Source organism: Agelaius phoeniceus, chromosome 1 (genome assembly GCF_051311805.1).
Source record: "Agelaius phoeniceus isolate bAgePho1 chromosome 1, bAgePho1.hap1, whole genome shotgun sequence".
NCBI classification, from domain to species: domain Eukaryota; kingdom Metazoa; phylum Chordata; class Aves; order Passeriformes; family Icteridae; genus Agelaius; species Agelaius phoeniceus.
The window spans coordinates 138,653,861-138,798,039 of record NC_135265.1 but is presented as its reverse complement, the minus strand read 5'-3'; the positions used below and the strand labels follow the sequence as shown (position 1 = coordinate 138,798,039).

Here is a 144,179-nt window from a genome sequence, read left to right as displayed (position 1 = left end):
TGCTTCCTGCATCTGGGGCAGTGGGACCCAGCAGTGGGCAAGGAAGGTAGGTCTGGAAACCAGAAGGGGAGTCTGTACTGCACAATACAGCACTAAGAAGACAGCCAAAGGAGCTCAGGCTCTTCTAAACTTAAACAAATACCAGCAGCGGATAACTTCAGAGAGAAATCTCTTATTCTTTTGAAAAAAAACCCTAGCAACTTGTTTTAATTGTAAAGAAATAATCAGAGGGAATGAGTTTGAGAGAGTTACTCTATTAATCATTTATTGTGTTATTTTTATATGGTATTGTGCTGCTGCTATGATATGTTAAATATTGCAGCTTGGTGTGTGGTCCTCAGGCCCAAGGAGTCCTATAAATTAGATGGATTTTTCTAAAGTTCTCTCAGTGAGAAAAGTTCCAGAAAAAGTGAGAATAGCTACATATTGTTCTATCTCCTTAGATGCAAAATAACCCCAGTTGACTGTGTATTATCCTAGCTGCACAATATTATTATGGGAATTTTATTCACAAGCATTCTTTTTTTTATGGGGCTTTGAACAGGAGAACTAAATGGCTGTTGTGAGGTACAGCATCCAAATAACAGGAAATTTTCTCAGGTCATTGTAAAAAGATTTAAACTAGAGTAAAGTTTGTCTGTCTTTCCCAGAGTGGGAAGTGAGAAAGGCAACCAATGTACCTGGCCCAACCTTCTTTATTAATGAGCTGGAGTCAATGTCAGACATTTTCCTGTGAAGCATACAAGGAGGAAATCCTTCATTCACCCAAAGAGGTAAGAAGGAGTGCTCCTGACTTGTGTGCACTCCAGACGTGTGATCTGAGGGACCTCAGAGCCTTCCACTGCTCACAGAAAGGTTTCAAAAGTCCGACCTGCTGTAAGTAACCATCTCCAGCCAAAGCCATGAAAGATCAAAAAAGTGTCCTCCTATGCAATCCAGGGACCAACTTTCTCCCAGTAAAGCTATTCTCCTTGCAAAATTGTGATGTCCCTGTCCTGACAACAGCAAATGTACACCTGAAGCAGATGCTGCTGAAGTGGGGTAAAAAATAGTTTTGTCATTTGCTGAGAAAGAGAGCTCTCCTTGTGCTTTTTTTCTCTTTAGTTTTAAGCCAGAACAATATCAGTATATCAATGTATTAACAAATCAAAACTGGCTGCACTCAGCACCTCTCAGGAAAGCCCCAAATTATAGGAAACACCCTTGGAAGAGGTATCAGAATCACCAAAAATGGTATGAACTGGTAACACTGGAACTAGCAAAAAGATTAACAAAAATCAGCTTCCATATTTAAAAATAAACCTGGTCCACAGTCTGTGAAAGACAAGATACATGGAACTCTATATAAAATTTCTAGGCTTTTCTATTCTAAAAATTAATAATACCAGTTTTCTTAAAACAATCAAACAAACAAACAAAAAAAAGAACCAACATAACAACAAAAAAGAAACCCACTAAAATAAAATCTGGACAATCTGAACTTGCAGTCTTTATGCCAACTTTCCCTTCATACAATGTCTGAACAAACAGGTTTTGAAATTGTCCAGTGAAGTCTAATTCTGTACAGTAAATTATCAGTATTGAAAATACTGTGAGAAATGGCCACTACTAATAGTGTCACAGGAATGGGACATTTCCAATGGCTCTCCCTTTTGTAAACCTCTCAGTTGGTTTACACTGACAGTTTTGCCTGAAAATGGATCAATTGGAGACTGCAAGATCTTGATTGCTTTTTATTAATTCTATGAAAACGTATTAATATGATCCAACTTCCATTGAAGTCAATGGAAAACTCCTACGTAAGGAGCAGGTTTACTGTGGCCAAAGGGTAAACCCTAAATTCCAGCAGTACAATCATTCCTTCAGGATCTTCAGCCAGTCTGATTCAATGTAACCTTGGACAAAATTTGGCTATTATCCTCTACAGAAGTGTGACAAGATTTTATTAAAGTTTCAAGATGACCATAAAGACTTTTTGGCTCAGGCCACAAAGTGCTTTTCAATCACTTGGACCCACCCAGTGATGCTTGTTAAGGCCTGGACTGGAGAATCCCAACAAAGCAGACAGGGGAGTTCTTCCTCTTTGCTCCTCAGAATATATGCTTGAAAAAAGCAACCAAACGAAGGAAACAGCAGAACAACCAGCCAGGTTTGTGTGAAGGCATGATCCTGACTGGAGGGCTGTTCACCATTAAACTAAACTGATATTATGGCTTGTGAATTCAGCAGGAGCAGCAGGACCCTTGCCAGCTCCATTGAGACGCTGCGCGGCCCCATCAGTCACTGGCACTCCCACTAATGTTTCCTGCTCTCCACAGGGCTCAAAGCACTACACACAAGGCAGATACACAGGCTGCCTGGGCTCTGGCAGTAAGCAGGGCTTGACATACATTTTAACTTAAAGCACGACTCCTGGGGCAGGCAGAACATTTGGCTTCCTGGGACAGGTTACATCCATCAGCTCAGAGCATGGGTGGAGCAAGCTCAGGTCTAGCTGCAGTAATTAGGCTGCAGGGCCAAGCACATGCAGGTGTGAGGATTAAGGCTGTCTGAGCTTCTGCTTGCATGTAAATGTTGCCTTAGTAAATCAGCTAAAAGAAGGGACTGTTGGAAAGCTGGCTACCTGCTCAGGTCTGCTCAGGTGTCTTGAGGTGGGTCTATTTCATGCTGGCTGGTGAAAAAAGTTGATTACCACCTAGAGTCAGAATTCTCAAAGACTTACTTCAGTTCTCCTTCCTCTGCCACCCATGTGCTCCTCACACCTGGAGGTGAACAAAGAATGAAATACAATTTCTGACCTGTGCTAGAAATATGCCTTTCCTCTCACACAAAATGCTGAGTCTTTTATTAGTGCCCCTTGGGAGCTACAGGCTTCACTTATAGCAGGAAAATAAAGAATGCCAGGGAACACTCTGGATACTACAAATCTGCCAGTGCTGCTCTTGGTTTGCTGGAATGGTCCTTGGCATGGACACAGGCTGGTACAAGTAGCATTTTCCCAAGCCATTCCCAGTTCAGAGACCTCAAAGATCAGGAGCCACTCTTGGGTTGAAGTTGGCATACAGCCTTCCTGTTCTGCAGACCAGAGTGGTCAGTGGAATGGAACCCTTTGTGCCAGCTGGGATCAGAGAGCGGTGCCAGACCTGGGGAGTTACTGTTATTGCTGTAGCCGCCATATCCAGGTGAAGTGAGAGTTGTTTTTGTAACTGTATCACTGTGCAGAAGGGAAATGAGGTTGGAAAATGGATGTCTCCATTCAAACAGTTGCCAGCAATGCCAAGGTGTTTACCTTTGCCATTGCAGTTACAGTAGCATCTTGAGGGAAAAGAGAAGCCAGGTTTGGATCGCTTCCCTCCAGCTCCCCCAGATTCCAGCCTTCACACAGCCCAGGGAGAGAAACCTGTTCTAGGGCTGTCTGAGCCTGGCTGGAGCTGCCTTGGGCAAGATGAAACAGAAGGTCTGCCATAAATCTAAGGGAACCTGAACTCAGACATTTTAAGACCTTCTTTCTTCACCTCTGGTACTCAGTGTACAGTGCCAACCACCCAAGACCTTGAATTCTCAGAGCAGCCCCACATCTGCAGGTTTTATTGACTTCAGCTGACTTCGCAGAAATCAGATTTCAATTCCCTGTGTGGAATTCCTGGAAAATAATGAAGAAAATATTAGCAGCTACTTTCAGAAATTTGGGGAGAGACTTCCATGCAGCCTCCCACAGAGACTTTATTACAGAAGCAGAGATAGAAGCTACACCTCCTAGATCGCAGCCAATTACCTTAACCACAAAACTACTCCACTTGTTCCTGCTTTGTATGTGACACAGGCCTGCTTCATCCTCTATCCATCACAGACACATTGGAAGAATCAGAAGTCCTGTGGAAAAATGGGGTAAGATGAAATAGTGTCACATCCTGTATGTACTAAAGGTCAGACAGTGAAAGGTCTGTAGGCAATGTGTCAGCTCTGTCCAGCCTAGAGAAAAAGCAATGTTTATGTTATATTTAATTAACATGGACTAATTCAGGTCAAAACTATATGTCTTATATCCACATCAAAAAAAAAGGGTGAATTTAAGTCCAGCTCGCTTATTTCATGTTAACCACCTTTCTAGTATGGGCAAGGATCCCATTTCTGAAAAGTGTATGATGAACAACTCTCTGTCTCTTGGTGCATGAGCCACTCTCAATATAATGCAAATAAAAATCTGTAGTGTTAGAATACAGTATTAGTACTGCTTCAGCAGAGCGTGGTTGTCAGTTTTCCAGCTGCACTCATATTTATGCACATGTTGATGGAAATGGAGGTATTAATGTTACAGACAATGAAAAAGGAAAAATAGTAGCAAAGTAAAGTAAACAGGGATTATGGAATTTGCTTTGACCTCAGTTTCACCCAGAGGAGAAAGAATGATGCCTATGCAGTCATTAGAGTTGCTTCAGTAGTGGAGGACCAGTGTCACCAAAAGGCTCTGCTGAAAACAAATCACAGTCCCTAGGTAAGGTCACCTTCTCCACAACATTGTACCTGAAATAAAATCAGAGTCCACCCACTCAGCAGCTTAAACCACCTATAATTCAGTGTATGGGGGTTGATCACCATGGTCCTGCCAGTGGCCTCGGGGTCAGTTCTGCCCACAGGACATTTTCCCCACAGCACACTCTGGTTCAAGAGGGATGTCTGGTTGAGAGCCTATGAACAGTGGTGTTCCTGCCACTGCAGTGCCCAGCCAGGTCCTCAGTGCCCGTGCTGGTGAGAAAAGACCAAGTTACAGCAACATGATTCAAAAAGGATCCCAAGCATGGCTTCTGTGCCCTTTAGTCTGAGCCAGCTTTGGTCACCCAACAGCTGTAAGAACCCCTACCTGCCCTGATCTACCAACCAGAGCTGCAAGATCCTGGAGACAGCCCTGTCCTACCTCCTGCCTTCCTCACACTGTCAGGTCCTTAGCTCTGCACAGCAGCTGCCTGGGTGGTGGCACTGGTTTACCCTTGCAATTGTGCTATTTACAAGACACAGATATGAAAAACAGATATGAGACCCCATTAACCCCCCTGTAAACTCTGCAGCTGCTAAAAGTACCCCAGAAATCCAGCACATGCCCCCCAGTAGCTGACATGTTGCCATGCCAGTGCAGAAGCAGGAGTTAAATAGCTCAGAGGAGCTGGATATTCCTGCTCCTGGGAATGCTGTGCTGAGCTGTCACCCCTGGCCAGACAGGCACCATGTCATGGCATCCCTTGCTGTGTCAAGAGCACACAGGAGCTCTGACTTTGACTTTCTCTTTATAAACAAACAGAGGTGAAAAGCATATTACTTCACCAAATTGCCTCCATAGTGGAGCTGGGATCTTAGCTGGATCCCTTTCCTGGAAATGCACAGGCAGCTGAGGAGCAGAGTGTCACCTGTGCACATGCAGACATCCCCTGAGATACACAGGTGTCCTGTGTGTGAACAGCCCGCTGAGGCTGTGCCTGGCAGCCAGACTGTTCATCCCAGAGGTGCTCACACTGCATGTGCCTCCAGCTGCTCTGCAGTGACAGCACAACCCTCCAGACCAGGACCCCTCTGTGGCACCACTTTAGCATCCTAGATACACAGGGGTTTGCAACTTTTCCTGAACTAAGCATAAGAAACATCATCTTCTTTCAAGATCCTACTTAGTTTCCTATCATATTTTGCAAGGACAATTGGAAAAATTTGGAAGAAAGGCTGTTTCAGACTGATTTGTCAACCACCCAAAGTTCAAAGCTATAGCTATCTCTTGTATTAAAATGTTCTGTTGTTCCCTAAGGAAGAATTTTTAATTTCTGATAGGGCTCGTGTCATAGAAAAATTGCCAGTGTGGGTAAGCCTTTGAAAAATTATGTTTTATTCATTAATTATTTTCTCTCATAACCTCTCCAAAGAAAATCAAAGGGTAAAAAACTATGTTACGAAACTGCAACTTTGCTCTCTCTACTAGAAGTAAAAATGTTGTTATGCAGCACATTTTCCTTACTACTCTAAACCAGTCTTTATCTTGGAGGAAACTAAATCACTCATGGAAGATACTGGGTCTCAAAACTATATTTTTCCAAATGTATTTTCCTTATTTATCTAATTAAAGGATCATGTGTATGGTAAGGCCTACCCCACGATTCACATTAAGTTAGTTTTAAAATAATTTGCCATTTACATATGTTTTCACTAGATTGAAAATGTAAAACCCACATTTTATGTAATTCCAGAAATAAACAATAGAAAGAGTCATATATATCTCCCGGGTTTGGTTCAGCAGGCCTGCACTAGATCCTTGTGCCTCGGAAAGTGATATGTTTTCAATGGTGAAGGGTTAAAAGAGGATACCAAACTATCTTCTGGAAATCATTAACTTACAAAGCCCCAAGAAGATAAAAGTTTCCATTTTCTAAAATGTAAATCTAAAACATATTCATTAGTATTGCAAAACAAACATGCAAATCGTCACCACTTGAAAAGCTCAGCTAAATATGTACAAGGGCAATACCCAAAAATACATCTGGTCCTCGGTTAGAAAACTTGCCTTTTTGGTTTTATCTAAAGAGCTTGTCTGTCTTCCATGGTTGGCTCCCTGGATTATTGCAATTCATAATAAGCCTTTTAGCTAAGGATGAAATAAACAAAGATAAAGTCTACGTCCTAGTTTTAAATGGTCCAGATGGGATGATTTTTCCATATGTTTAGCACACCAAATGTTTATTAATCATTGCTAGCAGAACTCTGAAAATTGCAACAGCTTATTAAAGAGGGAAGGGTATAAAATTTGCAATTTGTATCATTTTGCCACCTTCTTAATCCTCCACTAACACAGGGTGTGATTTTGTACCGAGTGGGGTTCTGTGTGTGTGTGAGCCAGGTTGTGCCTGTGTGTGTGCAGCCGTCACAAGGCAGGGAATTTCAGTTAACTGATCAAGAGAAGGTTTTGTGCCCTAATTTGGATACAGTATCAGTCATGAGGAATGTGTTACATCATAACAATGACAGTGTGGGTAAAACTGGCAGAACTTGACTCGTTCCTCATCAGAGTGATTTACTTAGTGTCTGGCAATCTGTTTTTCACATGATGTTTGTTTCCCATAAACAGTTTCAACATGGGAGAGTATGGTGTCAAGATAACACGCATATCATCAGTCATTGCAGAACATCTACACGGGCTGCCAAGAAAACGAGACTCTTTTATCTCTAGCTCCTCTTAAGTGCTTGTGTTTTAGTGATTGTTTCTCATAAGGTGCATGATTGTTTCCTGAAACCTGACCATCAGCAGCTCCATTATGTTGTCACCTCAACCTGAGCTGAAGTCTATCAAGGGAGCAGGGCTGCCAGGAGGAGCGGGGGCGAGGCTGTGCAGAGACTGTCTTCCACAGGCACCAGGAAAACAGTGCTTAGAAAGTAGCACAACAATAGAGAGACTGGGAGTTAAACCACAGGCAAACACTGAACAATCTGTGAGAGGTGCATTGCACCACACTGTTTTTCTGTGACCTTTCAAATAAAAGGCTTTTGGTATTAGTCAGATAGGATATGAAATTTTCCGTCGCATTTTATGTGTATTCCTTGTACTTAAAAACATTCTACATTTGAAAGAAGCAGGATGAATACAACTTCAAATAGCAAGGAGGCAGCTAACAACTGAATCTCAAGGCATGTTTTGATGGAATGTAGCCATGACTTGAAATACAAACAACAGAATATAAGAATACAGTTCTATCATTTTAATGTCATAACTCACCATTTTATTTGAGATAACTTACAGGAGCTTTGGGGTAGATTTATCTCAACCAAACAGAACTGACTTATAGCTAAATAAAGAGAATGCAATATGTATTTCTGATTTGAAAGAAAGGTACTTTGAGTCCTGCACATGGCTGCAAAAATTTCCCCCAAAACCAGAGGTGTGTCAGTAGTCTCCACACCCGATGAACACACATTTTTTCACAACAGTTAGCCTGCCCAAGTCTCTGCTTCTGACTTAACAAAGGGAACTGGTGACTAAAAATGAGACTTCAGTGCTTCTGAAAACACTACCCCTTGTGGACTGCACAGCCAGTGTGTCTCAAGGCAGGAGATGCTCTGAGTCACCTTGCATCCCTTCCAGCCCTCTTTCCCTAAGATGCTGTGAGTTCCTCTGGACCTCTCTGGAGCAGTAATGGAGCTTGGCCGGCATGTCATTTATAAAAAGGAGTAAGCCTTTAAAGCATCCAGTCATGTCCTGGCACCTGCATGAGAGCTAGCTGGATAAGAACCTCTGAGTGGATCTTAATCTTGGCAAAGGAAAAAATAAAACTTTGGACAAAAACAGTGCAACTCTGGTATGAAATCTCAACCCCATATGCCAGATGAAACAGAAAGTGCTCAGGACAACCTATTCAGAAATGTCTGCTCAAGCTCGAGGAAACCAGCAGCTGCAGTTGTCCAAAAGAGAAGCTTTTGGCTTGGCTTCTGATTAATTTCTATAGCCTCTGCTTCTGGGGCTTAGAAATATCTTGGCATCTTCTGGCTCCTCAATGTCCAAGAAGAACAAGACTCAATTTCCTATCCCAAAACATAGAATTGCTGATGCAAAAGTCAAGAAAAAATTACTATCATCTCTGGCACCGAAGCCAGAGATGAAATTCCTGTCAGCAAACTACAGTGCGGCCAAGATCAAGGTTTCATCCAGGCTATTCTGTGGCTATTGCATATCAATTATTACATATAAAATCTCCAGTCTGCTTGCAGAGCCCAGGGCCCTCTGACATGCAGAGCCAGTCCGTAGTGGCCCTGAAGAGCTCAGCCCAGTGCTGGGCGTCCCCAGCTGAGATGCAGGAGCCAAGGGCAGTGGCAGGAAGGGTGCACGCATAGGAGTCAGAGCTGCCTCGCAGGCCTGGCAGTGGCAGTGCCTGGTGGCAGTGCCTGGTGGCAGTGCCTGGTGGCAGTGCCTGGTGGCAGTGCTTGGCCACCCCGTGCACAGAGCTGCCGCCTTTGCTTGTCACTTCCCTGTTTCCATCTCCTGGGGCAGAGCTGGGCTGGGATGCATCACCAACACTCTTTGCTGCCACAGACCTTCTCTTCTACCTTCACATAATTTCTTGCCCGACGACGTCCTCACCCACCTTCGCTCTCATTCATTTGAGGAGTTGCCCTATCTCCACCCACATTCCAGTTGCTTCTCCCCCCACCACTCCCAAAAGTTTTGGATCTTTACCTTCGTCTCTGCACCCCATCACTTTCCAGCTCAGCTCTCACACCAGCCCCTTCATCCACTGTCCCCATTCCTGTCCACGAGGATCATCACTGCTCCACACGGTGTTAGGGGATGGCTGTTTTCAATCCTTCCCTCCCATATCAGCTCAGTGCCAGCAGTGGCACTGAGTGAGAGCCCAAGAGTCACAAACTCCATGTTTTAAGCTCTGAATATCACAGTAGCCCCTGGAGATAAGAAAAGTAATTGCTTGGAAAGTCCTACTCCATCCAGGAATGGAATATGCCCAATATTTAATTCACATAGTGAAACAATCCTAGTTCAAAATTTCATTATAATCTACTAGGCCAAGTGCAACAACACTTGCAAAAAAGCCAAGTTTCAAGTGAAACTGGACCAATTTACCATCTGGGGTGGAAAACTTCATTCTTCCTACTAAGTTTTGCTCTGCATCATGGGATTCACTGGAAGCCAAAATCAGAAGGTAAACTCATATGATAGAGACACTCCTCAGTTGAAGCATAAGAAAAATTTGTGTGTTCCTATGCAGATTATCTACAGTTCTGTGTCCCTCTTCCTTTTCAGAAATTTTTTTGCAGGTGAAGACAGAACTGGCACAATGTATTAATTCTTATGTATGTTATAAGAGACTCAAACATACGATGCAGTAAACTGGCCACTGAATAACATATGTGAGCACAATTTGCATTAATAAAAGCAAAATGTTACAAAGGAACTGAATACCCAATCATTTGGGGATTTTGTCATTCCTTCCTGTGATTCTCTATAACAGCATGTTACAATTATTTGTCAAGACCTCCTAATTTTTCCCAGAGACAAAACCTCTGAGCCTCAGGCAAGCCTTGGCATTGGAGGCAGCCCAGAGATCCAACAAGATTTTGTACAAAGTTACTTCCCTGTAATTTCACCTGAACACCAATGGAAAACCCACCACTGATCGCAGTGAGTTGTGAAAAAACAAAAATGTCAGAGGAGCTGCAGAGCCACCTTCCCTTCCACACATGGATTCTAAACTGAAAGAGCTGTTTCAAGTGAAAGATGAAGAATTATCTCCAGCTGTTTCTGGTGAAGAGCTATCTCAAAGAAGTGATTTTGTAAGGCCCATTTCCAGTCTCTGTTACATAGTGTTACTGTCAGCCTGAGTACTTAAAAATCTTCTCCAGTGAGGGTTCCCCAAAATCACAATATAAAAGCCCTGCACTTTTAATTCCTTTTGTGTGCCCGTTGATTTACGGCGCTGCAAGTGTGGTACTTTGTGTTCACATTCCCAAGCTTTTCTCCACATGCAGGGGCTGGGATGAGCCCCTACCACAGGGCTCCAGAAGAGCAGAGGCCCAGATGTTGGGACTGTAGCATAGGGCTTGTTGACACAATAAGCCTCATCTCTGCTGTCCCTCAGTTCCTGATTATTACATATTATATAGATATATTATATAGATATATATTATTTCCACTGATGTTATGTTCCCTGTCCTGGATGTAATTAATTTCACTGCAAAAATAGCTACCTGGCTATCAAAAATCTTGCATTTGTTCAGAAGATCTCCTGGTTTCTTGGGTTCTGTGTGTGTGTCTCTTTTTCCTAACCCTACCTAAGATGTTAATATTTTCATGAGCTGGGCTCTGTCCCTTCTGATGGCCACCTAATTGGCAATGCTCTGACCATATATCTGAACTTGGCAGCATGTACTGTAGTTTTTGGCTGAAACAAAGCAGAAAAAGGGAAAGGATGAAAGGAAAGAGGTAGTGTATTTTTTTGGGTTGGGTTTTTGGTTTTTGTTTTTCCAGAAGCTGCCTGTTCCACTTACCTGGGATCACATCCTGTCCTCTAGCCAGAAGTTTTCAAACTCATACCTTATCCTCTTCCCAGCAGACAGTTCACCCAGCAGATTAAAGGCTGGTTGGCACAAGGAGTCTTCCTGGCATTGCCCTGTTTTGGAAAGTGATGCCTGAGTGGAGGGGTTAAAGCATCCCCTTGAGCTTGAAAGACACAGGCATTATCCAAGATACTTTCATGTAGGTGACACAAGAAATGCCAAATCTGCACTTTCATCCTGTATTTTCAGTGCTTCAACAAACATTCTCAGATTAAGACCTGGGCTGCACAGAGAAGCAAAACCAGCTCTGACCAAGCTGACTTGAGCCATGCTATTTTACATGTGTTGAAGTGTTACTTTTTAATCAAGCACCGGGACTTACTCCCATCCTGGGAGTGATTTCACAAATCCAAATGATACTCCTTCTGCCTCAGACTCACAATGTATAAAAATGTGTCACTGAAACAGAAGAGTGACTAATCTGGGGATGTAAGTAATTTGTGTGCAAATAGCATGCAAAGAGCAGGACTGAGACTGTGTCTGAAGCCAAGTGTTCCATAAGTCAAGCCATACGGAGTGGGAAGTGATAAAGGGTGTGACCCATGAGAAAAAAGTCTAAACTAATTAGGAGGATCTCCTGCTGAATGATATGTAGAAGACTTGACATTTAAAAAGGGGAATGATCTGTTTCAAGCATCACCACCACGCATGGGGTGCTCACAGCCTGTTTGCTCCAAAAATGCTTTTTGAAATACTTATTCCAGATCAGTCCCTGCTTTGATCATTCTTACAGAAACACCCTTTTGCTTTATATCAAATTTGGAAATTGACAGCCTTAGCCTTCATTTCCTGGTATGAGTCTCCCAGCACCAGACATCATCATGGCAACACCCCTTAATCTTAATGCTCCTGGGACTGTGACTAATGAAACAGAGGCGAGTAATAGGTTTTTAGGCCAAATAAATTATTAAGATTGCCTACCCTGACCTCCTCTGTGCTGCATGCCACAGAGTCCCAAGCAGAGACTGAGTCCAGCACAAGAAGGTCTCTTTAGAAAGGAAGCAGGAGCAGTGAGCCTCCGTGAGAGAGCTGCTCCAGTGGCTGGCCAGGGAGGCTCTGGCAGTGCTCCCTGCCCTCCAGCAGCCCTCGGTGGGCAGGAAGAGGGAGTGGCTGCAAAGAGCAGGAGCAGAGCAGGAGCACAGCTGGATGACACACACACCTTGGTGAAGATCAGGTTGGTTTGGGAGCTGTTGTTTTCAGAGGTTGAGGCTCCACGGGAGAGATGTCTTCCAAATGGAACATCCATGTCAGAAGTCGACCTCAGGTACAGCAAATCTGTGACCCTTGAAAACTACAAATGGTGTTCCAAGTCCAGAGTTGTTCCATGCCAGAAATGGGGACTGACAAGAAAAACCTAGGCTCCTGCCCACTGAGGGGAAGACCTTTCCTTGCCTACATTAATCCAAGCCACAAGAGGATATTTTCATTCATGAATCTTCAGAAAGGTTTTAAGGAGATAAAGAGAGAACAAGTTACTAATGCCAGGTTGGCTCTCAGAACTTATGTCCCAAAAATATTGCACAGATTTTCTCACTACTAGTATTTTTCTAGAAGCAGTGGAATTTATGCATGATAAGTGATATGGAAGTACAAAACCTTCCCCTCAGATGTGTGGTGTTTGCAGTCATACCTGATCCTTCAGTTGAGAGCAGCCAAGCTGAGCTGCTCTTGGCACTGGTGGGAGGTTGGACCTCTGGAGGCAGATGAAGATCCCCTGACACTGACCCCAGTGACTGCAGCTGCTGCACATTGTGCTCAGCAGGATGCAAGTCAGGGTGCTGTAGGTGAACTTGGCTGTGGTCTTTCCCAAAGAGACCTGATCTGGATTTCAGGAAACCATCACCATCATTTTCCTTATAAAAAAAAGTAAATACAAAAGACTGCTTAAAACCCCAGTCATTACCAGAATAGAAGCATAATCTTTAAAATTACAAATATGTGCATAATTGCACAGTCCTGATTATAGCTTTCTGTATTTGCCTGGCTACAGATCTGACAACTTTGGGAGACCTTGGGCACTCAGATTGCTTTTTTTTAATCAGATCACTGACTTAAGTGTGTGCATATAAAGTCCTTGAAGCCTAAGTTTAGTGACCTATTTTTGAAAATCTTGTTCTGTTTGCACCCAAGCAAAATTACCAACATATAACACAAAGGGCTCTTATAGCCAGACTAAACACAGAGAAAAACTTGAATTCTCATCATAGGTACTCAGAGGCAATTAATCCCCAAGCCAAGCAGCTGTAGAAGATGCCACTCTGAATTCAGAAATGCAGATGTTTCACCCATTTCATTACTAATCAGCTAATGCCATGTTACTTTGAGTGACTGCTATGAGTCTCTCCTCCTCATATGGCACCCACCATCTCTTTACCTTCAGCTATCATCAGTCTCAGAACATCCTAAGGCAAGGCAGGATCTCCGTATGCTGTCTTTGGATAAAAGCTTCTCCCCAAAGATGAAGAGGACCCCAGAGCATTTCAGCATCCTGGGCAGCTCATTACACAAACTTCCTTCTGCCCTCTCCAGTCCTCTCTGCCTACCTTTGCCAGCAAGGACCTGGCAGAAGATCCAGAGGGTTGCTGTGAAGTCAGAAGAGGCAGCATCCGCAGCCTCCCGGACCGCACAAGGTCCAGGGGTCCATGGAGTATTCCTGCTTAATCCTCACTGAAGGGGGAAGAACAATTTTAGTGCATAGTAAAGCATTTGTTTAATTCCTCTTAGGTGCATGGTGCATTTTAATGAATAAAATATTGGATTACCTCATATAAACAAAGTTTAACACGATCATGAATCGAGGCCTGAGAGTGCTCTCTGCAAGCTCTGAAATTGCCTTTGGGAAACTGGCAATGTTTGGCATTTCCTGACTGTATATATTTTATGGAGTATATTATTCACAAACATAAAATGTGCATTAAATAAAGGTAAAACTGTGTCCAAAGTAGTGGGGTCATTAAAGATTCCATGGCACTTTATACTTATTGTGGGTGTTAGCCCTGGTCTTCTGGCCAAAATCAATTTGGCAATTACAGGCTGTTTGCCTAAATTCCCAAGAAGTTTCAGTCAGATGCCATATTCCTTGCTTCCTCCTGAGACTATTGAGTAGCAGCATTGTGTGCTGCTCAACAGTTTCTGTGTTTCATCTTTTAAATGTCTGTTTGGGCCATGTCAGAAATGGGAAAAGCTAGAAAAAGTAGGAGGACACTTGGAAGGTTTTGTTTGTCTTGGGAGGATCTTTGTGGGGTTGGGGTTTTTTTGCTATTTTGGTTTAGGTTTTTTTTTGTTTTGTTTTTTGGTTGGTTGTTAGTTTTGGGAATTTCAGGGGGGGTTGGGTTTGGTTTTTGCTTTGTTTTTTTGTAATTTTTATTTATTTAGTTTAAAACTGAAGAGAATTAAGACATCCCAAAAATAAGATCCAGCTAATCTGCAGCCACATTGGAAAAATATGGTTACAGAATGTTCTTCAGCCCTGACCCAGTTACAACCTGAATTTAATTTGCTGCCTACATTGCCCATGGCTGTACTGCATCTCAGGAGCATGTTGTTCACATGATAGGGTCGGATCCAACACCCATTCCTTTCTGTGCGAGTCAGGCTCTGCTGCTAATGAGGATGGCATAATTCTCTCCTCGTCGTTATGGCTGCAATCGTGTGCCAGAGGTTACATGTTCCCTTCAGGCACATGCTTTTAAAGAAAGAGTTTATTGTGCACTTTGGTGGAATCTGGAGCTGAAGCACAGAAGCCATATGTCAGGGGCTAGCTGTTTTTATATGGAGGCTTGCCATAGTTACAGCTGTAGGTAATTATTACAAATAATAATGACTAACATTTATGTAACAGCTTTCTCTGAGCATCTCAAATCACTCAGTAAGCCTTATATATTGATTACAAATCCTGAGCCAAATTCTACTTTCATTCATATGTGCACAAGGCCGATGGTAATCTCCACTGGGATTAACAGACGTAGCTGAGGGCAGAAGTTGGTCCTGTGCATACACATGTGTACAAGTGCAATGTATCCACACACACTTAGGGATATAGAGATTGGTTCACTTGCTGGCTGAAAACTGGAGCCATGATACAATCTGAGCAACATTCAGCAACAGCAAAAGCAAGTTGGGATTAATAAATATTTCCACAGAACAGTTTTCTTTGGAAAATTGGGCTTTGTTTTAATCAAAAAATTTCATTTGGGCAAATAAACCAATCTCCAAAGAAATCAGAAAGAAAGGAATTGGTCTCGGTTCTTGTTTTTTTTTTCTGAAAAACTAAATATATTCAGCATATCAAAACAAGATATTTGCATATTACCAAAGTAAAATGTATTTCCCAAAATGAAAATAAAATACTGTGACATGTCTTAATGATTTCTGTATTTTTTTCCCTTGATGAATGATCTGTGAGAAAACAAAGAACTAACTTTCTCATTGACAACAAAAACAAATCTGGAGGAGTCAAATTTCCCATGAAAAGAAATTCTGTTCTCCAACCAGATCTCCTCAGCAAAGAGATCAGAACAAAGATAATGAGCCTGAAGCCTTTGTTCTCTGATGTTTACATAAACCAGGAGAAGTGGACAGAGGAGCCTTTGCATCATCTTTCAACTTCCCACCTAACCGTGAGTTTGGATTAGCAAAAGTTTGCACCTGCAGATTCCTCTAATCCTTGCATGCTAGTAAAAGAGAAGAAAGCAAACTGGTTTTCAATGAAGCTCTTACATAGGAGAATTTTGAATGAGTAGAACAAAATCACCATCACTGAGTTAATCAAGAAGCTGAAATAAGCAATCCATCTCCTGAGAAAAGTCCAGTAGTGAAAATTTTCTCTAGCATTGTAAGAGTCCTCCAGTTCCAGGCTAACCCAGGAAGAGTCAGGATGTGGATATATGACACTGTTTCCTACTGCACATGTTCCTTGAGATTTTCAATGCTGTATTGAGCAGGCACAAGACTGCTTATCCAACAGAAAGAAAAAGTTGAGTGACATGGCAGCAGACAAATGTAACAAGTCTCAAGACTGTGGACAGCTTCAGAAACCATAATCAAAGAGCATAAATCATTGAGACAAAAAGTGCCAAGTATTTACTCTGATGCAATGATAAGAACACTCAGATTCTGCAGCAAGTCACCTTTTACAATATCCATTAAAATGAACAGCACTGAAGTATTTATTTTAGAAATTAAAAAGCACCCTAGTGAATTATTCATCTCTTTCTCTGACTTTAGAGGAGACAGCATGGTACAGCACAGCTTGTTGTAATACACAACAGCATTTTGATCTGCAGATTTAAAGAATTTCAGATTGCTTAGAGATACATGAGGCTCCGTGGTGGTATGTAACATAATTTCTCACACAGTCTAACCACTGGAACAACTCTTGCCTTAGAGGAGGTAAGTGGTAATGTGAAACATGTTGTTTCCTATTGTGAAGTTTTAAAGAAATACATTACATGCAAATAATTAGACTTTTTCCTTCATTAATATTCTAGTTAAATATATGCTACTAACAGGCAGCTCTGGGACAGTTCAGACAGCTTGGCTGATACATAATAAAAACAAGGGCCCTTGCTAAATCATGCATTGAAGTTTTTAATAAGAATAATTCCACTGATTTCAGAAGAATTTTTATTTATTTACTGAGGTACATCTGACAAGAGAATCAGGCACAAAGTAATTCTATTGACAGTTTGAAAATGCTCACTCTAATCTCCACAGAGAAACATAATAGTTGAGATTTCCATTTTAAAAAAGTATCTGTTTTGATGAAATACAAAAGCATATGCTTTAACAAGCTGCTGCACCATTTTCAATCAGCACAAAAGCACAGATCACATTTTAGAGAGGTATTGTGAAATATTTTTAATGAAACTTGCACAAAAGTTCACCCTCTGAGAAAACTCAGTCTACCAGGCTAATACATCAATAGGAAAGAAAATGAAACATGAAAACAAACTCGAGTCAGATGACGATAGGAAATGTTAGCTAGCCTAGAGGAATGGAAAGGCTTGGAATTTAATGCAAAATTTAACTCTTCTTTTGACACAGGCAATTATCAATGCTTCTTTGGTTACAAACTCTACTGACATAGAGGCTATTTGTTGAGGAGTTGGGTGTAAAATAAATCATTCTGGGAAAGCTCTCACATCTTTGGCAGGCCTGAAAAATCAGGTCAGCTATTAAGGACTATAAATATAGGTCTGTCTCCATTCTGGATGTTTTTTTCCACCATCCTTGTGCTCAAATCATTCATACAAAACTGTATCTTCTCCCTGCAGTCTTTGTGGCTGCATTTCTCTTCTGGCTGTTTAAGTCACTTAGTGCAGCATTTTTGCTTCTGCAGCCAATGCCTAGATCCTTGTCTGCCCTTGTGAAAGAAGGTGATATCCCAGGAGCCTTATTCTATCTTTTCTGCATTTGCATCTCAATTAAAAAAACCAATCTGTTATAATAAGACATGAAGTGGGACCAGTGCAGAGGGCTCAGGCCTAGTACAAATCACCTGAAAGGGCAATTCAGGGGCTGATTCTGCTAAGGATCTGCAGTGGGACATGTTGAAGGATTGGGCTGAGCCCCTTTGCTTTTACAGGACCACCAGCACACACTCAGCAAAGTCCTTCATTCTGAACATCCTTAGAAATGTGAATAGATCTTCTGTTATTATTATTAGCCTAGGCCTCTCCTACCAGTTTTGATATGAAATATTCAGGGGGAATTTATTCTCACTGGATGTCTGAGCTGCACTCCACACAATGAAGCCCCCAGTCTCCAGTGGTTCCTCTTGTAATACAAATAAACTACAGCGATAAATATGTCTCTCAAGGAGCAAGTTTCCCTGAGTCAATGGAGTTCAGAGCAGCCCCCTTAGGCAAATTCACCCTTTCATGCTTAGCATTTAAAACTCATTTTATGAGCTGGTTATACGTTTATAATGTTTAATCTTTGCCTAATACTTTTTATGGGGTCCTTGTGGATGAAGGGTACACTTTGAGGGAAGTCAGGCTATGTGAAAACTGCTTACAACAAGAGCAGGAAGGAATGGCTAGCTGAGAACTGGGGAATAATCCTGTAGGTCCTTAACACCAGAACTTGAAAATTAGGGAATTATGGCTCTTTTCTGTTATTCTGCAATTTTTTTCCCAGCTTCTGTTTTGGGCCATGAATGTTTCCCTATAGCCAGGGTAGATAGGCTAATGGCTGGATGGCCTATAGCATTTTTATATTGTCTCATAATAAAACCAACATTGACTTGCCTTCTCAAGGCCTTAACTGACTGCAGTTAGGATATTCAGCCCTTGAAACTCCCACTGACTGTTGCTGGAGGCACCCACAGGGGAGGCTGACCTTTAATCCTATTGCACTGCCTCAAGGTGACTCTGTTCACTGTGCTTTGCAGTGGCTGGCTCTCATAGGAAGTGTCTCTATAATATTTGCTAGCTATGAAATGCTATTCTTTTTAACTCAAAGGAAATAAATTTGTGCTTTCTGTAGGGGGTCTGGGGAGTTTTGGGTCTGTCAGTGCCTACTGATGACCTATGTCAGCATCACTCATCTGCACAGAAGTCTTCCTACTCCTCCTTCATCCCGCCCCTTCTGGACCTCCTCTGAGCTTGAATGAGCTCTCCAAGGAAAAAAGCAAAGCTCAGCTCCTAGCAAAAAAATAAATCCTTGATGATTTCAAGAGACTTAGGGTCATGGTCTCTGCACTCCTCTCTGCCTTTACTTCTGTGTGCTAATCTCTGTAGATAAAAACATTTGTTCCCACATGCTGGATGACTTGCAGTACACGCTCCCATGAGCACCCTCTATCCACCTTCACAGAAAAACAGTCCCTTGCTGCTTTCTACACCCACACAAGCTTCTTGCTACAGTGCCTCTTCACAGAGCTTTGTAAAAACCAGCAACCCCACGTGGCAGAGGGGCTCTGCCAATCCTCCAAAGGCTTAGGACTAACAGAATGGAGCCCTGTAAAATGTGCCTTCTCAGAGCACTCCAAAACAGCCACAAATTTACCATCAGAACCCAGGGACAACGCTGGCATCACCCAGGGCTGACCCTGAGCTGGCACTCCCAGGCAGAGGCAGTACAGAGGCCCTGGGCCCCGTGTACCCCGATCTGTCACACGCTGGGGCTCGCTGATCACTTTGCTCATTAGGGTGATCATGTGAGCATGGCAAGACCTTCTACTTTGTTCTACCCAAGTGCAGACCACTGACATTAAAAAGTTATATTTTCAGAAAAATATACTGCAGCAGGCTCTCTTTTATGAAAAACAACTCATTATTTCAAACAGTTCCTTTGCAGAGCAGGTGCCTCTGCCTCATCGGGTATCAAGCTCAGCTAATGTTTTGATTGCAAATAAACATCTGCCTTGCTTTTAACTCACTTACACTGACAGTTCCCTGTAGCCATTTGCAGCACAATGTGGTGTGAAATCATCCATGTGAACTGGAAATCTTAATTGTTACTCTTGTTGCTCTCAATCAACACTGCAGGCTCTTACCTCACACCAAGTGACACCAGCAATGGACAAAAACGTGAGGTCCTGGTATTTATCTAATACAGCAGCAGAGGGAAGGCCCTGAATACTCATTCAAGATGTTGACCTGAGCAAAAACAAAAAAGGAATTATCTGGATGATGATTCAAATCAAAGGATCCAAAAAACACAGAGATTATTTATACTGTAGAAAAACCTTTTTGGCCTGCTTAGTACTTTTAAGCAGTTTTCCTGTAGTCACAGGCTTGCGATGGATAGTAATTATTTCAGTCCTTAATACAGACTTCAGCCCCCCTCCTTTTTCTCCTCCCTCAGAAAAAAAAGTTATAGGTAGTAATTTTCCTTCTTTGGCCAGCACATGGCTGTGTGTGAAGAATACTCTGGATATCCAGCACGATGTAGGCTTTGATGGATGGAAATAAAAGATCATTCTCTGCAAGCTGGAGCTGAAATGTTAGCCTTTGAGAGCAAAGGTTATTTTATCAGGAAATAAATCAGAGCCCTCTTTCATTACTGTTTTTTTCCGTGCTCATCTCAGTGATGACTAGGGTGTGTGTTCAGACCACAGGAATCTGAAGAACCACCCAGTCGCTTCATCAGTCCTAGAAGACGACAGGGCCCAGAGTCAGAGCTGCACCATCCTGGATCTTTTATTTTTTTCTTTTTCTTTTATTTTTTTTAATTATTTTTATTTTTATTTTTATTTGGTCTTATTTCTGTTTGTTCTTTTGGATGTTCTCATTTATAGGCTGGTGGTTACAGTTCATTCCATGGACTCTGAGCCAAGAGACACAGGGTTTTTCTTCCAGCAGCCTGTCCCCTGTGCTGCCATGCCACGAGGTGCCATCCCATGGCTCTCCCTGATCCATCCCTGGGGAGCTGCCTTCCCCCAGCTGTGGAAAGCACAGATCCTTCTGCAGATCAACATCCATGGCCCTTCAGTGCTTGTCTTCAAGGCAGAGGCTTTGCTCTTCCGTCTGGCACATCTGCCCTGCGCTCACGGCTCGCTGCCAGCTCCTTGCGTGTGGCACTGGGACAGTGTGCCAGCCACGGGGGTGGCTCCAGGGGATGTGGCTGTGGAGCCTCCAGACCCCCACAGAGTGAGGGGACTTGTTATTAGATCTATCCTAGGGAGGCATGCAGGAAGGAATTGCACTCTGCCCCTGTGTCTAAAGCCAGGGGAAAGGGGGGCCCAGCTGGAGTTGAGAGTTGGAAAGGAAGGAGGGGAGGGTTTGGGGAGACAAACATGGGATGGCAAGGGAGGAAGGCACTGGAACAAGCCTGCACATACATCACATACATAACATACATAACATCCCCCAGGGCGGGTGGCACGGGCTGCCAGCAGGGCAGAACAACAAGTGGCCATGGAGAAGCAGGGTCTGGGTACACGAGTGAGCAAGGAGGATGAGCAAGAAGGATGAGCAAGGAGGATGAGCACAGGCCTTGCCAGGGAGCCAGCCCTGTGAAGTATCCACAGCCCCAGGCCCACAATGCCTCCCTACATCAGTCCTCAAATAAACTGGGACACCACACCTTCAAGAAAAGATACAGCTATTTATAAGCATTCCAAGTATGCCTTTGATGCTATTTCAAAACCCTAAGATATAATTTAGGTTTGCTTTTTTTTTTTTTTTTTTTTTTTAAGAAAAAAAATGAGAGTATCAGAGAAGAGAGAAAAGAAAGATGTTTGAAACCAGAAATATAGTCCTACCATTACAGCTCACCACTGACTTACAGGCCTGCAGGTCCCACTCAGCCCCTGCCTTCCTGGCAATCAGATTTTAATTCACTGATTTATCACTGACATTTCATACAATTAAGTGTGTATTTTTTCCAAATATGAATTTTACATTTATCAGCTGCTAAACATACATCACCCATGCCCCTTCAGGAAACATAATAGGTATCACCATTTTACAGATGGCAAAATTAAGACATCAACACACTAGGTGACATATCAGGTTTGCCAAAGCAAGCCTATGTCAGAGATAAGGTGAGAGCATGACTGCTTCATTTTCTGTTCTGATGCTATATGCCATGCTTTTCTTTTTAATCTGTCTTACTTCAACCTGGCAACAATTTTAAATCTGACTGGAGAAATAAGATCTTCAAATTGAATGTCTCTCGGTGATCTCACTGTGAGTCTTACTTTTATACACCAAAATCCTGCCATGGATGGAGTTTTTGTTTGTTCTTGACATCACTGTAGATTATACATTGATTTAATCATTGGACATACCCATCTTTTTGGATACTTGTCTGTTGTATTACAGAGGTCATGAAGTAGTTGCAAGATCCAAGCTTTAGAAGCATCATTGATCAAGATTCATGCTATGATATTAACCACAACAGAAGGTTCCTTTGAATAAAATGAGCAGAATTTATGCTGCTGCAAATGGGTCACCTCATCAAGACCTCTTTTGCTCGCCCATATTTTGCACAGCTTGGTTCACACATGGTTGTGAAAAATCTCTGACTAGGCTTTGCAGGAGGAACAATCAACTTGTAAGGGGCAGCTCTGGCCTTGCGTCCTCAAATGAGGTGAGAGGAGTATCTGAATCAATATTTCATCATCCTGAACATGCACATCAAATCTGATAAATTTTAGAAGGCAGCATTTTAACCATGGCTGTGGCCTTTTTTGATCCTGGCCTTGTGCCCATGATATTAGTCACATGCTATGAGAACAGCAGCTGGGTTTATCACAGCATACATTTTCTTCTATCTAATTACAGTCCTGAAGTCTAAATTATCTGCACGGCTTTGTATGAAGTCTACAATCCTGCTTTGAACATCCCTTTAACTTCCTGCCGGTCTTGCAAAATCTTTCTGTGATTGCTCTGGAGGGTTTCTCGAGGACCCAGCATACTGAGCAGGAGCCAGCAAAGGCAGTGGCTTCAGGTAAGTGTAACAGCAGAGTCTTATGTGTTAAAATTCAGCAACAGTGTGTCATGATTATATTACAATATATTTATATCCTTTCATTCCACAAGTGTAGTGAGAATTCTTCTCATCCTTTAAGGATTCTTTATGCTGCTCAGATGATACAAAAAGAAATGTTTTAAGGCATCAGTGCCCTTCTGCTAGGAAATATCATCCTTATAAAACAGCTCGCCTGCTGGCTTGGGAATGGTGCAATGACTCTGGCCCTCTCAAGGCAGTGACCCAGGAGGGAAGGAGGGAGAGCAATGGGAAGGACAGGGAAGGGGAAAGGCCTGCATGGAGAGGGCAGCACGCACAGTATGAGGATGCCCTGCCACAGCTCAAAGGATGATGCTCCAGGGCACCCATCAGAGTGTGTCGATTTGGCACAGCCTGGTTTTTGGTAGCAGGGGAGGGCTACAGAAGTGGTTTCTGTGAGAAGCTGCTGGAATCTTCCACCATATGTGACAGAGCAATCTCTGATGGTTCTGAAGACAGACACGCTACTGGGCCAGTTAGAGAGGCTGCTAACACCTCTGTGATCACATATTTAAGAAGACAATCAAAACAGCACAAGCGTAGTTTTTTCCCAGGGGCAGCCCATGGCGATGCACCATGGCCACCGCCACATGGTGCGGCCTGCAGTGCCCCTTGCCAACCTGGCCACCCCTCACCAGCCACTGCAGCATCCCACAGGGATCTTTAAATTAGTGGAACTTGTTGGCAATGGCACCTATGAGCAGCAGTTTTTATTCTGGTCAGAGAAGAGGAGGAAATGAGGACACGTGAGGGAAAACAACACAGCGGCACCAGTGGAAGAGAAAGGGGGAGGAGGTGCTCCAAGCACCGGAGCCGAAATTCCTCTGCAAGCCAGAGTGAGGACTATGGTGAGACAGGCTGTCCCCCATAATGCAGGAAGTCCATGGGGGATGCAGAGATCCACTCACAGTCTGTGGGAAAAATACTCACACCAGAGCAGGTGGATACCAGAGAAAGCTGTGATCCAGTGGGAGAACCAAATGGAGAGAGGGGGGCCTGGTTCCAGAGACACAGAGTCCTTGAATCCAAACTAGAGCAGCCTATCCTTAAAGGACTGCACCCCACGGATGAATGACCCACGCCACAACAGTTTTGGGAGGACTCTTTGCCCGTGGGAGGGACCCCATGGCACAGCAGAGAAGGCTCCTCTCCCTGAGCAAAAAGAAGAGGATCTCAAGTGATGGACAAACTGACCAAAACCCCATGCCCCGTCTCCCTGTGCTTTGATAGGAAGGAGGGAGGGCCTGAGGAGAAAAAAAAAGGTGTTTTAAAGGCATATTGTACTTCTCATTATCCTCCTCTAACTCTGTTAATAATAAATTTACTTTATACCTTTAAATTTGAACCTATTTTGCCCCTTACAGTGCTTTCTCCCAATCCTTATCTCAACTCATGAGCCCTTCATTTATTTTTTTTTCTTTTCCTCTCCTGTGCACAGCTGAAAGCAAGAAAGGGGTGAGCAAATGACTTTCATGAGTGTCTGGCATTTGGCCACTGTCAAATCATGGCACAGAGTCCAAGAGGTGCCCTGAAACCCTCAGAAATGCAGCCCTGCCTCCCAGCATCACAGAGGGTATTTTATCCATACTGTACTCCTGGTTGGGACTCCATACACACCTGCTGAGTTTAACATTTGTGATAGCCTGAGTGCATCACTGAAGACATTATATTTATCTGTACAGTATGGGGAAAGTTAGCAAAATATACTGTGAACAGACTTTTCTTAAACACCATTTTCAAAATGCCTTAGGATTATTCACCTCATTTTAAATACATACTGCATTTGAAACCTGCTTAAATATATCTTTAACTGAAGACTGGACATGTTCCAACAAAGTCATCTATATAGTTGAGCAAATGATACTAAATTTGTGACCATATGTTATTTTATTAAATAAAAAACAACAAAAATTGTTATTGACAAAGAGAAAAAGAAAATATCTTCCCAGAAAACATGTATTTACTTAGTGTTATGGCTGCTATACAAGTTAAGAGAAGCCAAGACATTCAAAATCAAGGCTATCCTTTATGCTTTTACCCAGCAGCTATGTGAGGTAAGAGTCAAGTGCCAGCCATAACTTGCATTTCTTGTCCAGCACTGGTTGATGTACCAATTTGTGTGTTATGGCAACAGGCTTCATCTGTTCCTTCAAACCCTTTCCTGCTTTTGCAGTGCCTACAGTAAGCATCCAGAATTTTCCTCTTCCTGACTCTTTTATCTTCCATCTTTTTTACCCAGAGCTGCTGCAGCTCAGGCGTCCCTGAGACAGTGCCATTGCAGGACAGACTTTCCTGGGAGAGGCAAAATCCCAGAGGCCTGAGGGATGGAGGGGAAGGATGGGGGCCAGAGGCTGACTGAACCAAGGGGCCAATGAGTCCTGGTACAGGGAGTGCCTCAGCTGCTGCTGAGCCTGTGGCCACACACCACAGCCAGGGGAACATGATGCATGTTCCTGCAGATTTGGGCAGCTCTGGGCACCAGCTGCCTCCACCCAACCCCTCTGGACTCCGATCCCTGGACTCATCCACCCTCTCAGAGTACACTCCAGGCCCTACAGGCACTAGTGTGAGGATGATCCTCGCTCTAAGCAATGCTTGGATTGGCTTGCTCATACTTAGGATCCAGCAGGAAAGAGAGCTATGTATCCCCCATAATTCAGGAGCATCCAGGCAAAGCTCAGGGTTTCACAGGTCCTGTCCAACCTTGTGATAAGGTGCCTAGAACCAAGAAGAGCTGAGTATCAGCCACAGCAGAAGTAGCTGGTGAGCCTCACTCCACAAACCCCACTATTATTTACTGTACAGGTTGCATTAAACTAAACACCTGAGCCACAGAGCAAGACACCATGCTCTCAAGTTCTGTGCAGCCTCAGAACTGAGGGATGATCTCCTCTCTGACAAGCATACTGGAATGAGAGCCTGACATTGTTCTTGCAGATGAGTTCTGTTCATTTCTCTGAACCAGTATCACAACATACAAACAAGTAATTTCCTTACAAGATATACTTTCCAGAGTTCCCTTGTGCACAGCATTTGTCCTCGCAGAAGCACAAGGAGAGGAGAGAAGGATATGAGCAGGGGTCAGTGTGGGAGAGGTGTCCCTGACCAAGGGTTTGTAGGGTGAATGGCTTGTACTTGAATTCAGTGCATGCTGGCTGACAGGCCAGGACTAAAGGGTTGCATACCAAGTGGAATTAAGATGTGCTAGTTTTCCTAGCTCCCATAATTTTTAAAGAACGGAAAGAAAAAAAAAATTCTCGTGGAATTAATCTATTTCTTATGCTCATTCCAGCTGTGCTTAATTTACCCTCTGCTATTTCTCCCCTCTGATCGAGGAATGCTGTATCCGTACATTCATATTTCCCCTTAAAATCCCTGTGTTGAGCAGAGCTTTTCTTAATTGCTTTAATATGCTGCATTCTGGGATGGGAGAAGCTGATCCAGAGTGACAACTGCTCCTTGTCCCCCAGCAGTGCTGCAGCCCCACGGGGCTCCGTCATCCACCCAGCAGCCCCTGCCCCCAAAGAGTGACAACTGCTCCTTGTCCCCCAGGCTGTGGCCAGAGCCCACGCTGGCCCATCTCACCCAGCTCTGCCTGTGCAGAGAGGCAACCACGTCATGTGCTGGACACAGTGACACCAAGCACCCTGCAGCAAAGCCAGAATATTCCCCTCTGCCTGGCTCACTTTCATTCATGGATTAAAGGCAAGAGAGAGGCCTTTGGGCGGTCAGATGGAACCCAGCATCCTGGCAAGGCTGCCCAGCCCTGATTTAGCAACCAACCAGATGGACCAAGCCTGGAAGAACAGGGACGGGGCAATGCCAAGCCAACGAGGCAAAGGAAGCACAAAAGGGAGAAACCAGGGAAGAGGAGGGAGATTCAGAGGAGTTTGAGGTTTGTGCGTATGTGTTTGCCTCAACTTGGCTGCAGCTGGTTTCTGTCTGCAGCCCCTCAGATAACCTGGGCTCTGCACCTAGCTCTTGCATATGAGACAGGCTGCTAGACAGAGCATCTGTGCTGCAGGCAGCCTAAACATTGCCACAAGCTCTAATGCCACAGGAAGACCTCCCTGCAGGCAGAACAAGAGCCTTCTCCCACCAAGTAGCCTTGGCTGCACCAGTGACACCAGTATGTTAGCCCAGACCCAGAGCAGGGACACATCTTCCACCACCTTCACCTGCCAGTTTCCTACTGACCCACCCTGCAGATGAGGTGTTGCAAGACTGTGAGAGTACTAGCTACCAAACCACAGCCCTGTTTTCTTCAAGTGGAAGGAGTTTCCATGAGTTGTCCCAGTGGTTTCATTTTTCTTGTCCTTGAAACAGTATCCCATACCCCAGACAATGTGTTATTCTGTTCAGCAGTACAGGAGTGTCCAGGAGGAAGGTACACACCTCTCCTGAGGATGAACCACAGAGGGGTAATGTATCTAGACCCCTGCATAATGACCAGATTGAACATAACACAGCTCTTTGCCAAAATAATCACCCCATGTAGGCCAGTCTCATGAGCTGTGCAAATCATTAGGTCTAACGTATGTGGCAGAACTGCTCAGCAAAATAGGAATTACATAACAATTTATGGGGGATAGAATGCATATTCTATGCCATAACTTCCTCCTCATGGAAATTTCTCTGTAGGTATTTCTCCCCAGCCCTGTTCCCCTGCTGAAGATGCCCTGACCATTATTCAGCCTCACGTGACGCCCCTTACTAGGAGTCTGTGGAGACTGCTCCCTCCCTGAGGTGTTTAGGATTCATTGCTCCCCTCTTTGAAAGCCACTCCAGGGAAGCTTGGGGCAGATCATGTAGCAGGAATTTTTTTTATTTTTTTAAATTTTCCTATTCTGTCCTTTTCAGAGACAGATGAACAACCATAAATAGACCAAACTCTTGGAAGGAAGGAAAAATAAAAGAGAAAGGCAGGCAAGATGATGATGATGTGAAGTTATGCAGTGAGACCAGGAAGCTGACAAAGAGGTAAATTATCTGGCCTTTTACAGAGGTGGTCCATGGTGGTGTGTACACTGTGCCCTGCCTTTGGCTTTGGAACAACCCACAAACAGCAGCCCAGCGTCTGAAACAAGCTGGGCTGAGTCTCTGGATGCCAGGGAACACCAGCACCACCGTGTCCACTAACAGGCCAGGCTGGGGTTTCCTCCTCTTGTGGCCACAGCTATGCTTCACCACCGTCTGGCTGGCTGCTGCTATTTATTCCATGATTTTCTAAAAATGTGCTCCAGCTAGATATCCAGACTGTTGCCAACCTCCTTCTTTAATAAAAGTAACAACAGCAAGGTATTGAAAATCACGAGGCATTTAGAAATATACAGACTCCTTTATGGGTGAAATAATCTAATAGACAAGCTGTTGTTAATTTACAGCCTCAATTTTCAGACACACTTCTTGAGTCAAAAGTACTTCCTGCTCCATAATTCCTACAGGGACACAGGTGGCCCAAATTGCAGTATACATCTACTGTACATTAAAATGTATTTCGGACTTAGCTTAAACATTTTTGAAATCTCAAGTTTATGTCTAGACTATTTTAATCAGCTAAATGTCATAATAAGCCATATGTTGGGCTTGATAGGTTACATATACCAGCCCTGCTCATAAAGTATCAAAAGGTGTTTTTAAAAAGGAGTCTGTGTTTGTTTTACCAGGAAAATGGTGCTTTTAGTCAGTCGTATCAAACCTACTGGCAAAGTGCACAGGTTCTGACGTAACTACTGGGAAAGACGGAGGCCAGGGTGGCCGCAGTGTGGGGAACAGAGATGGCTCAGTGCAGCCCCCGGGCACAGGCAGCTCTGCTGGCAGGGAGCCCTTCTCCTCCTGCCCGCTCGGAACGGCTGCCGGCACCCACGCACCCCCCAGGCTGCTCCTCTCTGAGGAGCATTCCTGGGCTGAAGTGCAGGAATATTTTTTGCCAGACCCTTCTATGCAAGAGCAAAGGGCACCAGCCAGATCCTAAGCATCGCTTTGCATCAGGCCTTACCTGTGTAGGGGGTGACTTGCTAGAGCAGTGCTGGCAGGTTCTTTGGGTTACACCAGAGAAAGAGAGCTTTCACCAATAAAAATCTGCCATTACCAAATTAAATTAATTAAGCATAACTGCACAAAATCAACCATTCTTTCTCCAGAGATTTTGCTAGTATAAACCAGCAAAAATCAAAGTCTCTTTCCTGAGCATTGTTAAGCCAAAACGCCCAGCTTGGGAAATGACCCATGACTGAGGGATGCCTCATGCCAGAGGGGACGGTTCCTCACCACGTAGGCTGAAAGGGATCCTCTGTTTGCTCTGAGCCACAGAGGGCCTATGGCACACAGACACGTAGCTTGGACTGGCTCCAGCAGCCAAGGATATACATGCACACAAATTCATCACACTGTTGTATGAGATTATTTCCTTATGAAAAGCTGGCTCCCTTCTGGATGCAGAAATTCCCCTTCAGTTTCCAGACACTGCCACAGGGAGGTCTCGCAGCCCCAGCTCAGGCACCGTGACCACCAGAATGGCTATGGGCCATGCCATGCCCAGTGTCCCCCAGGGCAGTATGTCCATCCTCCTCATTCTCTTCTCCTGATAGCCCTGGCACAGAAGACTTTTATTGGAAAAACCACATATGACCCTTGGAGACATATTTGTGTGTGTCCCAGTGGATGAATCTCAGGAGTTCTATGTCTGGGCACTTCCCTCTGGAGGTTCCCCAGGGACTGAATATACATACAGGAGAGCTTAAAGAGTATTTTAATTACAGTCTTTCCTCAGGAAAAACAGTCCATTCAGTGCACAGAGATCCCCAGGGGCAACACCTGAATTGTGACTAAAAGTAGAGTAACCCTTTGGTTACCCTCCATCATAGTTCCATGGGATGAGCCATTTGAGATAATAGCTGGAGTAACCCACAAACTTTACATCTAACCCCCCTCACACTATCCCAATTCTTTGGCTCCTGAGTAATTTAGCCACTCGCTTTCCAGATGCAATTTTTTTTCCTCCTTTTAACAAGCCTCCAGGGCAGAGGATGAGAGAGAAGTTGTCACGCTCTCATTCTGCAAAGAAAGTGTACTTCCTCTGCAGAGTGTGAAATACAGTCCAGTGGGGTGAAACCACGAAGAAGCAGAGCGTGCCCATGGTACCAGGTAAGAATACTGGCTTTTTTAAAAATATATTTTACTGTCAGTTTCTCCACCACAAAGCATAAATCCTTACGGGATCCCTTTTTTCAGAGTTCCCCTGTTTGCCAGCAGTAAACATCTGAGAGCTGTTTTTATTCCCACAACAGTTTATTGCCATGCAAATACCATAATTTTCAGTCTCTACAAACAGAGAGATCGTCATCCACCCAGTTTGTTACTATACTTGCTGGGCAGAAGGATGTAGTAAAAGTCATGATTGCTCTTCATGTCCAAACTGGAATTCCAGTTTTTAACTCTTTCCCTGCCTCTGCAAGCCTCAGGTTATTTCTTCTAATGCCAGCTAGTCAAGTTGAACTCTGGTGTGAAAATCTGCCCCATCTTCTCCCTGTCATGCTGAGCACCTGCAGAGGAAGGAATAGGCACAGAGCTACAAACACGCAGTGGAACTCATCAGCCAGTGGAAATTGGTACAGCTTCACTGAAGGTGCCATGCTGAAGATATGCAGCATCAGGGCTTGTGGCCTTAGTTCCAAAATAATGAGTCCATGGCCATGACCCACAGGTGGTCATTTCACTTTTTTCTCTCCCAGGCATACATCCAAGACCCTGGATCACTGCAGTGTAGGTCTGCCCAACACCTTCCAGTCTGTCTGTCTGTCTGTGCCTGGACATGAGGAGTGAGCTTGCTTGCCCCAACAAGAAACTTTGGCAAGCAGCATTGCAGGAAGGGACAAGGCCAGCTGGATTTGGGAGGCCTCTCGGGGTCTTACTGGTACAGACAGATCAGCGCCTTTAAGAGAGGACATGCAAGCAAATGTAATTCTGCAACTTCTGGATGACTGATTCCTAATATGGGTGAACAGGAATCAAGAAAAGAAAGCAGGAAGCAATTAGGAATAAAATGGAAAGAGTAGACAGTATCAGCTGAGTCTCTTTTCTCAGACACATAGCTCAGCTGGGCTGGGGACATCTAGTTTTCTGTAGAAGCAAATGGTGATATCAGAACAAGGATAAGGAATGGGATCTGTGTTCATCAATAAAGAGAGGTTAAATTCTGTTGTTAAATCAGAGACACACTGAGCCTTGCCATCACAGTCACTAGGATTATGCATGAGTTTTCAGTCCCTCTACCTGATAATGCTCTTTCTTGCTTTAACAGTTCAGTGTCACAGAGGCAATAAATAGTCCAGGTAGGATCAATCCACTTAATTAAAGCTCCTCTAATTCTCAATACAATGGTTCTTCTAATTCCTGATATATTCATCATGGAAATTACATGCCTCCAGAGACTTCCAAAATGTCAGTCCTGGCTATGTCCTTAACAAGGGACTAGAAAGAGCTTCCCAGTCCTAGGTCCAGACATGTAACTCAGCCACAGACTTTTCTTTCTGTGGGAAGCAAATCTGGGTGTGTTGGAAGGGGACAAGCAATGTCCCCTCTCATCTGGCTGAAGGGAAAACCAGGGCTGTGAGGCACCTGCTCTTCCTGCCTAAAATCAGCTCTACAGGGAAATCAGGCACTTATTAAGGAGACCCAGATCCCATTAACAAGTACATCCATCTTTCCTGTCAATTTGATGCACCACTTTGTTCCCAGATGAAGGGAGTTGAACACAGCTGTTACCTTGAAGGTCAAACTCTGAGTTCAGTCTTGCACCTGAACAGGCAAAGGACACTCCTTGGTGTGATCCTGCAATTATACTGAGACATCTCATCTAAACACTCTTGCACACATTCTTGACATGAAACATTTTCATAAGCATGTACATTTCTTTTATCATTGAAACGCTCTATGTGGCTTGTTTGGGGTTTTTTAAAATCAAATCCTTGTGTAAGGTGTTCACACTTTTAATCTATTTCTCATTAAAAGTTGTTGGGTTTTTTCCTAGAAGTAGCTTTGCTTTCATTTTTTGAGGGTCTGTTGAGATTTCCTTTTTTTAAACTTACAATGAGGATGATATTTTTAACAAGCAGTAATTATAAAACACAATACCTGATAGCTTCACAGACAGATGGATCACAAGAGAGTGTAACTGGAGGCGGGTAGGAAATTACACCCCTACCATTCACAGATGCCTCTGTTCCTTAGACAGAGACACTTCTTCTCATCCTTGAGAGCTCTTTAATCTAACAAGCACACAGGGAAGAAAATATACTCTTCTACATTGAATGTTGTTGACTACATCTCTGTCAATCAGCACAATATTTCAATTAGGTTTTAGACAGTGGATTTTGACAAAACACTGTCTGTTAGACCAAAGTTGCTGTTTGTACAAGTTGCTAAATGGTGTGATGCATTTTTCATTACTTATCCAGTCCTGAATCAAAGTCTCTATCTTTCTAAAATATATGCTGCAGTTTCACCATAAATTGTTATGTTGGGAGCAGTTTTCATAGTACAAAATCTACGGCTTGTGCAATACTAGTCAAAACAGGAGTAAATTCAAAAGCAACTTGGGATCAAAAACAGCAACCATTTTTTTGATGAGTTTTAATGTTTTTAAGTACCAAAGAAGGATACAAGGTTGCTAAGTCACTCAGGCATTTCTGAACATGCCTAAGTCTTGAGTAATCTCTAGTGTTTCTATACCATTTCTATTTCCAGAAATAACCTGTTCAGTTCCATGATGAAAGGCTCACACCCACACAGGAGAGCACAGAGACACCAGTGGCGCCTCAGTCAGAGACAAGAAACCTTGTCCCAGCTCCTCCAAGGCTGTCCCAGGAGAGCATCAGCCTCAGGAGGTAGGAAAGACCCAGGAGCATGAGTCCAGCAGGGCAAATCTCTGGGGTACTGCATAGGACAGGACTGACCAGAGGGCAGGATTAGGTCATTTGTGCTGTGTTTGTGTATTTCTACCTGCTTTACTCCCTGTTGCTTTCAGGCTGTGCACACAGGTGTGTGTGTGTGTGTGTGCACTCATCTGCCTACTGGGAGCACGTGCTCAGTGTCACTGCTGGTTGGGCCTGAGCCTGTGGAGCTGCAGCAGCTTCCCCTCTACTACAGAGCTACTGGTTTTGGCAACTTGTAATATAAATCTTGTGGGTATTTTCAGGCAAAGCTTGAAATTAAGCATTCATTGCTCTTAAATTGATTGTTTAATGTCAGATTAAAAATAAAGCATGAGCTGTAATGGTCATTAATAGAAGAACCATGGGAAAAGTAAATAACAATATCAGATCCTCTTAATAAAGCCACAGTATCTCCATTCCCAGCTCCATCTTAAGCTCTTCTGGCAGTGAGAAAGATAGACATGATATGGAAAATGATGGAGGGAAAGTCACAAAGCAGGGAAGGGCACATCCTGGGAGGTCTGCAGGCTGTCAGCTCTGTCAGGGCAGAGGACAATTAGATCAATGTGACACACATTTGTAAAAGTGTCCTGATCAAGCAGATCAGCCTTAAGGGACCTGATGCCCTCCCAAGCTGCTGAACCCACTGACCCAGAACAGGGGCAATGAGGGAGGCAGCAGCACGGCCTGCAAGCAAGGAACCTGCGAGGGAAAACACAGCCAAGGCCAGAGCAAATCAGATGATGGTGTTTCTCCTGGTGTCTCCCCTAGACCAACACCAGAAGCAGTTATAAAAATATCATTCCCAAAATTAGAAGACAAGGGGGAGGAGAAGGAACAGAGGGAGTTATTGACAACATCATCAGTCCAACAGACAGACGCCCACACCACTGCCATCCTCCACCAGAAACTGGGTTAGGTCTGTATTTGTTGGGTTGGTTAGTTGGTTGGCTTACTTGTTTGTCTTGATAATAATATCCTGTGGGTTTCTTCTTGTTCAACTTTTGGGTTTTCATCCTTGAAGTTGAAAAACTCTCAAGTTTTTCTTCAATAAACTTAGAGCATTACTTAGAAAATTTCGTCCTTCTAACACAAAAAGAAACCCAAGATTCTTCTCTGCTCACAGGAAATGATACTTAAAGAAAATAAAATAAAGAGCCACACAAGCAAATTGCTGCACCATCATTTTTTTCAATTGACTACAGGAAAGAACACATTCCTACAGGCAGGTGACAAGGGCTCCGTTCTCATCTGCTCCTGTGACAATAAATCCCAATTGCTCATCTGTGAGGAATGATTTAGTTTTCCTTAGCTATGGGACAGGTAAGGTACAGAGGTCTCCTCCCTGGGGAGAGTAGAGAGGTCCAATGCTGTCTCCACCGACCCTGCTGCAAGTCATGCACTTGGCAGGGTAGAAAGATTTGCTCTTTGAGTAGATTTGCTGTTGCTATTATGAGGAATGGGCTGCAAAGTGCCTGAGGCAAAACAGCAGGATCCCTCTATTTTAAGGAATGTGTGTGTATACACTGAGTATATAAACCAGATCTGACAACCAAAGCGGCAGCAAAATTAAAAGAAAATGAAAAGAATGCTATTTATGACTGAAAAGAAAAATCACTTTAAGATTAGGAACAAGCAAAAGAGAGCCGGCAAACTATATAATCCTGTTGCCCTGTCTCTTCCAGTGTTTTGAAACAGCAACAAAAACGGCCATGACATCAATGTTTGAAATGCAGCACATGCCCCAAATATTTTTTACAGTGGCTGTTCACGAGCAGGGTTAAGCTCTGCTGCAGCACAGCCAGATTTATCACTCAGCCAGTTGCCCACAGAATGGGATGTATGTACTGGAGAGTTCAAGTACTACAGACCATCAGCCACTCCTGAAAAAACTGGCCGGGCCAAACAGATCAAAAGCCCAGCTACTAAGTGGTAACCTGCTCACTAATTCCCATTTTAACACACAGTGATTGATTTACCTTTTCTTTGTCCTAATCCTATCAGCACTCATCTTTCCTAGGTGGGTACCTTTGGCTCTGTTGCCCTGGGAACTCTGCAGGTGGATGCAGGAAGTGGGAACCTGTCACTGCTGCAGGACCAGCAGATCTCAGCCTGAAGCCATGAGCTGTGCATTAAATATTGGCACATGACATCTTTTGAAAGCAGCTTTTTTCTTAGCATTTGCCCAAGACTCCGACTACAGGAATTGAGAGAGGGTAATGAAGTGATGTCTGTCACTTCCCATGCTGTGCCCCAGCCCTGCACTCCCCTGTCAGACACCCAGGGCATCTGTCAGCTCCTCCTCAGGGCAGGTTGGGATTTTAATCTGTGACCACCAACTACCCACTGACCCCAGTGTCCAGGGCTGTCACTGATTTGACACAACAGAAAACAAACATCCCTAGAAAGACCCCACTGCTGGGGTGCGGGGCAGCAGCAGCAGCACACAGTCCTCTGCAGGGCAAAATGATGCTGACCAGTCTCCTGACAGTTTCATGCATCCCTAGGAAGGAGCTTGGGTTCCCTGTGTTGCAAGCTCAGCAAACCAAGACCACACTGAGCTGGCCTTGAAGTCCAGCTCCTGTGAAACTTTTTCTTCCACTGGGCTGGAAGAGAGCATCCAACTTTCAATTTCCTGCCTGCAGCCACTTTGAAGCTGGCTCGTACAACTGAAGTATATTTTTTTAATGTTAAATTTAAGAATTCCTACATTTAATACAGAAAAATTATTACAGATGCTGAAAGGTTTCTAACGTTTCACCTGAAATGCACACATTGGATGAAACCCTTGGACACAATGTCTGAATTACTGTAGATCGTTGTAAAGAAATAATTGCTAAATTAAAGTCTATATGAGAAAACCAGTAAAGATGGATAATTGCAAAACAAGGCATGCAGGACTAGATAGGAACACAAATTCTACCTCAGCCACTTATCAATATCAAAGTACTTCAGAGAGAAGTGATTATTTCAGGGAATATATGTAACAGCACATAAATCCTTCATCCATAGTGCCTCTGGTGCAGCCAAGTTCTAAATAGTCATCCAGCTCAGCCTTGCTCCGTGGGGCCCATGGGCAATCCACAATCCAAAAGGCACCAGAAGGTGGTCCGGGAACTGATTGCAGAAAAATAATTAAGGAACCAAACCAAAAAACACACACAGCATCCCACGCAGTTGGCAGGGATTTCTGTCAGTGCCTGCCTACAGGCACCACTCACTCCCTGGCTGCTGGTGCTCAGATCAAAAACCTTGTAGGTCCTTTGATTTTAAAAGATTGAGAAACGCTCGTTTAGCTTCTGTGAAATAGGGCAGAGCTCTGACTTGGGCTCCCAAGGCCTGAGTCTTCTCCCACTGAATCAGGAATGTGCCACCTCCTCTCCACTGTTCCTCCATCACACAGAAACTACCAGCAGAAGGTTCCCTGGCCAGTAACATGCAAAATAATGCCTCTCAAATTCACTCCAAAGTCTTACCCTGGTGCCAGGCCCATGGCCCCAGCCCTCTGTTAGCAGCATTACAGGGGCAGGACTGGACCCACTGTGCTGGGGTGCTGGGTGGGAAGTGCTGCCACTCCAGAAGTGATGTCGCTTCATCTGCCCTTGCAGAACCACCCCACCCATGATCACCCCATCCCAGAAGCATGACAAGAAATGCCTGACCCTGAAGAGGCTACAGGGCAATGGAGTTAAACCATAGCTACAACTGAGAGATGCAGCTCATCCAGTAGCTAAATAAAAGGTGAAAGGATCCCATTATTCCTAAATTTGCCGTCCTGACAAGCACCAAAACTTGAAAAACAATAACATCTAGAAATATTTCCAGGTGTGACAGACTCTGCAGTTTTCCAGTGAGCAATTTGCATGACCCTGGAGGAATTATTGGGTATGCACGTTTAGCTGATTGATAGATTTTATTAGTAAAGCAGATTTCTCTGTCACAAAGTCTGCTCCAGTCTCCAACTAGGAGTAAAAGAACATTGTTTCTCCCCAATAAAGAAACCAGTATCTTATAACTGCCCAAATTTAAGAAAAATGTAGTTCAGGGATTTTATTTTTTTTAATTACCCTGTATTTAAAGAATTACCAGCAAGCACCCTGTTTCTCTTGTTGGGAGCTAACATCAAAAAATTGCCTGACAATTTTTCTAAGAGCCAAGAAAGTCAGCTAGTAATCATGTGGAGTTGTGTGGCCAAAGGTACATAAACTGGCTTCACATGGGACCAGCAGTAGATCAGATTGCATTGGGCGGAATGAAATAAAAAATCCCAGAAGTCTAGTTTCTTTGGAAATGTACCAAAACTGTCTAACCATACCAACCTGGCACATCGTATGTAAAAAGTGACTATTTCCTAGTACAGTATATGGGGTGTTTTATAGAAGTCAAAAAATCAGAATGGCCTTAGTCTGACATCGTAAACACAATATACTGTAATGTCATTGAGAGACTACTTGTTACCTACTTGTCCCAAGATTAATGCTGAAATTGAGCACACAGATCTACCTAGTTTCCCTCTGAGCGCAGACATGCCTGAAAAATCTTTTTGACATGCAACTTGGAAATAGTTACAATAACTATGTAATAGTAGAAACCACTTCTGTTTAATTCACATATATTATTTACATTGGCCCAGGGAGTTTACAGCACTGGGAAGCAACACTATGGGAATGACACCTTGTTGTGCAGCAAATCTTCTTCCTATCTGCAGCACAGCTGCCCTCCTTGCTGTGACAGCAGGACTGTGTTTGGAGATACAGGTTACTCTTTCTCCCCCAGTCCCTCCTCACCTGGGGCAGCATGGCAGGGACGGAGCCCACAGCCACCAGAGCAGGGGAGGCAGGTCTGCAGTGAGGCAGCTCTTCAGCTTGGGCTGGCTTATCTGGTGCCATCCAAGAGGTAATTTTTGTGCCCCCTTTTCAAGACCAGGCCTGCAAGGGCAAGTCTGTGTGTAAACAGGTTGCAGAAGATTAACAGGTGTCTATGCAGTTGATAAGGTTTAGGGTTTCATGATAATCACAGATTGCAATTCTGCTGTGCTTCAGGTGCAGATGGAGGCTTGACAACAGGGAGGGAGTTGTCATTAAAGCCCATGAGCCCAGTCACAAACTGCAATTCTGAAAGTGACTACATCCTTAATCTATTCATATTTAGCATTTAGATTAGATTATCTCTTTTAACAGGCTGCACTGTGTCTTGGAGTCAGTGCATCATTCTTGCTGAATTAGATATATTGTCTCCAATGTAACTTACAGATCACCAGCAGCCTGGAGGCACAAATCACTTAGATTTCAATAATAAGAAAGAGTGGTAATTAAAAGATGTTGCAGAAAAAAATCTAACACGATTTTATGCAAATCAAGGTTTCTTTAAATGCAAACCAATATTTGTTAAGATTATATTCTCAAATATAGCTTGTGAACTCCTAAAGGAAAACACTATGACTTCAACTCTCATGAGAGATGCCAACACTGCTAGAGCCACAAAATACAAAATGAAACAACAATAGTTAGATTTGATGACATTTGCTCTAACTGCAGACAGTAATCACTAGGTGTCCATAGGCATGCAGAAAAGACAGCAAAAAAGGTGAGAAAGCAGTAGGAAACCAATATGATCAACCAATTTGTAAACAGCACAGGACCTAAACCTGGAAGTTTCTGCCCACAGCTCCTTCATGCCAGCTTTCAACAGAACTTTATGTAGCTGCATCTAGTGAGGGCAAATCAGTCATGCTTGTAGCAAGAGTGTCTCCCACAGTTACTGGTTAATAGATTGGTGTGGTGATCTTTTTGGGTCCCTTCCAACCCAGAATATTCTGTGATTCTGACTCTAACAAAGGTGGCCTTCCTTGCAAAAGTAATGCATGCAATGAAGAGTTTAAATTATATTTATGACACTTGCTTCTAAAGTGTGAAGGTATTTCTGAAAATGGGAGAGATTTTCATGCTCTTCTTTTTGCCTTGTATGGTTATTAACTTGTAGCAATTAACTCGGCCACGCTCCCACTGCTGCCTCTCTCCCCAGCGAGCATCAGTGGGTCGCACCCACAGTGTGCTCTCCTCGCTGCATTCCTCAGCTCTACCAGATGTCAGTCCCTTCCCTTCCTTCAGGAGGGCTAGAAGCTCATGCTCAGAAGGTCCACAGCCCTTTCTAGCCTCTCCATGTCCATCTCAGAAGGTCCACAGCCCTTTCTAGCCTCTCAATGTCCATCTTGGGGTTCTTCTCCTTTTCTCTTTTGCCATGAAAGGACAGAGCACAGAGGAGCTGAATCAAGTACAAGGTTTTCCAAGTTATCTGCTTGCTATTAGGTATCACTGTACATCACTGAATTATTTATTCCAGCTTCCTAGGCAGGTGTGTGGCAAATTTCCATACAGCTTTAATGGGAATCAGATTGCCAACTTCAAACCCAAATTCTTCATCTGCACCACAGCATGACTGTGAAGTGTTGCTGAGCAAGGGCGGGGTGAGCAGCTATGTAGGAACAGACCGCAGTCACAGCTGGGAGAAGTATGTGGGTCTCACTTAATAAAACTTGATAGAAAATATTTGTAGCTATTAAAAAATATCAACAAAGGCATGATACACTTCATGTAACCAACAGGATTGTCTCACTGAGATGGACACAATCTGGATTTCAGAATTTGATCATCAGTGGGGACTCACTCCACTTTCAGAGCACATGGGACACACCTGCTGGCAGACACAGGGGAGGGTGGCACAGCAGAGCAAGAGCACTCCTTGCATGCAGACTTGCTTTAATTCCATTTCCAGGTGCAAAGTCAGGGTTTTGAGAGTATCACATGCCCAGCATGAAGAGGCAGATCTCATCTACATATAAAAGATATTGAATGAGCTGGGAAAAATGAGATGGGACCCTCCACTGCAGTGTGATCTCAGTGGAGGTACCAGGGGGATGTGCACTTGACTGACAGTCTGCATGCACCTGAGCAGGTACCCCTGTGCCTCCTCTGCAGTGGGCAGAGCTCAGGGCACAACCATCCCATCCAAAACGAGGTGCCTTCATCTGGTCTCCTGGGCATCCCGCATTTCACAGAGAGGCACCAGAAGACAGGCCCAACACGGGCAGCAGAAGACAGCTGAGATGGACCACTCTGGGGCAACAGATACACGAGAGCCCTTGGCAGGTGGTAGCCTTTAGAACAAAGCCAGCTTGTGTGGTCTCATCAATCAAAGGGCAGCAACCAGCAATCCAGGTGGCATGGCAGCCAGGATCTCAGTGGTATTGCTGGATCTGCTCTGGAAGCAGGTAGTGGGATGCTCCCTGGGTGGTGGCTCCCAGCAGCGCTTCCCCTGCCAAGCTGATTGCTAAATATTTATCCTACCAACCCACAATCAGGAGAGTTTTGTGAAGAATCATGGGGTGCACTTTCTGCATAGCACACTACAGACCTAGATGACAAAACAAACTCTAACCAGAGAGCAAGAAACACCCCTCCCCCCCCAAAAAAAAAACAACAAACCCCCCCTCCTTTCACAGGGAAACAACAGAATGCCTTTTTTTGTTCCTTGCCAATGTCAAACACGATTCACAGTCAGATGTTAAAATAAAATGGCCTCATTTTTACTGTCACTGATACATTGTGCTGATTTGGTCAAAAATAAGACCTCTTAAAAATTACAAAAACCTGCACAGCTTCTGGAACAAAAAACCAGATCTGAGCGGAAGAACAAAAAGTTGGTACAAACTGATAGTGTCTGAATTTGTTTCTTTTAATAGATAAATGTCTGTGATTATCACAAAAGGGGTAGAGCCAGCAGTTTCACTGAAGAGTCCTTGACTGAAGAGTCCTCATGGTCTCCCTAGGCTTGCACAAATTGAATGACTGCACTGCTGGCATAGCTGCTCGCCGTGCCAGCAGGGCACAGAGGGACTGTGGGGAAATTATGGTCTCAGTTATGGATGGGGAGAGGGAAAGCTGTGCCTGGAGACTGGCCATGTTTGCAATGCTGTAGCTTGAAAGTGTGCCAAGGGCAAGCATGCCTTTATCACAGTGGAGCAGACAGAAGCATTCAGCACACCTGAAATTTTAGAGTTTTAATCTGAAACTTCTCTAAGCGGGATTCAGTTGCCCAGGGTACCATGCAACCTTGGGTGAAGCACATACTTGGGAACAACTTCTATCCTAATTATTCACTTAAATAAGAAAATAAACTGGAAATGGAAATAAATGTGTAAAGGAGTTCCATTTTGGCCATTGTTTTGAGTCACAACATGGAGTTCAATACTGCTGCTCTCTCATCTGGATCCATCTCCAAATGAGATGTTTCAAATCAGGATAACTACACTTGCAAATTGACTCAGTGAGCTGAGTATTGCAAACAGTGTGCAGCAGTGAAAGGGAAGCTCTGCAATGCCAGTAAAGCTTATTCTGAAAGAGACTCACACACAAACAGAAATGGCAGCCACTGGACAACAGCAAGATGGTGCTGGGGGATGTGGTGGGTTCAGGGGCCTTGGTGAAGGCTCTGATTTGCAGACATAAGTGGTGAGGACACGTTCCAGTTCTTCAGAATAAAGTGTCATCTGTGAACTAATACCTGAGAAAAAAGTTTCCTGTCCACCAAGACCATTTTCACTTAGCATTGCCCTACACAGACACCTACTCTCTCCAGGTCACCAGCATAGTCTCACCACTTGCAGAAGATTGCTCATCACTGGCTTCAGTCTGCTCACATTCATATTTATACTTAGTTTGAAGAAATCTTCCCACTCAGTAATATGAAAAAACCCACCTTTGCCTCTGCCCTTAATGTCTCCCTCACATATGGGCGTTTCCTCAAGTCAGTTGATTTTTTAGGGCAGTAAATAGCTCTGTGTCTTCCTAATTCCTTCCCTTTTCTCTCCCCACCAAGACATTCCAAAATGATCCCCCCTTTTCTTACCCTCTTAGTGATCATCTTCCTACCTGTGTTTTTGAAACACACCCTGTTTTAAAGCTGGCCCCAGATCCACTGCCCTCTGACATGCCAGGCTGGACCAAGAACAGGCACTCACTTCCCCCAGTCCTCCCTGTAACCTCAGTGTGCTCCTGCCAAAACCACAACACTCATACAAATCCAAACCAAGAAACATGGTCCTAAAGCAGGTTTTTCAACCCTTCCATGTCAGAAGGACACATATTCTTAATAGCCATTACTCTTGTTATACCCCCTTTGGAGAGTTCAGACTTCAATTCATGTCTTTGGCAAACCAGTCATGCCAGGGCACCTGTGATGGGCATTCAGCTGGTGAACTACTAGAGAAAATCTTGGCCTGGAGATGACAAAGATTTTATGACCAGTGTGAATAAAATCATTCTTGCAAAAAAGATTTAGAAGTTTGAAGCAAAGGCTATTAGAATACAACTTTTTTTTTTTTTTTTTTTTTTTTGCTATCCACAATTTGTGATGAATCAGAAAAGACCTTGCTATTCCTGCATATATCACCCTTCAGTGATGAACAGGATTCAGGTCAGAAAGATCACAAGGAAGCAGAAGACCAAGGTACCTGCTTGTTAGAAGTGTCTCCTCCTGTTGGACTAGAGCAAACATCTGTGCCCAGCAGCCCACATAGGCTGTGTGCCAACAGCACACTCCATCTGCTCACAAACCACCATGTTTTTGTAAATGGTCACACCTGAGCCTGCTTTTGTCACTTGGGGAAATCCATCTGTTTATCCCACTAGTTGTGGACACTTGTTCTTCACTACAGTTAGCCCTCTTCAGCTCTGCAAACCCCAGTTCTCCTGGCTTTCCCACCTTGTCTTTTTCCTCTGCCTTTACCTCAGGCCCAAATGCCAGAGCACCTCATTCCCTGATGCACACACACCTTCACCAGCACGAGCCCAGCACTGCTGCCCCTGCTTTCACTGTGCCCTGCCCTCCCAACCTGCAGGGAAGTATTGAGCAAAGCTTTGCCACCAAAAGCAATGGGAAACTGCACTGAGAAATGGAATGGCCTAGCAGCAGCCCCCAGCACTCATAATGAAAAACAATGCAGGAATTGGTGAGGCCTAAAAGATTTTTTAAAAATAAATTCTCTGTGTCAGGGTCTCACAGGAGGTGGGTCTGGATACTTGTTTTTCCATGCTGAGCAATAGAGATGGAGAAAAGTGTGAGTGGTCATCTAAGGGCACAGCACAGAAGTAGTTATGATCTTGAGATGAGAAGACTTCATTCAAAGGGACAAATAAAGCAATGAATTAAGGTATGGTGGCAAAAGGGCTATTACATGTGAAATAAACAACTTTAATGAGGTTGCAACCCTGGATTTATAGTCCCATCTTCATGTGCAGGACTTCAGGTGCATAACTCCATTAGCACTAATGGGATGTGCACAATTAAAGCCCCATACAACAAGATGAGACTGCTGCTATTAAAATCAGCCATGAACAAGCTTCAAAGAAGTTCTCCCATTTAGCTCAGCAGAGTGATCCAAAAGATCATCTCGTTCTAGCTGAGCTGATCACTTTGTAAGGTGCTCAAGTAGGAGCACCTACTGTGAGTTCTCTTTATGATGGGTATGAATGGGCTGGATGCTGCTCCTGCCCCTGGACATTTTAGATCTCCTCTGCCAGGAACAGGTTTCTGCTCTCCATGAATGGCCAGTAAAAGTGTTGGCTTCGGTCACCATCAGCTCTTGCTTTCAAGGGAGGGGTTGGCACAGAGGATAACCTGAAGCCTCCCTCCCTCTTGATTCCTTGGCACGTGTCATGGAAGGGCAGAGGCTGGGCAGCGTGGCTCAGCTCACAGACAGCGTGCGTGCCCTGAGGCTGCCAGCGCCAGGCTGGCTGTGCCCAGCACACAGAGAGGACTGCAGCTAGCTGGGGTACCACAGCCCAGCCAGGTGACTTACCTCAGGCAGTGATTCATCCCTCTCAACTGCTCCCAAAGACAGCTCTGGGCTGGCCCATGCCCTGGTACAGCAGCTATTCAGCTCTGAAAAAAAAGCCCCTGGGAATTCAAAATCAACATGAGACAGCATTGAAGATACTCTATAGATTTTCACAGGGACAAAAAAAAATTGTCTAACACATACAAAATACAGGACAAAATGGTTCAGTATATTAAATCTGCAAATGTCTCAACTGCTCTCAGGAGCAGAGCACATATTATACACCCCAGTGACAATATGCCAGCTGAGACCCTACTTGTTTACCTGCTATTAAATAGTGCCACCAGGCAGCCATCTCCAGCTGCAAAGGGCAGCAGTTTATATTATCAGTTTCTTTAGAAAACAATGCAGATAATACACTCAGAATTGCTTTCTTGCCAGAGAGAGGCAAAAGCTATTTAAATCTGAATAATTCCACAGCATATCTGAAGGTAATGGAATAAGGTGCAGAGGCTGAAGGCAGAACTACAATGACAAAACATTAAATACCAATATGACTTTGATATTATATATTATGCTCTCCCAAGAGTTGTAATTCTTCAGATATATGAAGCATTCAGAAAAATTGAATTGAACCCTTCATCACACTTTTTTTTTAATACAATATTAAAAATGTAATTTTACCAGAAGCCATGGGGAGTCTTATGTTCTTAATACACTTAGAGATTTTTACAAGCTGATGTTAAAACTGACTGAATTGTCATACACATTCTTGTTCACACTTAAGTCTGGTCTGAAAGCTATTCTCTTTAATTTTGCACTGTAATGCCTATATTCTTATATTCTTAATACTCACAGATTTAACAGTACAAAATTTTCACATCACCCCTGAAAAGTCCACGTTCACACAGAATCCAACAATTTCACCATCAGCTTTAGTGGCAGCAGGCTTAAGCCTAGAAGTCTCAAATCTGATAGACATTAAAGAACGAGCAAATTTCCCAGCTAATCTAATTTAGCTAGCACAAGAACATTCTCTACGAGGCCAAGGATATTACTGGCAGCACAAGTAGCCACACTTATGAGGAAGCTACTTAACATTTTCCATTGTAATAGTCTGCTTCAGGATAACTTTGAACAATTCAGGCTAAACATTCCTGATGTTAGCTGTCTGACTAATAGGATCTTTTTTGGGAAGGTTTAGCTCAAGGGATTCAGCTATTTCCAAGGCTGAGGTTACAGAAAAGGGAAAAAATAAAAGAAAAAGAAAAAAGAGAAGGAAAACTAGAGTTTCATATGAAAAGCTCTGGCGCTTCCATAAGGGAAAATGAGAGTTTTGATCTTAAAATTCCAAGAATGACCAAGGATAAAGGCTGACAATGAGTAACATGATTATCTAATTACAGAATTAAGAAACATAAGAAATTAAAATCAGGTGCTAAGAAGAGGGGAGGCAGAACAACCTTGTCTGGCTGGTAGCATTACCAGACCAGAAGGGTTCATCACACCGATGCATTTTGCCTCAACCTGGCTTTGCTGTTCAGCAGGTAGCAAAGCAGCTCATTAACACCTCTCTGCTGTCAGCTACACATAGCAGGTAATTGCATTGTGCTGCTGCTTTCCACTCTCTTGGCTCTCAGAGAGAGTAACTGTGTCTCCAACACAGCCTCAAATACAGCTGGCATGGCAGTCTACACAAATTCATACAATAATTTCTGCTTTATTAGACTTTGGAAATCTGAGCCCTCAAGAGACAGGAAAAACCTGAATTGTCAGTGCAATCTTCATCCTGTTACTCAGTACACAACCTTTTAATAGCCTAATCATGTACTATTTTCTCCATAAGATGTAATAATAAGGCAATTATACTTAGATTCTCCAAATGATATCAAGGGCCTGCTGAGCATGGGCTGGATTGAGCACATGAAGTACTTTAAATGCATATGACAGATGACAGCATCTGTCTTAAGGAGCTTACACTCAGAAAATACAAAAGAGAGAACTGCTACTTGTTGTACTGGAGGAATGAAGCACTGGGATTCAAGGACCTTCTCAGGGAGGACCTTTATCTGGATCTATTGTATTTGGGTTTAGATGGGATTCCTATTGGGCTCACGTCTATGTTGCTAGGCAGATGTGAATGAAGAAGCAGCTCATATGTTTCCAATCAAGAGCTGCCCTCTACATAAAGAAATTATTCACCCATGTCTATCAACAGCACTGCTGACACTCTAGTGCCTAGAGTGGCACATTCACTGCTATGGCCTGGTGGCAGGCAGAGCTTGCAGCTGGTGAGCCACAAGACATGGACAAGCTTCTCTCCAGGAATGGGGGTTTCCTCCTTTGGGATTGCTAAACCCATGGCCCAGGTCCTCTTTCACATCCTTCAGCAAGGATGCCCTTCTGTATTTTGTAGGAGAAAAGTAAAGTTTGGCTGTCCCAAGAGAGGAAGAAGCAGCAGCTGCCTATGAAGGGGATGAGAAATTTCAGACAGATGCCTGATTCGTGCCACATATTTAAAAGAGATGAAACGTACCATATATAAACAAAAGGAGTCTCTTCTAATAATGCTATGATCTAATGAAAGTTCTTATGATTTAAGAAATATTCACACCCACAAATGCTGACTTTTCTGCCAGCATGCATAATTTAAAGACAAACAAAAACCAGTCACTTTACAACCATGGAAGTAGTTTGGTGTTTGATGCAGAAGCGTCTCATAAATTACCTGATTTCCCTTCTACAGATACATAAAATTAAAATGTCTGGGTATCCCCATTTCCTTGGAGTGTGGGGATTAATTAAATGCTCACGGAAGTCTTAACAAAAAATCAATTTGCGAATGGGAGCTCTTCACTTCCCAAGAGCTTGTTTGACTGCACTCCATGTCAGCCAGCCCTGGATGGATGCTGGTGGTCCCTGTGAAGGCAGATCTGCACAGCCTCCCCTGCCACACTCTGTGCTGTGCACAGCTGGTGGTGTCAGCATTGATGAGGATTATGTTGAGCTTTTCTGAGGCAGAGCTGACACAGTCATGCCGTCTCTTAGCTCCTCTGATCCCTCCCCAAGCTCCCTGGCCAAGCGCAGTTACGAGAGAGCAGCGGCTGAGCTGCCAAGGTCCCGAGCAGGCCTGCAGGACGCATGGCCACGGGAGCTGCACCAGCACTCGCTCACCAGTGAGAAACTCCTGCAGAGAGAACTGAACATCTGATGTGGCAGTTGTGTGTAGGAGTCATTGTGAACAGCTATTTGTGGTTGAACTAAGAAGACCAAAAAGCCACAAGAAACCAAGACCATGATTGCTGGTGCTCACATATATAACTGTAGAAAGTGCTCTTCTATGAACTGCAAGGGCTTTTCCCCTTAACAGTACTAGAAATTTAGATGTTTTAGAGCATGACTTCAGGAGTCACGTGAAAAATTAACTTTAATATGACCTTAAAGTCCATGTAAAGAAGTTGTTAACATCACTGGAATTTGTAATTGCTAATCATTTTGGAAACTATTTTCTTCATAGCCAGTAACAACAGATTTGCCAGACTTCTGCACAGCAATTAATATGATCATGCCTTTTTTGTTGGGTTTTTTTTCCCCAATGAAAAAAAAAAAACTATCTGTGTGGAAATCACACATTTGGTCGAAAACAGAAACTGCTCATGTGTTAAAATTCTTGCAAGACAGATTAGCCTTGACCTACTTACTTCTAAAATAAATAAATTGGTCATTATTAGTCAGTAAATTGGTCATTATTAGTCCAGACTTCCCTTTCAAGCACATTTTTTACCACATCTTGAAAAAGGCAAGTCTATTGCAACTGGGGAGTTCCAGTTATATAATACGTTTTTCTGCCTTAGATGTAATCTGTGAGCTAATAATTAAATGTGCTAATGCTAAAGAAGTAAAGTGAAAGATTTGGGAACAAAAAAAACCAACTTAATCAGTTCTGTGACAGCGAAAACCTTATTTAAGTGCTTTGTTTTCAAACATCAGGATACACAAGCAAGCAAACACTTCATGTGTTATGAGACCCCTGAAACTTTCAACCAGATTTCAACTTTCTAACCTGAGGGATATGGCTCTCCATAAGTTTTACTGAGAGATAAGGGATGAAATCACACACTGAGTAATGAAAACATGACATATATAAAACTACATATGTATTGGTCAAATCCAGAAGGGGGGGGAAAAAAAAGATTGATTTATTCTATGACACTTAAGCAACATCACCCTCAGTAATGGAGAGAGACTGAATAAATTGATCATTCAAGCCAGAATGGCAATCCTTGTTACACATATTCTTTTCATCTTATGAAGTTTGGAAGGCTTCAGCTGTGTTTCTGATGGATGAATACATTGCTACTCTTCCTTGTTTATTTTACTGACACTCTAATGCCTTTTAATATCATTGTAAAATGGATCTGGCCATTTTTCCTCACATATAAATGTTTGCTTTAATTGAATAAGACATTAAGGGGTCTTTTGCTTTTCTCTCAGTAAGGAGCCTTTTGCAAAGCTGTTGTTTTCAGACATCCTCCACAGCTCTGCACAGTTCACTACTGTTAAGCATATGATGAGTTGTGTCAACAGCAATCTGTTCTGTCAATAAAAGATCAAAAATAAAACACAAGCCCAACTTTGTATAAACCTCCTTCCAGTAGTAAAGCTGACATGAAAAGCTTCTGAACAAATCCCTCTGGACTAGTCCGAAGAGCAGCACCACCATCTCCTGAGCAGTGCCAAGCTGAAGTGCAGGGGCATGAGAAGGTTGAATTTGGGATCATACCTGACACCTGAGCAACTCAAACCTCCACCATAAATGGAATGTTCAGATCACAAAATATAAAGTGTCATTCCAACTGCAGACAAAGCTTTCCAGAAGAATTCATGGAAAAGTAAATATAATGACAGAAGGCATGGGTTTTAGAGCAGCATGCTGGTTTTGCTTAAAAATCAACAAGCTGTGGGCAAAATCTGAAGAAAATTAAATGGCAGTATAAAATTCAAGGGGAGAAATGCACAGGCATGGAAAATCATGAGGGAGGTATCTTTCACCCCAGGGCTGTCAATCCGGATGAGAAGCAGTTCTACAGACAGCAATTCAACTTCTCTTGCTGCACACACTGCACTTATTTTGACTGGGATATTATTTGCACCACCAGCTCCTAATGACATCTCAACAGAGCATTCAGAGTCCTTTGGCTGCCAAGTGAGAACCATTAAATAGTGCTTGCTTCTTAAAGATGCCTGAGATTGTCACCCATGATTTGTCACATCAGAGATTTGTCAGAAGGCAAAAAAACTGAGCAATACAGGCTAACAAGATGAATGCATGGACACAGAAATTTGCAAAGTATAAAGAGCATAAACACAAAGATGTCAAATGCTCTTTACAAGCATTATTGGTTGCCAATGCCAATCCCATTGAGTATCCTTGCTAGCACCAAGAAGGACATCTGCAACCTCACTCAGACCTTCTCTACTCTGCCCCTCTGTGCACGTGTTTACATCTGCACAAACACTACCCATTCTTACATGGCAGCTCCTTATACCCACACTGGTCAGCTCTGCATACATGTCCAGACTTCGACAGGACACACAGGAGTAGAAATTATGCCTCCTACATGTTTAAGTATTTGGAAGAATATCATGTGGAGCTAAAAAGAAAAAAGGACATGATAATCTGGGTAGAAGAGTGGGAGTACCCTATGTTTCTTCTATGTGGGCAGTCAGCAGCAGAATGCTTTACAGCCTAGATGGCTGTAAAGAATACCAAACAGAGAATGGAAACAGTGCATCATATCATGATGTCAAGGCAAGGCCACATCAAGCATGTTCAGATTACAGAAAAGCTCTCCCATTTAGTTTCATTTTCCTTAAATACTAATGTTAAGAACTAGATTCTGACAACAGCTGTGGCAGTTAACTGTATCTAAAGAATTTTTTTATTTTTTTTAGTTAAACCGATAGAAGGTCCAAAGTTTAGCACCTTTTCCTATGGCTTGTCCTGAGCATAGCTGGGGTGCTGGTCCAACCAGACACATTTCAGACTGTTAGAAATGCTGAGATTAACCTGTTCCACTTTGCTTTGAGCCAAGTAGGAGCATGCACCATCCATTGCTGTGACTACCTCAAATGACCAGAGCATGGAATTTCTGCCCCTTTATGCAATACCAAGCTGCATCCACCCCACCTTTCACCAGCAAAGCCTTTCTGTCTACACAGGACAAAGGGGCTGGGAAAGGGGCACCTGTAAGTGGCAGCCATGGCACTGGGACCTGAGCTAGAGCTGTGGTTAAGGGAGACAGCACTTCACATCCACGTTTGCTCCAATTATCAGTAGAGTTAGACATTTCATAAGTAGCAGTGGAACAGAGGCAGTAAATCTCACAGCAAAATCTCACCAGCTATACTGGTGAAGATCCTAAGTAATAAACAACTAGAAGAAATGCTGTTCTTCTCCAGCATCAAAACTAAGATAATTGTCCCCTTTTTTCTCCTTTCAGATGTCACTTTTGAAACACTTGCACATCTAGCTTGAAGAGCCTGTAGGATTCACACCAATTAGAGATGGATACCATAGTAACACTTTCTCTTGCAAGGATTACAGTTCTGCAGAAATAAAAAATCAATTACAAGCCAGTTATCCCAACACAAACCTGCAGTTAGGAGCCTGACAGGAGATGACAGCTTGATGCAGACCGTGTGTGTGTAACTGGTAACCACAGGGCAGGTTTTCCCCTGTGTGCACATTTGGTCTCCTGTGTGAATCTGTTACCTGTGGACATGTAACAGAGAGGGAATCATGGGGCAGAGGCCATGCCTGCCTCTGCAATGGCTTGCTGACCAAAAAGAAGCTCTAACTTCTTTATACGCATTTCTCAAAGACACTACGTCACTGCATATTCACAAGTATACAGAAAAGCCTTTCACAGACAAGAAAGCAGAAATAACAGGTAATGCTACAAAAATCAGAAACAGAAAGGACATACCTTGTGGTGAATGAGCTGCCAGCTCACTTACATTAGGTAAAGAACAAGTAAAAGCAAAGCTATAGAAATACATAGATAGTGGGGAAAGTCCACACTGAATCCAGTATGAAGACACAGCCCCACCCCTATTAATCTCCAATCTCCACAGATGTTTATTCTCTTTTCTTGATCAACACCTTCAAGTGACTCCACCTCTTGCCTCCCAGAGAAGCTTCCTCTGAATTATTTCCACCATGACAGAAGACCAAAGTGTAATTCAGAACAGAACAGTTAAATTATCTCCAAAATTTACTTACATGTCACCTACTTTTTTATCTCATTTCCCTCTCTGACACAGGTCTATGCCTTTAGAAGCTACAAATCTCTACTGAAGTCTTCCTTGTTTCTTAATGGACTTTAATTGACATTTAGCACATTTTCAATCTGGCTAAAAAAAAAAATCCACTGAGTGCAGAATATTACTGCCTTCTTTCTCCATTTACATCCTCAATCTTAAAGAACTAATTCAAAACACACAGGTTGTTTTTAAGCTGTTCCAAGTATTTGTTTTGCTAACTTTGCAGACCTCCTAGTATGTATAATGTTACTGCTGCTTTCTTCCATACACATACAGAGTCAGTCTTCTATTCCCAGTTATCCAGGAGATCATTTTTTCTCACTCAAATATCTCATCTTAGCCTAATTATCTGCTCCAACTTCTGTTCCCTGGTGGTTATTTTGGTGCTACAGAAAACTAGAAAAATTAACTCAGTTTGAATACTTTTTGTATAGGAAATGAAACTCAATCATGTGGCACTGTAGCAGGATACTTTAGTGATCTTTGATTTCACTGTATAAAAGCTAACACAAAAAAAGGTGACTAAAGTTTCCAAAGTAAAATATCAGCCTGGCAATTTGACAGATATGTGAGGGCTGACCAAAATTTGCATGCATATCTACATAAATATTGCAATCACTACAGTTTAGATTGGAAAAGAATAAGTACTTAGTCTAAACCCCAGGTTTCACACACTTATGACTTTCCAAAATATTCACCTTAGAGGCTGAGATATTCCATGCTAGGTCCATATTTAAATAATATTATTTTAAAAGACCAAACCACACTTTTTCAGCTTTTTACGCTCTTGGTATTCAAGACACAATAACATGCAAGAACTCAAGAGGAAAAAAAGATGAAATCACAACAGCAACATGTGTGAGTTGCCATGTACTAAATCTTTAACTTTCCTCTTAAAAAGATGAGTAGACCAAGTTTAGGAATAAAGACTCATCCACATGACAAAGCTCCAGCAGATGCTGCTCTTTTACACCGCACTGGCTGCTCCAGCTACTTCTGCACTTTCTGTCATGAACAATTCAGTAGCATCACTGGATTGCACAGAATTGCTTAGGTTGAAAAAGACCTTTAAGATCTCCAAGTCCAACCATTAACTGGTTTTCATTCCAGCTTTTGGTTCCAGATTCTGATTTCAACTCAGCTGATGGCAGCAAGAGGAAATGGGAACACACCAAAATATGGGGGGGACCTGTCTCCACGTCTCACTGGTTTTGTATGTTCTGAATGTGAAGTCTAAGAAACATTTGTGATACAGAAGGACCATTGCACCATACCATCCAAAGAGATTAAAAGAAAAAAGAGCAACTGCCCCAAGTGTCTAACACATTGCAGTTGTAACTTCTCAAGCAAAACTGGGAAATCTTAAATTTCTTCTCTAAGACAGTTATACTGAACATTTGTAATATTTGTTTTTATTTCTGACTCCAAGTTAAATAAAACCTGTATTATTTGCTATGACTAAACATGAATAACTGCCAAGCATTTATAAAACCTGAGTGACCACAGAAAATTCCAGTTCAATTCAGCCAACAAGTAAGAAAATACTAAAATATCATTAAAATGTGCCTTTATTTTTCTATTATAAGAGAATTCTCCATAAACCAAGTTGATTCTGTTTTACAAGACTTTCCTCCCAATATAATAAATTTTCAAGATGATCATGAACAGTGTAAAGCTGTAAATTACACTTCTTGTTCAGGGCTTCAGCAAAGTTTCTTCAGTTGTTGTAATCCTGGAGAGCCTGAGCCATGAAAAGCTTGCCCAGGTTCTGTGCATTGAACTCCTTAATATTCTGGCAGTAGGTATTAATTTGACCTGTCAAAAGAAAAGAGTAAACCCTTGTCAGTTTTGAAATTCAGAAAGACACCCCAGAAAATAGTTTTTCAAAAGACAAATGTGTATGAATCACTGAGGATTTATATGGACGCCACTAACTCTGCTCAGCTACTCCACACTTAGGAATTTTATATTTTCAGGATGCCCAAATATGTTTGTAACTAAATTAGGAAAACAGGTAAAATGATATGCTCAGAAAAAAACCTTACTTTTCCAGCACTACAATTTCTGAAATACATATGACAATAAAAACAATAAGCAATTCTTGCTGCTGAACTGAAAGCTCAATCACATTAATTCTTCATTTTAGCTGCTCTAAAAATTCTACAAGACTGAATTTCAGTTCTGTTCTTATGTATATGCCTTCTCTATTAAAATATTTGCAAGAAATATTTTTCAGCAGCACATTGAAAATTGTGCCATTCCTCTCTGACATTCTGCTAGCTTTTTTTTCTACCTAATATTTCACTTTATTTCAAAAATCATCAGGGTATGAAGATTTGTCAGTGCTTTACAAATCAAATGTGCCCATCAAAGCATTTTTATACTCTTACAGCTACAAGTTATTTCCCTTGTTAGCTACGAATAGCAAAACCTGAAGCCAGTTTAATCAAAATTAGGCTGTTTAGAAAGCCAATAAACTCTCGATTTAAAGAGAAGTAGAGAACTCTCTATTTGAGAAGTTTCAATGCCTCAGAGACAAAGACCTGAGTTTTATTCTTTATCCACAAACTTTACTTCATCTAAGTTGAAGTGGATGCTTTCAATTCTTCCCCTGACTATGGTAAAAGAACAAACAAAGAAAGTGCTTTGGCTGAAAACTGTCTTTTCCTTTAAGTATAATAGTTTTCAATTGCTTCTCTCGTAAGGGGTGATTCATCCTAAGCTTTCACTTTCATAAAAAACACATCTACACATATACACTCTTCAGTTGCATTTATAAGCTCTGCTAGAGCTGAATATTTAAATACTTTAATGCTGCTAGGATTCAGTAACTGCTAAAAACTATAAAAACAATAGGGTTTTCTAAAAGAGTCTGTAAGGAGTAATAAATCAAGAATATTCTTTCTTCTAAACATAGCACTTATTATCAGTGTGAAACTATTCAATATTAAAATAATAAACTCTTGGTCACTTCAAAACTCAGGTAATTCAAATCCGCTTTTTTTTTTTTTTTTAATGCCAAAGCACTCTTTGGTGCACAGAACATTACCAGGATTTTGAATTTTCTCTCAGTAGAAAACAAGGTGATAGCTATCTGATCCAAAAAGCCTGCTACAGTTAAACAATTTGCTTTCTCATGACATTTTCCAAACTTATTTTACTTAGCAGGGCACCTAGGTTGCCTGCTCTCTGGTGGCACTGTGAGGTCCCAGGTGTTTTTATCCTTTCAGGAGGCACAGAACAGGCACTGACAGTGGCTATGCCTGCAGCCCACCAGTGAACTGAAGAAACTGGGGGGTGGTATCTCTAGCTATGCTTTATTCCAATTTATATTTTCTCTCTCCTGACAGTGCAAGAATATGGGGCTAGTTTCTCTAAATCTCTGGCCATACAAAAAAAAGAAATTATCTCCACTCTATTTGAAATTAAAAACAAAACCTTCTCAGCTGCTGCAACAATCAGTTTAAACCTAAAATATTATCAATAACTTGGGGCTGCTATCAACTGCTCTGAATGAGAAGTTCCAGCCCAAAGAGCTTATTCCTGAGTCTTGTCTGTACAGCTCCTGAACTTCTGGAGCTGAGGGAGGGGCTGGGGCGTCAGTGAAGGGGGCAGTTACACCCATTCAAGGAAAAAGCCTGCCCCATGGAGCATTTCTCAATCTCTCCCTTAAAATGTCAAATTTACAATATCAAGGATAGGATGCGGAATGCTACCTAGCTAAAATATCATACCATGATGGCAAAGGTAATGAAAACTTAAAATGCTTTCAAAGGATACAACTGTACTTTTTTCCAAGCAGACATTCTTTTGTTCAAAGGCAATTTGAAAGCACTGCTAAACATTACCTGCAATAAGGAGTGACTCCATTCTTGGAGGTGGTTGTGGTGGTTTAAAAAGCTTATTGATGTCCTCCTCAGGAAGAGGGGGCTCTCCTCGGCTTTGACGCTGTATATTTTCTTGCTGACGTCTCTGCTGATACTGAAATAAAACAACAGAATCAAAATGCAGCAGGACTTACAAAGCTGCAAAAAGATTTCTTTTCAGATGCTTTCAAGAAACCAGTAAGTATGTTTTAAAAATTACATTTTTTTAATGCAATTCAGGTTACTACAAACAATATAATGCAATTCACAGTTTATTTCAATTCACTGGCAACAAGGCATTCCCCATTCCACACAATGGCACCTTAAATAAGGGAGATAATGGAGAATCATACAGTACTGAGGTAGTGGGCTTAGCTTCTAAAATTTTTCAAAGACAAACACTGTATCTGATGGCAAGAATAGAGCACGGTTGAGAAAGGCCTCTACTGCCTCACACGACAGAGAAAAGCAAGGGTGGAATATGGAGGTATGAGAAGCCACCACCTCAGACAGTTGCACAAACCAAAAATTCTGCATTTTATGTAAGTTAAGGGTCAAAACAATATTAACGTGAAAGGGGAAGAGAACTTGATTAAATAAGGTATTTTAAGCCAAAAAATATTAACTCCAAACTGAGAACAAAGTGGTGGCTGAAACCAAGCACAATGGTTCATTTCTCCATTAATATGCTAGAATAGCAGCTTGTAAAATTTTTTCTGCTATATATATATAAAAAAATTTGTTTTCCATACTTCTCTTTGCCACAGAGATTACTCAAACTTAATAAAAATTGAGAGAAACGTTTCTGCAGCTATCAGATAAACATTTGTTCTTGCAAAGCTCATAAATTCAGGAACTATGTGAGATTTCATGCTGTATGAGGATTTAGTTATAAAGTTTGTCTTCAAATTCCTCCATCCAACACAAGAAAAAAGTCTTTAAGGAGACAAAGAGTACAGAGTGTTTTCTCTTGCTTACTTAAATGTATCTGTGATCCAATGAGTTTGAAAACAGTTCTTACTTGGTGGCACAATCAAATGAAGTAATTTTTTTCCAGTAGTAGTGACAAATACATGTTTTTGGACAATGTTAAAAATAAAATATGAAATGCCCATATTTGTATGTGAATTGCATGCAGTTTCTTCTTTCTTTGTATTACCCCATTCACTTCTCAGCAGTCTGCCTATTATTCTTTATTGAAATGGCTTGCTCTTAATCACAATTGCTCCATTCTAGAAATGAAGTTACGACCACTAAGTATGCTGCAATGAGCCACTACTGAAGCAGCTATAGTTAGTAAAGAAATTAGTGAGACACCATGGAACCTTCTTTGCTCTGCTTTTCAAAATAAATAGATCCCCTTGTTGTTAACAAAAACCTTTGAAGTAGATGCCATCATTCTATTCAAATTAGGCAGTAAGGGAAAAAAAATTCTGAAGATAACATGCATGAAGCTTCTATGTCCTTGGGCATTCCACAGCCAGGACAGATCACTGATCATGTGCTCCTTCCCAAAAATATTCCCCGTCCAAGCTACACTTTACTTATGTGAAAAAAAGCAAGTTTGATTTTAAAACAGTCTGAATGAAGTCTTTTACATGAACAACAGGTGCTCTTTTTAATAATCACTTACTGTGTGTGGCAATACCTGCAACATTTTATCTTAAAAGTGATCTGGCCCATTTTCAGTTGGCCAATATTGAATCTTGTCATATCTCTGTCTGCTAGATAAAAGAGCTCAAATTTATCCTTCATGCAGGTATCTCTTGAGTAAGCAAGTAACTTGTTAACTTTTCATATTATGTGAATTCTGTTCACCAAAATCTTCCCTCCAGGCTTTCAAATAATTCTCATGGTGCTTTTTTCCAATTTACCACCATCCTCCTACAGTCAGACAGAGCATTGCTTTACCTGTGCAGCAAGAGCAAAGAAAGTAATACTGTCTTCAAATACCAGAATAGTTAAGGTTGGAAGGGACCTCTGGAGGTCCCTTGTCCAACCCTTCTGCTCAAGCAGGGTCAGAGATTGAATATGAAGAGTGCTGCTCTTCATACTCAATCTCTAATCAATGGATTTTAATTCTAATTCTCTAATGCTTTGGATTTTAAAGAGGCCCTTTGGCACCAGGAATTGATAGTCAGCATCACCCAATCAGCATCACTATTTATTGATACTAAATATGACTCAAATGTCCTTTTCAATCAGAGAACAGTCCAACTTCCTCACAGTCCACTGGACTATGCTTCTTTATTTCTAGATACATGACTACATGTGATTGTACTAAGACACAGTTTGGTTTGGAGCAAAACTAGTAGTTTCACCCCTTTCATTTACTGAATCTCTTATGCCTGTATCCATGGTGTATTTATAAATTATTTTGGTTTATCCTAAATCACTAAAAAACATGTAAAATAGCAAAGAAAGCTAAATTCATACCCTATGTCAGTAGAAGTGAATTCATTTGGTAATTGCCCACTGACTAACCCATTTTATAAATCTTCTTGTACTGGGTTTGTGTGGCAAGATTTTGGTAGCAGGGGGACTACAGAGGTGGATTCTGTGAAAAGCTGCCAGAAGCTGCCTCCATGTCCAATATGGCCAACAGCAGCTGGCTCTGAGATGGACCAAGCACTGGCCAACGCCAAGCCCAACAGTGACAGCGACAGCACCTCTGGGGAAAAAATGCCAGCCAAGAGAGAGGAATGAGAGTATGTGAGAGACACAGCCCTGCAGACACCAAGGTCAGTGAGGAAGGAGATTCCTCTGCAGCCTGTGGTGCAGAACATGGTGGAGCAGCTGTGCCCTTGCAGCCCATGGAGCAGGGGAGGAATGTGAGGGGACCTCTCCCTGAGGAGGAAGGAGCAGCAGAGGTTTATGATGAACTGACCACAGCCCCTGTTCCCTGGCCCCCTGCACTACTGAGGGGAAGAAGGAGAGAACATTGGGACTGAAGTTGAACCCACAAAGTAGGGATGAGTAAAGGGAAGGTGTTTTAAGATTTAGGTTAATTTCTTATCACCCTACTCTGAGATTTGATTGATAACAAATTTAATTAATAACCCTAAGTCAAGCCTGTTTTACCTGAGATGGTAATTGGTGAGTGACTTCTCCCTGCCCTTAGATCAACCCATAAGACTTCTGCATTTTTTCTCCCATGCCCAGCTGAGGAGAGGAGTGATAAACTGGCTTTCTGGGGCATTTGGCACCCAGCCAGGGTCAACCCACCACACTGCTTAACAAGTGTATTTTTGAAAGATCTTGCTTAGATCCCAATTTATCTGTCTTGGACAACACAAGACAAACTATATTTTGTGGGGAAAAAAAATGCTCTCATTTAAGTTTGTCCATGTTACTAACCTGATGTTTCTGCTGCTGCTGCTTGCTTACATTCCTCAGGTAGGTATTATATTTAACAATGTCTTGGCTCATCTCATCCACTCTGTCCATCAGCAGCTGCAGGCTCTTCCCAAGGTGATTACTGAAAAAGGAGAAGCATTCATGAAAGATTAAATTTACTACCAAAAAAATTAAAAATTAAAAATCCATTCTGTCTCTTGACCAGTATTTCTACACTAATGACACCATTTGCAAATTTTTAAGTTCCTGATTATCTTTGTTCATATATTTATTTGATGATACTTTACATGGTATCTCCTCCTCTAGCATCTTTGCCTCACTGCAAATACCAAGTTTAAGTGTTTTGGTCTTTCTAGGAACCTCCCACTAATGAAAAAACAATGCCTTGCATGAATTTACAGTTATTAGAGATGCAGAGCATACATCTAAAAGAAAAAGTATGATGTTTTGGTGACATGCAACCCAAGCAACAATCCAGGAGATGTGCTCAAAGTGTTTGGTTTCAAATTACTTTTTAAAATTCACTACCTGAATTTGGTTTTGCACAAATTTTTAATTATCCCTCTGTTAAATATTATTCTGAGTAAGAACAGTTAAATATTCTTCAGAACTCCATCTCATTAACCATGCCTGGAAGTTCAGCAGACATGGTTTGATCCTAGCTGTTGAGAGGGAGTCTGTGTCCTGTCCAGCCAGCTCCACATTCCATACCATAGGCAACATGGAAGCAGCAGGCTGGGCGTGTCCAGCTATGCGATCTACTGCCTTGGCCAGACAAATGCAGTCTGTTAAACAACTTTTATTGTTACCATTTTTAGCAATGCATTCAGTATTTTGCAGAAATGTTCAACTTAAGGTATACCTTCCAAGTCAAAGTTTTGGAAGTTTTTAGGTTGGTGCCCATGGAGACATCCTCCTAAATTGTGTTTACAGGGTAGAGCAGTAAAAGAAGGACACTTTCTACTCACTATTGATCTCTTTGATCAGAAGCTGTTTTGTTGGCTCTGTTATCCTACTTGGCTGATGACCAACAACTCAAAACTCCATCTTTCTCCTCCTCTGAAATCTAATAATCATGAGAGTTTCTTTCCAATTTAGAGTTTGGTGCACTTCAATGTCAGAATCCCACCCCTCAATCACTGTTTCACAATGTTATCTGAGATTCTCTCTTCTTTCACAATGCTTTCCTATCATCCTACAGCCTATGGACTGGAAAAACTCTAACTGGAAGACACAGGCATAAAGTCAAAAGAGAATCGCACATGGAATACTGTGCACACCCCTAAGTGTAAATTATTTCCAGACTCCATAGAACTCATAGCTGGAGACAGAAGGTGATCATGCACTTAGGAATACCTGCAGAGAAGAGAGCTGGAGACACCCTTATCTCTGAGTGCAAGGACAGCTGTTTCACTCACTGGGCTGCTCACTGAACAAAGGTCTGCATCAGGAACCTCAGACCACAATTTATTTACAAGCCAGAGTTAAATCGCACTTGCGTACAGAGGCAGATGGTGTGGAGGATTTCAGCTCCACAGCAGCAAGAAAGGCGCCACTATAATAATTATTTTTAAACTTCTTGGGGTTTTTTTGGTTGAGCATTTCAAGCACATGATATTTAGATCTGTGGAATATTGCCATGGCCAAGAGCATGCATGCTTTCAGTTTTTTACAGAGTTTACATTGTATGGAGTTAGTGTTAGAACTGGATATTATCAGAAATGCCTGTATGGGTACACACTAATAGCTTTGTAAGGTATGTGCACAACAGAAATACAGAATTATTTTACAGATAGTGTCCCTGTGAAATATAGTTGGTTACAAAGAATGATTTTATGTGAATCTCTTTGGGACCAGCTTAGTACAACAGAGCACAGAAACAGAGAGTTATTGTCAGAAGTTGCAGTAACACAGTGTTTGCTCTCATTGCCAGGGCAACAAAAAACAGATAACTTAAACAGATGTGAACTGAGACACGAAGTGATAAGTATGCTGCAAATACAGAACCAGCTTTTCCCTCAGTTCTCATGTGGCTGATACCCTTTTTTGCTCCATCTCTTAAAAAATAGAAAGACAAATAGGAAGCAGTTTATAAAAATGCTTACATACCATCTCTAAGTAAGTTTTATTCAGCTGAAGTTTATTCTGCTGATACTTTGAAGTTAGATCACATTGCTCCAGACCATAACACTCATCATACACCTAATTTGCCCAAAGAGTGCTTTAGGCACCTCCATACACTGTGCATTCCCTACAGCAGATCTTAAAGCTCACACTGCCACATACCTAAATGCCCTCTATGCATCAATACAATTAAAAAAAAAGTTTAAAATATATATATATATATATATATTTTTTAAAAAGTGGTCCCAGTAAGTGCTGCTTGCATCCTTATCTAGACTCATTTCCCTGCAGGGCTCTGTGACAGTCAAGTGTAGACAATGCAGAGCTCAGCACTTGCATTTGTTGTTGTTCTGGGGGGATCAGTAATAAAGAAACTGCTATTTCAATGGCTGCATTTCAGTCAGCAGATTCAGCAAAAGAGTCAATTAAATTGAGTTTACATTTAAATTAGTGAGTAATGCAGACCAACAGGAACAGACCTATAAAGCAAAACAGCTGGTGCTGAGAAACCAATGGCCATGCTACATGTGTTTGGGGGGGTTCTTATCACTGCTTCTGACATGGTCCAGTGATCTGCAAGTGGCTGAGGCACAGTAATTATCCTCCCAAAGCCTCTTTTCAGTTTAGTTTCATCTGAAACAAATCAGGTCTGAGATCACAATGACCTGAAGGCACTCTTGAATTGAGCTAGAAGACAGCTCCACCATAAGATAGCACCAGGAGACCACCACTCCTCTGGTACAGTGAATCTTCATGGAAGAAAACTATCAGCTTTCATCACAAAGTCCCCCCTCTCACATGGGGACTGTGTTCTTTTTTGTGAAGAAATACAGATAAGAAAAGAGGGGGAAAATTAAAAATCAGAAAAAGTACCTGCCATGTGGATTCTTACACATCTAATGAAGAATAATCTAATGTGAGAACACTCCTTCACCACAACTGTTACCAGAATCACAGACCTGCAAGGAGTGACCCACAGAACTTCTGGAAATTTATAATTTGAGACTTATTTGTGTGGCTTAGATAGCATAAGCAAAAATGCCCCAAAATGACTAACACATACAAACTACCAAAGGGAAATGTCAAAGCCTCTTTACATCATAAAACACACTAGAAACTATAGTCTGGAAAGTAGTTTCTTGAGCTGTGCATTTTTTCTGTAACAGCCTTATATGTAATGGGATGTAATTGTTTACCCACAAGGGCAGATATTAGATCAGGTCATCGACACATGAGATTCCTTGTTTAACAATGATCAAATACAAGGGTCAATTAATTCTGAGGGTGAAAGGCAGAAACCTGTGAGCAGAATAGCCTAACCTGCAGATAACACTGATGGTCTTTCCTGTCTTGTTCTTCCTGCTGGTGATCCCTGCAGTTGGCAGTGATGGAATCCAGCACCCACAGAAGGAGAAAGCAACAATGATACATTAACTGAACTCACAGATCACTCACTGCACAAGGGCATCCTTGCAGGATACACATCTGGCTAAGAGACCTGAATGCAAGCCTTGCTCTTCCCAAGGGAGTGAGTGCTCATACCACCAAAGCTTCTCTTTTGCAGATACATTTTAAGGAGAGCAAAGGTCCAGTTCACTGTTGCCAGCAAAGGCAGTTTAAGAGGTTCCACCATCAGCATCTCCCTGCCTCTCCCTTTGCCCACAGCTTACAGCAACCTGAGCTGTACGGATTCAGCTGTTTGCGTGGGCACACTTCAAACTCCTTCAGTGAAACAGTCTACTCTAAATGCAAAAACACCCCCTGTTAGGGTTTCTATTTTTTTGGGGAGGCAGAGGGGAAGGCTGGAAGGGAGGAGTGGGAGTCTGACTTTTTCCATCAGACTATGCCACAAAAGCTATTTGTACTGCCATATTCTGAAACAGATGAGGAAATAAAAATCTTTGAGGGTGGGAGGGATGTAGAGATGAAATGGGGGTAGTGGGGAGAAACAAGACAAACAGCTGGGACTGGAACCTCAAACTGGCTCTGCTTCTGTAGCATTCATAATGGGGAACTACACATGAAGCCCATATTTCAGCATCTTTAATCAGAAAAGGACTCCAGACACACTTGCTAAAGGTCTGAAACATCCAAAATGAAGCTTCAAGTCAGACAGCCAAGCTTCAAAGAGAAGAAGCAATTCCCTTGGCTCCCAGCTCCCCTGTGCTGCTCACTCCTTTGCCTGTGTCCAGGCACAGCTGGGCTCAGCTGGCACAGCCCGCGGGCCCGCGCTGCCCCACGAGCCGGCTGCACTGCTCCTCCTGCTCCTCTGAGACCCCAGTCACGGTGCTGCACCCAGGCACCAAAGTTTGGGCTATAACAATCCTGAAGCTGGAGATGTGCAAAAAAGACAGCCCCCTAAACCTGCCTACAATTGCCATAATTGGACCCCCTCACTTAATTGATTTTATTCTGCTTGTACCATGGCTAAGGAAGATGAGAGCAAGGAACAGCAAGAGAAAGCGCTGGAAAATGCTGGATCTGCTGCTCATTTTTTCCACTTTCCACCACTCCACCGAGGCCTCCTCTCAGCCACTGCTTTTTGGGACAGGTGCCATCCTGTTCAGAATTTTCCTCCTGGTGGGAACAGCTTTGGGTGGATTAGAGAAGTACTGCTGGGCAAAGCACATCTTTTTGACTAAAAATGTGTAAGGTACGTTCCCACCACTTAGCAGAACTTGTTTACATCTCAGCATTTCAGCCTGAGTTCAACCTGTGTTATTTAAGAGGATTTTGTTTGAATGAGATATGTAAGTCAAGAGTCTTGAGTTCCATTCTGTTTTCTATTCTGACTTTGATGTGTACCTTTGGGCAACAAATTTACTCTCTCTGTGTCAGGTTCCCCCACCTGCAAATTAGAGATTTTCATAATTATCTTAATAATCCGTTAAGCACATTGAGAGTTTTGAATAAGCAGTGCAATGTATAAAGGTTAATATTGTTTTTAAAAGCCAAAGCAACCCTTCTTATGTTACTTCTGCAAAAATACTGCATCTGATGTTTGAAAAATATAACTGCCAAGTAGATGTTAGTGCAGTAAATGTTCAGCACATGTTTGCTTCTACTGACGCACACTATTAGAAAAATTGCTTGAGACAAATTGAGATATTATAGAACAACCCTATTATGAAGCTAGACCACAAAAAAGCTTTTTTTAATTTAAACTAGATCATCAATAGAATAAGGAAGAGATGGAAGAGAATGAGAAAGTTGGTTGTAATTATTTCCCTGCAGATCTGGAACATTATCTGACAGGATTTTAATTCTTGAGTCTCTATCAAAAGACTGGCAGTACTCCAAGGTCTTCAAGACATTTTGGTCCTTAAGGGTAGCAGGATAACTGTTTGAGTAAAAGGCCTTTACTTGCTATTACTTGCTAACCTTGTGCTGGTCTGCCTTCAACCTCTTTGCCTAGAGGACTTGAGTCAATTCATATTTCACAAGAGAAACACAACTTTATGTCCAAAAAAGTAAATTACTATATACAATTATCACAAATATACTTCAAATGGAGAAAGATACTAAGGTGCAAGCAAAGTGCCTCAAATAGGTAGAGCTTTAAACTCAGACAAGGTGGGTGGCTGAACATGTGAAAATCTTGAAGAAGCAAACTCTCCAGAAGAGAGGAACTATGGGTAAATAATTTTATTGCCAAAATCATTGCTTCAGAGAGTAGAGAAGTTCAGGGATGCTACCAAGGAGCCAAAAAAGCCCCCCAAAAGCCCATCAAACCCAAGACTCCAAAGAAATAAAACAACAACAAAAACCTAAACAAAAATAAAAACAAACAAACAAAATGTCACAAACTCTAAACAAACAAAAAACCAAAACAAAACCACCCACAATTAAACAAAACAAACTAAGACAAAAACCAAAAAACAAGGCCAAACCCAAAAAGTAGCTTTGAAGTTACTGTCAACAACAGCAAAGTTAAGTAAGGAAGATATGCACCAAAATTAAAAGTTGTTATTTGAAATGTTTTAGCCTAAACTGCTGAAAGACAAAAATAAGGAAATATGAAAATAAAACTCCAGAATAGTGGAGATTTGAACTCCCTTTCTTCAGGTAATACATGCTTTGACAGAGTAACCTTCATAGCTGAATTCAAGTAAAAACTGGCTAAACATTTCAGCAGGCAGTACAAGTCACCTAACCTTGAATAAACAAGCATTAAAATGCTTTAATTTGCCACCTGCTTTCCCAGTTATACCAATATAAGATATCATTGAATATAACCTGCCTGGTAACTAAAAGTAGCTATCAAATATTAAACAAAGGACACATACAAAAACCTCCAAACAACCCACTGGAGTAATTCCCAAAACTTTCTCTCCTTCAAACCAAACTAAGCACCTTACGTTCCTCAAAGAGATCAGGTGAGCTTCAAAAACCTGCCAGGAAAAGTCTGGTTTTAGTTTTGGGCTGGTACTTTTCTTGTTCACCTCTCATTCCCTTTTCTGGTAAAAAGACCAACACAAAAGCCTGTCTGTCTTGCATCAGACATTTAACACCAGAACAGAAAGTAATTTGTACATTTCTTATCTTTTATCTTGAGTCAGGACAGTGGCACAGAACAGTTACTACATAAGAGCTAAAGCTGTGATTTGTGATCTGTTCAAATTACTTTCCATTTCCGGAACTGTATTGTGTCACTAGGAGCAGCCCTTACTAGATCCAGGGTGCCAGGCAGTCCCAGCCCTTTATACAGGAGGAAACCCAAAGAATCAACTGAGGGCAATGCTGCCAGGCCACCTGGGAACCTTCTGTACCCTCAGCATGGTCCTTCCTCATTTTCACCACAAAGTGAAAGAGGTCACAAGGAATCAAACCACTGTCATCTCCTACATCCAGTCCTCACCCTCTCCTCAAACGGGAAAAGCTTTGTGATCTTTGACCATGGAAAGAAAATTACTTACAGAACACCTGCAGAGTAAACACACTGAGTATCTCAGCAAGAATTCTTCACTTCATTAATTCCAATGTGCAAAGTAACAACTTTACTGGACAGAATTACTGACTAAGTATTACTTGTGGCATTCGTAAATACCCCAGCAGAGTTCAACTCTACACTCATTCTCTCTTCATCACTTCTCTAAAAGCTATCAGATCCCTCTGAACATCCACATAAGCTCAAGTAGAGAAAGTGGAAAATTTCTGCTAACTTAGGCAACACAGGGACCACTAGAAATACATATCCATTAACTTCAGCCTTACATGATGGGAGAGGGAAGGGGAGCAGGAGAAAAAAGGAAAAAGAAAAAAGGCCACTAGAATCAGAATCTTGGCAGACAATAGCTTGATGCCAAAGTGAAGTGTTTTACCCCAAAAAACTATTCATGAATACAACCTAGCATTATTTTGTGTATCTCGTTATTTTGGTCAGACCAATAATAATCCAACTGATTGTATTGTGTAAGATTTAAATACTGCCAAATTTTTGATCATTCTGCTAGAAGTCATGCCTACAAAGTGGATTTTCAGGGCAAAGTGCTACAAGAAGAAAAAGTTATTCCTAGACAAACTTATGAGAAGATCATTTTAGAAACTCTTAAAACAATTTCCAACATCATGAATGCTGTCTGTCATGACAATCAGTGGCATTTTTGCCTGTTTATCAGAGCCTTAATTATTTTATTTTAAAATTCATCCTTCTACTGAAGATTTCTTTTTTATTAAAATAATTTATGTAATTACTAACAGAATGTTTAACAAAACCTATTTTTTAATAGATCTATTTGCGTGAAATTTCTGAGTGCCCATATTTTCTTGAAAAACCACACTCTTGTGAAACATTTATACATTTCAAGCACTGCAAGTATATGAGGGTAAGAGACTGAATTTAGTCCTTGAATCTAATGCTACAGTTTTACCATGCAGTTTTTCCTTCAGCAAAAGAACATGAAGGGTAAAGTGTTAACCCCATTAGAAGTCAAGGCAAAGCTTCCATGGACTGTAATGAGACTGGGATTTCACCCAAGGTGTTAAACTGTGGTTTGGGAAAGCGAATAAAAGTACATCCATTATTGTAACAAGTACTTACCTGCTAGCCAGACTGAGCAACTCATGTCTATCGGCTACTGCAGATTTCTTTTCCAGTTCCCACAACATCACATTGATCAGGTATGAATTCTTAATTACAATAGGCACTTCTTCAAACATGTTTTCATATGCAATATTTGCTTTTTTCAAGCTGTGAAAAAAGTTATGGAATATTTACTAATATAAACAGTATTTCTCTTATTCTCTTTGTTGAATTGTTGCTCCAACAAACAACAGTTTTGTAAAAATTCTTAATTTTCATACTTTCAAAATTAAACAAGAGTCAAATTTTATTAAGAAAGCATTTGCATGGCAAAACCTCACGTTTACAAAGACTAGGAAAAGCTGCTCTAGGAAAAATTCTCAGAAGACAAGCAGCTGCCTTGCTTGTTAATAGATTACCTACGTGAAAAAGCCTCCAGCAAGAGACTGTACTGACAGGATTAACTCTGCCCCTTCCAAAATATTTTACTGGTTTTCCTGCCATCAGCGTTTCTTGAGCAGAATTAAACAGTTAGTTACCACATGATGCTAAAATACCTTTAAATATCATAACTACGACCATGAAGAACAATTTTCCCAATACCTGAATAAGTAAAACTTTTACTGACCAAAAAAGTAGGTTCACAAAATATTGTATGTTTTGGAATAAATCAATTCTGTGGTGAATATTAAAACATAAATTTTTAGTGTGCATTTTTTTACAACATACACATAAAAAACTGTTGCTGTTGCTTTATAATAAAGTAAATAAAATAGACAGTAATACTTTTCATAAAATATGGATATAAAGCATGATTTAGAAGTCTCTAAGGAAATAGAGCTTTAACTTCCTTATATTCATACTGGATTTTGTAACAAAAACTTTTGCTTTTTGCCTCCACCCCCCCCTTTTTTTGACTGATCACTGATTTGTTTGCTCATCATTACAGTTTAAGACACTAAGCAATGAAATGAATACATTTTTCCTCAACAAAAGTGATTTTAACAAGTTGTTTGTGCTTTTGCTTTTGAACACCAAGCAGTTGGAGGCAAAGGATGCTAAGGCCTACATCTGTAACAAGTAGTAATCTTTTGAAACAGAGTAATTATCCTACTTTACTCCAGAAGATGGTGTTCACATGGGGAGTTAATCTAGAACAAATACACTGGGACAGCTATTCCAGAATACCCGTTCTATTTTAATTCTGGGGGGCGGAAAGAGCTTAAAGATAGATCAGCTATTCCCCTCCCTCCATTTTTTTCCCTGTTTTTGGCTCTGCTCCCACGTACAGCTATCTACCCCATGGTCCTTACAGCACACCCTCTGAGTAGCCCCAAACCCAGTTTGGGTGCCCCCACTTCTGGAAATGCCCAGCCAGCCTCTCACACCTCCTCAGCCCACTGTGCCACTGCACGACTGTCACAGCCCATACAGGGCTTTTCCCCCAGCACACACTGCTACATGAGATTTTAAAATACAGCGCTCCATAACCCCAGGTACCGTTCTGTGTCCCAATAACTCAGCAAACCCTATGAGAAAACGTTATTTGAAGTTACTTACGCTTCTGGAGAGAAGTCTTTTTCCTTGCAAACTTCCATCAATTTGGGAGTCAGCCTATATGCCTTCAGTGACAGAGACCCTTGGGCAGTCTTAATGGGATCTATTATTAAAAATGGAAGGAAGCCTATTATTACCAAACCCAGACTGACTTTTTCTTTTTAAATATCTGAATGACATAAACAGGAGGAAAATTACTAAGTAGTCCTAGTGAAAAAAAAATTAAAGATAATAAATACAGAAAAGACACCATAGCAGAGGCAGTCCTATTGCACTGCTATGTAAAATACAACCAACAATATAAAGTGATGCCAAGTAGTAAATTTAGCTTGGAGAACTTGGGGGGAATCTTGATCCATTCTATTCGTATTATTTCCCCATTAAAGGTCCAATTCACATTTCCTTTTTTTGTATGAATTATCCACAGAACTTATGTAAGACTGACCTCATTTAAATACAGAGTCTTCCTTCCAGTCATTCTGCAGCAAATTAAAATATTCATTAAACAGCATTTTATATGAAAAAAAATTAATTTTAGAGTAGCAATAAGCTAATTCAGATCAAGCTGCCATGCCACTTTGTGCATGACAATGTAACTGGTACATACAAAGATTCGTTTTGCCTTGAATTTAGGCGGAAATTTTCTAAACAAACTGTTACATTCCTTGGACAAAGAAGCTTAACACTTGCAGCATGATAACAGCTGAAGCATGCCAACACAAGAATAAAAGCTGTGTTAACATTCATGTTGTCTGAAACTTAACACAGTAAAACTTTTAGCAATCGGTGATAAAATGAAAACCAAAATAGACTGAAACAAGTGGAAAATTCATCAAGGTCTGATGATGCAATGTTTCCAGCCAATATAACTATACTTTAACAACTTGTTCTTTACTGTAATCCAATTGTTAACATACTGAAACAATTTTGGGGCAGCTCATAAGATTGATCGTATTCATTAGTATTTTTTCTGACAGATACTCAGGACGTTACATTTACTTCTCAGCTGGAAACTATATGCAAGTCTGCCAGATATGGCAAACTGTGAGTGTTTGGGGAGGGGGAGGCTATAAAGCTGTTAAATTGCCTACGGTTCTGATACAGCACAGAACATCTGGTCTGGAGAGCTTGAGGAAACACCATTAAATAGGCAGAAAAGAAAAAAATCTTTGTGCTAAGAAACAGTCCAGGTTTTGTATGCTTCTGTCAGAGGTATTAAAAAAACTTGGCAATTCGTGTGATGATTGGTCAGTCACGTACAGAGCCAGACATGCTAGCAAGCGGGGTTTGTTAGACATCTGGTCGGGTTCCACCAGCCCCTTCCACGAGGGAGGGGAGATGAAGGAATAAAAATGAAGCAGCTACTCCAGCATTCCAAAACGTACACATCAGGGCTCTGATAGCAAGAAAAATAAACAGAAAGAAGGAAACCCTGTCTAGACTTAGCTGCTGCTGAGGCTGCCGTAGACACAGGGTTGGTATTTACTCGAAAAGGCCTGCCAGGCTACTCTTACAGGCAAAAGACAGAATACAAAAATAGTAGTAATAATATTAAGAGGGGAAAAGAGTAATAAAGGAAACCTCATACTAACCGTAAATGAGAACTACAGACTCCTCAATTGCATGCTGGTAACTGAACTGGGAGTCCAGGAGGGCACGGGTGACAAAAGAGCCATAGTATGTGGACTGGTACCAGCCAACGTGAAGATGATCAATGTTTACGTGGCGCAGGCTTCGCATCATTTCCATCTGGTATTGGACTGGATTAAATAAAAGGCGTGTTAAAAAAGTAAACTTACACAATCGGTACTATTTAAAGAGAAAGCTTGATATTAAATGAGTCAATTGTATTTTATTTTCATTTTTTGTAACTGACTAGAAATTTGTTTACTCACTGGACTGTCTTCATTAAAACCCAGAGTTTCCTCAGAGAATGAGAGTAAAACCAGCCTGAGTAAGTAGACTTTTTTCAGCTGCAGTTAATTGCTAAAGTGATCAACAAACTGTTACACGTCATTTACAGTGTGCATTACCTTCCACATTCATAAAAAAAAAAATCTGATACTGGGTTTCATTAAGCAGTAACATTTTACCATTTAGTAACAAAGACTTATTGTGATTTAAGTTGCAATACTGTCTGGAATTAGGTAACTTTTGGAATCAAAAGGAGAATTATTTAATGAATATATGAAATTGATTATAAACTGTCTTTTTCACAACATAAAACTACATTTTCAGTATCAGAGCGTGGGGAACCAGCTACAGCTGTTAGATACTTCTGTTTGCAATTTATTTCCAATGTTCAACACTGTTTCTTCTTTTTAGGTGTATATAAATGCAAAGGATACATGCATGTACATATTATTGTTTATAATACACATATATCTAAATACAGCAAGTTACCTTAAACAGTAAATGACATATTTTTTGTACGGCTTTTTACACCAGCAGCACAAAAATTCTATTTCTATTAAATGCTTCATTCAAACAATCACCTTCATGGAACAGAGTTCTGTTCAGGAATATTTAACATAATCCTATCAAACAGAACAACATACTTTATCACTTATCAGACCTTTTAAACAGACAGACACTGTGACTGCTGGTTAAACTTAAGGAAAGAGAAATCAGTGTGATTATCAGATGAACCAACATTCGGAGCCAACTCACAGGAAATCAAATGCAAGAACACTACACAAGCCTTAAGTTTTGTCTGCAGCTGCAAAAATTACAAAGATAACACACACACCCCATGTGTTCATTTTTGGTAATTTTTTTCAAGGCTTCTCCTTGTACCGATGCAAATATGATATTCATTATAAAAGAGAGAAACACAAATTAATTAGCTGCAGAATGTGCTACATTTTCAGACTCTACTTCATATCCTTTCAAAAGGGGAAAAAATCCACACATATTATTTAAAGATATGAAGAGACATTCTTCAAGACTGGACAAATATTTTTCCAACTTATCACTCATCCTTGCAGCACAAACTACATTCTGCAGTCTTCTTAAATTGCCTTTTCATTAAATTGCCATATCTGACTGTTGTTTGTAGTAACCTATATACACTTACAGAAACCTTGCAGACTTCTTCTATCAGTACATGCTGGTGATTGTATTTTATACCATAGTATCTTAACAGGAATTACTTGAAATTTGTGTTTCATCCAGGGCACCATGATAATCCAGCATCCCACAACCAATACAGGAAAACCATGTGGGCTCTGTCTTAACACAGCCAGTGAAGGAGAGGCCTGCTTGATGTGGGTGTCTCTAAACCAAGGCAAATCTGGAGATGCCTCTACACTCTTCAGGGCAGCCTGCACAATTGATCAAACAGCTATTCCCAAGTCAGAATGAAAACCTTTCCCCTTGCCAGACCTAAGCAAGCTCATTGTGCTACTTCCAGAAACAGAGGCCAGGCTGAACAAAGCTGCTTACCCAGAGCCCAATGGTTTTGCATCTCAGTGTTTAGCTCAAAAGCAAAGATCTAGTTTGTCAAAGAGGTTCAGTCCTTTAGAAGTTTTTGCGGACTTTTTGGAGGCGAAGATGATAAGTTTCTAAATTTTATAATTAAAACAAGAACAAAGATCTCCCCCAAAACAAACTAAAAGACTCCTCATGCAAGCATGATTTTTAATTGAAAAAGCATATCAAGTTACTAAGTGTAGCTAGAATAAACTCTTTTGGTTAAAATAAGCTTCTCAAAGGTATATCTGTGTAGAAAGCAAGAATGACTTGTTTCTCATATGACTTGCTACAACATGCTAAAAAATGAAATTATAGTTAGATCCTTTGTAGCCAAATGAAGTCATTAAGAGGAAAAACTAGGAAGGATTTTGTGATTATTAAATTTAATTAAATTAAATGTGGACTTTTAGATAGCTGAGCTAGAACTTCTTGCAGTGGCAATTCTCTTGTAATGTTAGACACTCTCAAAGTAGAGATGGTCATGTAATCACGGGGAAAAGATACTTAGACATAGATTCCTATGAAATCACGCGGCTGATACATCCAGGTAATTTCCACCTTGAGAAGTGTAATATTCAAGAGCAGGAAAACACCCAGGTCTTTAACAAACTTGAATAAAGGCATTTCATGCTCTCAAAAGTGTTCCTCTGAGAGCTAACTGGTAACCAAGTTCCAGGAACAAGTTCTTTTCTTAAACACAGTATACCCAGATACACGTAAGAGATGTAACACGACGCAAGAGATACTATCCAGAAGAAAAAGGACTCACTGAAAACCATCCAGATTTCATGTCAGCAATTCCTCCTCTCATGACTGTTAGCAGTTAGATGATAATGAAGGCAATAGTGGAAAAAATGTCAAAGAACCAATAAAGCATCAATAGCTAACATCTTTGCCTTGGGAAAACAACTGCAGAAATTAAAACATGATGCAGTCCCCACCAGGGAGAAATGGAAACTCTTTTAACCAAACATATATATTTTATAACATGTATTAGAAGCTAGATAGCTCCAACAAACTGCCAACTTGCACAAATGGATAACAGTCCCCAAGCTGCTTTTGTTGATACCATTACCACTGTTTCTTTACATCCTTTGCCCAATCTACAGAATGTCATCTTTTTACCTAGAAGCTTAGCACAGACTGGGCAAGAGTTCCCTCTCTCCTTCTATTTATTACTCAATCTGCTAGCATTTGGCACAGCTGTGCACTTTTTCATGTCACAGTCCTTCCCAAGCCACTCTGCAAAGCTGACACTGAAAGAGCCTCTTAGTCTAAGAGTGCCCAGAACCGAGGTGAGCAAAGAAAAGGGCAGGGGAACAGCCAGACCAGGATGCTGCCTCCTTCTCCCTCACATTTAGACAGTGTACCTACATTTTAAAACAAAATGTTTGTTCAGGGATGTCCTTATGATGAGCAAAGGCAACAGGCACGCCTGCACTTCCCAGCAGTACTGCTTGCACTGAGAATGTGCAAACTCTGTCTCCTGAGCCACCAATGCTCTCCTGAGCACCTTTCTGAGATTCTTAGATTTTAAAATTTTTTAAAAGATTCTCACTTTTCTTATTATTAAAAAACACCAACTCCTTCCTCTAAAATGTCAATTTTGTTAGTTTGCAAACAAATGGATGGGGGGAGGGAATAAAGGAAGCTAGAAAGCATTACTATAATTTGTCTAGAGCAAACAAAGTGCAAAACTATACAATATGGGGTTTTGTTTGAAAATGACTGACTTGTGTGGATTTGTATTACCAAAATGCCTTGACTGAAAAACCTTGACAGTAAATCCTATTATAGCAGTTTATTTGTTTTAATAAACACTATTTTAAAAAGATTTTTAAAAATAATAGAATAACAAAGACATTTTCCTTTTCTAGAAAGTACTGCCAATATTAGAAACTTTTTCTGGGCCTTAATATATAGGAGATATATACCCTACCTTACCAACAAAAAAAAATAAAACCTCAAAAAACCCCAAACCACCCCAAAAAAAACCACAACCAAAAGAAAAAAAAATACATAATATATCAGATACAAGACAAAGAATTGAGCCCTGATGTAATGGCCCATTCAACACTGGGACAATTCAGCCATGTTTTCTGTACCTTAAAATATCTGGTCAGTAATTTCACTATTTGAAAACCTAATTTCAGAATAGGTCAAATCAGCTGAAGCACTGAAGAAAAGGTCCATCATTATTCTAAAATGCAAACAAATCTAAAACCCTAAAGTTAAAAACAACTGGCAAATGATGCAAGTTTACTTATTACTGAATTCTTTACCAAGAAAAATTCATTAGAATTCACCTCTCATGGGGTCACATATGCATGTTGCTGACTGAAACAGTGATTGTTATCATCAGAGGAGATGCACTTCAGCCTGGCCACATTCAGACTATCAGTAACTATTGTGACATGTGAAACCCCTGTGATCATAGTGGCCTGGAGGCAATATATTTGATAACACCTCACTGGCTCAAGGCCTTAATTTCCAAAAGATAACTCAAGTTGATACACCTTAAGAAACTTGATTTTAAGAGCAGCAATCCACATGCCTCCTAAAAAGCCACACCCCACTGAAATGGAAGGACTCTGTACCAGTGTTAGGTGCCACAGACTGACTGGTTTTATGTTGAGCAGCTGCTCATCACTAAGCTTGCTGCAGTGGGCCCTGTGCAAAAGAAGTAACAACCAACTCTAAGCTACAAATCACTAACATCTGTGCAGCGTTCTGCCACCTCGGTCTGCCACTCACAACTTAGTGTTTGCCTCAACCTGCCTTTCCCAAATTTGTCCTTTAAGTGTGCTCAAAGAGCAGAAGCTGCATGTGCCTTCAGGAGGGCAGGTCACTGGTTCAAGAACAAAGCAGACCTTTACTGCTCCCTCACCTTCTACAGACTCCTCACAAAGACACTCTCAAGGAGAATGAATCTGAGGATGAATATTGTTTCCCCAAAGAATGCTGAGCACCCAGAAGACAGATGAAGTAAAACTACCTAAAATTTACTCACAATTAGGCATACTGTCCAAAGGACACAAAAGTCCATCAGAAGAGACAGCATCCAGTTTCTGTGCCAACACTTCTCTGAATTTAACTAGCAACATGAACATAGCAAATTTTGGTTAATCTGGTCAAAATATACTGAAAAACAACCAAAATATTCCTTTTATAGCACTGCTATTAATGTGGGTTGTATTTTTAATGCAATAATTTATCTGTTTTGAAGTGCTACCATGTGGTAGCATGCGTACTGAACAAGTGCTATACACTTCGCAGCACAAAAAAATTTGGGTTTTTCTATACATATTAACTTTGCCAAACCACATGTATGCTTCAGACAGTATCTTCAATGACTAAACCAAGTTAGCAGATGCTAGTTCAAGGAACCAGCGTATGCATTTGAAAAGAAGGAAAATTGATTTATTTAATTTAGCATAGAGAATTATGGAGACAACAGATTAATTCGTTTCCCTCCACACACACAATCTCAATTAATTGTCTAAAAAACTATGAATCACAATAACTGCATCTATTGATAACAATTCCAATTGTGAACATACAAAAAAAAAAGGAATGCTACAACCAACTTGTTATAGTTAAAAAATACAACTACAAAGAATGAGAAAAGAGAAACCAGAATTCAGAATTAATTCCAGCAAAGGCAGTGTTTCATCTGAAAAAGCCTTTAGATACTGTTGAAATATATTTCTCCGTCCAAAGTGTGCAACACATATGCATACAAATATTTACAGATTTTTATCTATATCCAACCACCTCACACGTACACACTTCTCCCAAGACAAATGCACAAACTCAGTAACTCAACAATTCCCCTATTCATGGAGAAAAAAAATTAAAAGTAAATATTGCCTTCCTCAATAATATTAATTTCCTCCTCTGAAATATCAAGTCATGGTTACAAAACAGTGCTCTATTTTATGCACTTTTGCTATACAGGGCTGGAAGCACCTGACCTCATCTAAACTTGGAAGTTAAGCAGACCAGGGTCTGTAGGTAGCTGGATGGGAAAAAAAAATCATGAAAACAGGCAAAAGTCCAAGAGTCATAGTTATAAGAGCACAAAACGAAAAGCAAGTCGAAAGACTTAATTCAACCCTATTTTAATTGCTAAACTGAAGAATGAAAATAAGACTAGAACCTATGTGGCCAAATCACAGAATCACTATCACTGGGTTGGAAGAGACCTTCAAGATTGAAGACGCATTCCCACTGCAACACAAGATCACCAAGTCCAACCCAGCCCCAACACTTCAACTAAACCATGGCATCCAGTGCCACATCCAGGCTTTTTTTAAACACATCCAAGGATGGTGACTCCATCACCTCCCCGGCAGACCATTCCAGTACTTTATCACCCTTTCTGTAAAAAACTTCTTCCTAATATCCAACCTATATTTCCCTTGGTGCAGCTTGAGACTGTGTCCTCTCGTTCTGTCAGTTGCTGCCCCTGGAGAAAGAGACCAACCCCCACCTGACCACAATCACCTTTCAGGGAGTTGTAGAGAGTGATAAGTTCACCTCTGAGTCTCCTTTTCTCCAGGCTAAATACCCCCAGCCCCCTCACTTGTTCCTCATCAAACTTGTGTTCCAAGCCTCTCACTGGCCTTTTTTTTTTTTTTTTTTTTTTTTTTTGAGGAAATTGGGTTCTAATGAGTTAGCAACAGAGGAAGAAAAACTGAACATTCACAAATCTGCCTTTTCTGTACAGGCTATGTGATAAATTTGCTACAAATCTTTAGGAATCCACTCCATCTATGCCACCAACACTATTGCTCTAGTAAAAGCCAACCTCTTCTGAGTGAATGCTTATTACAGCAACTGAGGCTTTGCTAGTACCTTCATGTTTTTCTAAAACAAAAAGGTCCTTGCTTTTATGAGAAAGAATGAGAGAAACAGAAGAGGAAAGACTCTTCAGTACCAATTCATTATGTACACTCAGTAAACTCATTCATTTTTAACCTCGATCACAACCCAATGTTAGTTTTATGACAGCACTGTGTGATATTAATTGTGCTCAACAGAATAAAGTACAGGACACCCAAAGGAGATATCACAATCAGTAGGTGAACAGTGAAAAGTAACAGAACATAATAAAAATAAAACCCCACATTTAGAGTGCTTCTGTCGGGAGATACTTACCCAAGTGTAAGCATGTACCTCCAGAGTGTTATTTGTTATCACTTTAGCCAGCAGATGCCAGAGCACAGTCCCCAGCAGAGCTGATGACCACAGCCCCGATATTAGGGACAGGGAGAACTGTGCTGGGATCAGGACATCCCAGCACAGCCAGCAGTGACTGCCCATGACTACCTTGCTACTTTACAGAGGAGGCTCCAAGCCAAAGGCCAGCACAAGGACAGCTGACAGCTCCTGACCAAGTAGGGCAAGGTAGGAAAGGGCAGCTCTGTCACTGGTGGGAATAAAGGATGAGGACAAGTTTTGAGAGCAAATGAGTAAAACAAGGGAATGGGGAGCACGGGGATGTGCGTGACAGGACAAGGGGAAAGCAGAAAATGGAAGCACACCACTTCCTGCACATGTGCTGGCACTCACCCAGGGTTTTCTGACAGTGGGTTTGGGACTCTGGTCTAAGCACACAATCAGTGAATTAGGAGCAATCAAAGCCATCAACCTATTACAGCATTTTATTAACACATGAGTAAACAGTCAGATAAGCCTTTGGACAAGCTAAATCTCACTGACCACACAATTCTCTACACAATTCAAGGTAATGGAAACTTGTCCTGTTTTTAAATAAGTACATTCAAGCCTCAAGACGACTCTAAATGTGATGGGTAGGACTGTCCAGGTAACTTGTGAAATTGTCTTCTAATGTGTGCAACATTATTCCAAAGGATAAAAGCATTATAATACAATCTTTCAGAAATATTAAAACACTGAGTTTTCAAAATGCATTTTTAATTCAGAAATTCACTACAAACTAGCATCCTGAAATAATGTTAAAATCAAGCAATATAATTAAACTATTTTGTTGGCAATGATTATCAAGAAGAAATGGTCAAAAGAAAAAGCAACATATTTGAAGGCTTTCTGCCATATCTTTGGAGTATTTTTTCACATTTATCTAGAAAGATCCATCTTCACAGCATCTTACAAACACCCGCTAATTAATCCTCCATCTCCTCCTACAGGGCAGGTAAATATTATTCTTGTCCAAGCATCCATCTGGCTAACTACCCTACTATTTCTACACTGATTGAAGACAAATTTGATATGAGATCAAAATCTTTATCCAGAGAAAAAGTTTCAGTCAGCCTACATTGTCATGACAGCAGTAAATTGTACTACTAAAAATGCCATCTGTTCAGCCTAAAGCTTGCTTTCCTTGTAAGAAGGCAGGAAGATGATATCTCATTTCCTAATAAACATCACATGCCTAATGAAAGCATCAACTGTTTTCTATTAGGAGTGTATTCCCATGGACTTCAGCCCACCTTGAAGCCTTTACTTACACCAATTTTGTCCGGTGTCATTCTAGCTGCTAACATGCAAAGTAGGATTAAAGGCATGAAAAGGAATTAGCATGGTCAAAAACCAACTCTTTGTTACAGTAACCTCATATCTAACAAAGCACATCCTTTAAAAAAAATGGTTTTTTTAAAGTTTCCTAAGATGTCCTTAACTTTGTTTAACAGCCATTGATTTTAGCTTGTTTACTCTAGTGAGGATACATTAACAGGTAAAAGCTCTCTCTTTACAAAATATCAACATATTCTTTACAACATATCATACAATGCTATAAGTTACAAAGCAATTAAGCACACAATAACACAAAAATGTGTGGTGAAAGTAATTCCTTTCCTACATAAATGTCAATCAGATTAATGTATTTTTTATGAAATTTTATATTACATAAATACTCAAAGAGGTTATTCAATTACCTGGAAAAAATTGGGAATGTTTAAAGATTAATGAATTAGACAGTCACTTTTACTTTAATATAACACAGTTTTTCATATTCAACAATTTGAAAGCAGAACAGGAACAGACTGAAATGGAAACAACTCAAAAATCACTGCATTTTTAAAATCAGTAATTTCATACAGCATGCATCACAAGAAAGTCAGTCTCATTTAGTTAATAACTTTTCAGTAAGTGAAGAAAAATGATGATTTCACATAAGAGGTTTTGGGCCTTTTAAATTCCTCATCTCCCTGAAAACACAGAAAAAAACCCACTTTTCTTCTTTGTAAAGCTTCAAAGTTTGGGTATTTTCTACCAATCACTGTTTGCACTGCTGAAATTGAAAGGGCAGTGGGAAGTGGAAGGACATCTTCCACAGCTTATTTAAAGTCAAGACACCCATCTTGTGTTACCAGATACAATGAAGCAAGTGGTTTTCTGATGGCTTGGTATTAAATATGCACAAGTCTGCTTTCAAGAATTTCTCACATTGTTCTTAAGTTTCAAGCTCATAAAACAGTCTGAGCACTGAAGCATACACAGCCCCCATACAGCAATTTTCCTGAATTGTCTTTACAGCAATTCATTGCTACTGCCTATTTTTCCAGCTGAAAGTTACACCAGTTATTTTTCTGTGACCTCCATCAGCCCATCATGTAGGGATAACACTACTAAACATTTAGCAGTGAGACTCAGTGAAGTTCCAATTTTTGGCAAAACAAAAGAACATGGTAGCCACCACCATAAACTCATCCTTTGAATCAAAATTACACAGGTATTTTATTAAAAAATAAAAAGATGATTGTATCTTCAGCATTGCCCTTACTGCTTCTGCTGGGGCCTACTGTGCAGGGCAGGACCTCCCCATGCACTGGGAAGGCCTGAAGCAGTCAGCATCTATTGCTCCTTTCAGGAAGGCAGAAGGACCCCAAAATTCACACAACCCCCAAAATTCAACTAGTTTTACAAAGTCTACCGGTTTTGTCTAGCCCAGGTGCTGTTACTTGCTGAGCAAACAGCTATGAAATGCCACATTAACTTCTTTCTCTTCAGTAAGAACAGCACTTAACTATCACCCCTCATTTAACACAGCAACTAGGAGCTTTGTCTAACACCTAGACGAACACAATGTCACAAGGACGCTTCAGCACACCTCTTACAACATTCTTAGAGCCCCACTTCCATCTCCAAGGAACACATCCCACTGAGCAGTCCAGGACACAGCCTGAGACATCCCATCTGACCAGCTTAGAGAGCAATGACTAAGCTGAAAGCTCTAACAAAGGGCAGCTTCACTTGGGTCTCTGCGGTAGGACCATCTACGAGTGCTCCTCATGGCTGTCAGCCAGGTCTTCAAGCCATGAGCAACACTTTAATTCACAGGAGGTACAAGTAAGTCAGAATTCAAGCCAAGCCCTACCCAGCAGACAGATGACAAAGTATCTCTTCACTACAAGATCCAGGGTCAGACATTTGCTTTGCCAAGCATTGGCTTCCAGATAAAATAAGTCAAGTCCTTTTGCTTGCAATCCCTGCCACAACAGAAATCTTTGCCCTTGTTTAGCTTGCAGGCAGATTAGAGTGACAGGTTCCCTTCTGGTTTAGTTCCTGAGCTAATGATTGCCACTACACAACAGACACACATATTTAACACCACTTCTTATCACTAGGCAACTCTTCAAAAGAGAGGGAAAACTCAGCTTTTTTTATCCAAACTCTAACACAAAAAATTCTTAACATGCAGGCTTACAAAAGGATAAGTAAACAACCCGTCCACCTAAAGATTTCTCTGGATGAAGTGCAAGGTTTGCATTGCACATGTGGAGGCCACGGATCCATACAGAGATGATGCCTAATGAGAGCCAGAACTGAGTATATCAGACAACTCCATTTTTTGAGTGGCACATCTTACACTAGTATTTTATTGTAGCATGATGGCTACCAAGAGCTGTTTGTAGTTTTCTTCAGGATAGTTTTAAGTTTGTGAAATAATATGAAGGAAACTGATTTTAGATGGGTTCAAAAGTAGAAGACACTGATCAACATTTTCTAGGGAGCGTGAGGAAAAATATTCAATTTTGGAGGAAGAATAAGACTACTGGTTCAAACCTTGTGAAAGCATTTGCCCCAAGGACTCTTAAATTACTGCAATTAGATCACAAGACATTTTCTGCTTTTTTATTAAGTCTTCCCTGCCAACCAACAGTCACAGTTATTTTGGAAGCTGTTGGCTGCACCAAGAAACAACAGATTAAATCAAATCTCATAGAGGTAGTCCCTTCCTGCATGTGAAAATCAGCCTCCTTTGCTCCCTAAATATTACATATAATATTGTGTGCATTTCAACATGACAGGTGATAGCATTAGAAGGATATTGGAGATGCAAGAAGTTATACAGTGGCCACGTATGCTAGCAGGTAGCAAGAGCTTGCAGTGAGAGACATGACACTGACCAAAAATTCATCATCCAGAACTGATGGCATCCAAATTCTGAACACATCTCATCCCATACAGCTAAGCAGTGATGTTAGAAAAAAGCCAGTGTTATGCTTCATTAGGTAAAACCTTGTTTTTATGCCAATTCCAAAACAGAAATGTTCAAGAACATCACTAATACATTGTACTGTTTCCTTACATGACTACTACCACAGCATCTATCAATTAATTACAATGTGTGCAACATTTAATTAGTAAAAGAGTATTACAGTACTTAAGGTTTTAAAACTGTTACAGTTTCAGGCATAGCAGCACAGGCTTCTAAATAACTACAAAATGATGCTTTTAAACAGGGTTAGCAACTCACAGCCCAGGTGCCATGGAAAGCCAGCAGTACAGTTTTGAAAGGCTCAGTGGAAGCTACTGCACCACTTTACCACAAGAGCCACCACAGTTAGGGAGACACACGCACACCAGATCTTGTTTTAACACACAGGAATCTACTGCAGTACCTAAAAAACAATGGGTCAGTTTCCAGAGGCTTCCTATGTGGATGTAAAAAAGGTAAAATCTGGTACACCAAAATGGCATTTCAACTGGTCAAGACAGATCCAGACTAACTGTGCATTAACTGCATTAACATTATCCAAATCCCCAAACTATTTCTATACCAGACTTCCAACCTTGTCCTGAACAACCTGCATAGTTAGCTACTACATGTCCCATTTTCTTCCCAAGGAAATCAGATGCATCATCATCCCTTACTGCCTCCTTTATTTTCAGTCATGCATGTGCATATATGTACACACACATACATACAGATGTGAGGGGGGTGGAAGAAGGGGGAGAGAGGAAAGAACACATACGTACACACAACATATACATATATATATCCCATATGTAAATACATATTTAACCATTAATCAAGGTGTATTTCCCATGGTAAATGTTAATGCACATGACCATGCTTTTATATACACAGAAAAAGTAAGGTAAAGGCAACTTCTCAACAATAAACAAGACACAGAAGGCTGACAGCATTTGTTTCCAGTATTACAAAGTTCATCTCAATCCTTACCCCCACTCCACCCACTCCAAAAAGTTTTCAGCTTATAATTTCTCACCACTGCCCAGATAATAACATCAAGGTCAGGGGAAATCAGGCCAAGGTAACTCAGGACAGAAATCCCCATTTCACTGAGCATTACTCCTGCAGTAAGGAACTACAACACTGCACAGCATCTACTGAATGGCATCGTCATTGGTATTGCTCAGTGGAGTTTCTAAAGCCCGAGCTAACACTAGCAATGCCTGCATCAGTATCACTTCTACTTCTTCAATGTGTCCTCAAAAAAACAATTAATTCAGGCCAGATTCAGGAAGTCTATTCCATAGCCCAGCAAGAGAAACAATAAAACCCGGAGTGGTTAGATATCTGAGGTAAAAGACAATCATGCCTTTGCAGGTGCAGCCTTTGGCATATGCAATTTGAGATTGTGCACTACGTACAAATGCAAAGATACCAAATAATTTAAACAAAACTAAAACCCACAACAGTTTAAGAATATTTAATTTAGAAAATAAAGCTCATGGCTTTTAGATCAAGCTACACAAGACAGAGTCAGGACGAATTCCTCCTCTTTCTAGGGCTTGTAACATCATATGGCAGGATTTTGCAAGCCAAAGCTAATATTTCAGCAACATAGCACTTGCAACTTTTATATCTAAGTGTGGCTTGTTCTTTTAAAGTAGCCAAGAACTGAACTCACACCCTGTTTGAACAGGCAGAAGAAGTGTTCTGTGCCAAGAAGGAAGTTATAAACTTAAAGTTTTTTACATTGGAACCAAGTTGGGAACCAGAGGGGCAGATTCACTGCAATCAATTCTTTAATGAGTAAGAGAAAAAGCACAGTACATCAGAGCTGGAGGCAGTAGGCTGTGGTTCCACTGCTTGCTCAGCTGAAGGACTCCCTGATGGGGGCTGGACAAGTCAATTCTTTCCACTCCCACTTTTCTCTGAAGAATACAAACCCTTGGGACAGCACTCACCATTTATTCTGAACAAAGCCTCGAAGCAAAACAGTTTCATTTGAGGAAGAGATGAATCATCAAATCACTTGGTGGTACCTATTTTTCACTAACTGCCAAAATGCCTTTGTAACAACATTGTATTTACAAACTTAAATTATAGTTGGAGGGGGAAAAAAAGAATACAAAAGATTAATACTATCCAAACACACTTCAGAAAAAAGCCACAAAGATGATGAGCCTTGCAGGGCTGTGAGCAGCAGCACTAAGTCCATCTGGATGCCAGTCACTCTTTGTGTGCCCAAGGGATTGATACTGGGTCCAATATTCTTCAGTCATCTTCATTAATGACCTGGATGATGGGACAGAGTGCACCCCCAGCTAGTTTGCCATGATAAAAACCATAAGGAGGTTTGTGCTGACTTCCAGAGTGACTTAAACAGGCTGGAAAAAAGTTCAGCAAAGGCAAATGCAATGTCCTGCTCCTGGGACAGAGTAGGCGGAAAGAAACTCAGCAGAAAGTGCAACTGTGAGTCCTGGATGGACATTTGGTTGAGCCATCAGTGGACTCTTGCCATCAATGAATGGCATCAGTGGAGCCATCAATGGACAGGCCAGGAGTTCTTGGGCATTAAGCGAAGCATTCCCAGCAGGTTGAGGGAGGTGATCCTTCCCCTCTGCTCAGCCCTGGCGAGACACATCTGGGGTGCTGTGTCCAGTGCTGGGCTCCTGGACCGACTGCAAAGAGCTCAGGGACAGGCCACAAAAATGACTGGGACTGGGGCATCTGTCATTCAAGGAGAGGCTGAGAGAGCTGGAGAAGGGAGAGGGATCTCATCCATGTGCGTGAAGATTTTGGAAATTCAACTTCAATATATGACAAAATAGCTTATTTGTTTGCTTGATTTCAAACTCTGAGGAAGGGCAGACTTCCCAGCGCCTGTCAAGAGAAGCCGTAGAGCCTCCAGCCTTGGAGACAATCAAAACTCGTGTGTACAACCTGCTCTAGCTGTGCTGCTTTGAGCAGGAGGATTGAACCAGAGACCTCCAGACACTCCTTCCAGGCTCAGCAATTCAATGATTCTCTGACTGGAAAAGATGGCTTAATAAGTTAGAATACAGTAATGAAAAATAACAAAAAGAAATGCCAAACATTAATTTCAGTCACATAAAACATTATTTTTTTAAAGGGGTCAGAATCACAAAGTTTTGCTGATTGCTAAAATAAAAATATCACAATGTAAGTAAACCAAGTTTGCCTTGAATAAAATATAGGTTTCTAGAAACAACTATAGTGTGAAATCTCATTACAGGATATTTTCTGTGTTTCAAAAGCATTTATTTTCATTCTGCATTCATCTTTTTGTTAGTTATTGAAAATGTTAAAAGCAATTATACAGAGGACTATATAATTCTCAAAGGATTCAGCCTAAATACTTTTTCAAATGCAAACAAGACACAGTCACAATAGGTGCAAAATCTTTGGTTAACAGCCACAGACTATATTTATTTTACACACTCTCACTGAATGTCAAAAATGTAACAGAAATTGTTTCAAAAAATTAACATGGGTAAGCCAGTCTGAAAATATTTTGTTACACAAACTGTGCTTAGATTTGCATCTGCAGTTCAATATGGTAAGCAAATACAAAAATACAGAACTGTCAAAGGACAAAAAGGAAACAAAGGCAAGGACTGAATAACACTGAACTGCAATGTCAAGAGAACTTGAAAATAAAGGCCTGAAGAATTAATTTTGTTCAACAGAGAAACGTGGCAGAAAGAAATGTAAATTAAAAAGGATTTAATGCTTTTTAAACATGATGTCCTATTTTTAAAGTTGCATTTAAATTTTTTAAAAATAGTGTTGCAGCCATCAAGAGCAGACTCAGTAAATTCTCTTTAATATCAATATAACCAGAATTACAACTAGATGGGCTGCTGAAGACTCCTTCTCTGCAAGATATTACAAAGAATGATATTTCCTGAAGTATTTCACTGAAAAAACTAAAAACTTGCATTTGCCACAGTTACACATTTATACCAGAAAACAGTTCAAAATAATACAAGTTTAATGAGCAGAACAGTAGCAACTTTGAGGTATCTGTTAAGGTGACAATTCAGCAAGAATAACCTCAATTTATGCTCACCTAATTATTTTAAATTTCTCAATGTATTTTATTTTTACGTATAACGATCACAGTATCAGGTCCCAGTAGGGAATCTGCAAACTTTGTAAGAAGTTTACTCTGCCTTAGATGAAAGATGTTTATATCTTTCTCTCAAGAGTCTCTAAACAACTACTTAAAAACCTGCAATTTGTGTTTTAAACACCTCCTCCATATTTTATCATTTGAATATACTCAAGGGGACAGGAAAAAAATCCTTCTTTCTGTGGGAAGACTGAGTCAGCGATGCTTATTAGAGAGCCTTAACGTATCCACACAGACACAGAGCTTGTGGTGTATATGCACAGAGCCTTAGCCATAAAACACCAACCAAATCATGCAGATTGGTAGCATAACAGTTTTTTCACTGCCCAATACATTCAGTTGCTGATTAGCTAAGAGTCTAATACAGTTTTTTTACAAATAATCTTTCTTCAAAGGAGTTCAGGTGTCTTGAAACCATGTCCCACTCTATTAGCAAGTGGAAGATTCCACAGAAAAGAAATGTCCTTGCCAAAGTCCTGAAAGTTAGAAACACTCAAGAAACTGACAATTGCACCTACTGAAACTTCTCTGCAGGAGAGCTGAATTTCCAAATCCAGATGTCTACCTTGGACTCAGCATAACCCATCCCATGGTGATCCATCCCACTTCTGCGATGGACAACCACTCCTGCAGAGAGATTTCCAGGCAACTGGCAAAAGGAGCTGCACAATCACCACAACACAACTGAAACTTTGCCCTTTCCATCGTTGTCCTTTAAAGAGAAGGAGGCCAAGGTCTTCTCCTCTGCTCCTCTCTCACAAAAAGGCCATGTGGTGAACCAAGTCTATTCTCACAGCCTACTCTCTTAGCCATTACTTTGGAAGCATGAGGAGAGTCAGGAATAGTACCCTGGACTTAAAGACATGTAATTAGCTTTTAAAGCAGACCTCCAAATTCCCTGACATGTCCTCACATTATTAAACATGACTGATGAACAAAATTCACTAAACACAGATAAACATTTCACTTGCTATCCTCTACAATTTTCTCAGGCAAAACTTTCCATGACATGGGAGTGATACACTAACTTTTTGTTCACAGACACACATAAGCTTTTAAACAATGCTGTAACTGAAATATGGCAAGGGGGGCACATGGTTTGAGCACAGGAGTAGCTGAGGGTGGACAGAAGCTGAATTTCTGATACCCCACTCTGCACAGAGGTGAAGGCCTTTGTGCAAAGACAAAACCAGTGAGTCACACAAGTGGCCCACTTATTCAAAGATGAAATTAAAAGATTAATTTCCTTCAAGAAATATCAACTGCATCAGCCCAAGGGATCTCTTCTAGAGATTCAGAATTATTACTGAAATTACTGAGGCTTCTTCATCCAAAAGACTACTTCATGCTGTGAACAATCTCTAGCAGTAAATATGTAAGATATCAAATCACTTGAACTATTAATAAATATAGAAGTAGACAATAGGCTTAGATAAACATACAAAATCTGCTCTGTTTAGTGTTACATTATCTTTACAGGCAAGCTTAGTCTAAGACTAGATCATATACAAATGGAAATTATAAAATATCTTGCTGAAATACAATCTAAAAGAAAAATATATTTAATATGAGACATTACAATGGTTCTTCAAGTTATAAAAGGTTTCCTTTATCTCCAAATATTCATAACATGTTTAAAATATATTCCGAATTTTATTTCTCACAGTGTTTGATATAAAAAACAAACCAGAAGGTTGCCCTAAAGATAAATGAAACATCTGGTGGAACATGTAATAAGCTTCAGGCTCACATCTGCTACTGAAGTTAGTATTCCCGCACCATAGCTACAAACTCTGTGCAAAGCCCTACAAGAATAACTGAGAACAGGGAGGATTATAGGGAACACATTCCTCAATCTAAATTGATATTTCCTCTTCCATCTGAAACAACATTATGCTTCCATATGTATGCATTAATGCCCAGCACTAACCCTCAGTGGAAAATAATTTCTAAAAGTAAAGTTATCTCAATTAAAACCTATCCTATTATTTTATATCATTAGGGGTTTTAAGCAGTTTTAAACATATGAAACCATTTATCTAGGCATATTTATATACATAAATATATATAGCTAAAACTGGATATGTGCATATATATATATATATATATATATAGTTTCACTAGTTTTAGAGTGCAAGCAAACTTACAGTTAATTCATCCATATATCATTACATTTGACAAAACTTAGTGGCAAAATAACAGAGAGTAGACAGTAGACAGCACAGTCACTGCAATTATATAGAAGTGAAGCCCCAAGTATATTCAAGCAGTAACTGATAAAACTGAATGTAAGATATTTCCTAAGGAACAAACTATGTGTAACTCACATTCCTGTTTCTATAAGGAGACTGCTCAATATTTATCTTTTTTTATCCATTCACTCCTAAACTTTCAATTTCCATAAACAATGACAGCAAAATGTTTACATTTAATGTGAACAGAAATTGCTTTATATTTGTGACATTTTAAGAAGACCCTTTTGTGCCATGGAGAGTTTAGAAAAAGGCAGATATCTGCACAGCAGGGAAAAAACGCACTTACATTTTGCAACAGCTGTGAAAGATCAGTCCACCAGGGAAACCAAAATCAACGGCAAACTAGGAAGTGTTTAGGAAATAAAATGTTTCCATCACCTCATACTATCATTCACTTCCATTAGTACTGACGAAAGAGAGACTGGATTTTATACACTGTTATAAATGGTAGGAACATTACAGGCAGTGGAAACAGAACTGATCACTAAACATTGTTTGGTGACCAACAAAATTGGTCACTAACAATTCTAACATCAAACCTGGGACAAAAAAGCAAAAATTCCCATTGAGCATCTGGTTAGTCAGGAGATGAAGAAGTAATATCGACATCCAAACTTATTTTTCTTGGCTAAAAATTTCATAGTAGAACTGAAAGTGATTAAGATGTTTAATCAGAGGAACATGGAAACTTTTTCAAAAAATAGATTACATGGTAACACAAACTGCACTGCAGAAAACTCCCTCAGTACAGTGCCCTTTTCTCACATTTAAATTTGCAAAAATGAAATTATTATAATAATCAAAAAGGTTTTATATATATTTAATGCAAGACATGGGAGAAAATCAGGGAAGATATATATGTCATGTGATCACCTAGGGAACAGAAATTAAGGACTGACCACAGAAAACATGATCAGGCCAGCAGTGTCATGATATAAATCATGCACCATACCAAGAATCTATCATGCAGAAACAGAATTGCAATACCAAGCATACCAAATTATTAGGTGCTACTTGTGTCGTGCTCCTTGACACCCCGCAGAAAAGGGGCGAAAGGCTGCAGGAGAATGGACAAAGAAAGACTGCTTCTGACACAAGGAGAACCAAGGCATGGAGGGGGCACTTGCATTTGTTCAGATTTAAGAAAAAACAAGCAAGCCCCAGCTTCTCTTCCAAATAACTCCTGCAAATAATCCACCAATGTAACTTTGCAATACTCTGAAGACGAGTGTGATGCAAAAGCTTTTCAGAACTCAAAGCAGCTGTAGGGGCAAAACCCACTCCGTATTCCCAAAAAATCCAAACGGGCACAGAGAACCAAAATGTCAATCTGATGCACAGAGCCCTGTGCATTCAAGGCTCTAGAAATCATTATCTATTTACACTGCCTTGAACATAGTAGAGCAGTTTGGATGAATCTCAAGTATTGTCTAAATGCTCAAGTAACCTGTCTGTCTTTGTGAGCTCAAATGTAGTTCTTCCCTTAATGAGAGTCATGGCAGCTGCTTAGCTTTTTTATAGAATTTGACAAGTCTACAGTGGTCAAACAGGTAATACTTTGCTCAGGCTTATTTCAGAATTACTGTATCTGACATTATCTGCATATTTAGCTGAGTATAAAACAAGTCACCACAATAATGTTTACAGCACTTGGTAATTTTATGATAAAATAAACTCTCTGCTGTGTTCACAGACAACAAAGTAAATAAGCTGGCAACAAAAATCAGACTACTTCATGTCACACTCAATCCTTTACCCTTAACTGCTGCTGAAATGGGTGGTCCATACCCAATCCTGCTCTTCCTCCAGCTACATGAGCTTCACCAATTTGTTGGATTCAGTCTCCAGTAGATCAATAAGCTGATCTGACTTGCTCTGTGGCCATGCAAGCCCTGGATCCTGCACAAGGCAGGAGGCAGGACCAGGCAGCCAAATGCACAGAGGGACAGTTGGGATGGCTCCCATCCTCAGCTGATAGATTAAATCACATGTATTATAAAAGTTCAACTGCAGAGAACAAATCACTCCTTCTAGAATGAACAAAGCTGTAACTAGAAATACCCAATCAATTCTTTTTTTTTTCCTATTCATCATTTTAAAAAAACTGTCCTAAGAATATCAAAGAAGGGATAAATTACATGTTATGATTAATTTACCATTCTTGAAGCCATTCAACTTAATCAATACATCGTTGCTTTCAGGCCACAATACAAATGCCTTGGGTACGTAAGGGTTGCTTTGCCAGGGGTGCTTAAATTACAAAATTTAACAGCCAAGAAGATATTTAAATTAAACTCTGCCTACAAAGGTCTTCCTATAGCAATGATCATTTGCTTCAGAAACTGCAGAGCAGTGAAATGGTCTGCTCTCAGCAGTAAGTGCCCTAACAAGAGCTATAACAGATTAGGAAAAACATCAGCAAGACACTTAAATAAGACTTAAATCATTTAAAGTTATCCAGAACTTACAGAATTGATCAAATAATACCTATGTACTTTGTTTCTTACATTTGAGAAACTGAGAAAATATTGTAAAATTAAAAGCAAGGTCTCTGTGTCATTAACTGGAAACTTTAATTCACTGAATTTACAGTGTGAAGGACAAATACATACTCAGAGTGCCTTACATACCGACACAGGATTTATGCAGCAAATGATTAAAAAGGAGTGTCAGAATTCCAAAACACAAATCTTCTCTTAACAAAAAAACAAACAAAACCAACCACAGAACCCCTCACTTCTGTGTGGAAAGCTGTCTAAAGAGTAAGCATTTGTTTTGTCATCAAAAACAGGCATTTAAGAGAGCATCATGTATCAATACAAAAAGTATTCTAGTGATTAAAAGATCCAATCCAGTTTGAGGCAGAAAAACATGCAATAGAAGAGTGCATCAATAGTCAAGGTCTTCAGAGGCTGCCGGTGTTGGAACTACTGATTTGACTATTTTTACATAACATTAAGTTAGGAAATAGTTTCTGAAATTGCCAAGCAGAGTTGCAGGACTTGAAGATGTTGACATATCTTGCTTTAAGTCATTCTGCAGTGTTCTCTCTATCCTGAAGTGTGTGCAAATCACTATCCCCATCCATACACACACATCTCTGGTGCTATTGGCAAGTAGGAGTAAAATCAAGTTATGAAGAGGAAATAATGGTACATACTGTATTTCAATCTATGACCAATTAACAACTACATGAAATAAGTCAAGACAGGAACCATCAAAGAAAGGGTCTTCCTCTCTGCAGAATGCTATGCAGACAAGATTAATCACAAAAAATATTATTCAAATTTCAACTGTGAAAATGGAAGGGGAGGAAGACAAGGAAGGAAAAGGAAAAGGAAAAGGAAAAGGAAAAGGAAAAGGAAAAGGAAAAGGAAAAGGAAAAGGAAAAGGAAAAGGAAAAGGAAAAGGAAAAGGAAAAGGAAAAGGAAAAGGAAAAGGAAAAGGAAAAGGAAAAGGAAAAGGAAAAGGAAAAGGAAAGAAACCAGAGATTTCTATTCTTGGTAGAATAGCAAAATAGCAGAATAACTAAAAGTATTGAGGCATATGTTTAATTTTACAGCAAATGGATCAAGTCCCGGAATTAAGTTTGATCCTTCAGGCTGGATCACAAGAGCATGTTCCCACAGCACCAGTTAACACCTCCATACCCTTTACTAGGCACTGACATTCTTGGGCATCTTTGTCTTCAATGAAAGCCACTTCACCAGCTCAGGCTTTATACAACCCACTGAATCACCTTTTACCCATTTCACAAAACCTCTCAACTTCCTCTCTGAGTAGGACAGCTGATAAAAACTAGCCAGTGTATTTCCTTCTTATTATTTCCAGCTGTCTTTCTTCCTTAGCTTGACGTTCCCTACAGCTCATTTTCTTTTCAATCCAAGCAAGCTTCATGTTGCATAGAAAATCCCACCCTGAAACACATCTGCTCTTTTTGATGCATAAAGCTCACTAAATGTACTGCTTACAGTCAAAATGTGGGGATCCTCTCAAGTTGTCTCCTAGACACATTCTTAAAAGAAGTCAATTGCAACTTAAAACACAGCCATTTCTATGTACAGGATCCACAAGGCAACAAATAAACAATCCAGTCTCTTGGTATCTTCCTCTGTTTAAAAATTATTATAATTGGCCTTCCTTTAGCTTTGACCAGTATACTGATAATTTCTTCATATCAATTCACCAAGCTAATACAGATAGTTCTCCTATTCAACTGCTTTAATATATTAATAAAGAAGGCTGGAGGGGAAAGGAAAAGCTGTTGTTGCTATAACAAATATAAGTTTATCTCTCTACTTTTAAGCTTTTGTCTAGCTTTCAGTTTTCTGCACGTAAATACTCCTTCAATACTAAAGGTTCATTTCCATTTTCTTATTCTCACACTTCCCATCACCTTTTGCCATTATTTCAGCTACATTTTTTACAAAAAGCACAAACACTGCCGACTTTGCTTATGAAGAGTTGTCCAAAACCAGCTGCAAATCATTCTCGCTTTTCTTTGAGGAACCACTCCTCTGTCAGGATGCTCAAGAAAGCTTGATAAAAATCTATTATTTTATCAGGTGTATTTTATAATCCCAACACTCAACTTGCTAACACTTCCAAGCAAGGGAACATGGCAGTTGGTGCATTACACAAATGCAACGTGACCACATTTGAGTTTACAGGTACCTTGACAGAAATAAGCAAATGTACAGCAACCCCTCTGGGGCCACTATTCTAGAGCTAGTTTTACCTGCTACACCATCAAATGGATGCTGCAAGCAAGGAGGACACTTTGCTAGGAACTGAAGAACCCATTCACACTTTCTGAGTCACTTAAATAAAATTTATGGGAAAAGACTGAGTTCCATGAAAAATTAGTGAGTAGCTTACAAAGTACTCTAAAAATCCTCTGAGATATCCAACTTCTAGGAACATGAAAACCCAGCAGAGAAAACATGCTTGTGTTTTAACAGAGACAGTTCATTAAAGTGAATACTTGAAAGGCTGAAATACTTGTAAAAATCAAAACACCAGAATGATTTTTAGAAAATTGTTTCAGCATATACTTAAAAACAAAACCAAACCAAAACAAACAAAACACTCAGGGATACAGGCCCCTCCATCTCACCAGAACACTGCGTGCAATTACAGTTTAAAATGTGCTCAAACAAAGAACTCCTGAGAGGTTTTGCAAAAAAACAGACTGCATCAGCTAAAGCACAGGAAAAACTTGATTAAAAGCATGTACCTTATTGTAAACCAAATGTGCTACCCTTGAAGTTTATACATTGAAAGTAGTTCTGTGTCTAGTAAAATGGAAGATATCTCACCTTATCATCTCTTTACTTGCATATTTCTATGAGAGTGTAACACAGTACTGCCTTATAAACTTGGAATGAAAAACTATCATCTCCTCCAGTAAATACTTTCAACATTTAACAGGTTGAAACATTTAACATATCTGGGTTTTACCATTTGTTGCTTAATTCTGATCACTGTTGTGCTTTTTTTATGGCCAATTACAGTTACCTTCTCATCCTAGGGTGAAATGCCAATTGAGATTTCCCCTGCCACCAAATTTGCTACTCTCTGGGAGAGAGAGAGAGAAAATTTACAATTTTATAAACACAAAGTAAGCCTAAGGAGATTTGTTTCAATAGAATAAATCTGGCCTTTGAAATACTGTTAAGGGACATTCCCAAGCTTCTACCCCACCCTTCCTCCACCTTTGTAAACTGCTCCCTTTGTCTGCAATAGCCCACACTTCCACAGCAGCTACCAAGAAACTAAAAAAATTAGAAGAAAGAACAAAAATCTGCATGTTACCTTCATGTTATTTAAAATATCCAAAAAGGTGTCTGAAAAATGGTAGATTCCTTGTGCCTGTAATGTTAGGTGTTAAGTGGGACTAGATAATGGTCAACTCAATTTGTCATTGTCTTTTTCCCCAATTACATGAGACTAGTGGAATTTTCAGAACCAGGTAAGTAGCTGGCTTATTCTAAAGAAATGCTTAAAAATCCTGCTTTAATCTGCCCATTGCATGGAACAGTGAAGTTACCAGACTTCATCTTTTGTGGAATTGTATAAAAAAGTAACTGAAAATCTGTTTGGCTTGTTTGAGTTTTTTTTTTCCCATTGGTAATAATTGACTTATATAAATTAGACATGAAAAAAATTAGGAGCCATTAGTAAATTATACTTAGAAAAACAACACGTTAAAATATTTCTAAAGATTTTACTTTTCCTCCTTTCCAGTATCACAGTAAGAACCACAAGCTTTATTTATTTTGGAATGACTTACAATCTATTTTTTTCTAGCTGGTTATAATATTGTGCAGTCTTCTAATAGATGTGAAGTATCCTTTTTTCAAAAACAAATTACACAATCTATTAGCAAGTCAGCTATTTCTCTTTCTTTTTCAACTACCATGAAGGCCATCCAGCTATAGTAATTTACTGAAATATATTTTCTTTTTACTCCTAAAGAAAACAATATACCTATGATAAGCAGCAGACAGAGCAGACCTCAAATACTGTGACTCTTGCAACTGTTCAGGTCTTGTTCCCCAGTTGGTTTTACAATGACACATTTTAAAAATCTCAAGGTAAATTTTTAGAAGGAATGTTTCTGTTGGGGAGGAAGGAGAGCACTATTTACATGCCCAGTTTTCAGATAAATTATGTTTAAAATAAAATCTAGCCTGAAACATCAGAATACTTGTAAGCATGGTGTGCCAAAAACATATACTACCATCTGACAGCACCTCAAACAGATTCTAGTCATTAACTTCATATGCGTCCTGAAGTGACAATATTTTGTATAAACAGCTCACTTTACTTAAGATAATAAACTTGTTTTCTTGAGTACGTTTGAAGCAAACATCTTTCCTGGTATGCTGACAGATTACCTTCCAGAATATCTACAGAGCCCACTAAATTTTTCTAATATGTCTTTTATATGTGTTTTTTGTGAAATACTGTCTACCAAAATGGAATACACAATGATAAAGTACTTCTAGCAATTTTTTAAAAGCATACAAAGCATATTCCTCTGACAAAAAGGAAGCCGAGTGATATGGTTTGGCCCACATGAAGATCTACCTAAAGCTCAAGTAATTATAGGTTTCATATCCAGTTCCTTCATTTTCAGAAAAGGAAAGCCATAGTTTCATATGTAGAGGATTAGTCCATGGAAGCCTGGGGAAAGAAAAGGCTTCAAAATCTTTTTTGAACAGAAGACATAAACTGAAAGTAGAAATTACTATTAAAAAAGAAAACACCACATGTTCTAGAACAGACGCCCATATTTTCATTTTGTAGTGTTTTGTAGTGTTATCAGATTAGGTGGCACAAGGCAAAGATTACTATCCTCTTTTCATACAAAACACAGCTTATTACCAATTTATGGTGAAATACATTCTTTGCTGTCATATGTTCAGCAATTGTGTGTCTGGGAGCCACAGAAAAGCCTGCATGAAACACCATATCTGCATTTCTGGCATGACGAAAGTAACATATATTATGTTTCCATATGGAAGTTCTCTCTTAGGTTAACAGCAGGAGTTACTTTAAAAAATTATACATTTCCCTCAGTGTCAAAAACTTGCAGGCCTCAGGGTCTCTTGTGGAGGTAAAATAATCACTTAGCACACAGTTCATCAAATTTCTCAAATGCTGGTTTTTATGCATTGAATCAAATCCTTTGATTTTTACAATGCAGAAAATAAATTTACCCATTTTAGCCTTATCTTTACAGAAAGAGACTATACTAAAAAAACAACACCCTGCCTTTTAACTTCTACCTCCCATCACCACTTCACTCTCAGTAACACAGAATTACAACTCCCACTACAGTAAATGTACTCTTTCTTCATGTACAAATTCTCTTCTCTCTCCTTCCACTCTTAGCCTATTTAATGCCCATATTTCTTGCCACTGTTCCTGCTTCTTAAAGCTTTGCCTGCTTACTTATGCAACTCTCACTGATTAATTACAAAACTAGTAAATTACCATCTTATTAACATAAAAGTGGTACACTATCATCTTCTGCATTCTCACTGATATGTTTTTTGCCAATCCTTCTTTGCCTATTTATCACTGGGGACTATGGCTAATTCATCTGATTTTTTTTCTCAAAAAACATAATAAAGACATTCTTTCCCCAGTTAAAACTGTAGGCAAACATTATCTTGTAGTCCATTTACTACTTAAATTTAGTAACCCACTTGGCTTGTTCAAGTCCCAGGATGTAACTGGCACATCTCTATCCTCACCAGAATGGACCTATACTATTTCACTGTTATGATATAAATTAATTACTACATAGTTTCCATTACACAGAATCTCATGACATCCATTACATTTGTAAAAAATACTTATTATCTACAAATATAAGGACACCTACTTTTACACAGCAAAGTTTCTTAAATAATGAAAATGTATTCATTTTTAAAATGTAAAATTAATAAAATGTAATCTTCAAATCAATATTGACCTGCAGTGAGATTACTAGTGTTTTATTCTTCTTGGGAGTAAGGTCTAATTAACTTGCACTAAAAGTAGTCAATTCAATTTAAAAAATAAAAATAAAATCTCTTCCTTCAGGGCTGAATCATTAAATACTAAAAACTTCATTTCCAGCCCACTGTGAAGGGAAACAGTAAATAGGTGTTTCAAATAGGTCAGCTGGATTATTTTCTGTAAAGACAATAACACTGCATGTAAGAGCTATGTTTTCTTGGGCATTATTATTTTACAAACTGTTTTGTAGAAGAGGCAAACAAAATAAATGTGTCTTTCAATGAAACACCAAGCTTTTAAAAGAATCTCTTCATATTTCTGGAATTTTCTGCATATCTTAAAAATAATTGTGTAAAGCAACCAGGAGGCCCTACTACTTAGCAGGATGCCAATTTAAAAGAAGGAAACAACATGTTCTTTTGCCAGATTCCAAATCAGCTTTATGTCCAGGCCAGGAACAAAGAACCACCATGCTCTGAGATAATAATTTAATAAAATTTGTGGCATCCGAAGTAGCAATCTTTACCTCAGCATGTTATTCACAGGCATCAAATTTAATAAAATGGCCCCAATAAAAGTTAATCAAAAGTGTTTAAATGTATTGGCAATAAAACAAATTTTATGGCAGCAGAGTCAGTTCTCTTCTGTGTGACAAATGAACTGAGCACTGAAAATGGGTGATGCATCAATACCATTTCAACAATGAAAAACGTGTGCAAGTCTGGCAGGAGAGAAACTCCATGCAGGAATAGCACAGAAATTAGTAAAACACCCATAACACCATGCATTTTGTACTACACAGAAGAAAAAAACAACCAAAGGGATTTTCTTTTCTTCAGCATGACCATAACTTTACCCAGGCTACATCAACAGGCAATGTCTGCTCTTTAATTAAATTGCCAAGTGCAGAACAAGTACCAAACGCTCGTCGGAAGGTTTGCAGGTATCCTTACAAGAGATGAATTCTGCTCCACTCTCTGCCATGCCAGTTTGAACACTCACCAGTATGAACCTCTGAAAGTTGTAACACACAAATTGTGGCCCTAATTAACTTTCTTGGAGCTGGGTGATGAATTGGAACGAGTTGGTTCGTGTTACCTGTATGCATACATTACAGCAGTTTGACAGAATCATTTTCCACAGCAGAGGGGCTAGAACTAAGTGATCTTTAAGGTCCTTTGCAACCCAGGCCATTCTGTGATGCTAAAATTTTTAAAAACAGCATCAGCAACTGCACTTTGCTCAAAACCTCTCAGCTTGTCATTTGAACTTAAAACTGCTAACTTCTTTTCACTGGCAACAAGCAACAGGACAAGAGGAAATGCCTCAAGCTGTGTCTCAGAAGGTTCAGGTTTGACATCAAGATGAATTTCTTCACTGAAAGGGTAGTCAGGCATTGGAAGAGGCTTCTCAGGAAAGTGGCGGAGTCACCATCACCAGAAGGGTTCAAGGATTGCCTGGACGTGGTACTATAGGCTATGGTGTTCAGTAAAAGGCTGGACTCAATCATCTTGGAGGTCTTTTCCAACCTAAATGATTTAAAGTTTTCTCCCTGGAAACCATCCATTTCCCTTCTCATCACAGAAATCACCTTGTGCCACCTAAAAAGTTTCTAAGATTGTCTTCTCTAACAAAGACAAGCTTTGTACATCTGTTTCAAAATATTTCTCTTTAAGAAACTAGTTAAATAATGTTCAGCCCTAGTCACTCTTATTTTAAGGAAGAAGTACTGTATGGCCTTCCTAAATGAGATGCAGATCAGAAATAAAAGACAAACCGCAGGTTTGGGGTAAAAAAAAAGTAAGTAAAAAAATTTCATCTATCTTGAATACCTCACTTTATGATTTTGCCTTGCAGCATGAGATGCACTGTGGCATATTCAGAAGTAGAAAAAAACCCTGCTTCATCCTGTGAGGCCAAGCAGCTGAAATGAAAGATTAAAACCAATTACCAGTACTGTCAAGTCCACAGTACTTTAACAGAAAATCCTGTTTACTTTTTTTTTCCCTCTACAAAGCTGAGCTCAAAAAATGTGTTCTACTTACTGAGCACATGACTATTATTATATTTTTCTCACTACCTTTGACTGTCCAGTGTCTTAAAACCAAAAGGAAGTCACTATTAATAACTGGCACATGTAATATAGAAATCATGTTTCATGATGTGGGGAGGTATGTAAGCAATGTCCATTTTTATCCTTGTGTATTTTAAATCAGAATATATATTGTCATAGTTCAAAAAACTTCTGAAGTACACCTCTACCTTAAGAATTACTACTTTGAGTCATCTTTCTGAAGATAGCTTTTCACATATACTACTACAAAGGATGCAGCCTGCAGCACTGTTTCCCCTAAAACACAAATTTCATTTTCATATGTCTCTTTAACCAATGACTTGAGGTATCCTTTCCTAGGACATACTTAGCTTCCAGGTACTCCTGTTCTCCTAACCAGGATGGACAAGCAGGAATTTTACACCAACATGGTTAAAACAATAAAAAACCAGCTCTGGTTAATTTATTTATAACATGAAAAAAAAGACGAATAGGAAAAAACTAAGTGGAAGTTTACTCTGGGTAACAGAGAGGTGTGTCCATACACTAAAAGAGAAATGCAATTTTATTTAATGTTCATAAATTCTAACAGAGACAAAGCCATGCCTTCATGGGAGCATTGTTAGTTACTTTTTAGTTCATCCAGAATTGCCCAGCCACCATGAGCAAAACACATATTTAGCTTCAAGCATGGCAACTCAGGGACTACAGGATTACTGGTTTATGATTTCTTTAAGTGACAAGAACAAAAGGGAATATACGAAGAATGTATTTTGACACCTGTATTTTGAGAAGAGTGGGAAGAAAGTCAAGACTTAACTATTTCCATGGTAATACTCTGCTCTTCAGCTTTTAAGATACAGACAATTTGCATTGCTCTAACTCAGTTAAAAGAACTTTATTTCCCTTTTCAACAGCTGTCACCTGTAAGACCACAGTTCAAAGGACCATGGGGAAAAAAAGCACAGGGAAGGAACTCACACAACTGAAGAGCTGGAGGAACAACAAGAGCTAGAATCAATTACTGCCTTTTGTGTAGGGAAATTAAGTGTTGTGATGCTAGACATCCCAAAATTAGCATGAGATGAACTTCAAATATTTCTGCCACAACTACCCAGGCATCCCAAGGAAGTTACTTCAATTCTTCTATGCATCAGCTTTAACCGTAAACTAGTGATAGTTTTTACCTCACAGAGAGGTTATGAGGCAATTAACTGATCATAAAGCACGCCAAGATCGTCAAATGAAAGGTGCTATGCAAGTGCAGGGTATTAATCTCACACTCCAGGTACAAATCATTCTCTTATCCCACCTTTTACCTAGTGTTGGCAGCTTTACAACCATTAAAACTCTCTACTACACACACTGGCTCGATTCCCTGCAGCAGACATCTTAGACACAGTGCACTTTTGTGGTTCAGCTACCTACATTTTCCTACATAAAACAGGGCATTTGGTGCAAGGCATCTGCAGCTTCAGGTAGACTTCCCAAACACCCAGCCTGCAAGCTGGACACAGACTGTGTTTTTGGCTGCAGTACTACAAGATCCATGAAACTTCTGTCAGCTGCATGTAATGTATGTTGCTAGATACCATCTAATGAGCATAAAAGCTGTAAAGTAGAAGCAGCAAAAGGACCACCAGCCACCCTTGCGAATTTAACTCCTAATTGCATATTTTTCAAAACATGCATTGGTTCTATTACCAGTCTGAATGCTTTCACTTCATTCATCATAATGTTATTTAAATAATATATTAGATGGAGATTCCTTCTAAATTAATAACACAATTTTAATTTTGGAACAGGCAGTAACATAAACACTAGAAAATTTACACTCAGGATCACTGGTGATACAGATCCAGCAGAGGTAGCAAAAAGGACAGTCCAGCAAAGAGATAGTGCTTTTATCAGCCTAGTCTGCAGGTCAGAAGATCAAGCAGAAAAAAGGTTTCCAAGCAGGAAGTGCAGGGGAAAAAGAGCAGCAGTGCAAGCAAGGGCAGTTCTGTTCTATGTTAACAGGACAAGCTGGGGGAAGGAAACAAAAAGATCAAGGCAAGAGACAAGAGAACTATAAATCACATGTAACCCTAATGCCATAATCTGGACAGGGAATGGGAGAGACTTTAAAAAAGAGAGACTTCCTAAAAAGGAGGTGACAGTAAAAATTGATTTATCATAGAGTGATATTCCATACAAAAAGATGGAATAAGACACCAAACACTTTAGAAAGCTAAAGAAAATACAGCATTTGCAAGGTTCCAGATAACACAGAAGAGCAGTTTCGGAGTCTGCACGTGTGGATGACATGATGACAACAAAGCCATTTCAAAGATAGCCTGGGACACTATGAAGGAAATGCAAAACAAACCATAATGATGATCAAAGTTACACAGCACTGGCTAAATCCACTTTAGTCCTGCATTCACTATAGCTTCAAGTTATGATTTACTAGGATAAACGAAGTAATTTTTTTTTCCTTCCACAGCTCAGAAGTGCTTTGCAGTTCCCCAAGCCTGAAACCTACGTCCCTTTCCATTATTTTCTTCCAAGTCTCTTTTGAGTAATTTTCCCTTCTCACAGAGCCAACAGCAATAGCATTTTATAGATGTTCAGTGCACTAGACACCTCTCTTCTACACAGAGACAGAAAGAAGCATACATATACCTTTACACTAGTTCTGACAAGAGAAAAGCATTTTGGGAAGAAAAATATCAACAGGACTTCTAAATAGTTAATACTTCTTAAATTAAAAGACTACTTATGTGTTTAAAAACACCTGATTCAAGCATGTTCTTCATGTCATACTATATTCATTCTGTACCTACATAATAAAAAGTGGGGGGCCAGAGTGGTCTTAAGTTGTAAGAGTTTCAATGCATATATATAAAAAAACATATTTAGCATTAGTAAATAAATTTTATTAAACTCATAGTTGTTCATCCATGTCTACAATTCTTTTAACACTTTTAGCCACAACATGATAAAATGAGAATGGTGACCTTGTGTTAATCAAGATATGACATTGATCTCTGATGATATTGGAAGGTATATTATTTTACCACTTTACAGAATAAGCTGAGTAGGAAGAGACCCACAAGGATCATCCAGTCCAACTCCTGGCCCTGCACAGCACACGACCAAGAGTCCCACCATGTGCCTCAGAGTATTGTCCAAACACTTCTCAAACTCTGTCAGGGCTGTCACCACTTCCCTGGGGACCCTGGGTGCCCCAGCACGCTCAGGGTGAAAAACTTTTTTCTTGATATCCAACCTAAGCCTCCCTTGACACAACTTTAGGCTGTTCTCTTGGGTCCTGTTGCTGGTTGCCACAGAGAAGATATCAGTGTCTGGCCCTCCTCTCCTCCTCCTCTCATGAGGAACTCTGCATGCACTCCTCATATGGTTTCCCCTCAAGGCCCTTCAACGCTTTCTTTGCCCTCCTTTGGATGCTCTCTAATAGTTAGAATCTTTCTCATATTGTGGCACTCAAAACTGCACACAGGACTTGAGGTGAGGCTGCCCCAGTGCAGAGCAGAGCAGGACAATCCCCTGCCTTGCCCAGCTGGTGATGCTGGGCCTGATGCCCCCAGGACAGGGTTGGCCCTCCTGGCTGCCAGGGCACTGCTGGCTCATGTTCATCTTTCCATCAACCACAACCCCCAGGTCTCTTTCCACAGCACTGCTCTCCAGCCTCTCATTCCCCAGTCTTTCCATACATTCATGGATGCCCCATCCCAGGTGCAGAATTCAGCACTTGCCCTTATTGAACTTCACGCTGTTGGAGATTGCCAAGCCCTCAGATTTGTCAAGGTCTCTCTGCAGGACCTCCCTGCCTCTGAGGGAGCCAACAGCTCCTCCCACTTTTGTATCATCTGGCAACTTGCTCAGTGTCCCTTGCAGTCCCGTGTCCAAGTCATTCATGAAGATGCTGAAGAGCACAGAGCCCGAGATGAAGCCCTGCAGAACCCCAGGAGTGACAGGTTGCCAGTCTGATGTCACCTCATTCACTACAACCTTTTATGCCTGACCCATCAGCAGTTGCTCACCCATCCCATGATGTCTTGATCCAGCTGTGGGCTGGACATTTTATCCAGAAACATCCTGTGAGAGACAGGAATGCTGAAGCTTTACTGGAATCCAAAAAGATTACAACAACTGGCTTCCCTTTATCAACTAGGTGAGTTGCCTGACATGAAAAGAAATCAGGTGTGATACCAGGACTTTCCTCCCATGAAGCCATTCTGGATGTGACCTACAACTGCATTGTCTTCCTGGTGTTTTCAATATCTCTCAGAATAATATTTTCCTTAATTTTCCCAGGCACTCCAGTAAGACTGACAGTTCTGTAGTTTCTGGGCTCCTCCTTCTTGCCCTTCTTGAAAACTGGGATAATGTTTGCCAGCTTCCAGTTAGCTGGGACCTCTCTGAATTCCCAAAACAGCTCAAAAATCAAGAGGTTCTGCAATGACATCAACCAGCTCCTCGGAGATCCTTGGATGAATCTCACCAGGCACCACAGATTTGTAAGGATACAGCTGGAGCAGCAAATCCTGAACAGTTTCAGGGTCAACTGGGAGATAACCATTCTCTCAGTCATGGTCCTCCAGCTCAGGGCAACCCTTGGAGCCTCCTCTGTGTTAAAGAAAGAGGCAAAGAATGCATTAAACACCTCTGCCTTATGTCTGCCCGTTTGTGAGGTGACCATCCTCATCCCGTAACAGGACAATTTTATTTCTACACTGCCTTTTGCCACGAACAGATTTGAAAAAACTCTTTTTATTGTGCCCCACAGTTCTGCCCAGATTCAACTCCAACTGAGTTTTGGCCACACAAATTCTCTCCTTAGAGAAGCAATCAGCATCTCTGTAATCCTCTCATGTGCTTCCAGTGGGCATGCACCTTCCTTTTTTACCTTCCTTCCAAGAGAAGATCCCTGCTCAGCCAAGCTGGTCTTCTGCCTCCCCTGCCCGACTCCCAACATTTGAGAATCGCCTGCTCCTGTGCCCTTAGGAGGTGATGTTTAAAATGTGACCAGCAGTGATGGACCCCAGCATCTGCAAAAACATTTTCCATGAGGACTTTACTCACTAATTCCTTGAGCAGCCTGAAGTCTGCTCTCTTCATGTCCAGAGCTGGGGTCTTACTGGCACCTTTCTTCCTGTCAACAGAGATTTTAAACTTTATCATTTTGTTGTCAATGTGGCCAAGACAGCCACCAATCTTGACTTTGCTCATGAGATCCACTCTGTTAACAAGCAGCAAATCAAGGAGGGAACCTCTCCCTGCCAGCTCCCTTAGGACCTGTTCCATAAAGCTGTCATCCAGGATTTTTAGAAATCTTCTGATGCAGGTTGTACCAGCTGTGTGATGCTCCCAGTTGATTTCTGGCAAGTTAAAGCCCTCCATAAGGAAAGGGCAGTTGACCTGGAAGTGTCCCTTAGTTTCTCAAAGAATAAATTCATCACCATCAATTGTCCTGGCTGGGAGGTCTACAGCAGACTCCTACAATGATATCTGCAGTATTTGTTTGCCCCTTGATTCTGCCACAGAGACTCTCCATTGTGAGCTCCATACATTCAAACACTTCTATTATGTACAATGACAACCACCAGCCTCTTCCACCCTGCCTGTCCCTCCTGAAGAGCCTGCAACCATCCAAGAGGGCACTCCAGACACAAGACTCATCCCACCAGGTTTCACTTATACCAGTAATGTCAAATCTCTGGGACTGGGATAAAGCCTGAAGCTCCTCTTGTTTGTTCCTCACATTGCATATATTAGTGTAGAAACATTCTGAGTGTGGTAGATTGCATCCAATATCTGGTAAAGCAGATTGGGGGATTCACTAGTACTCCCTTCCTCAGGTTTTGGCATAGGGTCCCATAACTCATCACTGGTGAGCCTTGTTTGTTCCTTTCTCCCTTCCAAGCTTATTTAAAGCTCTAACAATGAGCCTTATTAGTTCCTGTCCTAGACATGCATCCTGTCAGGTGTTAGACTGGGTGTTGAGTATACCATCCTGCAGTCAAAAATCCCAACCTTTTTCCACTGACACCAACCTCAGAGTCACAAATTGACCTGATGGATCTCCTTATTCCTATCAGTATTATTTCTTGTTACCAGAAGGATCAAGAAAATCATTATCCACACTCCTGATCCTTCTACCAATCGCCCCAGGGCCCTGAAGTCTTTTTTGATTGCCCTCAGATTTCTGTTATTTCATCACGACCAGCTTGAACAGCTGAAGTGGATAGTAATCAGATGGCTTTATTGACTGGAGAGTTTTTCAGTCATGTCCCTTACCTGAGTCCATGGGAGACAGCAGAATTCCCTGAGAGTGAGGTCCAGTCTGCATATTGGGCCCTTTGTACCCCTTAGAAGGGAGTCTCCCATTGCAACTACCCCACTTCTTCTGTTAAATGAGGAGGTTTTGATACAGGGTAGAGGTAGCACTGCTTCAGGAGGCCCCACTATCCCAGAAAGACCTTCACTCACCTCATCAGTTGTCTGGCTTTCTAGTTCCAGAGCCTCACACCTTTGCAGAAGGTGCCAGTCTTACTTGTCAAATTCCAAGGAGGAACCTTCCTCCTGCTATGTGCAGTGACCTACTTCCAGCCTTCATGGTGAACAGACCCTTGACTAACAGTCCTTTGACTAATTAATTACCCTGCAGGGTTCTGAATCCACCTGCTTTTCCTCTGCAATGGAGGTTTAAGACTCCCGAGAGTCTGAGACCGTGGTGTCTCTGAAAAGAACCGGTCAATCTCCTGCTCCTTGGCTGAAAGACTATGTAACCTATCCACTTCCTCCTGTAGCTCCTTCACCTGGTGACACAGCTCTTAAACCACAGCACACCTTCTGCAAAAGAACTGTTGGCTCCAGCCTTGGGGAGCGGTATCAGGCACTTCTGGCAACCTGTGACCTGGAGAGCTGCAGTAACAGCAACTGTTAGCTGTAATCTTCAAAAACACAGAGATAGGCCTTTACCTGAGCTGAAGATCTCCAATACGTTACTAGGAAATAAAACTAAAAAAGTCTACTTGAGCTGAAGGCCCAGAACATTAGCAACATCTTTCCTAAAAATGGCCTATCCAAAAATGTGCTCTTACAAGTGACAATGACTATTTTTATCCAAATTTACAATAAACAAATAATATAATCAATGTATTTCCATATTTAAAACACACGTATTTGGCTGAAAGCCTTACAAATATGATGGAAGTAACTTAATGAGTTAATGGGGATTGGGAGTGCACATTAATATTATGCTTTGACACTTGAATATAAAAATTGACCACTAACATTTGCTTCTTTCCACCAATACCTTTTTAACCTTAAGAAGAGCACTACATTTGAGACCTGATCCAGACAGAAATAAACCCACTGATGAGAGATAACTGAAAGTCTCTTAAACACACAGGCTAGGTCCACACAACCCCAGGCAGTGACCATCTGCCCCCATTCATATGGCACTTCCCAGTTCACACCTGTACAAGCAAGGGCTTGGCTACAGGTCAGGCTGGAGTGGAGCAGGACCAGGGACACACCAGCTGGGCACCAGGAGGAGTGGCGGGACCCCAGCCCACCAAGTCAGTCCAGCATCTCCTGTGGACACATTCAGAGGTTCACTTAAACTTTGAAAGTGAGTAAAAGCATAGTGACACAAGGATGAGAACTTCTGAAGCAAGGAAAAGTGAAATAGGCAGGAAAGTTACAGACAGAGTGCATGCTCATGGCCTGAAAATACAGACCTGCTGCCATTTCAACTAAGATTGTAGCACTTCCTTGAATGCAAAACAGTCAGTGGTAAAAGTTATTAAAAAATTTAGCTTAATTATTAAACATTATTTGTTCTGAAAGAGAAAATGTGGACTAATGAAACAGTTGCTTGCACATATGTAATGAATTTTAATATTAACACTAAAATTGCTAAAAATATCAAGGAAAAAAAACAGATTTTCCACTAAAAAATATATGGAAGCTTTGACTTTTGTATGCAATTTAAAAACAGAAAAAAAGAAAAACCACCAAAATCAGAAATTTACAAATGGGGAGGATTCCCCCAAATTTGCCCTATTCCCTACTAAAATTACCTGTTTTTATTTTATAAAGTAGCAGATCTTAAAAGACATTTGGGCATGACTCCATGTTTACCATGTTCACATCAACTACTTTCCTTTATGCTAAAAAGGAAAAACCTGCAACATATGCAACTGAGTAAAATGACAAATAATTAAAAGTAAAATATTATTTCTTCTTTATACTATTCTGACATACTTAAACTACATCAGTTGAGATGCTTTCATGCAAATGTTGGGTTTCCATTTCATAACTGTACATATTTCCAATTAAATCACCTTCACATCAGCCCTTGCACAAATGAAGACTCCCACATACAGGAGGGTGTATGGAAAATATTACTTAACTAGTTGATCAAATTACAGTAGTTGAAATGCATCAGTTTCAGTAATTTAAAAGTCTCTTTCAAATTCAGGATAAATAGGATATCAAAATCATAGGGACAGAGCTAAAAGTCATCCGATAGCCGTTTCCTCCCATTACACACTGTTTGCAGCAAACATCTGGCTAACGTATCCTTCACGACCACCCCAGATTTCCACTCTACCTGCCCTACTGTACCACTACTCTTATGGGGTTTCTCCTCATGACTCACCCTAATACAAGTTGAACCTTCTGCTTCTTCTTGCAACCACCCTGGACACAGGAAAAAATATCGGGCAAAACCATTTTTCTTTAAAGATTTAATCAAATGTCCCTTCAGACTCTCTACACTGAAGAAAGCAAAAGCACACAACAGAATCAATCCCAATTAAGAACTCCTGTCACCATTACTGTAAAACACTAGCTGTTACACAGCTGTAATACTAAAAAGGGGGGAAGGCAGGGGAGAGGGAATTTTCAGCAGCAGGTAACTCGGCAAGAAAAGCAGTGTCGTTCCAGGTTCAATAATATGCTCAAGTATCCATAACCAAACCAATACCCAGACACCACCAAACAAGCAGCTCTCCTACCTTTGCCAATCGGCAAAGCCTCAAAGAGATAACCTACCCAACTTCTATATAGTGATGGCTTTATTTCATAGCTGCAAAACTGTATCAAAATTTTAGCAATAGAAAGAATAAAAAACAGATCTTTCCCCTATTCAAGTTATTAAGATGGATCAGATTTTATTAATTGGTTAGCAAGTATGAGCAGTATCAGAAGCTGGACCCAAGAACTCCTCCTTTCATGTTAAAGTGTCATTTAAATGCAAGAAAGGGAAATCTTAAAGAGCATGTCTGCATTGTGCAAAGGGCTGTGCTGGGAAGCCAAGGCTGGACCAGAGGTGCATTGCAGAGCTGTGCACCAGGCCTACAGCCGTGCCTCCTTGTGACACCAGTTCCTAAGGGACACAGCTGCACCAAACCAGCACACACATGGCCTTACTCACTGGCCCTGATCCCTCTGTCCAAGATGACAGCACCCCATTCCATGTAACTCCTCTGTTTGCTGCCAGCAAGCCTGAGCTATTACCACTCTCTCCACGGCATGATGTGTCCCACATCTCCTGAAAGCCATCTACTGCTCTTCCAGATTACAGGTCTTGCTTAAACAGGTACTTTTGTTCCCAGGTTGACACACTGAACTAGCATCTCTCCCATACCAGTTTACCATTTGGGTACTGTCTTGATTTTTGCAATTCCTCTTTGTATTGTGTCAGATTAAAATCTAAATCACAGTGATGACAAGGAACATTGATGTTGTAAACAGACACCTCTTTAAATAAAGTTGTGATCAAAGCATTGAGTAGCCCAATAAAACCCACAGGGCTCTGGCTTATCATATGCCATACTCATTATTTAAAGTGTCCCATTTAATAGATTTCCAGGTGTCAACAAAAGGTTTGTGCCAGTTCTTTCGTTTTTGGCTCTGTTTATAAATCTGGTGATTTCTGATAAGAAGGTCTAATATGAAAAAATAAAAAAAGGTTAAAAATACCGATTTTAAAATCAGGCATTTCACCACAGTTGGCAAAACCACAGAAACCAGTGTGTCTTTGTATTATTCACTATCTACATAAAGCATAGCTAATTACAGAGGAATACGAAATGATTCATGTTTGCCATAGTTTTCTGTGGGCCAATATGTTAATCCAAAAAAGTCCAAAAAATTTAAAAATTTAATGTCAACTTTACGAGATTTAATCTGAAAGTTTCATGTAAAAACACAGTCAAAATTTTTACCTATTTATGAAAGTAATTACCTTTAAAATTACTATGAGCTCTGACAGCAAGCAGATAAAGAGGAAAATAAAGCTGATTTGACATTTATTCTTCATTTAACATTGTGCTTTATGTGTTCAAATACATCAATTAATTTTTCACTTGAAACATCATTAAAAGAAAAATGCCTTGGAAGATTTGGTCAAGTATCATACAATGGAGCACTGTGAATAGCAGGAACCTTTTTCAAATGTCATTTTAAAAAGTAAAACCAAGAGCTGAAATTTCTACATTTGAGGATAGAGGCATGTTTTGTTTTTAATTCTACATCATTGCATCAAAGTAGAATTTTACAAGGCGCTTCCTCATCCCTCACCGTGTCATTCATCATTTCAAGTAGTGTCTTGCTTCCTCTCCAAGTGCATGTTATTTTCTGACCCACTATTTCAATTTCTTTTCATACAAAAGAGACAAAATTTTTGTATGGAAATAAGGTTTAGAGGTCTAATCTTTCTAAAATGCTACGGTATTTCACCTTCCAAATCCTCACTTGCCTTTCAGCTATAACTGAAATTTCAGTTTCCAAATTAGCCACGTAGAGATGCCAACAATATTCCACTGAAAGCCATTAAGAACTGGACACCTAAACTCCTGTGCTGTTTCTAAAATGTTTGAGCAAGTATGTGTTTGTATAATGTTCAGGACACCCAGAGCCAGCTGACGCCTCTGGGCATGAGCACAGTAAAGCATAAATCAGGTCACGCTTCCTAGTTTGAGAGCTACACAGCTTTCAGGGTGGAAGCACTAACCTCATTCCAATTTACATCTAAACATTTCTTACTCCCACTCCTTATTCCATCTCCTCAGCATTCCTCGTATCTTCAACACTTAGTGCCTATTGGAAACCATCACTGCCTCCAAGTCCAGCAAACTGACCAATCCCAAACCCATCCTCAACTGTCCTTTCCTCTAGTCTTCTACCAGTAACACACCACCAATTGAATCTGACACTGAAATGATGTAAAAAGAAAGCACATGGCAGAATGAAACTATATATAAAAATACATACATACATATGTGTATATGTATATATGTGTGTGTATATATATATATTTATATATATTTATATATATATATTTATTTATATATATGCTTGCAGGCAGACATTTCATTAACATTTTTTAGTTTTGCAATTATTTTTTCTATTTCTGAGGAGAATTGTCATATTTGGTCTGGTTCCTGAACAGTTGGTGTTGCACTCTTATCTCTCTTACACATGATGGGAGGTATGGAACTAGACAGCAACATACCAAGTCTAGAAAACCATTCTCAGTAGAACTGAAAAAAAAAAAAAAATCCTGCCCCTGTATCTTTGGTTACTCCTCGCTGGACTGAGGACAATGTTTCTCAGCTACAAGAACCACTAGGCTCAGGGGACGAAGACCTTCAGAATTTCCTGAGTATACAAAGACCTCCATTTTTAAGTGCCTGCTGTTCCACAGTGTGAGAAAGTCTTTGAGGCTCAGTGTGTACCAGGAGTGGCACCCAGTGTCCAAACTGCATCCTTACAACAGCGTCTCCAGTTCCCTCCTCAGTCTCTCTTTGTTCCTTTCTCCCAGGCTGCAGTTACAGAAAATCAGCAGTTCTCTGCTTAAACTGTACATATATTCTAAGCAAAATAGTTTACACACAATTTTTGCCAAACTGTTTAAATCAACTGTGCACAGATGAATGAAATTTTCAACTATTCAATGTGGACAACAACTATTAAGTCCCGTAAAATACTTCAATTAAGCCACAGAGATACAGATTTAAACTGTGAATGAAATCAACATTTGTGTAGACTATGGTCTTTTAACTATACTCAACAACTGACTTCACAGTACCAGGCTGATTTATTCTTGATCATTGGCAGTGCTTTAATAGTCCACACCAGTCTTCCTAAACACATTTTGTTAGAACAGAAGTAAAAATCACTAAAAGAATTGGAAAAAAACCCCAAAACAACAAAGCCCCAACAAACAATTTTCCTGTTTTGCAGCTATGCGGGATTTTATAGACCATCTACCGTGCTTGGCAAAAACAACTGAGTAAAACTGAGAGTAACAAATCTAGAAAATAAAATTGCTTTGTTTTTCCCAAAACTGATCAGAGGGATAACACTTAATTTTAAACAAGATTCAACACCGAGAGTAAGTTATAAAGAAAGCTTCCCCCAAATTGCTGCAAAAGCCACAATTTCTAGCTTTTTTTTCTCTTTCATTATCACAGAGTAGCAGAAAACAGATCAAGATAAAACACTTAATTATTATAACAATTATCCTAAAGCATTAAACAGCTATTGTTCTATCCGTAGGGAAGAGCACAGTATGGAACAGTGGAGCAATAGAAATTGGTAAAAATTAAAAGAACAAAAAATAGGAAAAGAAAAAAAAAACCTATTTCCATCTACAGTCAAATTGCAAACACCCCTTTAAGTAGTTTTGCCCAGCTCCACCTGGCCAGTTTTCCTTTTTCACTAATATCAAAAGCTAACCCCTACCATAACATCTCTCCCCTCAAACAATGAAGCCCAGCACTATTTGCCTCACATGTGCGAGCTGCAAGAACATTACATGCACCTCTTCAGGAGTCAAATGCCTTGCAGCTAAGTGAAATTCTGCGTTGATTAAAACCTAAAAGATTAGATCTCAGCTCTACTGCAAATATCTCTAAAGAAGCTTTTGTTTCTCAACCAAAGACACAAAACTGGCACAATTTAACAGTTTATCGAGAACTTCAAAATCATGATGTTTAGAGTCTGCAGTTCCTCCCTGACCCCTCCGATTTCTCTGCTGCATAAAAGAGCATCACAAAATCTGCAATACACCCCACATGGATCAGGTTTTTACATATAAATATATATACACACACAGACACTGAACAGCATGTTCAAATCCTTGAATTACTTCCCTGGTAAGATTTATTTTGTTTCAACGAGACTTCTACTTGCAAAAACACGCACACATTGCACAGCAAATACATCTCTTGTTAGGTGCCTAATATGGCCAGGGAAACCATTTTGATTATTCTGTGCCCGCTTATGCATTGTCCTACAAAACAATAAGATAGAACAGCAAGAAACTAGCAATTAACGGAGTCTAAATGCACATCGGGAATCACTAAAATCCACGCTAGCCAAGTCAGGAACAATATGACTGATGAATAGGCCATATTATATTAGGATTGTTAGCAAGTGTTAGAAAATTATCCTTAGCAGATGTCCCTTATGACCTATATATATCACACAAAGAATATGCCTGTCTTGTTTTCTAAAAAAGTTTTAAGAAATCTTTCCATTTTTATTTCTAACTAGAACTCCACATGTCTGCATGCTGGCTATAAATATGTATAGAGGATTTATCACACTAAACTTACAAAAACATGTAAGTATTTGTAAACAACCTATTTTCATGTGTATTTTTCTACTGCATTAATTTACACTGTACTGAAGCACGTAATCAAATAAAAGAAATCAAACTGTGAATTCAGCACAGTGAAACAAAAAGCAAGATACATACTACAAGCTACATATTACTATTGCAACTTATCAACCGACACACCACAAACCAAAACAGAGTGAATTTCTTCAGTCAGATGGGTGAGAGTCTTATCTGCAATAAAAACATTTTGTGGATGCAGTCAATAAGGAATTATATAAATTTAAGTTACTGTACACTATTACATATGCTACTATACACACCCTGCTCATCTTCACTAGAGCTTTAAAGTAGTTTCTACTTTCTTAAATTTTGCTGATATTAAGATTCTATACACTGGATTACCTTCAAACTACAGAGATAAGCAAGATCTGCTCAGTTTGAGCTTTCTCAGTTTCTCCATATAGTTTTGACTGCACCACTGGATTTCACAATATGTACTAATCATAAACAACTAATGCTAAAATAAAGATACAAACATAAACTTTACTAAGATTTTTCTATTTTCTATCAAAGACTAGTTTTTTTAAAAAACTTTAAAGTTCTATAATTTTTTATTAAAAAAATTCATATATCTCTAACTCCACTGCTGCAGTGGGTTTCCTGCCAGCAGAATGGATTTCGAGTCTGTTCCTCAACTATTTAATTCCAAATTCAGTCCTGAACCTTGGGCCAGCTTCTTGTCTCTGCCTTTACATCAAAAAAATAAATGTGAACACTATGAACAAAAGAGGTGCAACTTAGCTTTCATGTGCACTGTATCTTGAGTATGGAACATTTTCTTAGAGAATAATGCTACATAATTTTTCCACATTATGCAGTTGATAAGTCCATCAAACATTATTGAACAAGAAATAAGAATGAAAATGATTTTTCATAATTTACTACTACTATTTATTTCAATCAGTTTCTATTACCTCTCACACAGATGTATTGATTGGAACTGCTTTTCAATAGAACTATAGGCATTTCCTTAATTTTAGCTCTCAGAAAAAAAAAAAATAGGGGATCTGCTCATTTTGCTGTGCTTGCCTTCAGCTCCTTCAATTTTATTACAGCTTTCTTTGGGAAAGGAAATGGCTAAATACTTGCATTAGCAAAAAAGGAAAGGAGGGGGAATGGAAAGAGGTAATAAGAAGGTGTTGAAAGGACTCTCTCTTCCTCTTGGTCCAGTCCCACTGGGAAAAGAACAGAGGAGCGTAGAGTCCAAATGTATGGCCAAGGCTGAGGGGAACCACAAGGTCCACAAATAATTGGTCCCTTAAGAAAGGACATGCTACAGACCCAAGCAAGACATGCAAAAAGCACAGAGAGTGAGATCCAGGCAGTCCTACTGAAACAGCCACTCCTGTACCACATTGTCCAAGACCAAGGAATAATCACTGAGGATGAAGAAGCTGAAGGTTTTTAGCAGAACTGACAATGTTGTCTTCACAACACTGCGCTTCCTTCTGGATGAAGCTTTAGTTCCTCCAAACACAGAGGCAGACACGAGCAGATCCTAAGTATGTGTGTATATACATATACACACACGCATGCACTTTCATTATTTAATTGGTTATCTGCTTCTGTGCTCTTTTATGTCTTCAGTCAATGCTGAGCTGATTATATTAGCACCAAAAAAATTAAATTCAGAATATCTCATTTGTAATATTTTACCAAAAGTGAAGGTAAAAGAAACTGGGCTTTCATATTGTTGACCATATAAAAATTAATGAGTTTCTGCAAGTCTTACAAGATTATATTAAATATCCATATAACAAACTAAATTATTGTATATCATGATTATAAATAAAAAATACAGCTAAGATAGAACACAAGCTCCAAAGTAAAAACTCCTGGCTTCAAGATGAAATCTTCCATATAACGAAATGTTTAAATAGCTGAGTTGGATACAATCTCCCAGCTCATTTTAAAGCTGCTAAAAATCAGTTATATACATCTAACTACCTATCTGTGAAAACAGATGCTTTTCTAACTTCATTTTCAGGCTAAGTAAGTGAATATTCTTAAACACAATTTTAAGTAAAGTACAGCATGGGAGTTTATTAAGTATGATAATAATATCCCTGCAATTGCGAATTACGGAGAAAAAAAAAATCAAGCAACCTACAACAGATTTTAGGCTAGGTTTTTCTGTTTAAAATTGCTCAAGGAAAAATGCCATTAAATATGTTTTCTTAAAAAAAAAAAGCTAAGAGCTAGTAGAACATTTTGCATTTTAAATCAAATTACACTAATATATTTTGCAGCAAAATTTCAATGGAAACTGATTTAAATAAAACTTTAATATGCATGGTACTTTAAAGAGCAAAATAATTTCTCTTTTTTGATATAAAATTACATGTTGAACAAAAGTATTAACCTACCACTTTACAGTATTGCCCCTACAGTAAAAATCAACTTGAAAATCCAAAAATGCAGTAAACAAAGCATTTCAGGCAGTTTGTGCAATACTGTCAGAAGAGGAATAGTTGATGTGCAGTTTTTGTGTCTGCACAGTCCAGTAGTGTAAATCCCTTTAGATAAACCATTGAGTTCCATCCCAATTGCTGCCTCCTCTTTCTTAGTTAGCGTGGTAGAATTGGGAAGCAAAGAAGCAAACCCGCAGAAGAAGCAAGCTCCGTCCTGCTTTTAGGATACACACACATGGAAGTCAGAATCGAATTCTTCCATCTACACTGAGCCCTAGCGCACACAGCCCATTTAGGCTGATTTAAGAACCACGAAAACACTGAGTCAGGATACTCAATGCACTTTCTAACAAATTTTCTGAATTCGTTTGTGCAAAAGATTACATGCACCGTGTCAGAGAAGGCACCGTGTGCCCCGCGCTGCCGCACGCCCCGGGACACCCGGCCGGGAGGGCGGCGCGGGCTGCGCCGAGCGCTGGCCACGGGCGCCCTCTGCCGGCGGCTCCCGGCCACGGGGAGACAGACACACGGACACGGGGCGGGACACGCGGCCATGGGGGGGACACACGGACACGGGCGGGACACGCGGCCATCGTGGGGGGGACACGAGGGGCCATGGCGGGGACACCCGGCCAATTCACCGGCCTCGGGCACGGGCAGTAAAAGCACTGTTTCTTAGCACTTGTGATTACAAAACCATCCTGTGGCATACACTGCCGCCTCTGATAGAGACACGCGCACTTCAGCCCGCGCCCGGCAAAGTAGCCTTTTACTGGGATTTCTCCTTTCTTACTTATTGAAGACAAAAGCCTCCAGTCGCTACAGGTAAGTCTGCACAGTATGAAAACGTCGGCAAAACATCTAACAGGCTGCATGCCTGCTACTCCACTGAACCATCACAATTACACAAACCATGTCAGTATTAGCTTCCTTTCAGGAAACAAATCAAGGGACTGCACTAGAGACAAGTACAAAATAATTCAGGTGTGATTAGCAGTTTTATTAAAGAACCTTGAAGAAGTGATACATCTTATTAGATTAAATTAAGCACATAATAAATAACATTTTTGTCCATCATTATATTGCAATATCAGTTCTGGCAAACAATAAAAAAATATCAAAGATAAGATGACATTATTCTGAATGCTGAACAACTGATCATCCACCCTTTGTCATCATCATCTGAATTCCTTATATAAATTAAACCTTATTGAGCCTATGGACTATTTCACATATTCATTACACCCAAATGATAAAGAAACAAAAACAAACAAACAAGCATAAAAATCTATATCCTTTTTTACATAGAGAATGAAGTGTAACTTCATAAATGCATGGACAAACCTGACAGGCTTTCACCAGCACTCAGTAATTGAAAAGTCAACATTTACACAGTATGGCTTTCTTCCTAAATTACAACAGGCCTTAAAAAAAACACAGATGAGGAATTTACATAAACGGACTACAACTGGAACCAGAACCAAAGCTTTGATTAGGGAGCTTTTGGGTTATCTGTTCCTGCCCTTAGTGAATAATAAAATTCAAATATCATGTAACCTGATTTTTTCATTTCATAAACATTCAATTTTCTTAAAGTAAACAACAAAAGACATGAGCTACAACTGTTATATCTAAAGAGAATAAGCCTATACAAACACAAAAAAACCCAGCTAAAATTGTATCTGCCTATTCAGAACATAGTTACAGTCACTGCATGTTCAAGGTCTGTCACACAATACAAGAGAAATACAAGATGATAAATACAATGATAAAACCTTTGATTTAAAATGGGAATAAAACAAGAAAAACTCACTAAATCTAACCTGGACAGAAGCCTTTACAGAAAGCAGATGAACCAACACTGCTGGGAGGGCAGTGATTTAATGACACCAGGACTTCTCCAGCAATACTAACAAAAGAAATCAACCCTCACCGAGTCCATTTGGACCCTATTGCAACAAGGTTATGAAAGGTCTAGAAAATATGTCTTAAGGGACCAGCTGATGGAGCTGTGTCTGCTCCATCTTGAGTAGAGAAGGTTCAGGAGGGACCTCACTGCTCTCCACAACCATCTGAAAGGAGGGTGTAATGAGGTGGAGGCCAGTCTATTCTGCTGTGCCTGCAGTGGGGACCAGAGGAAATGGCTTAAACTGAGACAGGGAAGATGCAGATTTGGTATTAGAATTTCTTTTTCCAGTGTTGGGGTAGTCAGGCACTGGAATAGGTTGCCCAGGGAGGTGGCAGATTCACCAGCCCTGGAAGTATTTAAGGGGTATCTGGATCTGGTCCTGGGTGATGTGGTTCAGGGGTTACAGTGATAGTACTGGGCAATAGTGGGACTTGGTAATCTTCTCGTTTTCTTCCAGCCTTGATGATCCTGTGATTCTACCTGAAGCCCTCTGCTTCTGCAAGGACCACATGTCACAGGTGAGCAAACAGAGCAGGTAAGGCTCAGCAGCTCAAACTGCTCCTGCCCTAGGCCAAGTAAAACCCTGAATAAGCACTATTTTTGAGTTATGACAACTTTGTCCACATGAAACTGCACCTATGTGAGGCTAAAAAAATGGTGGGTTAATGGAAATGTCGTACTATGTTATTTCTAGTTGTTACTGAATGATTACACAACTAAATTCAACTCAAAGTACAGAAAACCACAGGTAATTGAATATTTAATAATCTAGCTAATTCTAACCTGAAAACAGAAATTAATCCTCCTAAGTAACAAAGTAAAAATCATGTTGGGGGATAGGGGGAGAAGGCATCAACTTTTCTTCTGGAGCATCTCAGAGAGATTCTAATAAAAGAAAAAAAGGTTGCAACCATATAGAACTTATTTCGATATATAATTATATAACTGTCTCAAAGTTCCAACTGGCATATTTACCACAGGACCTGGTTTATCATCTTAGCTTTGTAACTAAGTTACTAAAATACATCAGACTGAAATAAATCTTTAATTATTCAAATTAATGTCTCACAACATCTATAATGAGTGACAAGAGGTATGCTTCATTTTTAACTGTTCTATTTCCAAAAAGTGAATATAAATTTCCTTTAAATTGGGAGAAAAGCTACTCAGTGAAAAGGACCGAAGATAAAGTCAATAAAGTGCAAAGGATTGAACTTAACATGTTGCTTAGAAATATATAGACATGAAAAGTACATTTATTGATCAGGAAGAACATAGAGAAAATAAGGTTTTTAGTAAACCTTAACTGAAAGACAGCAAAACTATGCTCAGACAAAGACTTGCAAGTGCCCTAAAGTGAAAGCACTTCTCAGAAAACTACCCTCAGTAAGACAAGCTGGAATACTACAACTTTTCACAGAAGTACCTAAGCCAAAAATTGTTACAGCAGAAATCTGATTTTCCCTAAACAAGAGTTCAATCTGTGGGGTGGAGGATGTGGGGAAGGGGAGACAGGGGGCACAGGAATAGGGGTTGTACGTGTAAATCACTGAAAGTATCTTTATGAAATTTAAGATCAGTGCTTTGAAAAATAAAGCCAATGCCTATGAGGATTTAAGTGCACCAGCAATAAGGAAACACAGCTATGTGAAAAGTAAATGCCTAACCAAAAGCCCAAAGTGCAGCCCTAAAGTACTGAACATTCACATTGAAGCATCTTTTGCTGAGGACTCAACAACAATTCTGCAATTTTCCTCTGTTAGCTCACACATCATCAACTAAACTTCACCTACAGATTTCTAACAGAGGGCGGGGTTGAACCCTCTCACCCCACTAAAAATCTCATGCTGCAGCAGGCCAGCCTAAGTGTTTAAGACTTCCCTGACAGGAAATCTTACCAAAAAATTGCACTTTGTAAAAAGAATCATAGGAAGACAACACTTCAGGAGAAACTTTCTATGATGAAAAACACCTGCAGATTCATACATGGTGGACAGGCTGCCCACATTTGAAATAAGAATTACCTGAAAAAAACCTCTCTCTGTTTTCTGTAGTTTCAGAAATAGTCCAATTCAAACTGCATTAAAAAATGTTCTTGCAGTAAAAGAACAAGTTCAGATATGTTTTGTTTTTTTTAATTAATTTTTGAAGTAATTCTGAAACAGCAAATAGTCAAAATTTGATATTATCTCAACCATTAGAAGCAAGAGACAAAATGGCACCATCACAAAAGCATAACTAAGCATATGTAAAGAAATGGTTGCAAGTTTAAATACATCTTTATCAAACTGATTCTTAAATGTCATGCATACCTATTTCAAGTTCAATTTAAGGATATTTACTTAGCACCCTCAAAAATGTGTTTTGTATTAGGTTTGCACAGCTTAAAAGAGGAAAACATTCACGTAAATGTGTCTTGCCAATTACCCAACAGTTTATTTGCTCAAATATCACCCTCTTGTACAAAGGCTCAAATTCTCTTAACAACAGTCACCTCGAGACCACTAAGGCCTACGCTGAGGCAGAAGATGATGCCACATCATGCTGACAAAAGAGCACAATGTTAAGTATTATTCTGTGTGACAGCAGCACTGAAGTGCCAAGGTCTTTGTATTTTCCCTCCATATCTGTGGGCCTGAATTTGTGCAAATATGTAAAGCCAGGTAGGGTACTGAAGTAACACACAAGTCATAGGGGGAAGGAGGTGCCTTGTTTTCTTTGGTTTTTAGCATCCTCCATTTTAATATTCTGGCACATAACAAGAGATTTCTCTACTTGAATTATCTGCATCTAGAAGAAAAAGAATCTTTTGAAAATCTGGCAGGATGCTTACATAGGGAAACACAGCTCCAGGAAAAACAAACAGGGGGCATTTATAAAACATTATTGTTTTTCACATTGGCAAGACAGAAGACAACTCTGAGGAGCCTAAAAAGATACCAAAGGCTCAAGCAAGCAACCCCAACAGCCATTTTGTTTAAGTTTTCATCTTCTCTAGGCTCTACTACATAGGTTTAAGAGCCCAACAGGCCCCTAGTAAAGGGAATGCAGAATGAACACGAGCAATTGGCATTTTCTAAGTGGTTCAGTCTATTTAACTGCATTTCACTGAGAAGAATACAGAGGCAACATCTCTGTGATCCATGTACTACAGGCTAGGGAAGATGGAAATCCATAGGAAATTCTCCTGAATTAGCTTACAGGGTTTAGCACAGGCAAGCTCCCTGACCTAGCTGCAGCTTGCCCCCCACTGCCAGAGGCAGCATCGGCCTCACTTCCCTCTCTGGCCAGAGTTTGCTCTGCTTTCTGTGCCACAGCATGGGAACAGGAAGCTGAAAAGCTAAGGGGTCCAGGTGAGGGAAGCTTTGCCTTTGGACCTTACTTAATATAAGGAGTATTGCCTACTTGCTAAAAAAGGAAAGACTTGCACCAAAAATCACTTTCCTGGAAGGAAGTTTCTCCCAAACACAAAGAGTTGAACCCTGCATACCAGATCACAGGCTTACAGCTCAGCATGGGAGCCATCCTACAGTGAGCTGAATCCATCTCTCACACTGAGAAATTCCTTTCAATACTTGCTCTCCTATCAGCTACATGGAAATAATTCAGCCATTTTCTACAGAAAAAAATTAAGCATGGGGTCCAATTAAGAATTTTGATTACTTCAATCCTTTGAAGAGCTCCAGAAGAGAAGGAGCCTAGAAGGAGCTAAAATATTTCTTAGGCTTTAGTAAAATATAGTTCTGACTCAAGCACCACATTATTGTAGGACAATTAAGATTCCTTTTTGGTTTTGCACTCTTAATTTCTTTGACCTAACTGGATAACCCCACAAGAAGACAATTAACAGCAACGAAACCTTACCAAGTTGCAAAGAATTCTTAAAATTATCTCTGCTAGAAAAGCAGAGTCCAAGATTCTTTTAAGATAAAATATTAATTTAATAATACCTAATCTCGTTATAAGCAAGAAAAAGCAGTTTATACGTACGGATTAAGTGACCTTGCTCAAACTGAGTTATCAAAACAGAACTACTGCAACTACTTTGACTATATTGCCTCTTTAGTTACTCTTGAAGTTAAACTGACTCTTTATGCCCTAAAAAAGTTTTTCTAATAGTATCCTTAAATACACACGTGTATACTTATAATATCAAGATTAGAACTGTAAGCCTTTTAAGTTTGCTTTATAAATTTGATGTCATTCTGTGCCAAGCTAATCATACTATCTTACAGTGTCACTAACACAACATCACTAGGACCAACAAAAAACATTGAGACAGACAGAAACTACCCATACTACATTCTAGCTCACTTAGAAAGCAAAATGATCACCCAGACTTCAAGTTAGCCAAAGCCTCTCAAAACTCACAAAGCTCTGCTCTCCAGATTTCCAATAAGTACTTAATGCATACAATTAAATCCACAGAGAGGCAATCTATGTGCCAAGCTACATCCAGATGTGTATGTATGCACACACGTACACACAGCCATTTCCATAAAAAGCATTAAATTGATTATGAATTACAGACAGGAAACTAATGTAACTTCCTGTGTGGAGTCTCATCCTAAAATAAATGTCTATATCATACTGTATTCATCCCCTATAACTTCGCTTATACAGAAAAGCTTTAAGTTGGATTTTCAGGACAGCACTCCAATTAACCATTGACACTTCAACCCAGAGTAAAAAATCTGAGTACATACAAGCTTCTGCTCACTGTGAGGGAAAAAAGGCCTTTACAGCCCATAGAGACCTTCTTTTTAGTGTAAGTTTTACAAAACTTTAACCATTACCTTCATCAAAGTCTGCATCATCCTCTGTATGTTGAGGGAAAGGGAAGCAATTTGTGATTTCCAGTCTGTCATCCACCACAAGACCCAGCAGCACGCCTTGGACCACTTCATTCCCCTGTCCTTCTTCTTGGTAATGTTTAATGATCTTTAACACAACCTAGAACACAAAATGATAAAATCATAATATGCAATGCATTGTTTTTGTCCTCAAACCTATGTATCTGGAATTTTAAATTTGTTGCATGGTTTAGAGCTGCAAACAAAGTGAGCTTAAGCACCAGCAATTTTAATACAGGTTGAGGAACAGACAGCCATCCTAATATTACAGAGAAAAAACAAGACCATTAAATAAACCATCAAAATGCAGTTCTAAATCAATTTTCTGAAACACCATTCTAAAATGAAATATTGATCGTTTTTACTTTAGCTTGTTGCTTTAACTGTGAGCTTTTAACAGTGGGTTAAATAAGCCCCAGGTCCAATAAGCCCCCTCTTGAAGGAAACAGGGCACAAAGAACTAACAAAACATCTTTAAAAACTATGCAGAAACTGGTAGGAATTTTTTAAAAGGTGCAGATCCCATCAAATTTCAATTGCATTAATCTTCTAAAGTACATCTCACTGAAGTTTTACTTCAGATGATAGTTCAAGTTATATAATGTGAATGGCATGTCATAGGGTATTTAAGGAAAATCAATGATAAAGGAAAAAAAATATGCACAAATTACTCGTAATATTTTTAACAACATAATTTCCACTTCCTTCCTTAAATCTGAACTCTACAATGAATAATTCTCATGAGATGATACTGTAAATTGGAACAGTATGAACAAAACGAGTCAAAAATAGTCAGTCATTTGCTAGCAACACTTCATACTTGAATAACATTTTATACTTGACAAGAACTACAATAAGGTACGACACTAACCACAAACCTTGACTTGAAAGAACTTAGGCTTTCTCCAGTGTAAGAGAGGTTTATTCTACTAAACCCTAATCCATCCATTCAAAATCCAACAGAAAATGTCTGATGATTATTGTTTTCATTAAAGCAATACTACTTTAACATCTGCTGGCAAACAAACTAGTTTAGTAGGTTTCAGCTCAACTGCCCTTAGAACAGGCTTTGTACAAGTACTGGCTCTTTTAGAGAACATTCTATTGGGGGGGGGAAGGAAGTTAAGCTCATACTTAGACATCAGGAACATATATTTGTACTTAGCTATCTCCTTTGTTGATTAGCAGATGTCACTCTTTGTAAAACACCATTAATGTACTGAAGTACCATAATACAGATTAAATGAAAGAAAAAGGAGAGTAGAAGATATTTGCAAATACACGGCCTTCTTGGGCTAAAATGGGAAAACGAGCTTCATACTTGGAGGCAGGGCAGAGAGGGTAAAACTGAAAAGAAATACCATTTCCAACTAAGTTGGATTTCAGTATCAAACTGGTCTAACACCCACTGACTCTTTGTTTATTTACAGTATCACATATTTGTGCTTCCTCTTTAATCTAGATATACTTGGATTGAAGCTTCTCAATCGTAGATAGAAAACAACATTTCACTCCAATACTCATTCACATCTGTCACTCAAATCCTTTGCAGCCACACCTTTTTATTCAATTTGCTAAAACAGGTCTACAGAGCAGAGACACAAAAAGATACTTTAGTTATATACACCTTATTTCATGGGAAAACAATAAGGAAATTAGGATCAGTGGGCAGTGAAGCAGTATTTAACAGTGATGGAAACAATGTACCAATCACCAGTTTGAGATCACCTAGACGTAGCAGATGAATGTACCAGTCAGCACATAAATAATATTCAGCTTGCATTTACTATAAAGCTAAGGTTTATCATACATTTGCCATAAGCCCTGTCTTCCACAGCCATGGCATCCCTAACTACCCTGACAGAATACAGCACAGCGTGTACTCAGTTGTCTACAACTATTCTCAGCATCTTTACAGTCTTGTAAGCTTCACCTTTTCCAGTATTTTTCTCATTTTCTCTTGAGCTCTCTATGCACACTGACTGTCCCTGTTAATGTGAGTATTTTTTGCCTGTTTGACTTCATTCAGGAGCATTTGTGATACAATGCCAATTTGCTGCAGCGTTTCTGATGATAATTGCTCACAGAAAGCAGTCACAAATGAAACAAGCATGGGCTGTCACAGAATATCAATGATTGTTTCAGAGGAAGAAAACTAGGAGTTCAAAGCTCTTAAATGTTAACCAAATACCCCAATACACAATGAAGTTATCACACAAGCCTGCCACTTTTCAATCGCCATCCTGAAGACCAGAGCAGACATTATCCAGGGAGACACAAACCCCAGGGATTTAAGCCTACCTACAACCTCATTTTCCAACAGAGTCTGAGAAAGGGAGCAGAGAGGTTCATGAACTCAATACTCCAAATTTCACAACCATTAGGACACTGGAGAAGTTTGTGTTTATGACTGCATTGGAAAATACATTAGCTACCGAAACCACTTATAAAAAGATGCATCCAATGACACAGGATTTTTGTTTTCATTTTGTTCTTTGTTCTGGACAGTTTTATTCAGCACTTAAGACACCAGTCTTTTGTACACCAGACTCTTCAGCTCAGATTGAAAAACCTGCCACCAAAACACTACCATATGACCAAGCAGGAAATGTGCTCTGAAACTTGTGTTTCAGTACTAAAAGCAGATCTGCAGGTGTAAAGCAGAACTACTTCTCTAGTAATAACATCAGCTACAACAATAAAAATGTAATTTCCATTTGTTTGCTAGTCTAGATACAGCAGGAAGAGCTGACCACTATGCAAACACCAATGCCATAACATTTCAATACTTCATACTGAATAATCCACATATACTCAACAAAAATGAGCACTAACTTGTATCTAGACATTTCCTAAAAGAAAAATATGTTATGTTTGTGAAGCATGGGAACAGAATCAGAGTAATTATATTGGTCTGAAAATAAATGTAGTAAGTGTTAATATAAATAATGCAAGTAATGCAGCACATTGAAAAGTATCAGTTTTTCCAAATAACACTTAAAAAAAAATCCCAAAGAAATCTAAATGAACACCAGTATAAGCATCTTTCAGTCAATGCTGATTCACCTTCCAAACACCATTTATAATTGCCATCCAATTAATCCCCTAATAGGAGATATTGCTCCTTTGTACAAGCTATAAATTGTTTTAAATACCCATAGACCCTTCACTGCTATGCCATAGCTACACAAAATTAACAGTATCCAAACCAAACCATTTCAACTGCTGCTGTTACTAAAGTAATGCAGCTGGCCAGCCAGGAAAGGGTATGTTTTTAAGGAGAAAATGTATCAAATAACAAAAAAGCCCTCAGATTTGTAAACTCTAATACCCTGAACACAAGTCAATAATCATATGCAGCACGATTTAGTAAATCAGCATAGTAAATCAAAGAAATATTCAGGTACATAATGACTCTTTAGAAAAGAATATACAAGAAATTACTAAATAAAACTCAGGAGTCCCCCCAGCCTTGTAAATTTAGTGTTCAAAACACCAAAGTAATTTAATCACTTGGAGTAGCCACTTAATCAGATTTTAATGACCATTAATCCTCAATTTAAAAAAAAAAAACAAAACAACTTTGCAATTCTGCAGTGCTTATAATCTCCAAATCTTCAAAGCACTGCTCAAACATTAAGAATAAAGTTAAACTAAAAACAAAATTCAAAAAAATGTAAAAGCCATTCTGAAACTATTAAGAACATCAAAGATACATATTTTAACTGCATACTGCCAAATTTTGAATTGGGCTACATCCCAACATCATAGTTGCTAATTTCAAAAGTTTGTACTTCACTACAGAAATACATGTAACAGGAACCCACAGCTGAAGTATTATGAGCCTTTGGAGGAAAATTCTGTGAAGATCCCACTGTAGGGACATGAATATACCAAGATGCACATTTCTGCATTTATCTAAAGAGAAACAACAGCAAATCAAAGCACTGAGGATTCATTTACAGCAGTGTTCCAGAGAGCTGAATGTCATCACATTGAAACCAGATTGCAGTACCTGTGCCATGCCTTGCACATGTGAAATCAAACAAGAGAGAGCTTCTGTTAGCCCAACGAATACATGATATAGCACACTGATCTACAGTCCTAAATTAAGTATTTATGTCTTTTTAAATGCTTAACATTTTTTGCCACCCAAGAAAGCTTTGTGGTCACAACCACTAGCATCAATTGCCAACATCTGGGGAAGAGAGAGGAATGGGGAGGGAGTCTAAATAACTCTGGGCAATGTAGCTGGTGTAGGCACTGACGTGCAAGTGCCACAACACTCACATCTCCCAGTGCTTAACACACTGACACTGTGACCAACAGTTAGCTTGGCAAAAGGGTCTCCAAAGCTGTGACTGCTAATAATGTGTGATACACTTTGAATACATCCATATCACACATGTAGCCTTCTCCATACAAACCCTTAAAACTCAAACCATGGACTTTTATATATCAGTGTTTCGGCGCAAGCAAATTTACATAGTAAACTCCTAGCATAAACCAGATTCAAGAGAGAACTGATAATGCAGCTTTGTAAATGGACAGATCACAATGTTAGTCATTACTAACAATGACTCAGGCAATCGTGTTAACCTCAGAGTTGCCTGGAATCAACATCTTCTTGATACGCATAAATGGTGTGTATATGTATGGCATATATGCCACCTCTGGATAAAGAGTTGAACTGTTTAGCAATTAATATCCACATGAAGACATACCACATTTTACTCTAATTTAGTGGCCATGCCTCCTTCTCCAGGTAGCCCTACACCAAAAGCAAATCTACAATTGCTGGTGTGCTAAAACAACCAATTAGCTATGCAAAAATGAAATTTAATTAAACAGTTCTGAAAGACCCAAGTAAGCATAGAATGGCTTTGTTTTTAAACAAAGACTTGGAAAAAAATACAAAAAGCCTAGATATCATGAAACATGAGCAATGTTAACATTTTAATAGCTCCAGATGAGGTTTTTACACACTACAGATAAGTGCTTATCCTACAGTTACAAAAGACAAGCTCTGGAAGCTTACCAAAAAAACTTGCCTTGAGCTGATTTGTCTCCTGGCTACAGCACCATTTGATAAGACAATAACAGAGACTCTCAACTTTCCTGCCAGGAGAAAAGGAACTCTAAAGTAAATTAAAGATATTACTGCAACGATTAACATTAAGAGAACATATGTCTGATACACATGACACACTCTTCCAGATGATTAAGGAGACAGATGTTTATAGACACACATCGAAAATTCCACCTTAATCAGGGCAGTGCACAGAAATGGGTTCTAGAAAGCACTGTGACAGATAACATGTCAGAATTAAGTACAGAATCAACAGGTTGATACCCTGGTCTCATAGCTGCTGCATATGAACCTTTGTGGCACACGACTCACAACCACATAAAGTCATGGCATGAGTCCAACATCAAGCTGAGTTGTGTGGCTGACAGTCCTGAAGGACAGAATGCTATCCAGAGGGACCTGGACAAGCACAAGAAGTAGGCCACAGGAACTGCATCAGATTTTGTAAGGGCAAGGGCAGGGTGCTGCACCTGGGTCAGAGCAACCCCCAGTAGCGGCACAGGCTGGGGATGAAGGCATGGAGAGCAGCCCTGCCCAGCAGGACTTGGGGTGCTGCTGGATGTGAGTGAGGCTGGACAGGAGCTGGCAATGGGCACCCCCTGTCACAAAGCCAAACAGGTCCTGGGCTGCATCCAGGGCAGACTGGGCAGCAGGTCGAGCAGGTGACTCTGTCCCTTCTGCTCCACTCTCATGAGATCCCACCTGCAGTGGTGTGTCCAGCTCTGGACTCCCCAGTGCAGGAAGGCCATGGACCTGTTGGAGTGAATCCAGAGGAAGCCACCAAGTTGATCAGAGGGATGGAATACCTCTCCTATAAGGAAAAGCTGAGAGATTTGGGCTTGTTCGGCCTGGAAAAAAAAGGCCTTGGGCTGACCTGACTGTGGCCTTCCAGCACCTGCAGGGAACCTACAAGGATAATGGAGAGGATTTACAAGCACATGTTGTGACAGGACAAGGGGGAATGGCTTCAAACTTAAAGAGAGTGGTTCTAGATCAGATATTAGAAAAAAATCCTTAACTGTGAGGATGGTGAGGCACTGGCACAGGTTGCCCAGAGAAGCAGTGGATGCCCCATCCCTGAAGGTGTTCAAGGCCAGGCTGGATGGAGCTCTGAGCAACCTGGTCTTGGGAGAAGTTTCCCTGCCCATGACAGGGGGCCTGGACCTAGATGATTCTTAAAGTCCCTTCCAACCCAAACCATTGTATGAAACTAAAGATTAGAGGTGAAACTGAACTTTGCATGTTATACTAATCTCAATAAATATGACAATTTCTACTGATAAACACTGAATTCACTTAAATGCATATTCCAGCTTATTTGCAGAGATCTTTGATTTTTTCTAGATTCTCTTATTGAGCAGGACTGCATTTTTGACCATTCCTGACATGATGGATGTCTAGACATTTTTTCTTTTGTTCTTCATACTTAACTTTTATTCTAAAGTTCTTTAAGCTCTTAGGCCAACTTTATCTCAGAAGAAGTAAAAGAAAAAAAATTTAAAAATAATTTTCTATTAAGACCTTCAACATCTTAAAGCAATTATTTTGGCAGATATCTTCAGTTCTAACTATGTTTAGTGTCCAAAAAAAAAAATTAATTCCCTGAGAAGTTATCAAAAGCTACTTAATCTAAGCATTCTGCTGAAAAACCTAAGGCCAAGACTGAGTAGACTTAAAAGCAAGGTAACTTCAGAAGAATGTAGTTCTGAACAGCAACTTCAGAAATAACAAGCCTTAGCCCTCACTGTTCTATCTAGTAAGTGTAGCAGTCATCCTTTGGACAGAAGACCTCAAACACCCCACAATAATTTACCTTTATCTTGACTTGCTAGAGTCAAAACAGCAACATTTATGAAGTCTTTGTAAATACAGTTCTTGGAATAATAAGCTTACATTTTATGTCACTCAACACCTAATTCAAGATCAGATGTTAAAATCTTATTTCTGAACTTGACAAAAATTTGGGGCTTAAAAACAGTAATTATATAGGAGCATAACAAAACGATGCATGCAATTTCATACCATCTCAATTGGGTGCAAATAGTAAAATATCCTTTTGACATGAGCAGAGGTTTCTTGGAGCTGAGCCTAAATTCACCAGCAATGAACAATGTGCACTGATCTCAGGTGGGCCTCAAGCAGAGAATGCTACATGTATTTTTTACACTGAAATTGTAAATTAAAGGAATCTGTCAACTTTGTCTCATGTAGGTGCTCAGCACCAAACCATTCTGGAAATCCATGTTAAATTGAACAGAAAATTATCCATCTTGAACTATGGGGGGATGATGCTACATGCTTCTGTACTACAATAATATTTTTGAGTATTAGGAAGTACATGAGAAGCATCCAAAGCTTTTTGTTCCCTGGGTGTCTTATGACATCACTTAGTACCATAATACTTGTTTAGTTTGTAAACCTCAAGACTTCAAATGATTTAACTGCAAGAGGGAATATCAGTAACCTTTCTGCTCCACAATATCTACATGAGGCTAAAGAAAACTACCCAAATCATAACAGATTATTGATGTAACAAGTCTTTTCTGTAACTTCTGCTTGGTTTAGGAACCATTTCCCCCTGTAATCATAGGAAACTAGATGGTTTTCCAGACTACCTCTTGCTTATAGCCATCTCACTTTCCTTCAGCATTTGGTTAGGGTTTCTTTCCAACAGGACAACAAAGGTGATAATATCTATATCCAGCAATAAACCAGATATAACATCCCTTGTCACTTTATTTCAGTAAGTGGCTGACTCAAAGCACAGTTTTTAGTCAGCGACTGGCCAAGAGACATTTTATCATTCTTCCTGAACATTGACTGCTTATGTGCACTGTTTGGAGCATGGCTGAAAAAGCTGTACCTTGCTTATCCTGAAGCTTAGTCTAGAAAAAATAGGCATTCTGTTAATATTTCACTTTCTGAAGTGTAGTGTTGTGTCTGTATAACTTGGACTGTTCTGTCCCCCCCCATCATGTAATGGTCTGCCCTGGTTCTCCTTTCCCTCCTTTATGCTGCCAGTTATCCCAACTCCTCCCCAGTTGCCTTGGAGATTAATGCACCCTTTCTCAAATCCCTCCCTGGTGCCCTGTCCATCACCTGGCGCTCCCACCCTTCTCTCTAGAACTCTCTAGAAACTTCCAGCTAGAGCGTCGAGTGATTGGCTCAGGGGCCGGGGCCCCACCCTCAAGTTATCCCCATTGGTGTTCTCCCTAAGTCAATCTTTCGTATCCCACTCCCCTCTGAAACCCTATTTGTCCAAGGACTGACTCCGCCCTTGTTTCCCTCCCTCCTTATAAGCTGTTGCAACTTTCCCCTCTTCCTCTTTGGCGGTCGGTTCTGGGACCCGGTAAACCTGGGTTCACCACAGCTGGAGAGCGCTCTCTTATTTCTGCTGACTGTAGCCACAGGCCAAGCCACGTCCTACCACAAGGCAGCGCTGCTGTCATAGCACAGGGTTTGCCTCAGGTGCTGTCCCGAACCACGGAGATGGGGACAGTGCCCCCGTACTGCTAGCGGTGCTGGATAGCCAGCCGGGACATCCGACAAGGACAATCTTTCTCCAGCTGCACCGCTTCACTGAACACTCTTGCATAGGTTATGTGTAGCTCAGCAGCATGCTCAACACAAACTGCAAGCAAAGCTTCAACCACCACTGAAACACCCCAGAGAAAACACTTCTAAAGTAACTGTTCTTTCAGTTGTTCTATTTCTCTTTTTCAGAAGAATTACTTCCAAACTGCTGTGACTCGAGAGTTTAGGATTTCCCTACTAGCAGGAGGGAAAAGCATTCTAACAAGAAAGGGGCGTCCCTACAGCGACACGGCTGCACCTGCCAACAGCACCCCACTTCCAGTCAGGGTGGTTGTTCCCACAGTGCAAGCCCAGGTTCCTACAGACACTGCCAAGTGATTGACACACAGGCTATTCACTCACTGGAAGCAAGCTTAGCTGCTGCAAACACGGGTTAGCTGCTGCAAACACGGGTTGGCTGCTCCCTCATTCTATTAATGGGACACTTTCAAAGTCATAAAAGATTTTTTTAAAAATCGTAATCTACAAAAAAACTTAGTTCAAATTACAAAAATCACTGATTTAATGTGAAACCAGACACAGAACATGAAACATTTGTCAGTACCTAGAACTAAGACAAGTTAATATCCAAAATATAAAATGGAATAGAAAAACTGAGACAAGACTCCACAGGTAGGTGGAGTTCAGACTGAAGAACTGGAATAGTACAGACACCAAGCCTGTTTCTGCACAAGTTCAACATTAGAAGGGAAGATTACTGGGTTCTGGCTAGAGGCGTGTTGAGTTTTCATAGGCTGTGGTTTTCCTTGACTCTGCCAGGAATTTATATTCATCAGCTAATGTCTAGTAGGTACCATGAAATATCTGTTTAAGTCATTTATTTACTCATGTCCAAGTGAGCTGCTTGTTCTTGCAAAAGGAACCAGTTAAACACAAACTACAGCACATCAAAGGAAAAACTACTTAAATAGTGGAGAAAAGCAAAGGTTATTAAAACAGAAAAATACTGAATGTTAATCAAGGTGTGTGTTACCAAATAAATCAATCTCTTCTTCATTTTTGTCCCGCGACATTTGAGTTTTACAGTAGTTCAGTCTAATAACCATCTCCAGGGCTAATCACAAGCCATTAGCACACTTTAATATTTTACTTTAATATTAAAGTAAAAATGCAGCATTACATGTGCATTGAAACTCCCCATTGCTGTGCTCATACGCTGGTAAAACACAGTTCTCTGCAATGCAAAGTTTCATAACACATTTCACAGTCCATGGATTCATGCACATTCCCATGGAAACCATCAAGGCCACAGGCACTGCAGAATCACTTCCTTATAGAAACACTTCCATAGGACAGCCTAGGACCTCATGGTGCAAGGCAGGGCATTAGACGTTATTAGCACACTGACAGGAGGCAGAGATAGGGATGGGATCAGATAGCATCCAAAATTCTGCTGGTTGCAAGAGGGATGGAGCATTTCCCCAGGACTACTTAGTATATTATTTCTTCTATTTCCCAAATCTCACCAAACAAAACACTTGAAAACATTTAGTATTTCAGGCAGTTTTTGCAAAATTGCCAATATAATTCATCTTTATTATTCTTAATGAATTCAATATCTAGCCATCATTTCAAGAATGAAAGCTAAGGAATATACTCCTTCAGAGCACAACATATGGAAATTATATACAAGTGGTACAGACAGGCACAGTTTCAACATTTTCTGCTCGAAACACCAGAACTTTGCATTTATCCTTCAACACACAGTCAATAAAATGTTCTGTGTATTAGTGAATCACCAGTGTTCACATTCATGGTGCACAAGGAGTGTATTGCAAGTATAAGGTTTTCTTCAGTATCAACTTCTAGCAGCTTCCTACAAAAAAATTTAAAGATGACAGCCAAAGGCAGCAGTAGCAACTTTATTTAACAGCCTATTCTTTAATCAGATTGTGCCAGACTGCTACCATTTTGAAGTTGAAGAAAAGCTGCAAGACAGTTACTCTTACCTATTTGACCTTCAAAAATTAGCAAAGGCAGACCTAGATGGGGATGAGGGAGTTCATCTGAGACTACTGATCTTTTCCAAAAAACATACCCTGCACAATGAAATTGGAATATGCTATTTAAGGGTGTGTCTTTAAAGCATGACTTCCATATGCATTCAACAGATGCTTCCAAGTAACCAGTAAAATCCCTACTGGAATGACTTCCATATCGTTTTAATAATTTATAACTTTTTGCACAACGATTTTTTCCACATTGAAACACTCAGCCTTCCTGGCAAACACTTGGTTATGTGCTAAGGGGCTGCAACAGAGACAGATCCCCCTAGTAACAGCTAGTGCAATCCAGAGAACCAAGCCTGCGTGGAGTCTCAGTTTTCCTGCTGACTTAAAAGTATAAAATTGAGGGGAAAAAAAAAGCCCAAACCATGAACATCAGTTATTGCTTCAGCTTTCCCATCTTTCGAACAGAGATTTGCCTTTGTATCATCATCTGAAGACTGCCACATGAAAATCACTTCCAGCAGAGTTCCATTTCTAATAACAGCTACTGTGACAAAGAGATTAAAAACAACCATTCTAAATTTTATCACTAAGAGTGCCAATGGAGAAGGCAGTATGGCTTTCAAATTGCTTCCAAGGAGTGATGACAGCTGCAGTAAATATCCTACGTCTCATCTAAAGTTTAAAAAGCTTTAAAACAGCTGGTTTTTTTCTTTGCATTTATAATAATGTAATAGGAAAAAACTCCAAGACCTAAGTGCTCAAAACTCAGCCCTACACTGAAGAAGCATTTTGTCAGACTCCATATTTTCCTCAGGTATGCACAAAAAAAACCCCAAATAATGATAAGTGATTCACACCTCCACATTCCTAAACACCAAAGAACTTGCTAAACAGGAAGGGGTATGAACACTGCTTCTTGCACAGATATGGGCTCCAAGGAACAGGGAGGATGTGCAGCAAACACACTGCAAAGCAGGATACAACATGTGAGCAGAACAAAGGCAAAGGCAAAGACCAACAAGACTTACATGCTCAAAGCAACATCCACACACTCTCTTTCCAGAAAAAACCCCAAATATTTACAAAAGAGAATTAGCTTGTTATTGTATGCATGAAGCAAAATTCAGGCATATCTTTAAACTCCAGTGAGTAAATAAGCCTGTCTATTAACTCTAAAATTTGATAAAGCCAAAAGAAATTAATAGAATGCTTATCTGAAATAAATATCCATACACAAGTCATTCAAAAATATTCCCAGACTTAGCTGAAGTAACTTTGTGTATGCACATTAAAAAAGACATTATCAAAGTTAAGCTCTATTGTCTTGGTTTTAGATTATTGAATAATCATACAAAATACTAACAAGAATATTTATTATATGAGTCTAAGTTTTTCCCATTTGGTACATTAACAATTGATTTACTTTCCATTAAGCTGATATGATTTTATTATGTGGTAACATAATTTAACTGTTAGACACTGTTGGTAAAACCAGTATCACATCTCTGCAATCTTAATACTGCTGGAAGATTAAAAATAATATGAAAGAAAAGTATGCTCAAAACTATACCATCACTGAGAAGGTATTTTGAGCTTGTGTGTAAATAAGGAAAAACAACATCCAAAAGGAACCATATCCAAAAAATATCTCTGGCAAAGGAAGATTAATGATAAAATACTATAGCAACAAAAAGTTGAAGATACACAATCCTTTTTCAAAGATTAAGGGACCAAAAAAAAAGTTTGCTCCTCTTCCTACAAGGCCTTTCATATAGTCTGTAAGATCTATTTAAAAGGTGGAAGGAAAAGTCCTAAGACTGAATAGGGTCTGGGAGGTGTTCATTTCATACACACCACCAAGGGCCTTTCAGTATCTGTACCTGCTGGGTCTCTCCCTGGGGCCTGCAGTTCTGTGTACATTTCTCTCACCCACACCACATTGAATGTCAGCTGCAAAGCTCTCATCTTTTTACAGTAAACTGAAAACCAAAGGAGAACATTTAACAATGTTCAGTGTGCAAGCAGACATAATGCACTGATTGCATTCAGCAACAAAACCATCACTGGTCACCTCCCAACACACAGAGTCAAAGCTAACACCAACCAGCACAAAAGGTCATGATTATTACCTGCTGCATTTTAGATGTAACATTTCAATCACTAAAAGGTAGGAATTTATTTGAAAGATATCTGGTGGAAATACTCTTGTCCTCCAGTATCAACACAAACAGGAACCACAAGAGCACGATCTCCTGTTTTCACAGGAGCTATGAATTCACAATTACCATGTCAGAGACCAGTTTGATATGCACATAAGAAGGCCTAAAAACAGAATTTTAACTGCTAGTGACAGCAGTGTAGAGGGCAACATATTATTCCTCCCTGCATGCAGCAAAAGAAAGGCCTGTTTTGAACTAAGATTTTCCCCTTGAAGTCTTGAAGTGTAACACTGCTCAACACATTTAAGCCACCTCCACATTCAGAGTAACTCCTTTTGTCAGCACACAAGTTTCATGGCATGAAGCGATACCAGATGTTCCAGATCTAAATGCCTCACTAGGGTACACTTACCATGACACTTAGGAGATGCTGAGTGCACCACTGCACTCTTACTTATCATTTAAAGTTTGTGCTCTGCTAGCACATATCCATTCCTATCCACTGACAAAACACACTGAAATTTGCATTCTCAGAACATCATGATATGGGTACTTCACCCACTGCAGTTCAAGAAATTTCACTAAGCCTGAAAATTGTTATATTCCAAGGAGGCTCTTGCCCTTTCAACTTACCAGCGCACATTACTGCTTTCTCTTCTGAATTTAAGCACAGATTATATGTCAGAGGTTCCCTTCTGGGTTAGATTCATGCAACTCATTGTTAATACATGAAGATTAATAGAATATAAAACAAAGCTCTTCTGTCTTCTCCATGGTTCAAGGTATCCATGAATACATCAAGCCAGTATTCAATCCACATACCAACTCTCAGAGCCAGCATAATGTCATCTAACTCTTTAGGGAAACAGGTCAAGGAAATGTCAACAAGATTAAACTTCAAATTAAAATTCCATTTTAACTCCTTTGGAAGAAACACAAAATACAATACAGCCTGGAGGATGTTATAGCCTAAAATACTCCCCTACAGCTCTGCAATGTCAGAAACATTACAAATGACAGCATGCAGAACCCACCACTGTGCATTCTTGCAAAGTCTTCAGAAAGGGTAAAGAAGGAAAAACCAAGAAACACAAGAAATGCTAGGGAAAGCACAATATTCACAATTCAAGAAATGTCAGAGATTTCAGCCAGTTCAACACAGGCTTCACCAGTACGACAAAATTACAAAATTTACTATGGAAATGGATTCTTTTCTTTCCATAGTGTCAAAAGTTGTCATTTTAAAAAGTCCTTACACAAACATTTACAAGTCTTAGAAATTGATTTTCAGTAATCATGGTAACCTTATTTCATTTACTGTGGTCAAACATATCATCCTGAAGGGCTCCTCCCTACAAAAACCTGAGGATACAGTCCAATGTATCCAACCCCTTTATGGCAAAAATGGATGGCAATTAAAAAAAAAGGCACAAGTGTGACGGTGTTCACAGGGGTCCAAGGATGAGGGAAGAGATGAGAATCTGACTCCATGTTTCAGAAGGCTTGATTTATTTATGATATATATTATACTAAAACTATACTAAAAGAATAGAAGAAAGGATTTCATCAGAAGGCTAGCGAAGAATAGAAAAGAAAGAATGATAACAAAAGCTTGTGTCTCAGACAGTCCAAGCCAGCTGACTGTGATTGGCCATTAATTAGAAACATCCACGAGACCAATCACAGATCCACCTGTTGCATTCCACAGCAACAGATAACCATTGTTTACATTTTGTTCCTGACGCCTCTCAGCTTCTCAGAAGAAAAAATTCTAGGGAAAGAATTTTTCATAAAATGTGTTTGTGACACACAAGCAACTTAAATATCACAATTATGAACAGAGCAGCTACTGAAAAAGAATTCAAAAATTATGTGAGAGGTTTTTTAAACATGTAGACTCATATATTCTTATCTGTGTTATTGTAAATAAGTAAATAAATCCTCTATATATACTTACCATAGATAAGAATACAAAGCACTAGGCACACCACAGCATCACCAAATCAGGGATGATGTAATGAAGCTTGAAGTAACAATCTTTGATTACATCACTCATATCTGACACAAGAGAATGTGGCACTATAGCCCCACTGATGATGGTGATGCACACATGCAGACAAGGCCTACAACTTCTAACTATCCTCTTGACATATTTTTGTTTTGGCCAATGTATGTTTGTATTTATCCAAACAAACTTACAAAGATATCTTAAGGTGGAGTGGCAATTTGTTATTAGTATTAAGGGTTTTGTGCATCAGCAGTTAGGAAGATATAAGAATAGAAACCTACAGGCCTTTTGAAAAGCCTACGTAACTTTTGCTACTTCCTGCAATATGTAAAAATTGTGTGCAAGGGACATATGTGTAAAAAGAAATCACATGCAGTGGTTGAGTAAACAAGGAACCATCATTCCCATTAGTGAAATGATAAAAGCAATGCACATATTAATGCTTTAGCATGAGCTAAGGATCTAGTTATATTATTTTGCAAGAGCCATGTATAAGCAAACCTTTTTCAGTCAGCTAACACTGTTCTTCAGAACCATTTCTGGGTGTGTAATTTTTTGAATGTGTAAATAAATGCAAGGGTAAGATTTAAAAGGAAAAATTAATTTTGGTTCTTAAGAATTTAATTAGATTAATTCAGGTAATTTAACCTTCTTTCCTAGAATAACCTCATACAGAAGATTTGCAGAGAATGAAACACCTTCCCAGTAAAAACACAGTCCCTTGGAACTACTCTGAAGGCAAATGTGATTAATAACACTTATCTGGCCTAGCAGCACACTTGCTTGCTAAGAGTTCCCCACCTCCCATCCCACAACTGCTATTTTCCAGAAGAAAATTTCCATATATCCATCACCCACATATTAGTGGTTGGCACAACCCACAATCCATCACATGGAGTACCTGGTTTTGGATATTAGTTCAATTTCTGAATGACACAGACTTTGATGCTCATCATGTAGAAATGCTACTTACTTACCCTACCAGATCTTACTATGCCTTTGAATGACACACCAGTTCACTTCTGCCTTCACAGTTTTCTATGTTGCCTGCTATCACTACTAAAATCATCAGAAATGCATAAATATGCCAAGGAAGTCCTCCATAGGTGCAATTGTAGACAGTGTAGTAGGGTTAGAAGTTTCACTAGGTAAGCATTTTAGAGAAGTCTCCAAGACTTGATGGAAATCTAGAATCTTCTGTTAACCTAAATATCATTCAAAGGAATAATTATTTCTTATGTCCTAAAATACATCAGCTTAAAGATGAAATTTCTTACTGAAAGAAGTTACTAAGTTACTATAATATCAGTGAACCAAATCTGATTAATTTTATCAGCTGAATTACCAAATATTTGGTTCCTATTGGAGAATTTCCAGAATAGAACAAACCAGAGTCCGTCAACACCTCTTGCAAAAAAAAAAAAAAAAAAAAAAAAGTGTAAGCAAATTATGGTAAGCAAATTCTGTATAATTATTTCTGACAGCTTGCAATAATTATAGAATCAGAGAACTGTTTAGGCTGGAAAAGATCTCTTAAGATCATCAAGTCTCACCATCAACCATGAAACCACATATTTAAGTGCCACATCTACATGTATTTTCAAACACTTTTGAGGAATGATGATTCCACCACTCTGGGCTGCCTGTTACAATATTTAACCACCCTTGCAGTAAAGAAATTTTTCCTAATATCCAATTTAAACCTCTCCTGTACCAACCTGAGGCCATTTCCTCTTGTTCTATCACTGGTTACCTTGGAGAAGAGACCAACCCCACCTGGCTCCAGCCTCCTTTAAGGGAGCTGTAGGGAGTGACAAGGTCTCCCCTGGGCCTCCTTTTCTCCAGGCTGAACAGCCCCAGCTCCCTAGGGTGCTCCTCGTCTGAGTTGTGCTCCAGGCCCTCAATGACCTCCTTGTAGCAGAGAGCCCAAAACTGAACATGGGATTTGAGGTGCAGCCTCACCAGTGCTGTGTCCAGGGGCACAATCATTCCCCTGCTCCTGCTGCCACACTACTCCTGCCCCAGGCCAGGATGCCATTGGTCCTTCTGGACACCTGGGCACACAGTGGTCACGTCTGGTTGCTGTCAACCAGCACTCCCAGGCTCTTTTCCACCAGTCACTCTTTCCCAAGCCTGTGCACTGCTGTAAACAAAAGCTCTCTCTGGGCTCCTTGACTGGAGAAAACATGATGGAATATCCATTTAAATTTCTACAACAGGAAGCAAAGACAACAGGATATCATACATGGCACTTAATCTGATCTTTTTGTCAGGATGGTCAAAAACAAATACATGAATTCTTACATCTCACCTGAAGGAAAAAGCACATTTTATAATGTGCTTCTGGAGGCTAATTTTTTACCCTCCATTTTCTAATTTCTTAGAAAAACCAGACCACCTATACTGGAATCCACTTTCAATCTAAGTTTATTTATTAAGAAATTGAACAGATTAAAACCAGATTTTTAAAAGAGGCCCAAGAAGCAGACATTGCTGCACCATTACACAGTAAGGTAACATCCTGACATTCAGAACTTCTTCTTTTCATTACAAATACTAGGGTTTTTTTTTTTACTTTATTACTCCTCTGAAACACCAAGCTTTCTAAACATACTTTCACATTCTCACATACAGAGACTACTCATGCATCTTCTATTTAGCACTCACAGACTCCAAAGCAGCCCACCTAAACATGCCTCTGCTTTCAAAGCAGCCCCACTTGAAGGGTTAATTGTGACACTGCCAGGAGATGGGTGACCACTGAAGAGAAAGAGATCACCAACTCCCCTGATGCCCACCTGAATTCAGAACTCTTGGTGTGTAATCACCCTGGCCATCACCAAGATGACCGATGAAGTGCTGTTACTTTGTGAGAGCAGACAAGACATTTAAACCGGTGAGGTATCAGGAACACTTCACAGGCATTTCAGTAAGACATTATAACAGAATTCACATTGTTTGCATAGCAAGCAAATTTATGCCAACATTTCTCTCCATCACAGATGTCACAGAAGTTTGTGAACCAGTGCCAATGTCCTGAGAACACTTTCTTTGTCTAGGAGACATCTTCAGGAGGTGGAAAGTTGAAAGCTTTCATAGTTTTCAATAAATCACCTCCCTCTGTACTGACTCCATGTGAGAGGCACTCTGTGCTGTACCAGAAGAAAATACAGGGAGAAGGAAAAAAACCCATGAAACAAAACAAAATCATAAGCATTTGCTGAACTGTCAGAAGCAGAGCATCAGGTCACAGCTGATCTGAATCGACAGCAGCTCACAAAGCAGATTACATGCTTGCTAGAGAACAACCATGAGCAAAAGAAATCAAATTTACCAGTTGTTGTCAAAGTGTATAGCACCAGCCTGCAGCAGGAGCAGCCTGCTATCCACTGCTGGCTTTTTTGGAACATTTCACAACTGGTCAGTTTTCACCACTCCTTGAAAATGCACCAAAGCCACAGGCACACAGATAGCTAGACAAAACAGGGCAGAAAAAATGTGATTCAGATTTCCTCTTTCACAAGACCTACCACACACAAATAAATTATTCTTCATCTTCCCAAGTATTTACTACACTGTATACCTCCAGGATAAGAGCTGAGATCTACCACTAGAAGTGCCAAGCAGGCATCAAAGCTTATCTCAAAACTATGATCTTCTTTCTCATAACCAGGGTGCCAACTCTCTCCTTCACACTCCAGCTGTACAGTGTTCTATTGACACTTGGCAAAGATGATGAAGCAAAAAAACAATGTTCCTATACTTAAGAAGTAACTTTTTCTCATTCTGTCACTAACAGTATTCCCAACTCTCTAAGGCCTAAACCAACACAAAAAGAACCAGCAGCAAAGCCAAGAACCAACTTTAGCAGATGCTCTTCCACTTTTGGCCTGCACGGATTGTTTGTATTAGGAAGGCTCTGTTCTCTGCTAAACCACTTCACCCCTTTAGTTTAATTTATTTCTCACTAAGCAAAGGCAGGAGGTCCTGGCAGCTCTGACAGATAAGGCAAAAGGCACAAAAGGTGAGGGAAAACCCACCGTGCTTCTCAGCTTACACCTGCGGCATTTTCCGGGTATCTGGTACGAGTGTGAGGTATGAAAGCTGCACATAGCAACTCCGGACACAGGGGCGGCAGAACTGAACGGGGGAATGGGACATTTATAGACAAATCACTCCGCTCTGGCCCGTTTGTTGACACACCAGGGACAAGCATCGGGAAGCCGGGCAGGGGTAAGAAGCCGTTCCTGCCCCTCGAGAAGCGCCGCTCCCCGCAGGACACGAGGCTCCGCCGCGGCACCGCCCCACGCACAGGCCCCGCCGGCGGCTCCACGCGGCCACCCCGACCGCCCCCCGCCCGCAGAGGTCCCGGGCCCTCTACTCACCAGCCCGTCGATCTGCACTTGCTTGACGGCCGAGTCTCCCGCGGCAGCGGCTTTGCCTTTGCCCTTGGAGGCGCCGAAGCCGCCACCGGCGGCACCCGAGCCTTCCTTGCGCGACGCCATGGCTGCCCCGCACGGCCGGAAAAGGAAACGCGCCACACCGGAAGCGGCGGCGCGGCCGGGGCGCTGCGCGGCCAAACGGCCCCGGGCGGGAACGCGGAGCGGCGAGCGCGGGGTCCGGCATGGCGGCGGTGCCGGCTCCGGGCTGCGGGCCCGGCTCGGCTCGGCCCGGCCCCGGTGTGCCCGCAGAAACTGGGCCTGAGACCTTGTGCCAGCTCATCCGGCATGCGACAGCCGAGACAGCCCTCCCTGCCGGCTTTCCTCTCCACAGAATCATTTACCTTGGAAAAAGCCGCCAGGATCATCAAGTCCACCCTATGAGCAAACACCAGCTTGTCCCCTACACCATGGCACTGAGTGCCACATCCAGGCGTCTTTGGGCACTTCCATCGATGCCGACTCCACTCCCTGGGCAGCCCATTCCAGTGGTTAATCGCCCTTTCTGGGAAGAAATTCTTCTTGATGCCCAACCTAAACCTCCCGCTTGAGGCCATGTCCTCTGTTCCTGTCATCCATCCTGTCGCTATTTACCTGGGAAATGAGGCCAACCTCTGTAGCCACATTTCTCCTCACAGAGAAAAGCAAGGCAATCTTCCCAAGAATATTTCTGAGATTCACATTCTCTGAACCTCAGAGAATGATCATAACAATTCTTACCTCATTTGCTGTGCCTGTGTTGTGCCAAAGTAGAATGCACTATGGAGACTGTTTACCCAAAGTGATGGTGTTTTGTTTCCTTGGCCTATCAGGGCCAAGTGTGTGTGTGTGTGATGGTGTGTGTGTGTTGGGACTGTCTGCTGACAGTCACCAGATTCTGTGCAGTTGGGGTGCAGAGTGGAGTGCTTGGCAGATTCAGTTTAGATGTAAGGTAATATAGTGTAATATAATATAGAATAATATAGTATAATAATTATTAGCCTTCTGATAAGATGGAGTCCTCCTCATCATTTCTCCCTGCCACGGGGGTCGACCTGTTTCAATAGCCCTCCATCTGGCTACAACCATCTTTGGTTTCAAAATGTGGAATATGCAAAAAAAATTTTTAAGAAGGGATATTCTTTGACATTTGTTCTTTGTATGCCTTCAAGCCTAATCAACAAAAAAGGAGATTTAATTTGTGAATTAGATAGCAGCTAACAAGGTCTAAGTGATGTCCAGGCATTAGAAAGAAAAAATACTTGTTGCCTTGTTAAGGTTTAATGCTGGATATTCTTCAATGATCTCAGACCTAGGGGAAAGTTAACAAAGATCTTGGGAAGAAGGATGTGCCACTGGCAGTGGATACAAACAATGTGGAATTTATGGGCCACAAGGATATTTGGCAGAACCCCCAAGATAAGGAAGAAACTAATAAGGACAACTCAGCAACTGTGCTGTATCAGCTCCCATGGGATAAAAAGTAATTCAGCAGTGGAAAATCATGACTCAAGAAAGCTACCCACTCAAAGGACAACAAGGACTTAGCATGCAGACTAATTAACATGGGAAGCAAGAGAATCATTAACCAATAGAAGACAGACTACTAATTAATAAGAGAACTAAGTAATTTCTAATGAATGAATATTAGTGCCTTTGCTAAAATGTACAAATAGTGAAAAGTTTTGGTAGTCATTGTGCTGTCTTTGTGGATTTGCACCTCTTTCTGCACAGAACTGTAAATAAATAGAATACCTCAGTTCTGTGTGGATTGGCCTCTTGCACACTGGCTGAAAGAACCTGTGTGGGCAACGCTTTCAGGGAGATGTAGAGAGCAATAAGGTCCCCCTTGAGCCTCTTTTTCCCCAGGCCAAACACCCCCAGCTCTCTCAGCTGCTGTTCATCAGCCCTGTGTTCCAGAGCCTTCCCCAGCTCCACTGCCCATCTCTGGACTCACTCCAGCCCCTAAATGTCCTTCTTGTAGTGAGGGGCCCAGAACTGAGTGCAGGGCTTGAGGTGTGGCCTCACCAGTGCTGAGGGGAGGGGAAGGGTCACTGCCCTGGTCCAGCTGCCAGCTGGCCCCTGGCAAACCATTTCTGGCAGCCCAGGAAGCTCCATCTGTGCATTTCCATGGCCACCTCGGGCAGCTCTGCTGCCACAGGGACCCGAATTCCCAGCCCTGGGCTGCAGTGAGGGCTCCCCAGCATGGCTGAGGAGACTCTGGTCTTGGGGGGGATTTACACCTAATAATCCTGAAGTGTTGAGGGAGATGTACTTCTAAGAGTTTTGAAAGCTTTGTGTATTACCTTTACAAAAAGCAAACTGCTGTGGAGTGACGAGGCATCGGTGCAAACTGAACTATCAACTTCTCATGCAATTCTTAGGAATGAGTTTGTGTTACATTAAAACAGTTGGTTTTGCTGCTCTATTTTGTCTGAGGTAGGGGTTTTTTTTATGTACTTTTTTCCTAATTTAATTTCAAACTCTACTCTTCAAATTCCTTCTGAAAAATGCAGCGCGCTGTGAAAGGCAGCCCTACCAAACCCCCCAAATCTGTTCAGACACTTTGCAAATATGTGACTTCATAAAAATTTATCTTTTCAACAATGTAGTTAACAGTCATTTCTAATTAAGGGTGAGGAACATATTTATCAACACCAGTATTAAAATGTATGTGTATTTGCCTGTATCCACAGACCAAACATTTGCCTGTTCCTATAAAACAATTTTAACATCACTTAGAATAGTCCCTATCAGTTGCTTGCATTGCTGCTGGAACAAATTCAAGCAAAGAATCCAGTATAATAATCATCCCAGGAAGGCAAAATGTATCCTAAACACCACTGATATCACTGGCTAGAACTGCATTGACCCTAGCAAGAAATCCGGACACCCAGCTCTGCTAAGGACACCTTGTGATAGATGTCTGAAGCAGGGTATGATGAATCCCACTTCACATTTTCCTTTGGGAAAATAATTCTTAAATGGAGATTGAAGGGGAAGTTCACAATGGCACCATCACTGAGGTAAATAGGCCCTGTCCCCCAAAGAGACTGAAGTGCATGTGCAGTGGGATTAGGGGGTTTTTCTACAAGCAGTTTGTAGGGAGGCTGATGCAATAACAACCCTGAGCTTTAGGGAAGTATGCTGTGGCCAGCAAGCTCAGTCATCATGTAGGTGTTGAACATTGAGTCCTGCCCTTGGGTTTCCATGACTGAAGGCTGCACTCCCACTGGAATTGCCTTTTGACGTTTTTCTAGAGAATGAAGTTGTTTAATTCAATACTATTATTTCACTTAGCTATTATATTAACATGAATATCCAGTTTTAACTCACAATATAATAGAGTCATAGGATCATTGAATATGCTGAGTTGGAAGGGACCCCTCAGGATCGAGTGCAGCTCTGGCTGCACAGGACATCCCCAAGACTCACACCATGTGCCTGAGAGTGTTGTTCCAATGCCTCTTGAGCTCTGTCAGGTTTCACGCCATGACCACTTCCCTGGGGGCCTGTTCCAGTGCCCAAACACCCTCTGGGTGAAGAACCTTTTCCTGATATCCAGCCTAAGCCTCCCCTGACTCAGCTTCATGCTGTTTCTTCATGTGCTGTCACTGGTCATGAGGGTGAAGAGATCTATACCTGCCCCTCCACTTCCCCCACTGAGGAAGCTGTAAAGTCTGTGATGTCTCTCCTCAGTCTCCTCCAGGCTGAACAGACCAAGTGACCTCAGCTGCTCCTCGTACAGCATCTCCTCAAGGCCCTGCACCTTGGTTGTCCTCCTTTGGATGCTCTTTAATGGTTTAATATCTTTTTTATATTGTGGTGACCAAAACTGTCCCCAGCACTCAAGGTGAGGATGCTCCAGTGCAGAGCAGAGCAGGACAATCCCCTGCCTTGCCCAGCTGGTGATGCTGGGCCTGATGCCCCCAGGACAGGGTTGGCCCTCCTGGCTGCCAGGGCACTGCTGGCTCATGTTCAACTTGACATCAACCTCCAGGTCTCCTTCCATGACTCTGCTCTCCAGCCTCTCATTCTCCTGTCTGTGCACAGCCAGGGTTGCCCTGTCCTGGGTGCAGAATCCAGCATTTGCCCTTGTTAAACTAAATCTGGTCAAATAGTTTTAATTAAGAAAACAAAGAGCAGGAAGCAGTACTGCGGTAATACAGGGATTTTCAACTCCCATCCATGGACTGCTGGAGATGTGTGGAATACTTCAAAGATGTTGTTGATGGGTATTTAAATAGGAGAACATACTTTCTGAAATGCACAGTGCTTTAACACTGGCAAATTCTTAGGAATCTGAAAAAGAATGAAAACTCCTGGGATAATACAAATGTGATGTATTATCCTGGCCTACGAAATTTCTGAACAGAAAATCAATCTAATTAAAAACAAAACAAACAAAAAAAAACAAACAACACACACACAAAATCAAACAAATCAAAACAAAAAAACAACCAACCAACAACAAAAACAAAAACCCAAAAAACTACAAACCCAAAATACCCACCAAAAAACCCCAACAAGTAGCTACAGCACAGAACATCACCATGTTCAGAGATATTGCTGTGGGCACCCAAAA

General features: G+C 40.5%; 1 protein-coding gene and 1 long non-coding RNA gene across 2 annotated transcripts; both read right to left on the bottom strand.

The window, feature by feature from the left end:
• Nucleotides 1-52,205: 52,205 nt before the first annotated feature.
• EIF3H (eukaryotic translation initiation factor 3 subunit H) lies at nucleotides 52,206-139,719 on the bottom strand. The gene is made up of 8 exons (XM_054654564.2): nucleotides 139,562-139,719; nucleotides 120,318-120,474; nucleotides 69,174-69,341; nucleotides 67,585-67,684; nucleotides 66,043-66,192; nucleotides 57,879-57,999; nucleotides 54,504-54,636; nucleotides 52,206-52,470 (listed from the first exon to the last, which is right to left on the bottom strand). Exons 1-8 carry the CDS (start codon nucleotides 139,679-139,681, stop codon nucleotides 52,373-52,375), a joined length of 1,047 nt encoding a protein of 348 aa, XP_054510539.1. The 5' UTR covers nucleotides 139,682-139,719; the 3' UTR covers nucleotides 52,206-52,372.
• Nucleotides 137,586-139,520, bottom strand: LOC143695524 (uncharacterized). Its single transcript, XR_013184803.1, has 3 exons — nucleotides 139,217-139,520; nucleotides 138,511-138,649; nucleotides 137,586-138,328 (listed from the first exon to the last, which is right to left on the bottom strand). It is a non-coding gene; the product is annotated as an uncharacterized LOC143695524 (long non-coding RNA).
• Nucleotides 139,720-144,179: the final 4,460 nt, after the last annotated feature.

What these genes read in the sequence shown, in the direction of transcription:
- EIF3H (XM_054654564.2), bottom strand. Translation starts at nt 139,681, where the DNA reads ATGGCGTCGCGCAAGGAAGGCTCGGGTGCCGCCGGTGGCGGCTTCGGC. An exon ending in TGATGCAGACTTTGATGAAG is followed by an intron (nt 69,342 to 120,317) that starts GTAATGGTTAAA and finishes TATTTAATCCAG; the next exon opens with TCCAATACCAGATGGAAATG. An exon ending in AAAGACTTCTCTCCAGAAGC is followed by an intron (nt 66,193 to 67,584) that starts GTAAGTAACTTC and finishes CTTTTTTCACAG; the next exon opens with CTTGAAAAAAGCAAATATTG.